At 49.3% G+C, this 139,380-nt stretch overlaps 7 protein-coding genes across 19 annotated transcripts in view; 3 read left to right on the top strand and 4 right to left on the bottom strand.

The window, feature by feature from the left end:
• Positions 1-5,091: 5,091 nt before the first annotated feature.
• Positions 5,092-24,530, bottom strand: ST6GALNAC1 (ST6 N-acetylgalactosaminide alpha-2,6-sialyltransferase 1). The gene is made up of 10 exons (XM_039390202.1): positions 24,453-24,530; positions 22,744-22,844; positions 10,960-11,596; positions 9,978-10,146; positions 9,628-9,799; positions 9,110-9,248; positions 8,611-8,714; positions 7,963-8,052; positions 6,664-6,763; positions 5,092-6,264 (listed from the first exon to the last, which is right to left on the bottom strand). Exons 1-10 carry the CDS (start codon positions 24,459-24,461, stop codon positions 6,094-6,096), a joined length of 1,692 nt encoding a protein of 563 aa, XP_039246136.1. The 5' UTR covers positions 24,462-24,530; the 3' UTR covers positions 5,092-6,093.
• Positions 24,531-31,473: 6,943 nt separating this feature from the next.
• MXRA7 (matrix remodeling associated 7) lies at positions 31,474-61,681 on the bottom strand. 7 transcript variants are annotated; one of them, XM_039390203.1, is made up of 7 exons: positions 61,033-61,680; positions 53,782-53,877; positions 51,504-51,564; positions 47,526-47,625; positions 45,585-45,638; positions 45,360-45,440; positions 36,697-38,432 (listed from the first exon to the last, which is right to left on the bottom strand). In XM_039390203.1, exons 1-6 carry the CDS (start codon positions 61,531-61,533, stop codon positions 45,407-45,409), a joined length of 846 nt encoding a protein of 281 aa, XP_039246137.1. In that variant the 5' UTR covers positions 61,534-61,680; the 3' UTR covers positions 36,697-38,432; positions 45,360-45,406. The 7 variants fall into 7 exon arrangements, with proteins under 7 accessions (XP_027585730.1, XP_039246137.1, XP_027585739.1 ...); XM_027729938.2 differs by having other exon boundaries at positions 45,585-45,635; positions 61,033-61,679; XM_027729963.2 differs by lacking the exon at positions 45,585-45,638 and having other exon boundaries at positions 61,033-61,679.
• Positions 61,682-73,145: 11,464 nt separating this feature from the next.
• On the bottom strand, positions 73,146-82,297 carry JMJD6 (jumonji domain containing 6, arginine demethylase and lysine hydroxylase). The gene is made up of 7 exons (XM_027729984.2): positions 81,922-82,297; positions 80,775-81,163; positions 77,629-77,915; positions 76,168-76,303; positions 75,912-76,050; positions 75,140-75,267; positions 73,146-73,546 (listed from the first exon to the last, which is right to left on the bottom strand). The coding sequence occupies exons 1-7, from the start codon at positions 82,048-82,050 to the stop codon at positions 73,510-73,512; spliced, it is 1,245 nt and encodes a 414-aa protein (XP_027585785.1). The 5' UTR covers positions 82,051-82,297; the 3' UTR covers positions 73,146-73,509.
• An 11-nt stretch (positions 82,298-82,308) lies between these two features.
• METTL23 (methyltransferase like 23) lies at positions 82,309-84,298 on the top strand. The gene is made up of 5 exons (XM_027729996.2): positions 82,309-82,724; positions 82,826-82,930; positions 83,005-83,242; positions 83,571-83,655; positions 83,978-84,298. Exons 1-5 carry the CDS (start codon positions 82,647-82,649, stop codon positions 84,177-84,179), a joined length of 708 nt encoding a protein of 235 aa, XP_027585797.1. The 5' UTR covers positions 82,309-82,646; the 3' UTR covers positions 84,180-84,298.
• Positions 84,132-88,800, bottom strand: SRSF2 (serine and arginine rich splicing factor 2). Of its 6 annotated transcripts, XR_005566828.1 has the most exons (4): positions 88,110-88,780; positions 87,267-87,577; positions 86,037-86,146; positions 84,132-85,515 (listed from the first exon to the last, which is right to left on the bottom strand). XR_005566828.1 is itself a non-coding variant. In XM_027730010.2 (3 exons), the coding sequence occupies exons 2-3, from the start codon at positions 88,469-88,471 to the stop codon at positions 87,274-87,276; spliced, it is 666 nt and encodes a 221-aa protein (XP_027585811.1). In that variant the 5' UTR covers positions 88,472-88,518; positions 88,680-88,800; the 3' UTR covers positions 84,132-87,273. The 6 variants fall into 6 exon arrangements, 4 of the variants coding, with proteins under 4 accessions (XP_027585811.1, XP_039246139.1, XP_039246140.1 ...); XR_005566827.1 differs by having other exon boundaries at positions 86,037-87,577; positions 88,110-88,781; XM_027730010.2 differs by having other exon boundaries at positions 84,132-87,577; positions 88,110-88,518; positions 88,680-88,800.
• Positions 88,801-91,470: 2,670 nt separating this feature from the next.
• On the top strand, positions 91,471-109,215 carry MFSD11 (major facilitator superfamily domain containing 11). Its single transcript, XM_027730068.2, has 14 exons — positions 91,471-91,668; positions 91,880-92,050; positions 93,569-93,624; positions 94,618-94,725; positions 95,136-95,215; positions 95,314-95,410; positions 96,337-96,395; positions 99,263-99,404; positions 100,225-100,265; positions 101,402-101,467; positions 103,287-103,412; positions 104,363-104,537; positions 105,506-105,641; positions 106,144-109,215. The coding sequence occupies exons 2-14, from the start codon at positions 91,955-91,957 to the stop codon at positions 106,309-106,311; spliced, it is 1,350 nt and encodes a 449-aa protein (XP_027585869.2). The 5' UTR covers positions 91,471-91,668; positions 91,880-91,954; the 3' UTR covers positions 106,312-109,215.
• Positions 109,216-132,653: 23,438 nt separating this feature from the next.
• Positions 132,654-139,380, top strand: part of MGAT5B (alpha-1,6-mannosylglycoprotein 6-beta-N-acetylglucosaminyltransferase B) — a 66,332-nt gene continuing 59,605 nt past the window's right edge. The window contains exons 1-2 of one of the 2 annotated variants that reach the window (XM_027730103.2): positions 132,654-132,890; positions 139,239-139,351. In XM_027730103.2, the coding sequence (XP_027585904.1) occupies positions 132,823-132,890; positions 139,239-139,351 (181 nt within the window). In that variant the 5' untranslated portion in view covers positions 132,654-132,822. The remainder of the gene's footprint in view (positions 132,891-139,238; positions 139,352-139,380) is intronic. The other variant, XM_027730096.2, reaches the window with a different exon arrangement.

Here is a 139,380-nt window from a genome sequence, read left to right on the forward strand (position 1 = left end):
CGTGGGTCAGAGGTGCACTTAAGAAGGTGCCAAAAATCTGCTCATAAAACACGTCCCTGAAAATTCGAAGTCTGGACGCCGGGAGCAGGTTGCTGTGTCAGCCCTGCTGGAGAACGTGGGGCCATATGGCTGCCTGAGGAGGCACGGCCATCACATCATGAAAAATTCATCAGCAGATGTCCCGGGAGGCTGACGGGCCCCTTCCCTGCGGGGCGGGGAGGGCAGCGGGAGCACCTCGGCCAGACCTCCCCTCGCCAGGCTCCCTGCCTGGAGCACACAGGGTCACACACAGCACTGAGAAGACACTGTGGATGCTCCCTGACACTCTTCCTGCTTGGATTTGTTGGTGCTACTGCAACCAAAGTCAGGAGACGAGCGGGGAAGTGACCACAGGGAGGATGCCTGGACGTGGGGTTGAGGGCAGGGCGGTGGCAGCGCTGGGCTGTGGGACCGGAGATGCTCAGGGCTGTGCTCAGCATCACCCCACGGCACCTGCAGCTCCAAGCAACAGGCTCTGCCCTTCTGCCCTGTGCACAACCCCACGCTGTGGGTGGGGAAAGGGGCTGGGGGTGCAGCTGTGCAGCCGAACTGAGCTGGGGTGCCCTTGTTCAGAGAAGGGCAACAAAGCTGGAGAAGGGGCTGGAGCACAAGTCTTGTGAGGGGCAGCTGAGGGAGCTGGGGTTGTTTAGCCTGGAGAAGAGGAGGCTCAGGGGTGTCCTCATCACTCGCTACAATTCCCTGAAAAGAGGTTGTAGCCAGGTGGGGGTCGGGCTCTGCTCCCAGGCAACAAGCAACAGGATGAGAGGACATAACCTCAAGCTGTGCCAGGGGAGGTTTAGGTTGGACATGAGGAGGAATTTCTTCACACAAAGGCTGATCAGACATTGGAATGGGCTGCCCAGCGAGGTGGTGGAGGCACCGTCCCTGGAGGTGTTTCGGGAAAGACTAGTTGACATGGTATTGTCGGGTCACAGGTTGAACTCAATGATCTCAGATGCTGATCTTTGTGCCAGTGTGGCAGGATGTGGCCCATCAGGGAAACACAACCTTTAGTCCCCTCCTGCTCCTCCCCTTGTGGGGATGAGCCCTGGGCTGAGGTGCCAGGTCAAGACCTGGCGAGTGGTGGCAGGACTTGGCTTAGGTTGGCTCACGTTGGCTCCTCTTGGTGCTGCTGGGCCCAGCCCAGCTCTTATCACAGTGTCTGTGCATGGCAGAGCCCTTGGCCAGCCCTGGACCGCTGACCGGGGCCAAGATAAGCCAAACACACAGTTCAAAGGCCATCCCCTCTCTGCTGGCATGAGGCAACCTGTGAGGCTCTGGGCTATGCCCTGGAGGGGTGCAGAGCTGGAAAATTAGGGTAACAATGCAAACTGCTGCCTTCCCCCTTCTTGCCAGCTCTGGGCCAGGCAGAGCAGATGTGGTCTGATCCTGCCCTGTTCTTAGCAGGGCAATCAGTCCCTGAGGGCTTCCTAAAGCCATGCGGCCATGGGGACAGGCCAGGCTCCAAGCCCAGAGCACACAGCTGGGGAGAGGGGACACCATATCTGAGTGTGGGTGGGCACCAGCCCCTTATCCACCCACCTGTGTGGTCCCATCTGACACTGAGTGGCTGCCATGGGAGGAATGGAGGGGGTGTTGGGATGTCCCCAGGAGTGTTTTTCCAGGATTTACCACCCCAAGGGCTGGGTCAGCCCAAGCTGGGAAAGCCCTGCAGCACCCAAGCTCAGTCTGGTAGAGGAGCCTGGACTACCACAGCCCCTTGGCATGGGAAGCAGGGGCTGCTGCACCCCCCGGAGCTGTTTACCTGCAGGGCCCTGCCCCAGCACCTGGAGGGCTGACTGGCAGGTCAGCTGGTGCTTTTTGCACAACAAAGCCATGGGCTGCTCCTTTATCTTGTTCTCCCTCCCCTATTATCAATAGTTTTTCTGGTCCAACTGGATTTACCTGCTACCACATCCCCAAGAAAGGGGAGAAGGTCCACACAGCGGGAGGTGAGGAGGGTGAACCCCCCACCCCTGCACACCCAAGGCCTGCCCCAAACCTCTCTGCAGTTGGGGAACATAAATAGCATCTGATAAGACACCAGCACAAGGCCTTTTGTGCTGACCTGGAGCAGGCACATGCCTCTGCTACACTCCCACAGCATCCAATCAGCCACGGCAGCTCCAGAGTAATGAATCTGGAGGGAGCATCTGCTCCATGCCGGGAAGCTCTGGGTGCTCTGTGCCTCAGTTGCTTGCCTGGGAAGAAGAGAGACAGGAGTGATAGCCTGGATCATGGCACAAGGTTGCCTTGGAGCTGTGTGTGGCACACACAGTGGCTCCCTCTAGCACCTGCTTGGGTTTGGTCTTGGCTGCCAGCACTGGCAGGTACCTCAAACCCCGAGGTTTGTGTCTGTGAACACGCAGCAGGACGTGGTGGTGCCTGCTCCTGCTAGACAGGTGAGCAGTCACACTGGAAGAAGGAAGAGGTGGAAAGGAAGCAAAAGATTCGAAGCCCTGCCAGGAAGGTGACAGTGTGAGAGCTCCTGGGTGACAAGTGGCTTTGGTTCCTGCAACCTGGCAGGGAATATTTAGAGGCTGTTAACTCCTGCCAGGAGGAGTCAGGCACGGCTCTAATAACAACTCACGGTACTCACCAATAGCTTCTGAAAAAAGCAGGGCTGACACAAGAGCAGCTTCTGGACATGCTGAGACACAGTTGTGTATTCATTACCCAAATCAAACGTCTCTGTTTAAATCCTGCAGCCCCCGGAGCTCCTGGCTGTCAGCGGGGAATCCCCTGCTGGTCGCTGGCACTGGGTGAGGAGTCGCTGTGTCTGAGCATCCCGGGGGATGTCAGACCCAATCCCGCCGTCTGTCCCTCTGCCCGCGCTGCCTTCAGCTCCGTGTCGTGTTGCAGGAGCCGAGGCCACACCTTTACACACTTTGTGAGTGGCACTCACAGGTACCAAATCTCTGCTCCATGTGACCCTACATACCCCAGGGAGCCCCCGGGCCACAAATCCCGCGGGCAGGCGGGTGTTACAAAGCAGAGGACACTGGGGGACACTGGCGTGGTGCAGCGTGGCCAGCTGCAGGGCTGTGCATGGCACTGGGACACGGCGCCAAACCTGGATGTGCCAGCCTCGGCACCGTGCCGGCAGGTCCCTGAACAGCAGCTGCCACCTGGTGGCACAGGGACAATCCTGCTGCCCTGCCAGCCACAAGGGTGGGGACACTTGGGGTGGCCCTGCGCCCGGGCACTGGCTCTGTTGAGCTGCACTGAGCAGGCTGGGGCTACTCTGGCACAGTCCTGATTTTCCCCTGGGACACTCACCCAGCTGGGATCTCGCCCAAGCCCCAGATCCTGGCTCTTGCCAAGGGTGCTCCAGCTGTATCTGCCCTCCACAGGTTTTGCTCCATTAGTCTGTGCCAGGACAGAAGCTGGCTGGGAAATGCCACCTCTGAGCCCCCTCAGCTTCCTGTGGCTGCTCTGGATCTGATGCCACAAGATCAGGTGGCCCTGGTGAGGCACAGCTGGACTTGTGCTGCAGGGCATGTGTCCTGGTGTGTGCCACACCTCAACCAGCCCACAGTGGGACAGGAGGTCTTGTTGCCAGGGGGGACAGGGGCAGAGCAAGGAGGTGAAGGGACCACCAGGTCAGAGCAGCTTTCCTGGGATCAGAGATGATGTGACTTTGAGCTTGCTGGGAAACTCCAGAGCACAGCAAAGGCCCTTCTCCAGCCAAAGTTATCCCTGATAACATCAAACTGTGATGACTGTGTTGAGAGGAAGGCCTGGAGGGAACAGATTCTGCTGGTGGGGAAAGCCTCCTGGGAAGTTTCCTTCCCTTGACTCTGGGAAGCCTCAGCACTGGGGAAAAGCGTGGGCTGGGGGCTGCCAGCCCATCCCCAAAGCCTCCTCACCCACGGGGGGATCCTTGTTCAGTGGGACTCAGCCCCATCCTGCTTCCCACAGGAGAGGGAAACAAAAGAGGAGGAGGGGGAAGGGAAGGGTCTAAGAGAAACTTCTTCCAACTTGTTGGGAAGAGAAAAGCCCTATTCAGGCAGGAAGAATACCCGTGTGGAGCCGGTCACTAAGCAACCCGCAGCAATGTGGTAGGGCCTGAGGGACAGGCAAGGAACAAAAGTGTCTCACTGCCCACCCAGAGCCCCGGCAGGGAGAGCCTGCAGGGCCTGGGGACAGGGGACACGAGAGGTGCACAGCCTCCACGAGGGTCCAGAGCTCCTGGTGCAGGGGTTCCTCCTTGGTCAGCTCTGCAGGGTGACCAGCCTCCATCAGGCTTCCCCTTTGCTGCTCAGGAAGGATTTGTGGTCTGCTCCTGTGGCTCCCCATGAGTCTGGTGTTCACACAGGGCTACATCATTCCCAGCAGAGGCACAGTGCATTTTGGGTAGCTCCCTGCTCCCACGGACACTGTGAGTGTGTATGGGCAGAGCAGCTCAACGCAGGCTACACCCTCTCCCAGAGAAGCTGAATTCTGCATTTAGATTCAAAATGTGGGGGGCTGTCCTTTGCAAACAAGCTCAATGAGACATGATCAACTGCCTCTCGGCAGCACAAGGAAAAAGGGACAAAGGAAATCAAGCCTGACAAACCCTGCTGACAATCCCAGCTGAAATGCTTCCCTTGGGCTCCAGGGAGTCCCTGGAGACGCTGCTTCCCCATCTGAAATGCTGCAGAAATGGGAAAACACTCACAGACAGAGCAGGTCCAGAGACCAGCCAGTGTGCAGCTGGTTAACTCCAGGGAGATGCCCTGGACACTGGAAGTGGCTTTTTGTCTGCATAGTGTCACAGGGGGGAACATCCAGCCCTTCACACATTTGCCTTGAGCATCTGATACACTTGGAGAGGACAAACCTTCCTCAGAGAGGTGTTTGGCCAGCGCTGATCCCTGTCCTGCAACAGCCAGATGAACAAGTGGGGGATGCTCAGGTGTGTCCACACAAACTGCAGAGCTTCTAGAGATGGAGGTGATCTCAATAACCTTCAGCCCTGCCCTTCCCTGCCTTCATTATCTGCTATGTCTCAGCCTTTAAAGCATCAGCTCTGGATGAACTAAATAACCACAACCCACAGGGCTACAGTGAGAGATCAGCTTGGCCAAAGTAGTGCCATTTATTTTATGTACAAAACCCCTTTGAGAAGGCCAACATGCTGCATGTGTCCTGCACACAGCACCGTGGGGGACAGGCACTCCAGCCAGCAGCAAGGAAGGGTAGCATCCATCCCCGGGCTTGGAGAGCTCCCACCTCCCCTGGCAGGAGGACAGACACAGTGCTCCGGGCACAGCTGGGAGCCAAGCATGACAAAGTCCAGCTAAGCAAGGACTTGGCACACCAGGACCATGCCAAAAAATTCACATTTTGTGCAGCCATGGGATCCCTGGAGCAAGAGGCACCAGGTACTGCATGTCTGCTGCACCACGGAGAGCAGTTACCTGCCCCTGAGCTGATGGCAGTGCTCCTTTGGAAGTGTCACAAGGCCACACTGGGAAGCAGAAGTGAGACTCATTCTCTCTTGAGTTAGTCACCTGGAAGTGTCCAGTCCATCCTTTTTATCTACAGGGAGCAGAGTGAGAGCAGCACCTCCAGAATTAAAGTCAACCTGAGACAGGGCCTGTGTGTGCATCTCCATCCACTGGCTCCTGAGGGAGCTTATTTAGACAATACCCAACTCCACAGTGGGCATCACTAATGGAGAGGATCCACCAGAACAGAAGGAGCTCCAGCCTGAGGAACACCTCCTTGCAAAGGGGGAAAACTTGGATTAAATAAAGGACACATATGCTGTCCAGATCCATCCTGGATTCTGTTCTCCCAATACCTGTGCCTACAAAAACCAGCAGGAGTCTTGCAGCACAGCCACAAGGATTTTGTTGGCACTCTGCATTTTCTTGTTCTTCTCTGGGCCTGCAGCATTCACACATTTGTGCAAGTGTTGTGAAAGAATAGAGGTGCTGAAGGAGGGAAATGTCTTCGTGGGGATGAAATGTGCCTGGCAGCCCAGAACTAACCTTGGCTCTGGTGGTCCTCTTCTGTTCACAGTGAGGTGTTGGGATTTCCCAAGCAATGGCCCTTGCCTCACAATCAGGATCTCTGGTAAAGCTTTATGATATTCTCATCGTGAAGCTTTTTCCACACCTCCTTCTCCAGTCTGAAGTCGTGGTTAGTGTAGAAAATCAGCCGCTTCCAGTCCTTGTCATAGTAGTGATCCGAGTACTTCTCGTGCCCCTCCGTGATGTAGCCATAGGCACTCACCTGGGAAAGATGGAGAGCTCCCTGGGCAAGGGTACCAAGGGTGGAGGGAGCTAAGTGAAATACAGGACACAGTTCCCAAACAGGGAAGGAGCACAGGACAGAGATGCCAGCTGGGGCTCCTTTGGTGACCCCGCATGGGGGCCCAGAAGGACCAGATTATGAGCACTGGCTCCTGCTGGCTCCTCTCACTGCCTCCCTGGGAGCTCACATGCTCTGGGTCACAGCAGGCCTCACAACCTCTATGTGAGCTATTTTAGGGCTGTTTCTCTTGTCTTCAGTCTGCTCCTCCACAGCTAACAACAGCCCACATAATCTCAAGGCAGACAGTAGGCAGGGTTGTAGCCACCCCTGCTCTCCCCTGCCAGACAGTGCTGGGTGCAAGAATCACAGGGTCCTTACCTGGTCACAGAGGTGGAGGGCAGTCAGCAGCAGGAAGGCCCCTGTTGTGGGTCTGTACAGCCTCCAGTAGGGCTTTTCCAGATTTTTAGATTTTAAAAACCTGCAGCAGGAGAAAAGAAAGCACAGAGCGGTTGCTGGGTGTGGTGGTTCAAGCAGGGTACACCTTTCCCTCTGTAGCCTCTGTCACATCTTCCTTCCTTGCAGCAGGTTGTGGCCATATGAGGCATTTCAGAGAAGCCATGGGTATGCCCAGAACTCCATCACCTGCACTGCAACCTAAGCACAGCTCTGCCCCAGCTGTATGGAAGTGGTAGTGGGGATTGAGGCAGTGGGGATAAAGAGGGGATGGATTAAAGGATCTAGTAGGTTAAAGCCCACTACTCTTAGGTCTGTCCTTTGCCTTGCAGTGCTGAAGTGGCTGTGAAGCTCTGTGCTATACCCTGCTCCCCATCCACACCTAAGAGTAAAACGAGACATAGGGAAGGTGCAGAGGTGGGTCACAAAACCTGCCAGGAGCTGCATAACCTGTGTTATGACAGGAGTTCTTTGGAAAGCAGGAGTCCACACCAGGAAAAAATAGCATTGAGTCCTCATGGCCTTGGAAAGGACCCAAGTCAGAGGGGAGATGTCAGAACGAGCAGGGAGTGCTGGCCATCTGGCTCTCAGGGAAGGCAGAATGCAGCTCTCAAGGAGACTGAAGGGTAAAGGCAGCCAAAGCAGGCACGACAGGAGCTCCTGTTCCTACATCTCAGTCACGTGTGGCCCACAATGGGCAGATCTCAGTGACAGGCAGGCTTGTGGACAGGATTGGAGAGGCACAGAAGAGCAGCCAGACCAGGCAATTGGGGTGCTGAAGAAGGGCCTATTCTGCTGTTTGAGGGGACAAACAACCTCAGGGGTCTAGAAGGAATCTCTGGAGACAAGGTCTGTTACAGAACCTTTCTCCAAGGTGCTTGGCAATGGGGAATATGAAAGGTTGGTCCTGAACTAGATCAGCTATTCCGGCACTTCAACAACACTCTTCCCACATTTAAAGTTGCCATTTGCCCAGGATCTCTTTTGGCTGCAGAAAGCCAAACTGTCTCCAGCTCACAAATTCTGGATGACTACCCACCACTAACATCCCACTGCATCCCCACAGAGAATTTCAGCTGAGTGCTGAAGTTTACCCCCAGGCTGCTGGTGTGGCTGAACTGCAGTTACAAGGGAGCAGAGAGCTGGGAGGAGAGCCCAGAGGCAGACAGAGATGGTGCCAGCCAGAAAAAACAAGCCCATTAGAGCACATAACCCCCAGCTCACCTGTTTTTCATGTATCTGAGGAAATCAGGGTGAACCACCAGGTATCTGTCCATTGTGAAATCTTTGTCAAATTTCTGCCGGGGCTTCTGCCTAAAGACAGGAATGGGGAGACTCAGGATGAGATCCTACAAAGGATCAGCACTTGGTGGTAAGAAAAGAACCACAAGCATTGTGAAATTATTCTGCAACATTTCCCAGATTATGACAAAGCCTCCATAGCCTGTGTGCATTGCAGAGGAAGAGATCAGGGAGAGAGGCAACAACAGGAGACAGGAATACCAAAAAGCACATGTTTGTATAGGCAAGAACTGGTGAAACCAGGCTTTCATCCATGAGCAGGACACCATGTACAAACACCAAACCAGACAGCAGCATGTGCTCATCCCAGAGGGCCACAAAACTTTCTCCAAGCTCTGGCCACACACCACTGAAATCAGCTGCCTCTGGGAAGGAGGTGTATTGGTTACAGCAGTGCTCAGAGCTTTGGAGGAAATGAGATATTTCTCCAAACAGATATGCCACGGGAGGGAGGCTTTAGCCTGGCTTTACCCTGGCCTGCCCCTCCTCAGGGCTGAGCACTGTGTAGAGGAAAAGGGCAAAACAGAGAGCTCCTCACTGCAGGCTGTAGAGGGGGCTAGTTTGTTTTACCCGCTGAGGTTCAGGAATCCTTTCCTGATGTCCTTGTTGAACAGAAGAGCCTCCAGCCACTCATAGTCTCTAGCGCCCTCCAGGAAGTGAATGTATTTGACATGCTAAGAAAACAAATGAGCATTAATGAACAGCACTTTAAAACAAAATTAAAGCAGACATCTTCTTTAAAAACCAAATGCAAGCAGACATCTAGGCTCACTGAGTTTCTTGGGCACACATCTTCAGTCTGCAGCTTTCAACTAGCCCACAGAAGCAGAATGGAGATAACCTCTGATGTGCAGCTACTTCTACATGCCAAAAGGCTGGGGTGGGACTGACACAGCTTGCCACTGCAACTACTCCCAGCCAAGGCAGTGCAGGTTCCCTCACTGAGGGAAATGCTGAAGTGCTGGCTCAGCCCCTTCGTTTCTCACGCATGGCAAGAACAGAACTGAAGGCCACAGACAAACAGCATCCCATCAAAGCTGTGCATTCATACAGCATGGGCCTGACTTACTTTCTCCCGGGGGATGTTGCTGAACCCTCTGTGTCCCAAGATCTGAAGAGAGGAAACCAGGGAGTAGGCTGTGAATCCATAAAAGGAGGTTTTTGTTCCCACATCTTTTTCGTAACCTTTGATTACAGCCCCGCTCACCCTGAGCAAGGAAATGAGAGGAGCAGAGTTAGGTGACCGCTGCAAACCCTCACGTCCATGTTCCTAACAGGAAAAGGTAGTGTTAGTCTGGAGGAAGGGAGGACTAGGCCTGTTGTGAGCAGCACCCTGATGGGCAGGAGAGCCCCTGCTCTGGAGATGGCTCTTTGTGGCTCAGCTGTGAACACAGGCTGTGGGTGTTCAGGAACTTTGCAATTACTTTTTGACTTTTTGTCTCCTCCCGCCATGAGTCGTTTTGGCACTTGGGAATCAGTGCAATAGTAGAAGAGATGAAGTGATGCAGCCACAATTGCCTGCTAGCCCAGAAAGTAGCTGTTAGGTTAAGGTAGCTGTGCATCATCTGAGGAGGAAGCCTGCCTTACCGGAAGACATAGTCATGGGAGTCAATCTCCTGGCCCATCCCAGAGTTATTCAGTATTCCTCCATTCCCCACGACAGCACAGCTGATGCATGTTGGAATGCTGCTGTTACGGTTGGCCAGGAGCAGCTGCTGGTGGGGATTCGGGGGCAGCAGGGACATGACCTCCTTCACCACTGTGAAGCAAACATGGTGGAGAGTTATCAAGAGCCTTTGGGATGGACACAGTGAAATCACCACAGTTTCCACCAGGAGGTCCACCTAGCCTTTGACAGGGAGATGCTGCAAAGCTCCAGCATCATGTTCCTGTTGGGAGTCTGATGGTCCCATCCTGACAAGCCCTGAGGGACTCACGTGAATAATTCAGGTCCATGAAGCCATATGGGGGTATAAAATGCTCCAGGCGGTTCCATTCACTGTCATTGAAGTGTCTCTTGTCTGTGAAGATCATGATGTTGGGCAGGAAGAGATCTCGCAGCCAGTCAGACTTGGCAGCTCTGGCCCTCACTGATTCAGAGCAGGTCTTGAAAAACAAACAGAAAACAATAAGGACTGATGAGCAGAGAGCTGATCAACCTGACTGAGTGCCAGTGCTTGTGTGCCTGTGTGTGACAGGGTCAGAGAGAAACACAGAAACTCCAGTGGTACATCAGTCATTCCACTCAGCATCCCCATCACCGTGAACATGAAGCACAATTTCAGCACTACATCCATAACTACCTGGCAGGAAGTCGCCTACCATGGAGCCAGAATGACTCCAAGTCTCCAAGACTTTCCTCTTCAGAATAAGAGGCCTGTGATGCTTAAATGTTTTACTGGCTTTGGGCCTCATTAACTGATGCAAATTAATATCTGTAATAGGTCTAACCTGAACTTAGCAAATAAGGCTATAAGCAGTAATAATATGCTATAATAAGCAGTGTCCATTGGCAACCCACCTCACAAGGTCCTCAGGAAGCACCTTGGAACATGGGGGATTAGATCACCATTACCACTCCCTTTAAAGGTACCAAAAAAGGTACAACTTGTTCAATGTCATAAATTAATCACTGTGAAATGCACTGCTGGACAGGGAATCCAGTACAGGCTGACCTCCAAATGAACCTATGGAAACACATGAATTGCATAAGTTCCCATACTAAAGCACAACAGAGGACTGGCCAGGCTGAGTCATATAGGAGGTGTTCCTGTCTGGGTCCCACCAGCATCTGCAGTGAGCTGACCTACCAGCTCAAAAATCATCCTCAGCTGCAAAGGGCACACATGCCCAGGAGACAGCAGACAAGGAGGTCAGTGGGGAGGCCTTCTTGGTGAACATACACACCATCACACCTACCGATGCTGGAGAGGAGTTATCCAGCAGGTACTTGTCCTCGAAATCCCAGTGTGGCTCAGATGTGTAGTTAGCAGCGCTCAGTTTTGTCTTTTTTGTCACTGCAGCAGCCTGAGGAACAGGTCTTACAGTTTTCACTGATGCAGGAGGCTCTTTGGGTTTTGATTGGTCTTTGGATGTGTTGTTTTCATGAGCTCCCTTCACCCCAGAGGATGGTTTCACTGTTGCCTTCTCCTTGGCTTCCTGTGCCCTGGGAAGGGGTTTCACTGTCCTCTTTTCCTTGGCTTCTTCCATCCCTGGAGCTGGTCTCACTGTCATTTTCTCCTTGTTTCCCTGCACCACAGGGACTGTTTTTACTGTTGTCTTCTTGATTCCCTCCAACTGAGGTGGTGGTTTCACAACCATGTTCTCCTTGGCTTCTTTAACCCCAGTAAGCGGTTCCATCATTTTCTTCTCCTCCTCCTTTCCTTTCCACCTTGGTGTCTTCTCCACCACATCTTTTTTGAGCTTTGTGATGTCTCTCCCCAAAGTCACCTCTAAAAACCTCCTGGAGTTCCCATTATCAGGACAGTTTAAACCCTGTTGCTCTTGTTTGTCCACTTGTTGCGTGTCTGGGGCATGTTGAAAAATGTTCAATTTCCTGAATGCAATCAAGGAAAAAGCAGACACATCACACACACTTTCCACTTAACACCGAACACCCTCCAGCCCATTTTTAGTGCTCTTGACTCTGAGCCTCTCTCTGTGCTTTAGAGCAATTTCATTTTGATCTTTGCCAAAGTGTTATTCAACTTCCTACACCATTCTGGCCTGAATTCTGCTTATCTCCCCACTAAGCAAATCCCAGAGGTACACACTCCTCTCCTCAGCACTTGGCTCATGAAACATTCACACTGGCAGTCACTAGCAACCAGTACAGCTTTGCCCTGCACTGGGTAGGACCCCTGGCAAAGTCCCCAGAGCACTGTTGTTTTGGAGATCCTGAGCTCAGGACATGGCACACACCATGAAGGCAGCCATCTGGCTCTTTCCTCTGCCAGCAGAGCTCTGTGCTTCAGCAACAGAGCAGGAAGATCTTCCAGAACTCAGGAAGGGAAGTCTAAGAAGTGAAACTCCCTCCTTTACCCTACATCATTTCTTGAGCATTTGGGCATTCTCTGCCACAAGGCACTTCTTCCTCTCCTCCTCCTCAGTCAGCTAATGCAATGGCATCACACAGCACTCACCAGGTACACGTGTCTTAGGGCAGACACCCTGAACCATTAAAATGTAAAATCTCTACATTTTTAGCACTTGCCTCTAATATTGCAGCTGCCCTGTTGCCTGGTTCAGAGGCACAGGCAGGTACAAGGTTATCACAGGAGGACACATCTGCCAACAGCAGAAGAGCCACCTGCAATAAGATTGGGCTGAAACCCAGCATAAAAACCAGGGCAGAAGTGGTGGGGTTTTGTCCCAAACACTCCTTCTTATCTGCACATGGCTGGAGGGTGGAACAGAAAAAAGGAAAGTGAAAAATTCCTGCAGCTGAGCTTTTATGAACAGCAAAGCTTTTTAGGATAAACCACCGTGGTTGTGGCAGTCTGATTTCACACTCATGTTCAGCCTTTGCTTCCAAGGTAATAAATGGGAAAAAAGCACTTCTTCAGATAACAGGCTGTAGATAACAGTTCAGTTGCTGCTGGAATTTGATGGATGCCACAACACTCTGATAGTGTTCAGGAAATTATTAGGTAAGGAGGCTTTTAACAGTTGCTTTGTATCAGATAAATACAGGAACCTTTGCAATGAGAAAAGAGAGAGTTTGTAAAACATGGCCTGTCAGCTCCACTTCTCTCATAATCATTAGCCAGTTACAATCAAGAGTGTGTGTAGAATGTGCTTTTGTAGGGGGTTGACCCTGGATGGACGACAGGTACTCACTACAGCTGTTCTCTCACAGGTACTCACTACAGCTGTTCTCTCACTTCCCTCTGCAATTGGACAGAGGAGAGGAAAAAAAAAGCGAAGGATTCATGAGTTAAGAGCTGGGAGAGGCACTTACTGATCACCATCACAGGCAACACAGACTCAAAATGGGGATATTAATTGGATTTATTACTAACAGGGTTAGAGCAAAAGAGTTGGGAAGTAAAATAATCTTAAAACCACCTTCTCCCCACCCCTCCTTCCTTCCATGTTCTCCCTCCTCCCCCCCAGCGGTACAGAGGGACAGAAATGGGGCTCACGGTGAGTTGTTGTTCCTGCCGCTGCTCAGGGAGAGGAGCTGGAGTCCTGCCCCTGCTCCCATGGGGTCCCTCCCACGGGAGAACAGTCCCTGATGGACCTCTCCAGTGTGAGTCCATCCCTCAGGCAGCAGTTCTTCCCAAACTGCTGTCCCGTGGGTCACTCCTCCATGGGGTGCAGTGCTTCATGAATGAGCTGTACCAGCGTGGGTCCCCCACAGGGGCCACGAGTCCTACACAGGAAAAACCTGCTCCAGCCTGGGCTTCCCTTTCCATGGGCTGCAGGTCCCTGCCAGGACCCTGCTCCATCCTGGGCCTGCCACGGGGTCACAGCATCCTTCCTGCATCGACCTGCTCCAGCATGGGCTCCTCCATGGGCTGCAGGGGGGTCTCTGCACCCCGATGCTCCTCCATGGGCTGCAGGGGGGTCTCTGCACCCCGATGCTCCTCCATGGGCTGCAGGGGCACAGCTGCCCCACCCTGGTCTGCACCACGGGCTGCAGGAGCTGCCTGGAGCACCTCCTGCCCCTCTTGCACTGACCTTGGTGTCTACATTGTTATTCACATGTTTTCACTCGGCTCTTCCCTGGCTGGAATTTTTTCTGCGCTGCAACCTTCTGTTCTTAAATACGTTATCCCAGAGGCGTTACTATCATTCCTAATTGGCAGGAAGCCCATCCTGGAGCCGGCTGGCATTGGCTCCACCAGACAGGGGAGGCTTCCAGCAGCTTCTAACAGAAGCCACCTCTGTAGCCCCACTGCTACTAAAACCCAGCCACAGAAACCCACTACAGCTTTCTATCCTCACGCTTCACGTATAAACTTGTGTTGCTGTTTACTGCCCAGTAAGAGGAAAGATTTTATATGTACACTCTAAGTAAAGAGATATTGGGTAAGGTAGCTCAGGCAGATCTTAAATCCCTTGATGAATGTCTGTTATATTTTTAAGATGACGTTTAAAACTTTGAAATTAAAGGGCAGAAAACAAGTAAAACAGGGCGGTATGACAAATGAAACAGGGCAGTATGACAAACCATTCCCCACTCCATTTCCCCATGTGCTGTCTCACAAGGCCGATTCCACCCCAGCTCTATCACATTTGCCCACATGGCCAGACACTCATGCCTACACAGGACCCTGCTCTCCTGCCCAGCATTTTAAATTCAGACAAATTGTCAAAGCAGCTCATCCAATTTCAGGCTCTAGAGTCCAGCTGGCAAACAACTGCAGAAGCTCAATGACACTTACTGTCATTTCCTCTCCTTTTACAAAGCCCAAGGACAAATAGAGGATAAAGCCACAAAAATGTTGCTTTGTGTATTTTATGTTACATATAAAGGTACAGAAATAGAACTGCCACACAGATAACCACAGGCAGTTGATACCTTGTGTTTTATTTCAGTTGCAAAAATGAAGTAAATTCTTTTCAGGCATTTCCATTACCTGAAACTATGGCAGAATTAAACAGCTTCAAGCAGGTGGGCATGGAGAGCCAGTTCTTGTCCCAGCTCTGCCACTGATGGGCTCTGGGATTGAGGACAACTCACTTCACTTCTCTACACCTCCTCCTTCTCTCCTTTTTCCCCCACTGCCTCCCTGGTGCAGATTCAAACCTCTAGGAATTGATAGCTGCCCTCAAGGTGTGGTCTCAAGTTGCTAGAGCTGAGCTAAGCTCAAGTCACCTCCAAGAGATGCAGATGTTCCCAGCCTCACTCTTCCTGCCTGCCCCCACAGCATCAGCCCTGGGACATCCAGCTGAAAACAAACTCCATCAAGCTGAGCCAGATGAGCTCACTGGGAGAGCTGGGACCAGATGAGGGTGGTGGGGAGGCTGGGGAGTGGTGCTTCCTGTACACAGCACACTGCACCACAGAATCACAGAATCAACTAGATTGGAAAAGACCTCTGAGATCATCAAGTCCAACCTAAACCAACACATCCATGAGCCATGCTCCTTCTAGGAAAGGCTCGAGTGTCTGCAGGGCTAATCCAAGGAACAGTGCTTCCTGCCAATGATGCTGCAGACACTTCACTGCAGTCTGCACTGCAATTCCCTCCACATCCCTTCTTGTAGGATTTGCTTGACTATTTATTTAAAATATATATCTATATGGGTCACGTCTGCATGACACTGGTCTCCCAGTATGCAGCATATTTGTGTTAGGAATCAGCTGCTGGACTCGCTAGAAATTGGAAGGCATCAAACCCAATTCCCTGTCCAGCAATACAATCTAGATTAGGGCTGAATGAAGTCATTTGGGGAGCCACTGCAAAAGCAAATACTGTGCAGTGCCAAAGTGTGAAAGCAGGTAGTATTAGTAAAGCAAAGGGTGCTTTAAACAGCTACACAAGCAAACCTGAGAAACTAGGGAGCCAGCAGAAGTAGGTTTTTGATCTGTGGATCTTCCAACACCGTGCTACACCGCTGAACATGGTCTGCTAAAGTAAAGTGGTCACCTAACTCAGATCAGCAGTGCAAGTTTTAGGGTGAAAAAGAGAGAGGCAGAGAAAGTAAGCGAGCACAAGTACTCTGCCCAGACAGTGCATATCAGGAAGAAGCAGGTTCTCCTACCTGAAAATCCTTGTCTTGTCCAAGGAGCTGAAACTGGCAATGAACATGCAAAAGTATGTTACAACAATGAGGCAAATCACGGGTTTGGCAATTTTAAGTATCCTTATCCTGGAAAACCGCATGGTGAGATGCCCGGGAGCGTCAGAGGCTCTGCTGCCACTGCCCAGAGGTGCTCACCAGGCACTGCTTTATCAAGGTGTGTTCAATGACTGGGCTGGTCTTCTCCCTGGATTTGCCTACAGGAGTGTGCACACCCTGTCTCACGAGATTCCCACACACTTTGCACATAGATCCAATTTCTCAGGCCAGATATCAGATTTTTACTATTCCTGTGTTATCACCATAAAACCATAAAAGGGTTTGGCGAAATAAACACTTGAAGAAAAGTACAAAGATCAGTGTTTACAGAGCCACTGTGCTGTCTAGTCTTTTACGTGGATCTGAATCATGGGTCATCACCACCACCTGTGTCTCCTAGAACGTTTCCATCAACAATCCTAAACATCCACTGGTCAGATTATGTGACTAATACATCTGTTCTAGAACAAGCAGCAATCACAAATATTGAGGCCATGTTGCAGAGAACACAGCTGTGATGGGCAGGGCACATCTCCAGGATGAAGGACCAACCACCCCCTCCCTAAGATCCTGCTCTATGGTGAACTTGCCACCGGCTGCTGCGAGAGAGGAGCTCTGAAGAGAAGATACAGAGACTCCCTGAAACAACAATGGCCATATTGATCACCATAACTGGTCTACTCTGGCCTCCAGTCGGGAGGTCTGCAGACACACCATCTATAACGCTGCTGATGCCTTTGAGAACGCAGCAGGATCACCCTTGAGGAGAAAAGACAACACAGAAAGAATCGTGTCTTGCAGAATTTACCACCTAAGGAGTCTTTCTGCTCTGCCTTTTGCAACTGGACATGTCTATCTCATATTGGCCTTTTTAGCCACCAGCATGCTTGTAACAAATGTGGGTAGAGCCCTTCCCAAATCTTTTAAAAAATAGTGGGAAAAGACCTTTTACTGCAAACAGTGGAAGTTTCCTCTGTTTTCCTTAATGAGATTGGTCTGGTAAGAAGGAAACCCTTCATCTCTGATCTGGCAGAAGCACCACTGGGAACATGTGTGAATTATGGAAGTAGCCATCGTTACAATCAAAGAAGCTTGCCCAAGATTTTAGATATAACCATAAACATATATTCTTCATGCAGTAATTGCTTGCAGCTCCAATCCAGAAGCAATCCCTGCCCCCCAAAAGCTGATGGATAGGTACCCATCCATTTTACCTTGTGATTGCTTTGAAATAAATCAAAGTAAGAGTCGTTGCAAATCCAGAACAGAGAAGTTTGTGTTATGAAAATCCCTGGTCTGTGTGGGATCAATTTGGGCAATCCAGAGTACATCACCCCAGCAGCAGAGGGAAAGATCTACAGAGATGAACGCCACAGCCAGATAAATGCTTATCAGGTAGTTTTACAGCAAAAGGCTATTTTTAATTTCTAAATTGTTAAATATTAGCCCTGACAGTTCACAGGGAGGTGGCCTTAGTGCTCCTTATGCATAGGCTGCTTTTGCACAGCTCTTATAAAAAAGTCAAGCTCGGATATAAAAAATGCTTTTGTTGATGGTATCAACAAAATCTCAGAAGCATGATACTGAATACACAGAGAACAGAAGGTGCCTGTTTTATGTCACAGGAAGGCCAGTCAACAGGTTTCACAGCTACCTTGTACCCCTCCACACAGCACAGCAAAGAGCTGCAAAGACTCCCTGTACAAAGCTCAGCAGTAGCTGACTTCCTTTATTGTCCATACTTGCCGACAAATTACTCTCTCTGGATTTATGTGCAAAGGATTGGTTATCAGAGGGCCTAGGAGAGAAAAAATGAAACAATAACATTGGTTTGAAAAGCCTTTGAAGAAATACAAAGGAGGTTGTTAGCTCAAGGTACAGCCCTGGCTCCATCTACAACAAAGCATTTCACTGCTGCTCAAACTGAGCCCAGGATTGAAGGAGAGATGTGTTGAACAACTACAGGCACTGAGAAAGGGCTCAGCCAAGGTATTGCCATATTCCTGGGCACTGCTCATGAGCTCCAGGCACTTTCTACAGAGGTGGGCTGCAAGGTGCAGCAGGCAAGTAGCAATTCTGTACCCACAAAATCTCCAACAGGACATTCTCACAGGAATAAGTATCAGTCCTGCACTCATATGCAGCACAAACAGCACTGGCTTCATTTTAGCCTTCCTCTCTCAAGTCCTATGCACCTTCAGGTATTCAGCTTGGAAGAAGCTGCTTGTGCAACTACAAAACTTTTTCTGTTAATAGGATCTCAAAGAGAAATTCTGGAGGCAGCAAACACTTCCCTTCAACCTTCTCCATGTACCATTACTGCAAAACCAAGAGCCACAAGGGATAGCAAGACTCCTACAACCAGAAACAGATGGATTTCTTTGCTTTTAAGGAACTGCTCTGGTGATTGTGGAGAACATGCCTGTAGCACTCTGTGTTCAGGAAAGCTTGTGCTTGGGGGAATATCCAAATCTCTGGCAAGCACATTAGCCAAAAGCAGGCTTGCTATGCAAAACACACAGCTTTCCACCTTCTTGGTGTAAGAAAAGAAAACCTAAAAACCCCTCTCAGAGTACTGACTTCTACTTCCTTGGAGTATCATTTCATCATCCTCCACCTCCACTGCTGAAATCTGTCACAAGTGAGGCAGCCAGGCTGGTTAGCTCAAACATGAGGTCAGGTTGGGAAATGGGGTTATATTGGAACTCTCCAGGATGACCTGGGGAAAGTGAGGCCAAGAGCAAAGCTGGTCCCTTATAAAGCTCTATAAGAAGTAAGATGCTTGGGGTACACAGGGCTCCCAGCCCACAGACAGGAAGATAATAAGCAAAGACTCCACCTAACACAGGGACTGGCCTCTCAAGGGCCACAGGCTATGCCAGCCTCCTTTTCCAAACACATTTCTCTGGCATTCCTACCTCCAATCCCAGGAGATGCTACTTCTCTCGTGGTGTAGAGACTCCAAACCCAGCACTGCTGCTCCATGTTCAGTTGCCCAGTTACCAACATCAGTGAGCACAACAGAAGCTCTTCTATTCTTCAATGCTGTAAAAACAAGATGACTTTGTTTTAAAGCAAACTGCACCTGGGATCAGCAAGTGAAGGTGGTTATCTGTCAGCCCTTTTTTATCTCCAACAGTCCATTTAATTGCACATCCACTTAACTACATCCTTGTTACATCCTGGACATATAAAAGGCAGATTTGCCTGGTTTGGATTTTATTTTTTTTTTGTGTTCATAAACAAACTTCATTGCTATTAGATCTTAAACTGTGTGTGTTGTGGGTGTCAGCTGCCATTTGAACTGTGCCATAAATTTATCTGTGGGCATGTTTTCCAGAGGGCTGTGTGTCAAATCTTGTTGACTTGCCTGTGCCCTGTGTGCTTTCCATTTTCCCATGTCTCTGGGTTATGGAACAGAACATCACAAGATGTATTTTAAGAACAGAGCTGTTCTACAAATTGATCCAGCCTTTGCTGCAGGGTAAACTTGTCTTTCAGTGATGGCTACACAGTACCATAACCAGTACTTGACTGGAAGCCAGTGGAATAAAGAGCTGCTAAAGAAGCTGAGGGTGTTTGGACCTGTTCACAGTATCACTTGATAGAAGAACTGAGTGAGTTGTAAGTGGGAGAGAAAAAGAATGACATTGCCTTCAGCATGTGACTGCTCAATGGTCATGCCTGTGGGCTAGCAAAGGCTTAGCTTGGCAAGCTTAGTTTCTTGTTCTCCTCTCCCTGTTCAGCAGTCATCTCCAGAAGCCAAAGTTTTTAGGCTGGGAATCTGGGGAGGAAGAAATTACAAGAGCAAACTCTGCACAACTATTTGTCTTGCTTTCACCAAATAAAACCCATAGCCCAAAAAATCCCAAGCTTCCCATAATTCCACATTCACTTGTCGTTTTCCAGCTAGTCCCTTCCCTTCTGCACCAAACTTTCCCTCAAAAACACTGAACAAGCACCCAGAGACAACAGCATTTTTCAAGAATACCCACAGTTTTGTCACGGAGCAAAGCCCCAGAAAACTGTGCCAGGAGCAGGGGAATGGCTTAGAGAGCCAACTTGCCTGCGTTCTCCAAGGGCTAAAATGCCCCAGGAGGGAAAGAGACAATGGATTTGATGGTGGAACACTTGAAAGCAGCTCCTCAGTGTCCACACAGCAAAGCAAAACTTGTTGGGTTTTCATTAGTGCTGATTTGTGGGCTTGGCATCCAGCCCCACCCAGTAATGCCCTTGTAAAAAAACTGCTTTGAATCTGTGTTGTGACAGCAGATGACATGGGTCCAACCTAGAATATTTCTCCCTCTCCCACACAGTAATGGGACCATGGGCAGGCTCCTCCAGCCAGCTCCTACACACCATGGAATGTCCTTGCCTGGAGCAATCACTGGGAGATGGAGTGTAAGTGCTCTTAATTTGACCATATTACAGCCTCTGGTTGCTGGAACTTGTTTTAGTTCTTTCTGTAAACACAGTGAGGACTCAGCTTTTGAGCTGTTCCCCATGGCCACAGCTCTGGGTGATAACTAACCTCTCTGTGCAGAGTGGAGCAGACCAACTCTGTCACCTCACAGCCTTTCTGCTTCTTGAGCTCTTCGCCATTCACCTCACCCTGCTTAAGCTGCAACCCTGAAATGCTCTGGTCTCAGCATTCCTTCCTCACACACACAACACTGAGAAGACTAATGAGCCACCTCGTTTGAGAGAATTTTAAAAGCCACAGAAAAATACGCTCCCAGCAACAATGGCTGGAAACGTCAGCTGGAGTTACACAGGCTGGAAAGAACCAGGGATCCTTTATCCAAATGCCTCCCTCAGCAGCCTTTTTTCTGTGCCATCCCAGCAGGAAGCTAAGCACAGCACCCCAGAGCTGCCAGACAGACAGACAAACCGACACCACTTCAGGGCTGAGATGGGCTGTGAAGTTTTTCCCCCCACCCCCTTTAAAATCTATTTGATGGAAAGGAAGAAAGCATTCTGTTTCCTGACCAGGAATCTCTCAGACCTGGTCCCCCAAGGAGCAGGGCAGCACTGCAGATGGGTGAGGAGGTCATTTATTAGACTCATGGCTAGTTGCCCTCCCATCAGAAAAGCAGCCTCTACAGCTCCTCTCCCTGACAGCTGGCAGGAGTAGGAGCATTCCAGCACTCTTCACTGCTGCAGAGAAAGAAACACAAGAATCACAGAGCCCAAATTCCTCTCCATAGCCCCGGCAAAAAATGCAGGCGTGTTATCTCAGCACGTCACATCTGGCAGCAAAATTCAGTCCCTGCACAGATATAAATTACATTTGTATGTGGGTCTACTACTTTTAGAGCCATAAGTGAAATATTTCTTGGTAAAGGTCTTTCCCATTTTCTTCGCACTGATTTAACATCAGAAACCATCCCTCTTGACATCTCTGGCAGGACAAATGTACCATTTGGCATCCTTTGGGGTGAAAAGTGCTACAAGGAATGCAAGATGTAAGCCTGCTTCTTGAGTGGTATAAATCATCCTGTCCCTGTCTTACACTTGGAAAACGTGGCCTCACAGTGCCTTTCTCTCTGTTCCTGACTGACAGGAGCATCAGAGAAGCACAGTCACATTTTTAGCTGCAAGAGTAGGACAGTCACAGGGTTCTGTGAGGAGCAAGATGGATTTACTGCTGGAAATCTGATGCTTCTCTTCCCTTCTCTCTCTTTTGTCTATTTTACTTCTATGTACCAGTTCTTCTGCTTTATTTAGACACATACAGGGTGCTACTTATCTCCATCCTCCTCCCATTAACTTGACAGAGACGTTTGCCAGCCACAGAGAGAAGGTAATTCTTTGCCACATCAGCTGCACAACACCCATCAACCTTGTACAGGGAAATCCCCAGGCAAAGTAACTGCTGGGCAGGAGAGCAGCACTGTGCCTTTGCACTGGAAATAGAGATCCTTGTGCTCAGGAAGGGCGTGACATTCTCTCCTGATTCCCTGGAAACTGCTTGGCATCTCTTCAGTCTGGGTTTGTCTCACAGGCCTTGGATTTCCAGGATGCACAGTCTCAGCCAGAGCCAAGAGGATCAACCAGCCTGTTCCTAATAGTTCTGCAGGATGACACTCGTCATCTCCTCCCAGAGCTGCACTTCCTAAAGATGTGCCATGGAGAAGTCAGGCAGGACATACACCCAGAGTGTTTGTTGCTAGCTCTGCAGCTTGTACCTCACGCTTTGTGTCCCCACTTTTGGTTATCAAATGACAATGATCAAGCCTACAACAGAAACAGTCTAAGCTGTGCTGTTTACATACAATGTCAAATTCGAGGGGTGTCCAGCCCTTGTGTTAATCTCTGTTATTCTGCTATTACAGCTCTCTCTGTAGTGGGCATTTGGCACTGAGACATTATCTGTTCATTTGGAATGAGTTACACTGCAGGGCCACAGCAAAAGAGGCTGGAAAAGTCACCCTGCAAGGTCACCTCGTGCAGTTCCAAGCTTCAGTGGTATCTGAACAAACCCTGTGACTGCAAGCAGATGTTAGTTGGGTCCTGTCTACCTTTCAGTGCCTTTAATGTTTCCCTCCCTCTCTCTAAGCAATCTACACCACTGCATCACAGTTCACTGACCCCCATTTGCTGCACTCCACCTTGCAGCTTGCTCAATGTCCAAATTCATATTTACCCCTTAATATTGTAACCATAAGTAAACACAAGCTCAGACAACTAAAATAACACATTAAATGCACAAAACAATCAAGAGCAAGAGGACACATTGCTCTTTATTAAAATAAGAACTGTGGAAAGTTATTCTTCTGATTGTTTAATATCAGAATAATGTGTGCTATTCTGTGAAACCATATGGTAAAGGGTTCTCAGAATCCAAGAGAAATAAGAAGCCCTCGGGTTTATAAACCTTTTGTAATTTACCCTAAAGCACTTGCAAATTACCTTACTGTGGGTCCTTCAGGGGATGCTGACAGGCAGTCCTGGCTGACAGGAGTACGAGGAGCCCTGCTACAGCATCGCACACTTCTCCAGACAGAAGGCCTCTGAAATAAACAGAAAGGAGACAGTGCAGCAAAAGGCAGTTAATCACATCAGAATTTAACCAGGGTGGTGCCAGCAGTCCTGCTTTTGCCCAGAACTCCAAGGATATCTTTTTGCTTTCAGCTTTATCTCTTTTTGCTTTCAGCTTTATCTACACACTGGTGGCTCCACCACAACATCCTCAGAGCCCTGATGGCTGAAGCCACCACGCTCCAGCAGCTCACAAGTCAAAGGTGGGCTATTTGTTTTGCCACTGCCAAAGTACTTCGCTGTTGGTCAGGAGGTAGATCAATTAAAACCATTTTGATATCTCAAGTGCCCCACGAACACATTAAAATAACTACACTTTTTCATGGATGGAAGTTCATATGTTCCCTAAAATACAATTTGACTTGAGAATTAGCTTTTTCTCCTATCTACAAAATGCGCATTGTCTGAAGATAAATAGGTGGCATTTTATTTGTGTAATTTTATGTGGTTTGCTGTCTAATCCATCCAGGAAAAACATTTCCTGTCTTGTCATGTGGTTGATTAATCTTTAGGTTTTCTGTTATCCTGTAAAACATTTTATTGTCTAGGGATTGCAGCTAAATTGCAAGTCAGCTTCTCGAGGCCACTCCTTGAGGTGTAAAACACTGTATTCTCCCAGCCTCACGTTTCTCTTAATATCAGCATTTGGCAAGGTCTGGCCTTAAAACTTCAAGTAAACCAGAGGCCTGCAATTCCATTTATGCATAAATAATCAGTGCATGCTTCACTAAAAAGGACTAGGTGGTCACCAACACTACCAGGGTTTTCCTGCAGGCCAAACTGAGACGCACTCATGCCTGCAAGCACCAGTTTTATTAACCTGGTTTGACTCAAAGCAGAGTCCTGGCGATCGAATTTTGTTTCAACACTGCAACTGGCAAGTGGAATTCACGCATGGAGAAGAGATGAGTAGAGCTGTCAAACAACAGACCACCCTTACACCATCCCTTCCTATGTGCACCTAAAGACAACTGTCAGCTAAGTGACCTGAGAAGCACCCAGCCAGCTCTTTCTCCAAAACTAGGTCCACATGGCTCTTTTTGTTGTAGTTTGTGCTCACAAAGAAGGGGAAAAAAAAAAACTCCTGTCCTCTGGTAGATTTGTTTAGAGAAGGAAAGGTTTGTACAAGGGGGTCTTGGATAACACTATGTGCTGTTAATCCCTAGGTTGCCAGGACAGAACTCTGCCATTACCATCACAACATGCTCTCCCACCTTAGGACAACGTGGTGAATCAGTCCTGGGCTCCCAGATCCCACCCAACCCCAAGGGTCTGCATTCCTGTGCCCCCACAGACTGAGCCAGTCACTACAAGTGCAGAGGGCAGGATAAAACCCACCATATTTTCATACCATTAGCAAGAGAGCTTCTGCCTCATCTTTTGTTGCAGAAAGGTGAGCAGGGACATCAACCCCATCACCACAGGCTTGTCAGTATAAATACTACCAAACTGCCACACACAGTGCAGATCACTGATGGGTGCAGTATATCCATGTACAAACAAGGATAATCCACCCTTTAGTAAGAAAACATTTGCCACAAAAGGCCATAGGAGGAGCTGACTGTCTGGCAAAGACAGACCTTTGTCATGAAGGAGCCTGGGAACGGAGGAGCCAAGGCAGCACTTCTGCTGGACACCAGGATAAAGGTACTGGATGCAGGTCCATCATCTTCTCTGCCTGTGCACACAAACATTTTAAGAACACGCTGCTCCAGTGTGTGTCCCCTACAGGGTCACAGATCCTACCAGGAAACCTGTTCCAGGGTGGGCTCCTCTCTCCACAGGTCTGCAGGTCCCTGCCAGGACCCTGCTCCAGCATGGGCTTCCCATGGATCACAGCCTCCTTCGGGCATCTGCCTGCTCCAGTGGGGATCTCCTCCACAGGCTGCAAGTGGATCTCTGCACTCCCACTGCCCTCCATGGGCTGCAGGGGCACAGCTGCCTCACCATGGTCTTCACCACAGGCTGCAAGGGAATTTCCACGCCGGTGCCTGGAGCACCTCTTCCCTTTCTACTCCACTCACCTTGGTATCTGCAGACCTGTTCCTCTCACACTGCCACTCCTCTCTTCTCTGCCTGCAATTACACCGGAGCAATAACTTTTTTCCTTCTTAAACATGTTGTCCCAGAGGTGTCACTGCCATCACTGACTGGTTCAGCCGTGGCCAGTGGTGTGTCTGTCCTGGAGCTGGCTGGCCTTGGCTCTGCCAGACATGGGGGAAGCTTCCAGCATCTTCTCACAGAAGTTACCCCTGTAGACCCCCCCCTCCCGCTACCAAAACCTGGCCACATAAACTCAATACAACCCATAAGGATCATCAAGTCCAACTCCTGGCCCTGCACAGGAACAACTTCAAAAATCCCACCATGTGCCTGGAATCTTTGTCCAAATGCTGCTTGAACTCTGGCAGGGTTGGGGTCGTGACCACTTCCCTGAGGAGCCTGTTTCCCACCTCAGCTGTGCTGAGAGCAGTTTCTAAAAGGCAAGGCAAAGGAGGTGTGTAGGACAGAGTGCAATTTCCTCAGGACATTTTAGGGAACCACCTCATCAACCCACTCACAGCACTGCCAATTTAACAGTGTGACTGTAGGGCTGTTGAATCTGTTGTGGTCTACACACAAAATGAGGCCCAATGCTCTTGGCTGTTCATGGGCAGCTTGAAAATAGCTGGAAGATAAACTTCCCCCCTAAAAACAAGTTTTCAGAATGCCTCTGCTCCTATCTCAAGGTCACTGGGTTCACACACAGTGGTACTCCCCTTCTTCACTAAGGTCATACAGCTCTATCCTGCCACAAGGACAGCGGATGAGACACAGGAATCCTTCACTGCAGGACAAAAGCACAGCCCACAGAGGAGAAAGAACTGGCAAACCCAACCTAAAATTTTCGTGTGGTGCTGCCTGAAATAGAAGTCTTCTTGCTCATGCCAAAAGTCAAACTTCACCACTACAAAGTTGATTTAAGCGTGTGGGTGTGAAAACTTCAGCACAGTCTGAACAGAGAAAAGCTGAGGTTTCTATTTTCTCCATCCGGTTTCTGCTGGTCTTTCTACTGCTGCTGTGCAGGTAACACCCTGTGTAACTCATCCACTGGCTTCACATCACGGTGGAAAAACAAACAGAACAAAGCGTGGAAGTGGAACAGACAGTATCTATTCAGACCCATCAAAACTGAAGGGCATAAGCACATAGACAGATCTTTTAACAAAAAGCCAAAACAAACAGAAAGTTCAGAAATCAACAGGTGTGAGTCTCCCTCCCAGCCATTCTGACCATATCTTGGAAGTATCCAGAATCTATAACTCTTCCCTTTTGTAAAAGACATAGCTCTAACTTTTAGTAAAGTGTCAGATGCTGGGACAAGCCTAAGCAGTCAGTCATTCCAGCTCTTTGCAAATCTGTTTCCCCAGGCAGTCTGGTTTATCCACCCAGTCACTTCACAAAGTCCCTCTTCACTCCAAAGGTCACAGTCATCTCCTTTGCCTCCTGGGCTATACTGTTTCTCCTCCAAAGTTAAACAGCTGGGTTTTTCAGTGGTCCTTGCTGACATGAAAGGACACATTCCACATAAACAGTGACAGCTAAAGGGAATTCAGGGTGACAGGAGGGATTAAAAAGATCCTGTGCCTCAACTGGGACCTGAGTCCAAACTAAAGCATGAATCTGATGCCGCTACTCACCTGAAGTCAGAACTTGCTTCACATATGAAGCACTGGCATCCTCAGAGAGGATATCTCACTATACAGTGCTCTGAGCTGAACCAGCGATATCACGCGGGGGGTTCTACCTGTACCCCACGCACTAGCAGTGCTTGTCAGAAGCAGCTACTGCCAGCAGACTGCAGCTTTCTCCTCTGCTACCAGAATCTCGGGTATCTGGAAATGGAAAGAAGATGACACCAGTCCTCTGATGCTGGAAGGCACTACAGTCAAAGCGTCACCTTTCAGAAGAGTTACTGAACCAATAAGACCATCTTCACTTACTACAAACTAACCACTTCCAACACTCCTTTCCCACCCTCCCATTTCCTCAAAACCAGCATCCTGAGGTTAATTTCTGCTTCCATCAATTATCAGTAGCAAAATTAGAACAAACTGAGTCATAGGCAGTGTTATAAACTGATTTCAGAATTTTATTTACAGCACGCAGGGTACTGGTTTCCTCTCTGATAAAAAGGCTATAACAGTGTTGACAAGGAAGAAAAATGACAGAGGCAACGATCCAAGACATCATCTCCTTTGTTAGGATTGCAGTTATATCTTTATGAGTTATAAAACAAGGCAATAAAATTCAAGACCATTAGAACAATGTCACACACATTACAGTAGGAAATACCTCCACCGAGCCAACAAATACTCATCTCACAGCTGAAAAAGAGCTCAATTATTGGGGGCTGGGGGATCAAGGGAAGTTTTAAGAAATGTTAAAAAAAAAGTCCTGGTCCTGATCAGGAGGATTTGCTCAGAAAAATCTGAGTCATTAGCTAAGTTTAGCCAGTCTCAGGAATGCTGGAGAACAGGTGGATCACAACATACAGGATTCGTGAGAGATTTGAGAAGGAGAAAAGGACAGCACATCCTTAATCCTCCCTAAAGCAAACAGCACCCGAAATGTTCCCTCGGAGGTTTGCGGGCCCTCTGTGCTGTTAGTACAAAACAACAGCACCCTCCAGAGGATAAACGGTGCTCGCTCTGCCTCTCCCACACCTCACCTTTTACGAACATGCAGTGTATGAGCTTTTTTCCAGCTGTGAGCGCTGTAGGCCTGTGTTTAGGTTAGCCTTGGGTAAGAAAACACGAGCCATTTTAGAAGAGCAGTAACAAAGAGCTCCAAAAAGAACCCTGCTTTCTACTGCCAGGCAGCACTATCTCTCTCCAAAGTGTCAGTGGTCCTTGCACCAGGGCTGCAATCTCTTTACAGTTACAGAGAAGGAAAAATCGACCCCACTGGAGGTGACTCATCACACCTCACCTTTTGGATTTTACCTCGGGGAACAACTGGTTGAACTCACTGGTGGGGCAATGAGTCCACATGACCCACACAGAGGAGGCTCCCAGCCCCCCCTGCCACGCTTGGCCCAGTCACACTGCCAGTTTTGGAGATGTGTTTGAGACTGCTTGTGATTCCCCAGAATGATGTCAGTTGGCTCTTTCATCTCTTTCTACAGCAGCAATCCCAACAACTTGGTTCAACACCTGAAAAATGTCTCAATCCCCACAGTATGTTTGGCACCAGCCTCTGAGGGAAAACAAAATCAATTATCCGCTTTCTCTGAGACAAATTAACAGGAAACAAACTATGCAATATCTCATCTTAATTAGTGTATTGTTCCCGGAGCAATTTAGCAGTTGACAAATGCAAACAGTACACACACCATTCCCAAAAGCTGAGCAGACCGTGACTCACTCATTACAGCACAAACCTCAGTGACTGCATTCCAAACCTACTTTGGGAATTAAGAAAGTATTTCAGACAGGAGAATTTCCCCTTTAGGGAAAAAAAAAAAAGTATCTCTCACAGCTATTCCAGAGGTGCTGGCTGGGATCCAGTAACTGGATACATTTGAACAGTAGCTCTATTCAAAGTTTAAAAAAAACCCAAACAAACCACAGGGACTTCCATGGTTTGCTCTGCTCCTGTCCCAGCACAAAGTCAGTTTCAAATCCACGGCACTGGCACTCCATCCCCATCTATCTTTAGGAATTCTTACCATCCAGTGCTCCTTCCATAACTCATAATCTGAGCTGCTTCACTTGACATTTAGAAAAGGCTCACAAGAAGGATGACATTCCTGAGCTTTAGTCACATCATGAAAAAAGAATACAAAAAAACCCCCAAATACCACTCAGTTGCCACAGCCAGAAGGTAGAAGACACCACTGTACATTTTCCAACACATCTGAGGTTATGTTGGTCAGACAGAGAAATGCAGGTAGAAAAGGCTTCAGTAACAAGGGGGTTGTTTTTTATACAGTCCTTATGTTATATCAAAATGTGATTCACCAATAAAAATGGCAGCAAAGGTGAAGCTGCTTTCTTAAAACAGGAGCTGCTTGTGCCCCTCACTCACTACCCAAATTCCCTATAGGCACCAGATACCACAAATTTCAGAACTAGTTATTTCACGACCTAGAGAAAATTATATTCTCTAAAATGGGTTGTTATCTATATGATTTTTAAACTTTGTTCCCACCATTCTTAGGGGAATAAATCCTGACTATTATAAATTAATTCCCTGCCTGGAAACAGTGACTAAGAGACATGAGGGACTGCAGGGCTGAGGCAGGAATGAGTGAGATGCTTTTCAGTGTTATAACTCCAAAGGTGATCTGGAAACTCCTGCTTGTTCTCCTCTCGAGGGTATTAAGTGAGGACTTTTGCCTTTGATTCATTCTGAGAAATACCCCTGAGGAATTTATTAAAAAATATTTGACATAGTTTGCAAAAAATCCCAGAACTCCCCTGCACAGCACAGGAGGCAACATAAGATGGAAAATAAACTTGTAGGTGCAAAAAGATTTAATAAAGAACAGTACATAGATTTAATAAAGAACTTAAACCATCAGTGCACAGGCAGGTGGAGGTGGATGTTTGTCTTTCTGTCTGTCCCTGGGATGAGTTTTCCCACCTTTTGTAAACATAACTGATGTCGTCAGATAACTTCTGATACCCTCCAGGACAGAGGATGCTGGATTGAAGAAAAGGATTTACCCAAATAAAGGAAGACTTTTATCACCCGAGTAAAACAAGCACTGGGCAAGATTACATCACCCAAATAAATATGCACTGGGCAAGATTACATCACCCAAATAAATATGCACTAGGTCCATGGCGAATATACGTTAGATAGGTGGGGGTTTTTTATAAGGTGAATTTTACTGTATAAAAGAGGTAACTTTTTACCCTTTGGTGTGTTTCCTTAGTGGAAACCCCCACCTCGCACCCTGTGAAGAATAAACAGAATAAACAATGTGCTCTTCAAGTCGAATTATCAATCCCCAGACTGATTTTTTTCACCTTTTGTAAACAAAACTGAAGTTGCCAGATAACTTTTGGTAACTTCTACAACAGAAGCTGCTGAATGAAGAAAAGAGCTTTATGTTTCAGGTAAGATCACATCACCCAAGCAAATATGTATTAGGCGGGCGGGCTCGTGTGAACTTTACTGCATAAAAGAGATGAGTTTTCACCCCTTGAGCTGCCTGATCTGTGGAGGTACAATGAGCGGGATGAGCAGTGCGTCCTTTCCCAGACTAGGATGTGTGTCTGTGTTTAGCGAGCTCCTAAATTCGGGTGCCTCACAGAGCCCTCACAGAGCCCACACGAAGGCCCCCGGAGCCGCCGCCATCGCTGTGAGGGCGGGAGCGGCCCCGCCCCCGACATGGCGGGTTAGGGAGGGCGGGCGGGGACAACCCGGCCCTGCCTCACGGGGGCCCGGCGGGGACATGTGTGTGCTGTGGCGATCGTCCCTGCCTGCCGTGGCAACGGGGTGTAGCAGCCACGGGGACTCCCCCAGTGCCACCATCCCCTCATGAGGACACACTCCGATGCCGCCGTCCCCTCGTGGGGACCCCCTCAGTGCCGCCATCCCCTCGTGGGGAACCCCCCAGTGCTGCCATCCCCTTATGAGGACCCTCCAGTGCTGCCGTCCCCTCGTGGGGACCCCCCAGTGCCGCCATCCCCTCGTGGGATCCCCCCGTAACATTATTCCCTCATGGGAACCCCCCAGTGCCACTGTCCCCTTGTGGGGACCCTCCAGTGCCTCCATCCCCTCATGGGATCCCCCAGTAACATTATTCCCTCATGGGACCCCCCTAGTGCCACCGACCCCTCATGGGACCCTCAGTGCCACTGTTCCCTTGTAGGGACTCCCCAGTGCCACCAATCCCTCATAGGGACTCCCCAGTGCCACCAACCCCTTGTGGCCAGACACCACCAACCCCTTGTGGAGACACCCGCAGTGCTACCATCCCCTCATGGGATCCCTCAGTGCCACCGTTCCCTCATAGGGACTCCCCAGTGCCACCAACCCCTAATAGGGAGTCCCCAGTGCCACCATCCCCTCGTGGAGACACCCGCAGTGCTGCCATCCCCTCATGGGATGCCCCAGTGCCACCATCCATTTATGGGGATCCCCCAGTGCAGCCATCCCCTGATGGGACCCCCCAGTAACACTGTTCCCTCATGGGGACTCCCCAGTGCTGCTGTCTCCTCACGGGACCCCCAGTGCTGCCATCCCCCCAGTGCCACTGTTGCCTTATGGAGACCCCTGAGTGCCTCCATCCCCTCATGGAGGGAGGGTTTAACTGGACGGTCTCTAAGGTCCCTCCAACCCAAACCATCTGTAATTCTATGACTCTGTGATTGCTGAAAGGACGATACCCACAAGGGGAAGATTCTGCTGCAGCAGCTGGTGAAATTTCCTGTATAAAGGGGAGACCCTGCCAGAGCAACTGGTGACATTTCCTGTATAAATATTGATGAGCCCAGCGGGTAAAGGAGCTCAGAAGCTGCCCAACCAAGTACCCTGGGATGTACCCCATGGCTGCAGGTCCCTCTGGGCAGCACCTCCCCACCGCCCTCACAGACTCACACAGACATGTCCAGCAGGCTCCTCTTTATTACAGCCTTGCCAATGCACACAGAGAAAATGTACCATACAAACCCCATGGGCTTCACATCCAGAAACCCTTTTGTTTCATGTCTTATGCAGAGGCTTTTTTATTTCTCTTAATGTCTTTCTTAAATTCAAGCTAGTAAATAACAGAGCTTCACCACTGTCCTGTCATCAACAGCATCTAAACATTTTGGTGACACTGCTCAGAACTGGTATGGGCAGGACAGGCTGAATTCCAGCCTTGAATTCTGCCTTAAGCAGCGTTATCACTGCTGGCATAATGTGAAACTGAGGAGTTTGAGGAATTATTTTTTTTTTAATCCCCAGAAATGTTCCTATTCAGAGAAGACACAAACATAACATAAGCAATACAAAAATATTTTGGAAATAAACTGTAAAGTCTACAAGACAGAGACTGAAAATCAACTAAACCTTAACTCTCCTTTGGTTGCTTTCACAAAGAGCTTTGGAAAAGATCCTACTTTCAGTTTTGAACTAGGGAAAAGTCCCATATAAAAATGTTCTACATTTCTCCCTTTGCACAGCTTGACAAAGGAAATCATGTCCTAGGGACACAGCAAGCCACAGCAAGTGATGTTTCATATCATGGGACTGCTTTTCCCACTTAATTCATTCATGTTGGGTAAGAAGAGGTAATTTTCAGACATTAAATTTAGATTAAATCATGACTGGTAGGAAAACCGCTTCATCTCATTATAAATATGCCTTGACCTAAGTGAAACAATTAGACGATAAAATAATTCTTAAAAGTCTAATAGTCTGTTTTTATAGAATATGCTGTAGTGGGAGATAGTGAACAGATAATGAGATATTAGGTTTCTCAGACTCAAAAGGATTACACAAAATAAAGCAAACCTAATCTTTTAAGAGATCATTCCCTAAAACTGGGTCAAAAAATGTTGCCTTCCTTTGTCAGCAGTTATTAAAACTGAGAAAATCCTTCCTGATAAGAAAGTATTTAACAGGATTTCATAGCAGAGATAAGTACACCAGAAGACATTTAGCTATAATTAGGAATGCTCGTTGATTTACTCTATTCAAACCACCAAGCGTTGGTCAAGACTTGAAAATACTTGATAAATTCACAGAGATTTTCTAAGTATGTAGTTTCCCACACAATTTTATGTTAGAAGAGCAGTATCTGAGGTGGACACAATCATCCTTTATTAAAGTCAGCCACCTCTGTGTGCTCCTTTTACCAGTGTCAGGAGGAGAAGAGGTGTTTGTGTTTCCAGGTTGAAGTTTGCTTCTGCTTCCTCGGGCGTGAAGATGAGCTCAAGGAGGTCAGATGGAACCGGCTTGGATTTGTTTCAAAAAGCCAGCGTGAAGGAGGATGAAGGGTTCCTTCCCAGGAGATGAGGACGGCAACACACCCCTAATCAGAGCACTAATGCCTTGCCTTTGGCTATTTGCTTTCTAACTGGAGGATTGGAAGCCTCTCTGCCAAGAGAGTTTGTGCAGTTTCCATCTTTGGAGGTTTTCAAGACCCAACAGGATAAACCCCTGAGTAACTCGCCTTGGTCTCATAACTGATGTTGCTTTGAGCAGGAGGCTGGACTACAGACCTCCTTAGAACCCTTCCAACCTCAGGTATTCTGTGGTTCGACTATTTTCATCCATTTTACCTCTAACATCTTTGGCTTTCTTCAGATATCAAACTGATATCTGAAACGAGGCTTGAAAGTTCATTTGCATAAAGCATGGCCAGAAAAAAGTTGTTTAACTGCTTTATATGACTGCTTTAAAGAGTTTAACTGCTTTATATGACTGAGACATGTGACCCAGCCAGAAAAAGGTAAGAAATCTCTGTACGAGATGAAAATAATGTGAGAGCTCTTTAAAAAAAAAAAAAAAGAGAGAGATAAAAAAGGTGAGGAATTACAAGTCCTTTGAAATACATATCACCAGCCTGTATGTGTTTGCAAAACAAACTGGAACTGCAAAATAACTAACGAGACACGTTTAAAGCACTACAGACTCCAGCATCCTGCATAATAAGGGCCAAAATAGCTTTTGGGCACATCCTCCCCTGGCTGCAAGGTTATATATCGTACAGTCTAAGCTGCTCCTTCATGTCTCCTTCAGACATCTCTCCAAACGTGTCACTTTTTTCCTTCATCAGTGTGAAGATGGCAGCCAGCTGCTCTCTCTGAACCCTGTCAAGAAGAAAAGGAGAAGTAGGAATAGCCGGTCCCCAGAAGGCACTTGGAGCAAGAACACCATGGTCAAATGAAACACGGAGCCAAACGCAGGTCACTGTACAAGCCTTACTGGTTGCAGGAAATCTGCCCATGTGAGATAAGACAGAGAGAGCCTCTGGTTCTCCTTCCTCCCCTTTCCCATCTGCCCCATCATAATGCACGTCTCTCTGCACTTCTTTCAATATGGAGATAAACCAGACTGCTTCAACACTAGCTTTGGAGTTCCTTAAGGCTTATCTATGCTCACAGTTTCAAGATAACTTGAAACTCTGTTTCTCAAGATAACTTGACATGTGGAATTTCATAAGACCAGCATGTCCCAATTTAGCAGACTCCACAATGAACCTGGATTAAGATTCAACAGCAGTGTCCTTTTATTCTGCAATGAGAGTATGTAGATACAGAGTAATTCAGGAATAGCTATTAAATTCAAAATGCATATCCCACCTTAAAACTAGAGACCAGACTACCTCTCAGTGTGGACATGACTTTAATCAGCCAGTGGAAAATAAGATCACAGATAGGAATTTGCTTTGATTCGAGTTTGTCTGCCAGTGGGAAATGGTGAGATGGACCCAGGCAGCCAGTCCAGCAATGAGGTGACCCCAGTGTGGGCAGAGGCTGACCAGTGGACCACCCAGATTTCCCTAGTAGATGATTACACCCGTTTCCCCATAGCAGAGAATATCTTGATTTTTCCCTACCCTGAAGCAGTTAAGCATTTTACACAAAGGTTGATATCTGTGACAGGGCTTTATTTGTGGAAGCTTTATAGGAGGGCTTATACTGGTCATACACCTACTTGTCATCATTCAGGGATACAGGAGGGTGGGCAGCACAGGAGTGTCATTTGCTCACAAGTAGCTCATGAACTGATGTAACTGTCTACAAAATCCTCTTTTGGGTTAAAATGATTGTGCCCATGGCTCCAGGCAGGGCTGGCTGTGGACTGGTACGTTCCCACTGCTGGACTCCTACCTGACTGAGGTCACATTGCTGTATTGCCCAACACATCTTGTACCCAACTCTCCTGTGTGAGATTAAAAGAACTAATGAGGTTGTGGTGCTTTACAGCTGTAACAAGGGAGAAGCTTTCTATTACATTCTATTACTTCAAGGCTTATTTTGCCTCTGCATGAGCATGGGGCCAGAATTCAGTGACAGCTTAGAGCACAGATCTGCCACAATCCCAGCTCCTCCTGCTTGTTTAGCATCTTTAGACCACCCGTGGGCTAGAAAGACAAAACTGGCATTTGCTTCTACGTGGTCATCCTTTCAAGAGTCCTCCTTCCTGCCACAGCCAGCTTCCCACATCGGGCTTTAAACCATTTAATTAATCCATTTAAATACACGCCACTAGATAACCTGGGGTAGTCTTCCTGCAAGGCCAGTGTGGACAAGCTATCAGCTGTTCCAGTAACAGGAGAGGTAGTAATAACTATTGACAGGCAAACCCAGGACACAGTCTTTGCTTGGAAGGAAGGACGGCATCAACCCACGAGCAGCAACCAGCCCATGAACAAGATCAGTGGAAGGAGACAGGAGTGAGTAGAGGAACCTTTTTCATGTGCTGAACTCCTGCTCTGTGTTTTTCCCTCTCCTGGGCTAAGCCCCAGCAGAAGCAGAAACAACAGCCTGTCCTCTCAGCGCTGCTGAAGCAAACAAGGCAGGAAAAAAGCAGATCCTGGCTAAATCAAGCTTGTTTGCCAATTCTATTGCAATTAAAATGCAACGGTCCTGAGGCCAAACATATCCCGATAATGATGTGGGATCTTTCAGTTATGAAAGCCTGGATTTGTCTGTCTCTTTTGTAATGTTTTGTGCTCACATGAAGAGCCGCCCTTTCCAGACGAGAGGAAGGGAAGCAGGGTCGTTAGTGATCAATATTTTATTTTAGATCACCGCTGGGCACCAGAGGGCACGTTGCCAGTCTGGTGTGGAGAAATTCGATACACAGCCTGGCCTCCTGTGTCTGCAATGCATGCCAGCTGGGAATGCTCCACGCAGGTCTGCATCCCTCACTCGTTATTTCACAGACATTAACACTGCTGAAAGCTCCCCAAAGGCCTGTTTCCTTGTCTCCAAAATCAGGATCACAGACAGTATTTGCTCTACTCTTTTTAAGCACAACATCAATGCATTTTGGCTCTCCCCTCTATCATGACTGTGCATTTGAAAAACAGAAAAAAGAGCCGTTACTGCTGTTACTCTGTGCTACATAACCTACAACAAAGGGACAGCAAAAAAAGGTAAAGAGAGAAAAGAGCCTGGGAAGGAAAAGTAAGGCATCACAAACATGAAACTGTGTTCAAAGAGGAGCCTCTCCTATCAAAGGTGACCTTGCAAAACAACTTTGTAGTGCTCCGGGTTGGTTTTGTTTGGGTTTTTTTAATGAGTTCAGATCAAACCTACCCCGTTCACAAGTAAAATCATCCTCTCTTCCCCTAAGTGCTGCCCTTAAAGCTACTTGGATTCGGGAAGTCAAACAGGATTTTACTTATTGCTGACAAAATAGATTAATTAAGGATTTTCAAAGTAGCCTAATTCTTCTTGGTAGGCAATTGAATTTGCATACTTAGCTCCCCTGGGCTCTTTTTAGACATTTCAGTCCAAGTCTTTTGCAACTAACTGGAGGTTTGGATCAGTGAGCTATAGGTATGCTAGAGAACCCCATTTCAAGAGCTGCTTGGCACCCACGTCCACAGCAGCTGAAATCCTGGGCAGAGCTCAGCACTGGGAACTGCTCTGCGGACAAACAAGACCAGAATCCTGCTGCAACAGTGTTGCTCCAGCAGAAATAAGGTAATATCCCTGATTTTCCCCCTGATCTGACTCTATTGTTAAGGAAGCCAGTGGAATCATTTATATGGTAAAAGGCATAGGAGGGCAGAGCATACCTGTAACCTAAAATCCAGATTTTCAACACAAATCTCTTGAGAAAGAAGTTACAAGCTGCTGGAAGCAGGGAGAACAAGCACAAACCAAATAAACTATTCAAAGGTTTATTGGACCAAACAAAGGCAATTTTTACAGATTCAAGCCACTAGAATTACAGTCCTTTGTATAAGAGCCACCATCAGATACAAAATGAACAAACAAAACAAACAAAAGTAAAAAATACCCAGACAGCCATTTGAGTTGAAGAAATAGATTGGCTTGCTGCCACTAGCAAAAAATCTGGACTCAACTATAGACTTTGCTGGATGTACATATTGCCATGTAACTTAAACACAACGTATATAAGGCATTCTTTGCATAGTTGGGTGCTCGGGACACAGTCAGCCAGCCAGCACCGAGGGGAGACAGCGGCTGTACCAGCGGGATGTTGAAGCAGAGGGTCCAGATGTGCCTAAATTCATATGCAAACCACTGAACACGCTTGCAGTTGTCGGCTGGGAAGGGGCAGCCCAGCCTCTTCTAAAGCTGAAGCCTCCTGCTGTTCTTTAAATGAGCCCTTTTATCGAGAGTCTGCCAACCCCGGGCGCTGGAAAGGACAACTGTGTACAAGGTTTCAAGTATTGTCTGCATAGGAATTAAAAAGGGAGGGGAAAAAAAAAAGCAGCCTGTTGGGTTTCTGATATGTTTGCAGCATTAGCCAAGAGGCTGTCGTGAAAGAGGAGCTTTGAAGGACACATCCCCACCCAGCCTGGTGTTTCTACAACACCACTAGAGGACTCAGACCCTCTTCTGTCTCTTACAGACTAGCTGGGTTTGATTTAAAACCTGCCATGTCTGAAGCAGGAATATGTGCCCAGCCAAAATAATCTGCTGTATGTGACAGCGCCGGGGGGCAATGCAGAACTCTGGCTCCCATGGACAAGCCACAGGGCTACCAAGAGAAGAGGGCACTGAACAGCAGACAGGCAGAGGAATGGGAATGTGCCTCTCCCAGGACCCCCACTGTCTGATCCTGAGCCAGAGGAAACCCCTGATGCCACAGCTACCTCCTCGGGCCTCTCCTCTTGAGAACTGGAATAGGGAAAAGTGAGGATCCAGATATTTACAGCAGCCAAAGTGTGGTCTCCTAAACCTCTGCCACAAACAGAACAGCTAAACTATCAATCTTCAGCACTTCCCGAGTCTCCTGAACACCTACAGAATCAGGTCTCTGCTAAAATAACTACAGAAGCAAGATTTGAGTCAGTCCAGTCTGCCATACCTCATGTGGACCCCCCTTTGTCCCTCCACCCCTCAGAGTAAAGCAGCTTTGTACAACATTTGAAATCACAGGGAGTTCCCACCCCCCAGAAATAAAGAGGAGTTTGGCCCCAGGACAAAACAACTTGAGAGTCTGGTACAAGATCCAGGCTGGTCTGGGAGAAGAGCTATGGTTTGTCCACCCCAGGAAAGGAACAACACAGATTTCATGGCCTAATACATGGTAAGGAACACAATAGACTCGCTGCATATTTAGTGTTCACTTCGGGTTCTGTTTGGGGGAGAGGGAGGAAGGTTCATCCCAGCCCCCCAGACACAACTCAAGTCACTGCTTGGGCCCAGCCCCAGTCCATGGAGCCACACAACAGGATCTCCTCAAACTTGACACCATGGGAGTTTTTGAAGAATTCAACTTCAGACCAAGAGGGGATCCCAAGTTTTGAGGGTTTATGGATTTCTCTTATGGGCGTGTTTGGTTGGTTTTGGTATTTCTCTCAAGCCTTTAAGGATGCCAAGGGATGCCTTTAGGAGGAGGCTAGGGACAACTTCATATAGTCTTCAGGTCTGCAAAGAGAAACAGGGAGAGAAATCATTTCAGTCATTTCACCCCTCAGGTTGGTTCATTATTATTCACATAAAAGGAGCAGGTGGAACACTCAGAGTGTGTGTGTGTGTGTTGGGGGGAAGGCAAGGCAACTTCTCCCCTCAGGGCAGAACAAGACACTGCAAACATCATGCCTCTAAGAAGGATTTTGCTTCAAAGTCACCTGCAGCAGGATAGTCGAAACCCAATCAGAAGTGTAAATCCTCTTGTTCTGGCACCAATCTAAGTTACAGCCCTTCTGACCTACTAATGAGAGCTGGAGAAGCCCAACTAATTGGAAGCTTTCATTAGCTGCCTCACCATCCTGTGCAGAGCCTCCCTGGGCTGCTGGCACCCTTGTCCAGCCCAGATTCCTCTTCCCACCTGCAGCCATACGAGCCAGGAACGAGTACTAGTTTCTCAAGGCAGTGTTGACCCTTCTCAATCTTCCCACGGATGTGTCTGTTCAAGGGAAGGAGGTAAAAACCCCAGACTCTCTGCAGGTCACAAGGCTTCCTTTTGTTGGGAAGCTCTCCCAGTATCCCAGGGAAGGAGGGTGAGATGATTAGATGTGTTTTATGTAGGGGGACATCCAGGCACTCCCTCAAGGTCTTGCAGCATGTTGTTGACAGAGCCAGGGCTAGAAAATGTGGTCTCAGCTTGAACCTTTCACTCTGCCCTTACTGCCCCAGCATCTCTCATGGATCAGTGCTCCACAACAGGGAACACCCAACAGAAGGCTGGGCAGCTGCCCACGGACAGAGACCTGCACTGAAGTGGAGGGAAGCTACAACACACATTACCTGGGCACTTACAAACACACACAGATGCACTCCAGCCTAATTCCTCCTGAATTCAATCGGGTTCATTGTCCATAACACCTGAACCTCATTTAAAACTCGCCTACTCCTGCCATCCACCAAGTAACAGCCTCATTTCTTCCTCTTTTCTTCTGCAAAACCTTCCCTTCTCCAGCAGCCTCGCCAGCACAGCCGGTGACCCGGATCCCGGGCGGGAGATGCCGGGTGAAGCATCACGCGGGACCGCGGTTACTCGAGCGACGTTGCGGAGGCTCAGTGGCCGGACCATTAGGACAAAGCAAGGAAATTCTCCGGGGTGGATAATCGCTCCGCAGGATCCGCGGTGCCGAGGACCGGATCATCCCGCTCAAGTCACGCAAGCATAATCAGATTTCACGTGTGAGGGCATAAGCTCGTTGCCACGGGGGCCCAGGAGGGGAGGTCCCCTCCAGCCCACCGCAGTTGCAGCAGGGAGGGATGGAGGATTGTCAGAGCGTCTCAGTGGTAACCCCTCACAGGAATACTCACCTCCAGGACAGGGCCAGACTGGCAGCTGGGGTGAGAAGACCTCAAAACAAGCATGGCCTTAATGGAGGATGTCCATCAGAGCCATAAATTCCCACCTGCACAACAGGGATACCCCTTTCTGCTCCTGGAGAAAGCTGTGAGGGGGATTAGACTAAAGAGCACAAGGCAGCCCCTCACTGGGACACTGGGGCCATATAACGCCCCAGACTGAGAAGCTCTGGCATTGCTGCCACAGAACCTGAAAGTCTTAATTAACTTGGGATGGAGGCTCAGAGATTTGAGCCACTGCTTATCCTTGGCTCTTCTCTGCTTTCCATTCTCCTTGGATCAGCATGCTTTCCCCCAGCAGCACATCAATCAAACCAGGTTAGGGTCTTCTTTTGCCAGAAGCTGTATCCTTTCTTCAGATATAGATTATCCAAATATCTGCTCTGGCCCAAGCTCAGGCCCAAGTTGCTGAATCATATGATCTGTCAGCTGGACATGGTTCTATGTAAGGAACAGCTGGAGAACAAGGAGCCCAGACAAAAGCAGGTCCTGGAATATGAGGGTGGCTCAGGGACTGAAGATCTCAAAGACCATGCTTTTCCTGAAGCATGGAAACTGCAAGTCCTTCTGGTGGCATCAGAAGCATTCCCCACACTCCAGCTCAGCCATGGCATTGGCACAGGGGTTCTTGCTTTTGAGAGCAGACCTCACTAACAAACTGGCATTCCCACATGCATTTATCTCTTGTGTGTAAAAGTCTGCAGCAGATCAGGAAATCCTGTAGCCAATCCGTAACCTATAGCTTTCTAAAGGAGTCCTGAGTCACTCTGAGAAGATTCCATAGCATCTTGCTGTAACCACCTCTGGCATGTGCCCTTTTTAGAAGTTTCACTTAGAAAGCTGATTTTCAGAAGAATGGAGCATTCCCAACTCCTTTCCTTGGCTTAGCTTGTCAGGACCATCAGCTGTCTGAAATCCTGGCAATCTGGCTTCAGACTCTTCGCACTCCAAACAAACTAGGACCGACCCTTGAGGATCAAGATCAAGTGAAGAAAGGCCCTGAGTGCTGGGCAGACCTGGCAATGGATGGTCAAGCTCTCTCCAGGCAGTTCTCTCCCATCTCACTGCTGGGGTTGGTCCCATCATCCCTGTCCCTGTTTCTTTACCATGGGGACAGCTACCATCTCATTTCTGGTAGTGACCATAACCCACTCTTCTCTAGGATCAAGATATCACAGGAAGAATAAGAGGAATGACATATTAAATCTAAGCTTTCTTGGTGGTCCCATAAGCAGAGACCAGTTCCTTCAGCCAATCAGTAAAACACAAAGAGAGGATTTAAATGCTGAACAGGGAGACAGTGCTTAGACAAGAGAAGAGCAGGAGAGTGAAAAGTACCAAAAGGAGCTTCTATCAACACAAATCTGATATTCCTCCAGTGGGACAGAGAAGTTGAAAGGTGCATTTGACATTGGACAATACCTCAGGAACACCAGTGGGGGCTGCCAGAGCTGGTATGACCAGGGAGCACAAGTCACACAGCCATTAGGACAGGGGCTGTTGAGGAGTCAGTGGGGTCAGGGGCTGTGTCACCCCCCCAAGCAGACCTTGCCCACCACCGTTTCAAGGCAGAAGCCTCCCACATTTCCCAGCCACAGCAGCAACAGCCAAGAAGGCCAGAGCACAGCCAGGAAGGTGGCTCAGGCTTCTGACCAGCTCAGCCAAGAGGCCATGACCACCTCCACAAATTGTGTGCCCATTCCCTTGCAACACTCCTGACCCCCCAGCCAACACCAGAGCAGTGGGAAAAGCCATGGATGGGCCAGCCTGCATTTTCCTCTGGTGTTTGTACTCCAGCTTGCTGCCTACCAGTTTGCTCCCTGCCTGGTGTGATATCCCGATTCCCCATAGCCCTCAGTCTCTCCTGGCTGCAGAGGAGCTGCAGGGGAGGCAGAGCCAGGCTCCCAGTGAATTAGCAGGCAGAGAACAGCCAGCTGCCCATGCTGCACGGGGTTAAGCAGAAGCAGATGAAGAAAAGTTGTGAGCGCTGGGTGAGGGAGACACAGAGAAGCAGCCACGAGCTACAACAATTCAGGACCTGAGCCAGAAGAAAACACCCAGGAGCTCCAGCAGAGTTGCTGTCTGAACTGAAATCTCATGCCAAGGCAGGGTCAGAGACTCTCACGCTGCAAAGCCTATGGGGGAGTTTGCAAAGGTTTCCTCTCTGGGACAGGAGGAGGAGAAGGGGAAGGGGCTTCCTGGCCTCCCTTTCCCTGGCTTTCCAAGGGAGGCATCCTGAGTTCCTCAGTTTTTAAAGCTGCTGGGGATTCATGACTCAGTCATGACTATAAATACGGCCAGAGCTCCAGTCCATTGACATCTCATAGGTCAGAGGACATTTTCCCTTGGGATATGGTGTAGGCAGAGAACAGCACCAGGCCACCAGCAGACTCCCTCCTCGTACAAGTGGAGCTTGGGACCTATGGAGGGAGTGTCAGAGCAGGGGGACCTCAGCAGGAACCCCCAAACACACAGTGCCCTTTCCTACAAGAGGCAGGTGGAAGGGAAACCCTCATGCACTGGGTGTTTTGTGGCTGAAAGCAGCCTTGCCTGTGGTGGGGCCATCCCCACGGCTGGTGGCTGCATGAAGCAGTGGCCAGCCTGACCTGCAGAGTCCCACAGCCCTGGGCTCTGCAGTCCCTTGCTGCTCCCTTCCCCTTGCTGCTGCTCCTCTTCCCTCAGCCCGGGACGACTATCGTGCTGCAGAAGATGAGAAGCAAACAAATAATAAAACCCCAATAAAAGCCCAAACTTACCAGCTTCCCTCATCCATAAGAAGCACCATGCTGGACAGGACAGGACAGGACAACAAAGCCACTGGGTAGGGGGAAGGTTAGCAAAAGAGAAGGAAGGAGATAGAGGCCCAGATTTCATGCCATACAGAGAGGGGAGCAAGCAAGTGAGCCAGGGTTATGTGATGGCAATGCAGGGGGTGGACAGGGACAGATGCCAACGGACAGCTCTCCCGAAATGCAACCTCCTCCAGCCCTGTCCACCCACTTATTTTTGGAGGGCCAGTAGCAGCGATGTTTGAAATAGGTCGAAGTCTGTCAACACAGTCATTAAACCCCTGCAGCTGTTTCCTGCCCTTGTGAGCACCAGAGTTGTCATCACCAGCATTGTCTCATTCAAAAATGAACTTCAGCACGGTTGTCTCTCAAGTCACAGCTGCATCCCCACTTTGATTCAGGATGCCTGGCAGAGCAGGCACTCCCTAGAGCCAGGGTCTGCCCAGGGCACCCTGCCTTGCTGAAGCTCCAGGATTCAAGCACAGTTTTATTCAGTGCCTTGTAACCAAGAGGCACTCTGAAACCACCTGAGGAGGAGACAGGTTTCCATTGCTAAGCTACCACCAAGAAAAGGGATGAGAGTGAGATTTACAGCCATCCAATTCCCCTTGCATGAATCCAAACTTGCAGTAGAACCCTAGGCTTAAACCCAGTCTGTATTAAAGCAGTGTCACCTCAACCCATCCACGGCTGGCCAGGAAGTGAGAAGGGAGGATTGAGAGGCAGGAGGAGAGTTTGCTCCTAGAATGGGTCACCTGGCTGTGGGAACTGAGCCCATTAGCCAGGGAAACTGGGCAGCCATCCCTACCTTCTCCTTGGTCTTACAGAGGCTGACTGTGGTCTGGGGGAATCACCTGCTCCATCCATGAGTGCCCTGCCAACAGCAGAGCGTGTCTGAGCAGTTTGGTGCCATTCTCTCAGACCCTGTTCAAGGGGTCTGTAACGATGCCCTAGCCAAGGCCCCATGGGGCAACTTCTGGCTCTTCACTCCCACCTCTCCCTCAATCCCTGAAACAAGACAGAGGACAGAGAGGTGAGACCTTTCCACAGCCTGTCAGTTGGGATCTGCTCTCCTTGCTCCAGCCAACACACCTAGTCAATAGTGACAAGGACAGAGCACAGACGGCTCAAACCCTCGGCACCACCGAGGCCAACCAGGGCTTGGCTGGGACCTGCTCTGCCTCATGGAAAGAGTGAACTGAAAGCAGAGACCCAAGGGGATGGTTTCTCCTCATTGTTTTCTCTTTTACTATGAGTGGAGCCTTGTTGCAGCTGTCAGTGCTCAGCAGAGCCCTGACCATACTCATTTCTAACTAAAAAAAAAAAACCACTAACCTCTTTCAACCTTAAGGGAGGTTTCAAGAGCAGCTGGCAGTGACCATTCCAATCTATCCATGAGGCCCAGGCCCTGGCAGTGACCATTCCAATCTATTCATGAGGCCCAGGCCCTGAAGGCACACTGGGGAGCCCTTCCTCTTGCTCCCTCACCCACACGAGGCGCCCAGCCAGGACAGCAATACCCAACAGCCAGCACTTGGGGGCTGTGTCTCCCACCTACAACCTCAGCCCTGCCTGAGCAGGGGCAGCTGCACCACCACAACTCATATCTCCTGAACTAGAGCTTTGCACCATGGCAGCTACAGATGGCCAAAAGCCTCAGGTGCAGAAGAGAAGGATTAGGGAAATACACTGTGCTGCCTTGACCAAGGGCTGCATCCTTCCCCTGCACTCTTCCCCTTCCTGCCCAGACTGTTTTTCTCCCCCAGGGGAGCAAAGGCTACGTGCTTCTGTTCTAGAAGTACTGGTGACCCACCAGGTGTGATCAAGCACAGCCACTACCCCAGCAGATGTATTTGCCAACTGGATTTACTACTCTCCTCCCTCACTGAGCACTCCCTTTATTTTTTAAGACCAGAAGCAGGAAATTGCATCACTCAGTAAAGGTCACATTCCTTCCCCTTTTAGTCCAGATTTAGCACCAGTTTGAAACCACAAGACTCAAGTGAATACCAGGGAGGACAACCACAACTTCTGCAGGGATGCAGGTTAGAACAGAAGTGGGTTTTTTGGTTAAATAGCCAAATCTATTGCGTGTCCATCCTCTCCTGTCTGAATCCTATAGCTCCTCTCAGAACAGAAAAGGAATACTTTCAATGGCATCTCCAAAAACAAAGAATCCCATAATTCAGACTTGTGGTCTACTGATCAACACAACAAGTAGCCTCAAGGGAATCTGGGGGTACCACTTGCATTTTTGGAATGTTGCTTACAAGATGCTTCACATGGGAACCTGTTGGTCCGTGGGAAAACTGGAGGAGTGGCAGGGCTAAAAGCAAACACTAAATCTGTTTCAACTTTGGTAACACACCTTAGGATTAACTGCCCACTCAGCAGCCCAAATTTTCTAAATCAGTAAAAAGAAGTGTTTGTGGGATATCCAACTTCAGGCATCCAAGATGGAAGAGGTGATCATCCCAATGTGAGAGCCCTCATTTCCCCTGGAGTGCTCACGGAAAGTGAGATGGAAGCAGAGAGGAGCAGGCTCATTAATCTGTTATGAGGAGGGAAGGGGAGGGACATGGGGAGGGAGGTAGGACAGGCAACCAACTGCAGCTCAGGAACAAACCCTCCCCTGGAAAGTAAGACCCAAAACCAAAACAAAGCAAAAAAAAAAATCGCAAACCAACACATGAGCAGATGTTACCAGTGGTACCACTACTTCTAAGTAGCAGCATTTCCTTACCAAAAAGATTTGCAAGAATGTTTGTGGCCGAGGACCTAAGGTACTTGCTACAGAGATGTGAGATCAGAGGTCAGCTCAATCCTGCAACATAAAGGCGGCAAACCTGGGTCACAGCAGGTCAGCAGCACAGTCGGGGTGCATGGAATGGGGGATAGGGATGGAAGGACAAGGAGAAGGATGCAGGACAAGGCTGAGCCACTGCGCTCAGCTCGCCCAGGAGCTTACCTGGCAGCAGCCCTGCCCCCTTGCACCGCCTGCGAGGCCTGCAATGAAAAGCTGCTGATGCCGCAGTGAAGATTTGAGGGGGGGAAAAGTAAGCCAGCAACAAAGCAAGACAAAAAAAAATTCACACAGCTGCCTTAAAGAAATGAACAACACAAATATGGAAGAGAAGAAAACAAAGGAGCAGTAGGAAAAACACATCTGCCAATGGCCCTCAGTGTGGAAGGCTGTCGAGAGCCTCCAAGGGACCCGAAGCCCAGGCACTGTCCATCAGTTTTAGGTGCACTGTCCTGCCCTGGGAATGCTCCAAACAGACATGACCAGCGATGCCTGGGAGATGCTGTGTGCCCAGGACAGGTCCATCACCCCCTGGAGCCTGTTCCACAGTCCTGAGTACAAAACCCCCATCCCACTGCTGTCCATGGGCAATGTCCTCTCAGTGTCCCCAGGGGACAGCAGGGCCATTTGTTGCCACAGAGGAACCAGCCCAAGGACTTGCAGGACTTCTGGCCCTGAAACCTGAGCAGCCATTGCTCAGCTGCTTTGGATGGAGCTGCTGGTGCAAAGAGTTTGAATTTGCCAGCTGCAGGTATGCTTTTCCATTGGTGTTTAGCAGGATCCTGAAAAGCAATTCCCATTGAGCCCCATGGGTATCTCTGACCTTCACTCAGTTCATTCCACCACCTCCCTCCCAGGTGAAAAATACAGTGACACTAACAGCCCTGCTCAGTGTTTTACAGGGTGAGGGCTTCAGGCACAACAAAGATATAACAAAAGAAAGAAAACAGACTTTTTTGCCTGATGTCACCAATGCAGAATCATTTCTGCTGCTGGCCCCAGAGCAGGGCAGCTCTCTGGATTTACTCTGCCTACCACAATACCCTGCTCACACCACAGAGATAAACCTCAGCCAGCCCAGCTGCTGGCATCACAGAGATGATTCCCAAGGGCCTCGAGGCAAGGCAGGACATGCCTAAACCAGGGGAGAGGTGTGATCCCTCATCTTTGCCTTCTCCACTGCTCTCAAGTTTCCTCTTGGTTTTTACACCAGGCCAGCTGTGGTGGTAGACCACGATATGACAGGCAAGGGATGACAAATGCCCCTAAATCATTCTGGGAGGTGCACACCACTGGGAGGAGAATTGAGTCCAACAGCCCTTGTTGAGCCACCACTGGGAAATCAGTTCCTTGGAGTTCACCCAAGAGGGAAGGGGTGTGAGCTGCAGACATCTGTAAGGGAGCAGCCTGCCACAGAGCCCTCAGCTGTGGGGTTATTCCCTTGTATAGGCTGGGAAATCTTGAGCCAGAAAGCTTGATTTCTGTAACAGGACAGGTTCTTCCTTTCTTCATACAGGGCTCAGGAGGACACTTCAGGAAAAAGTCTGACATGGACAACCCTCCATCTCTACTGGGCCCACTACATGGCAAATCCTCACCACTTAGAGCTGAGGAGGCAGCCCTGGGCATGGACACTTCCAGTGTCAGCCCCATCTCAGGGAGCTCTAAAGCCTCACACTCACTGTCTGCTCCAGTATTTCTGAGCTGTGCCCATGTCCTTGGTTTGGAGAACACCCACAGGGCATAGGGAGGGGAAGTAGCTACAGATCAGGTCCTCAACAGATATATATAAACACAGTACTAACGGGATCAGGAGAACTACAGCAGTTGCATCAGCTGGAAAATTTGGTCTAAGCATCCAGAGAAGAAGCTTGAACAGCTATAAAAGTATATAGGGCCACTGTGTCCATCTCCTAAATCAGAGTGACTTCATTTGTTCTCTTGTCTTCCTGGGTGGGAGAGGTCTGGAACACTGGTGCTCTGAGACACTGAGCCTAAGACTACCAGGGCAGTATGGGGAGAGAGAGGTCTGAGCACACCCAGCTTGCTCCAAGGGCACGTCAATCTGCTGGGTTTGGGCAAGAAGAAAAAGGAAACTCAACTTACCTTTGTTCTTCCTCGAGTTCTTCTTTGGACATCATTGACTTGTACTGGTTTCCCCTCAGCTTTCCAGGACTGTATTTGAAAGAGAACGTCCCATCTGCAGCTGGAGAGGGGAGACAAAAAAGAGCAAGAGATCTGTGACCCAGAGACCTCCCCAGAGCACAACCAACAGCGGTGGGGCTGTTCCCTCGGGATGCTCCCTGACCTCCGCTCCTGCAGCCCAAAGGCCGTGGCCACCCCAACACACTTCCTGAGTCGGCTCCAGTCTCCAGAAAGCCTGAGCAGAGCCAGGGAAGCAGTGTGGATTGCAGAGGAGAGCCAAGGTGCTGCTGGCCAGAGGATGGCAGGAGTCCCGGCTGCAGCCAGCACTGGCAACACTGAGGGCTGCTGCGAGCGAGCAGCCTGCTTGGAAGCAGATCCAAGTAAATCCTAAAGCACAGGAACCATATGCTATTGTTCTCCCTGGATTCAAAGCCTTGCAAGCCCATCTTGGCTTATCAAGACATGCTAATCCTGCCCTGATTAACTCCCGGCATTTTCCACTTCTCCTCTCCAGACTTGCATTCCTCCTCCCTTCCCTCCCTCTCCTGTCCAGGGGCCCTTTCCCATGCTTGGGGCTCACGAATGGTGCCACAAAGAGCTGTCCCAGGCCACGTAGCCCAGCAGCTCCCTGCAGCCCTCGACAAAGCTTGTGAAGAAAGGAGATGCCACATGGCAAATCCCAGGACTGCAAACAGCACTGAGCCAGGGCAGCCCCAGGAGCACCAACACAGCTGGATCCAAGTCCCTCTGTCACCAGCCAAAAGACCTGAAGAGGAAACCACGGTTTCCTTCTCCAGGCCTGGTTGCTCTCCCACCCAGCTCGCCAGCCCCAACCCTGTGCTAATTAGAGCACCAAAGCTCACAGACTCTGAGCCAAAGCCGATCCTTTTCCAATCGGATTTTGCTCGAGCACTATTTGCTTTTAAAAACCTCTCCCCTGCTTTATCTTCCTACAGATGGGAGGAAGCAACAGGAGGGGAGGTCAATCCAAAAGGCGGCCCAGGAGGAGCGGCTGCTTTGGGTAGTCGCCTTTTCCAGTTATCCGTGGGCTGCTTATCTGGGAGCCTTTATCTCTCAAGGACTGCAGGACTCAGCTGCTTCACATCAAGCCATCCAGCACTGCTGTTTCCACATCCACCCAGAAGCATCTGTTGCTTCCCCCAACCCTCAGAGCCCTGGGGTGCACAAAAGGAAGATGTTATTGCATTATCTGCATGGCCCCTCAAAATTGCACATTATGCACAAACCAGATTTCGAGGATGATATATCCCAGTACCAGCAGGACTCCAAAAATGGTGAAACTCCCCTGATTTCTGTGGCAGGAGAGAAAGCTCTGACTTGTATATAACCCATGGACCCATCCTCTGCTCCCAGTCACTTAGGAAGCCCCTTCCAATCCTCTCTACTGCCATCATGGGCACCACATTCATGAAAGGTTTTCCTCCTCCACTTGCCCAAATAAAAAGCACCTCACAGCCCCTCTCCTCCCTTCCTCACCCAGAAGGATTCAGCATCAGCAGCTTCCCTTCTATTTTCCAATAAACACTGCCCTTAAGGATTTTTCTCCCTGTGTCTGAGATCAGCTGCTTGATTTAGGCATTTCTCCAACCCCAAGCTCGTGCACACATTCAGCTGCTGCCAGACCCTGGGGACTGCCATGTAAAAGGCAAGTCAGAGCCTCATTTCATAGATGAGGAAACCAGAGATCTCAGAAATGAGCAGTACTAACATCCACATTTCCTCACTTCTTTACAACTCCATTTTCCTGGTCTTGGGGAGCTTCCCTGGGAAGTCCTGGTGGGTTGCTGCTCAGGTACTGATCTGGAGTGTTTCTCTAATCCCAAAATGCCATCAGAGCTCTTGGGGGAACAACAGGCAAACCCTTTCCCTACCATCACCACAAATGTCCCAACACAAGCAGCCCAATGCTCTGGTCCCTGAGCCCCAAACATTCAGCTCGGCCATATCCCACTTCCCTCTGTGGGAAAACCCTCCCCATGGGCAGACAAACAAACCTGGCCAGCTGGAAACAAGCAGTAATGCTGCAGCTTATCAGCCCTTTGGATGGCCACAAAAGTGCATGGAAACAAAATTCAGCTGGCTGCTGCTTTGGGAGATATTAGGAGAAGGAAAAAAAAAAAAAAAAGAGGGTGTAACATCCTGTTCCTTACCCTGGTGCAGAGCAGGAGCTGTTTTGTTACCTTTGTATAGCTCGCCTGATTTCAAGGACAATTCAGATCGTTTCCCTCACGTGGTATTCTGCCAAGTAAACTGAGATTTGGGGTTTTGCCTGGCCCCAAAAGGACAGTTTAGTTGCCACCTCACCAGAAAATAATAAGGGAAGAGGGAGGCAGAGAAACTCCCCTTCTCCCTGCCTACATGGTGTGGTTAAAAAGGAGCCAGTTTGCGGCTTTGGAAACCTCTGGCTGTTTTCTGAGTTCAGGAACTTTCTATGCAGATCGAAAACAAACTTCAGGAAACACTCAGAATAAGGAGAGGCTGGGTTTTCATGTAGGCAGTGAAAACACTGCAGAAATAGGAGGTGACCTACTTACCCAGAGCATCTGTGAGTTCATATTAAAGAAAACATTTGTCTTTCATCTCTCTGCCCTCGCGTTGCCAGCGCTGTGACCCTGAGCTGGCAGGGTGAGAGCAGCCCCAAGAGTGCACCTCTCCCCCTGAACATGCTTGCTCCGTGTTCCACATGTGCTCCCTGCCAGCTCCCTGCCCCAAGTGGGGGGAAGGCTGCTCCAGTGGCTTTTGTCACCACGGCAGCATCCCAGGCTGGTCACAGGCTGCCTGCACGATCCCCACGCGCCCAAGGGGAATCTCTGGCTCACCAGGCAGCAGCTCAGAGGCTTGAGCAGGGCCAAGCGACACGCTGGAGACAGTGAAGGAAGGAGTGAGGCTGATCCCAGCAAAGCCAGGGCAGTGCCAGTATTCCCAGCTGCATCCCTCTTGCCTCCACATCCAGCCTAGCCATCGCTTTGCCCAGTCCCGTTATAAAACACTTCAGAAATGGTGTGAATAATTCAGGAGGGGAGTTGGTGCCTGTCTGCAGGAGATGCTTGGGGAGGATACTGGGTTAGCCTGGACTCACAGCCAGGGACTGTCATCTCCTGATCCCAAGCCACAGCCACTTCAAGATCGTGCCCAGCAGTGCCCAGAGCAGCCCTGAAACAGAGATGAACCCAGGGAGGCAGAGCCCAGCAGAACAGCGTTACTGAGCATCCATTTGGCAGGATAAATCCATCATTCCTCAAATCAGATCTCCTGCAGCCCTGTGTGGTAACCAGTGCTGCAAGGAAGCCTAACAGGGTGGAATAAGTGTATGTTGAGAACCCTGTCTCCAAAAGCGCTTCCCCCACCTTGCAGGAATGGCACCAGGATTAAAATTTGATTCTCTGTGGCATTAGGCATAATCCTCCCAAGCCAGGGGATTGCCACATAGCACCTTAAAACGGCCAAGCAGAAAGTGGGGCAGGGAAGGGGGAACACACCAAGCTCTCCTGCTGCCCCAGCTGGCCCCAACCAGGACTCCTGGGGACATCCCAGCACCTCCAGGGCTGCTCAGGAGAGCAAGAGTCCCCTTCAGACACACATTCTTGCTTGGGCACCATCTGTTTCATTTCCTTAGGAGTGCAGCAGTTGTCACCCCACTTAGTCAATTAATCATTTTCCAATCAACTAATTGGCTAATCAGTTAAACATGGCTCTGACTAAAGCCCCTGGAGATTGTCCTGGATGGGAGCAAGGAGCTTTTGGGGCAGCTGCCTCACGAAGCTACCCCATGGCCAACAGCCCAAGAGCATTTCAGGAAGCAAACAGGGGTAGGAATTTCTTCTCCATTTCCTGGAGGAAGGAGACCATCCCCAAGCACTCGGGGCTTCAGACCTGTCCATACCCTCCCTGCAGGGTGCTGTCTTGCTTGGCACTCACCATCCTTATCCTCCGGCTCTCTCACCACCAGCTTCTCGTTTTCTGAGTCCACCTCTTCCTCCTGGAGGAGTAAAAAACAGAGCAGCCATGAGGAGAAGGTGCTGTGCTAAATAACTGTGCTTGCTTAAGGCACCAGAGCCCTCAGGGCTGGGAAGCAAAGCCCGGAGCGAGGGCTGGACACCCTTTTCCTGCTTCTTCCATGGAACAGGCCAAAAGGGTGCTTGCTAATGAGCGAGGTTTGTTAGTCTGCTTTCCTCTCACTAATCAGTCAAGGGGATCTGGCCCACCCAAAGGCTGCAGACTGCAAGTGCCTCCTCATAATTGAGGGGATATTAAGGTTTTCAGGAAGAACCTGCTATCCCGGTGTCCCCAGGCACAGCCTTGTGCCTGAGCACCCTCCCAGGATGCACCCACTGTGCTCCCCACCCTGTCCAGGGACATGCAGGGACTGAGCCACGGGGACTTCTGTGTGCCCCCAGGCCAGGCTTGCACAGACTGTCCCAGAGCTAGGAAGGGTCCCCAGCCAAAGCCACCTTGCAGCCACAGGCCAAGCAGCTGCTGCAAAGCACAGGAGCACTCGCCAGTCAGGACCAGTGGTCAAACCAGTGCTGGGGGTTTGTGCTGGGACCCCTCCAGGAGCCCTTCCAGCCTCAGCTGGCAGGAACCCCCACAGACACCACAGGCTCCTGCCCATGGACCCCCAGCCTCTTGCTCCTCCAAGAGGTGCCCACACACACACTGTGGTGGCAGCAGATCTCTGATCTCTGGAGCACAGAGAGGAGCAACAACAGCACGTTTTTGGGGTGTTTTTTTAAACTCGAAGCAATTTTGGAAGTTTTGGGGTTGCCTCCTACAAGCTACTACAAGCTTTATCAAGCCCAGATTCCTTTCCCTTGCAGAAAGGCATGCAAACTGCAAGCAGGGAGGGAGAGGAGCATTCCAGTTCTGGAGATAAGTCAAGGACACATGGCAGAGCCCCTGCATGTGTGAGTTCCTCCTGCAGAGCGCAGTGCCCCTGGCTGTAAACCCCTGTGAGCTGAGCCCAGAGTCACCAGCACCCTGGGGCACATGTCCTCCTGCATCCTCCCAGTGCATCCCATGGGCTGGCATGCAAAGGGCAAAGCACATGGGAGAGAGGGGATGGAGCATGGAGGGAGGCTGTTGAGCCACCACATTATCAAGGGGCACATGGGAAAATTTGAGGTGAAGGAGACCCAAGGGAAACATGAGCTAAGAAAGACCATGCACAGAGTCAAGAACTGGCTTTGGATGAGCTGCTGGAGCGTGGCCCCAGCCCAGAACTAGGTTAGTTTGTCATCGGGGAGGAATGTGCATTATTCACAGCCATTTGGCTTCTTCTTGCCACTCTGTTCCCCAGAAGGAGATGCCACCAAGACCCCCGCCCACTGCAGCCACTGCTATTTTGGGCCACACTTCCAAACATGGGCACTTCCCACTGGACACATGGACTCTCCCCGAGGATGGCTGGGGAGGCACCCAAAGGAGCAGCCTCAGAGAGGGTGAAAGGAAGGAATGCTCAGCCCTGGTGACTCAGCCACAAGCCCAGGGCAGCAGTTCCCCAGCACATCCTTGTCTCCCTGTGAGCCTGTTCCTTGCCTGGGCATTAGGAGCTGAGCATTTCTGAGCATTTAACAATGGAAGCAAGCAGGAAATTGGGTGCCAAAGCTCCAAGGAAGGAAAAAATACCTCTGCTCCAACACAGAGAAAGAAACATTTGATGGGAGCAGAGGGAGCAGCCAGGGAAGCCAGGCTGGCAGGCGACAGCAATGTGCCTTGGCCGTCTGGGAAGCCCCTGCTCGTGGCAGCCAGGAGCTCCCTACAGCACAACATTTTTCTGCTTGGATGGCTCAGAGGCAGGTGCCAGCACTTCCCTTCCCCCATGCCGTGGCTCCAGCCTCAACATCCCTGTCCCCATGTCTTGCCAGGGCTGTTCATTCCTGCAGCCATTGCTGCCCCCCTGCCAGAGTCCCCCCAGCTGTCTCAGTGTGGCCCCACTCGCTGCTCCCCCCCGGAGCAAGGCACCGCTCCCTCCACCTCTGAGAAACACATCTGCCCCTGGAGCACTTTTTCTCCCTGGTTTAAATAGGCAAAGCCATTAAAATCCCACCCAACCTCCCCTGGGGGAGCACAGCAGGCAAGTTTAGCCCCCCTCTCCCCATGGCCACTGCTACCCTGGGACAATGTCCCACCCCTGCAGGGATACTGGCACATTGTTTGCTGTGCCACCCTCCCCAGGCTGGATCTCCATCCCACGCACCTCTGCATGGCTGGGAAGTGTTGCATGGCCACACACATCCTCTGCTTGTCCTGTGTGCCCGAGGCTGGATCCAGGTGAGGCACCCAATGGTGGTATCTGGAAAAAGGCAAAAGGCTTTGAGCGCAAACACCCCTGAGCCCTCCTCGTGCTCAACCAACCAGCCCCAGCAGCATCAGCGCACAGGGACAAGTCTCTGGATGCAGCCAGTAGACCATCTTGCCCCCGTGCCCGAGCCTGTGCTGCCTCTGATCCATGTGCCAAGCCATGGCATGGCTGCTGGAGTGAGGAAGGAACACCAGGGATCTCCAGTGCCCAGCCCTGGAGCCAGAGGTTGGAGCTCATGAGTTGCTCTCTGTGGCAGCCCCAGCCTGCGGGACTGGGACCAGTGCAAGGAGCCATCAGTGAGGGGGAGCAGCTCTGCCAGTGCCAGGCTCGGCTCCCCGTGTGTCCTGGCAGGGCTGGAGGCACCTTCCTGGGATGCTGATGCAGCAGATCAGGACTAGCAGGAGGGGAGAAGAGAACAACACAGCGTGCTCAGATCGTTAATGCTTTCAGGGCCTGCTCTGCCAGCTGCCTTCTCCATAATACCCCCTGGAAACCTTCCCATCCCCCTGCAATCCAGAGATGGGGCTTCCCAGCCCTCTCAGCCCCCCATCGGCTCTGGATGGCCTCGACCCCCGTGCAAAGCCTGCCTTCCTCTGCCCAAACACTTCTCAGCTGAGCCTTTCCCTGCTGTGCCAGGAGGGCAGCTGTGGAGGAGGATCTGCGTGGGCAGGGAGCAGGGACATCGTGTTCATCGGCCTTGCAGTGAAATCCAGCACTGGGCTGGGAGCAGCCCCTGGGCTGGCTGGAGAAACGTTCCGCAGGGACAAAGCCCCACCTCGAGCCTGGCTGTGCCCACAGCCCCTGCTAGCCAGGGAGGAGGAGAGAGCCCTCCCTGCCTGGAGCATCCCAGCACCTCCAGGGAGCCTGCCCCAAATTTCAGAGCTCCTCAGCCCTGCCGTGGCCCGTTAGTGCTGCTGTCCCGGCTCCCTCACAGCCACGGGCAAGAACAGCCAAGCCGGGGGTTGCTGTGTCCCAGCCATGGAATGCTCTGAGAGGGGGGGGCAGCATCCAAAAAAGGAAGGGGAAGGCGTTAGGACAACACTGTGAGACTTGACAACCAAAGAGGACACCATGGCACGGCAGGCACTGCTCTTCTATAGAAGGCGCAGCCCAGGGGGAATGCAGGAAGACCATTTCGAGTGGTGGGGAGTGAGGGAAGAGTGGATCAGGGCCAAATGGCAGCAGGAGCTGCTGGAGGAGACAGGACCTGAGTGCTCCAGCCAACAGCCCACAAGCCAACCTCTCTCCACGGTGCACACCGACCACGAAAACCTCCCCGCGGAAAAAAAAAAAAAGGCGAGGAGAAGCAGCTCTGCAGGGAGCCCGCGCACGTCATTATCCGGGAGCATCTGGAGGAGGCTTGACACGGGCCGCCCGGTCCAGCTGCTGCGGCAAACAAAGATCTCATTGCCGCCGGCACCGGCGGGGGGACGCGATCGGCGGCAGCTGCGCGGCCCCGGGGCTGGGAACGCTCCCTGCCTGCTCCCGCTGGCGGGCAGGATGGACCCAGCCCACCCCACAGCACATCCCGTGCCCGCTCGCTCTGTCACACCTCTGCACGGCTTGCCAGGGGCTCTGAAAAGCCCGGGGTTAAAATCCAGCAAGTCATCTACCTTAAATAACAAGGCAGCGATCCATCTGCCTCGGCCTTTGGCAGCTCTTGGCTGCAGCGTTTGTTGGATCATCACGAACGTGCTTTTGCCCTTTAGCTCATGGCCACGAGCGAGACGCCTGCACGGAGCTGAGTCTGTCAGAGGGGGCTTTGGACAAAAGCAGAGTGAGGACAAAACCTTCAGGGACGTTCTGGACACAGACAGCACCAACCAGGACTACACTGAGTCTGCCAGGGAAAGATGGCTCAGATAGAGGAGCTTGGCATCAAGTCCCCAGAATCCCCCCTTGTGGCTCTGCCACCACCAACCCCTCTCCCAGCCCCACAGGAGATGGAAGCCAAGCTCCCCATCACAGCATCATCTGGTTTTCAGCTCATTTCTGGCCATTTCCTCCCCACTTCCTCCATCCCTGGTGCAAACACCCCTGAGCAACACACTTCCTTCTCAGAAAACACATGAGGAGGCCACAGGGCTGGTGTGTCCCTCTCCCTTTCCTTAGTTGAAGGGACAGCCCTGGCACCTATGTGCAGGTCAGGGACCACAAAGTGCCCTGCTCCAGCTTCAGGAAAAGGGAAGATCCCAGACTGCAAAGCAAGAGAAAATTATCTTGGATTAAACTCCCAGGCCCTGTGTGTTGCCATTTATGGCTGCACTTTCTGCTCCAAGCCTGATGCAAGACATTGCAAGACAGAAAGAAAGCAGACAGGAGAGAGTCAGCCAGAAAGAGAGAAGCCAGGAGAAAAGGGGAAGAAAGAAGCCTTTAAAAAAAGACTAAATAATAATGTTGGGCAGAGTTTAGCAAAGCAAAGCAGCTGCTGTGTCGGCAGCTCCCCTTCAGCCCACCACTGGGGCTCTCCATCCTCCCGCCGGCCAGAGAAGCAGCTGCTACAGAACAAGAGCAGTTTTCCAGCCCCTGGCAATGGTCCTGCCAGCTCCAGGGTGCCTGGCAGGGATGTGCCTCACATGCAGATGGCGCTTTGCAGGTCTGACCCCCCCACAAAGTGTGGGAGCATCTGCTCCTGCCAGTTCCCCTATCACGGTTACGGACAAGGACAAGCCACGGAGTGGACAGAGCATTGCCAAAGCTCCAGGACCACCCAGCCCTCAGAGAGGGGTCAGGCAGTGCCAGATCTGATGGGGAAAACACTGGCACGTCCCATGGTGGGGTAAGGAGTTCCAGCTCAGCAGCACCCTCCCCTGCAGGCACCATCACATCCCAGTGTGGCTCCCCTGGGATCACACCCAGATGGCTCATCCACTGCTCTCCCCTCTTTGCTCCGGCCTCTGGCCAGCAATCACCACACACTGGGACATCCCTTGCTGCCCAGATCAGCCAGATGGCATCCTTGAGAGCAGGGGCAGGAAAACCCAGCCCTCACTTGGAAAGCTGACCTGGCAGCTGTTCACATGGATGGGCACTTCAGAAGGCAAAGAGTCCTTGTGGCCTCTGCTCCAGGAGTGCAGAGGCTGACTCCAGGCTGACTCCCAGGGCTGTACCCAGCCCAGCAGGAACTGGGCAGCAGCCAGACTTTCTGGACCCTTGTAGGGGACACAACATAGAGCCCCAATGCCCCCATACCCCACAGCACGTCCCAGCACCAGGCCTGTGCTCCAGCCCATGGCAGGATACGTGCACAGGCTCCCTGGGGGGTGACACATGTCCTGTCTTGCTTCCCAATTTCCAGCCACTGCAAGAGATGATGCATTTGTCATCAGCACAAACTGCTCGGGTGAGAGCTGAGCACATCTGAGCAATCAGGGTCTGGCTGGGGAGCCCCAAATTCCCTGGCAGGGGCCTGTGCCACTGCTAGGGCTGTGACAAAGGGTAGCACATCGCCACATCCCTTCCCAGCACAATGTGGGATGATGGAGCTCCTACCCCAGCCCACTGGCAGTGCAGACACAGCCTACACAGCTGCCAATTAAAGCCAGACTTAATTAGACACCCTCTCCCCTCCGGCACAGGGAAGGCAGGAAGGAGGCATTAAAGGGGGAGATGCTGATTTTTTAAATGTAAAGAGGGTTCCTGCTGAGAGCTAGGTGGTTTGTGATGCCTGGTGTGCCCAGAGGGCACTGGGAGCCCCCAGGATGGCACAGATTGGGAAGGTGGGGAGCACAGGGGAAAGGTGCCAGGAACTTGGCAGAAGAGACAGATGACACAGCCTTTGTACCTTTGCTATCCGGGTGACAGCCCTGCAGCTGCCCTGCTCAGGCAGGGTCTGCATGTCCCCTCTCTCCTACTGTCACCCACTTGACCCTGCTCTGCTTGAAGCCCCCAGCTGCAGTTAACCCTTGGCAAACCAGCCAGGCTGCCGTGCCCAGCAGAGCCTGGCACTGCCTGCTCACCCTCCTCAGCTCCAGAACATTCTGGCCAGGATGGCATCCCAGAGGTGGCTCTGGAACACCACTGAAACCCCCACCTTGTCCCTGCCACCTGCCATTTCCAGGACAGAACTACTCATTAGAGAATTAAAGTTTCTGACTGTTTCTCACAAGGACCACGCTCTGCAGCTCCAGCGATGCTGCTGTTCCCACCCAACAGCTTTTCATTAGGGGATTGCTTTGACAGCACTGCCTCATCCGTTAACAAGCTGGGGATGGGGATGAGAACAGACAATGACAGACTAATTAACTTTATTTCAGTGATGGGAGCCAGCAGAGACAAGGGGAACCACTATCAGCAGTTAATGGAAACAAGGACTCCTTTCCCTGCTCTGCCGCTGCTTCACTCTGTAGCCCTGGGCACGATGTTGAAATGGTCTGGTCACTACAGAGGGGCAGGGAAGCTTCAACCCACACTCATTTCACCAGCCTTGCAGGAGATGGGAGCAGGAGGGAGGCTGTGCCACACAGCTGCCCCAGCAGATACCAGTTTGCACTGGCAGGGAGAAGGGAAGGAGGGATGCAGAGGGATGCACGGCTCCAGCCAGTCATTAGAACACACCAAGGCTGCTCTCCCTGAGCAGGTTCATCCATCAGCATTTCAGTTGAGTGGTTAATGGCTGCGGTGAATCCAAACCAGCCTGGCACAGTACGTGCTGAGCAAACAGGAGGGAGAGAAAACAAGGAATGAAATTAAGGAAAGAAAATAAGGAAAGAAAGCTCTCCAAGTGCCGAGTGCAGCCCTCTGCTTGCTGATGTACTGAAGAGCCCTGAGCCTGCAGCAGCCCCCAGCCAACCTCAGCACAAGGTCTGGGAGCCTCATCTGCTGAGTCACATCAGGGGACCGCAGCCCTCAGCCAGCCAAGACGGGCTGGACAGGGCACAATTCCATCAGCAGCCGCATGCAAAGCACTCACAGCTCTGCCCAGGGCCAGTCCCACCCCTGCCTGTAATACCTGCTGGGCTTGGGCCAGGGTGGTGCTGGAGGAAGAGGATGAAGCAACTTTGAGGGAGCAAAAGCAGGAAACCCAGGGAGACTCTGCAGAGCTGTGGATGGTCTCCTCCACTCTGCCCACGGGATCAGCCCCTGGATCAGCAGCTGGGCACACACGTGTGTGCTGCCTGCTGGAACCCACGTACTCCCTCCACTGTGCCACCCATCCCCGTGGGACAGCCAGCCCGGCCCAGCCTGCACCCAGCAGTCCTGGCAGCCGTGGGATCATGTGCAGGCCAGAGCTCCCAAACACTTACTCAGCAGTGAGAACCATCCCTCCCCCTTCCCACTGCTCCCTACCACCACCCAGACTGCACACGTCTGCTCCCTGTCCTTCCCAAAGGGATGCTGCTCAGGTCCAGGGTGACTTGTCCTGCTTTGCTCCTACAGTGAGGTAATCATTTCCCAGGAGGAAACCTCTCAGGGCTATTCCAGGACCCTCCTCAGCTCCAGTGCCCCCTTTGCTGTAAGAGGGGTTGAGGGCAGTGAGGAGACCCCCAACCCCCCAGAGCCCAGCCAGGCTTCTGGAGGACACAAGACTCCCTGTGCCTTGAGTAAGAACTCACTTCCAGCTGCACTGACCCTGTTACTGCAGCTGTGCTGAGCGGGGATAAGGGAGCTGAGCCCCTCTCTGAAGGCAACAATCTTCGCTGCAGTCCCTGTTTGAAGCAATCGGGGACTGAAGGGCAGCCAGAGGGGAGGAAAACATTCCCAAGGCTTGAGCTAGCGAGGCAGCAGAGGAACTCGTGAGCTCTGGCAGCACTGGATACAGCCATCCATCCCAATGGGGGCTGCACTGAGCACAGAGCAGCCCAAGCTGGTGGCCAGCTTTGGTGCCGAGCTGGCCCAGCCAGGATCCAGCCGGCTAACGGTGGCCGAGGAGCTCTCCAGAGATCCTGGTACTCAAAGGCACCAATAAATCACACGACAGAGAAACAGATGTGCCTTCCAGGACACCAGGATGAGGGAGGGGGCTGGTCGAGAGCAGTAGCCATGGCCAAGGGGTGCCAGGAAGGGGAGAGGGAGAGCTCCAAGGCACAGAAACTGCCAGGGGAGAAGAGGAGGAGCACAGGGAGGAAGAGCCAGGTCCCAGCCCCAGGAGCAGGTCAGGGCTCACTCCTGGGTGTTGCAGAACATCACAGTACAGAGCAAGAGGGAGGCTGCCCCCGGGACCTGCCCCCAAGGTCATCCAGTGAGTCAGTGGAGATGCTTTCCAAGGCTGTCTGCACACTGCCCAGCAGCCTGGATACAGTTGCTGAGGATTACAAATGCTGCTAATAATAGCCAGGAGGCTCCTGGGCCCCAGGCCTGAGCTCCCCGGCTGAAACACGCTGCTGCCACATGGATAAGGCATCTCTCCTGGATTCCTGAGCCACCCCACTACTCAGTTCCCCCCACTGGGGCAAGGGGCCACGTGGGAGGAAGCCACCAAGGCAGGGAGTTCAGGCACCTTGAGGTGTCACCGAGTCCCATCCAAGCTGGGCAAGAGCAGAACAAGATCTTTCCACAGACACTGGGTCGCCCTTTTATTTTTAAACAAGATCCGGTGCTGGAACAGGATTTACCGTGCGTTTATAGGCATCACTGCCCCCACCAGCCCCCCTAGTTCAGCCAGGGGTCAGACCTTGGGGCCAGCATCCTGCTGGGGCTTGGAGGGAGTGGGGCGGTCCCTTCCCTGGGGCAGGCAAGGACAGCCAGCCAGGGACAGCGTAAGGAACCCGGCGCTGGCACGGGGACAGTTCGCTGTTACCCACAGAAAGGGGATGCAGACAGGAAGAATAAACACACGCACATTCCCCAGCACCTGGATAAGCCCCCGGGGGAAGGAAAAGACACCCAGGGGTTAGATGTGCAGACAGTAGACGCTCACACTCTCTTCCCTTAAATCTTCACTATCTTGATTATTTTTAGGAGCATTCCTTGGAGGGCGGGAGTGGGAAGGAGCCAGAAACCTCCTCCCCAAACCTCTGCCGTCCCCGGGGACAACTGTCTCGTCCCCACCCGAAAACAAAAACTCGGGTTTTGCCGGGGACCTTTCCTGTTCTAGGGGAAAACCCCTCCCGCGTTGCTCCGGAGGTACGGGGGTGGTGGGGAGGGGATGGAGGGGACACTGGCTGCGGGGACCACGGGGGAGGGTCCGCGGGAAGCCGGCCTTACCTTGCTCTCCGCATCCTCTCGGTGGTCGGGCTGCCGGGGCTCTGGAGGCGGCTGATGGGGCTCTTGGGGTGCCTGCCGGGGCTCTGGGGGAGCCTGCCTGGGCTCTGGGGGAGCCTGCCGGGGCTCTGGGGGTGCCTGCCTGGGCTCTGGGGGAGCCTGCCGGGGCTCTGGGGGAGCCTGCCGGGGGATGCTCTCGGCCGCCACGGGGCTGGGCTCGGCCGCGGGGCCCGGCTCCGCCGCCGCCTCCCGCTGCTGGGCGACCGCCTCCTTCCCCTCCTCGCCCGCCCCGACCTCCTCCACCGGCACTCGGCTCCCCTCGTCCTCCGGCCCCTCTCCCGGTCCCGCTCCTGCCGCTTCTCCCCCGGGTCCGTCCTCCGCCGCGGGCTCCGCCGCCCGCTCGCCGCCGCCTCCCCGCAGCCTCACGAAGACGGAGGCGAGGACGATGGCCAGGACGGTGAAGAGCAGCGGGACGGCCAGGTACAAGTCCACGGCCAGGTCCATCCTGCCCTGCCGCCGGAGCCCGCCCGACCCGACTGCGCGGCCGCGGGGGGTGCGCGGGCAGCGCTGGGCCGGCGGCGGGGCTGGGCCGGCTCTCGGACGGCTTTGCCCGGCGTCATCCGCCCGGCCCTGCCCACCGCCCCGGCCCCCCCGGCCCTCCCGGCCCGGGCACCCACCTCCCGCACCGAGCCGCCGGCCAGAGACATCCCCGCCCGCCGGGGATGCGCCACCCACATCCACCCGCACCCAGGGGTGCGATTTGGGAAGGGGGAGACCGGCAGAGGAAGGCTCGAGGGGCAAGCTTGGCTCTGCCTGATGCGAGTGTCCAGCTTGGGACACGGGGATCTTTCATTAAACACTGCCCTACATTCACAAAATCATTCCCAGACTGGTCGTCAGGCTCTTGTATGGTGAAATCCTAGAATGATTTGGGTTGGAAAAGACCTCTGAGATCACCGTGTCCAGCCATTAACCCAGCACTGCCAGGTTCACCACTAAACCATGTCCCCAAGTGCCACATCCACACCTTTTTGAACACTACCAGGGATGGTGACTCCACCACTGCCCTGGGCAGCCTGTTCCAATGCCTGACTCCCTTTCAGTGAAGAATTTGTTCCTAATATCCAATCTAAACCTCCCCTGGCACAACCTGAGGACGTTTCCTCTTGTCCTGCCGCTTATTAACGGGTCCCTTTCATAACCACTGACTGGGAAGGTGTCTGTCTCCTGAGATGCTCCCTGTGGGCAGGCAGGCACCCACAGCTTGGTGAGCCCTGACAGGCTGGGGTGTCAGCTGGCCTCCGGGCACTGTTTAATGGCCATTGTTAGCCCTTGGCTGGGTAGTGGAGGGGCTGGCAGGGCCAGGAAGGCTGTCCTGACTCCCCTGGGTGAGGAGCATCTGGCAGCACATCCATGCCAAGCTTTAGAGCATCGCACCACCTTCCCCAGGAGCTGCAATGGTATCAGTGGTTCATCTGTGCCATAAACTGCTGTCACACCCACCAGCTAAGTGGGTGCTGAGAGCAGCTGGGCTGCCAGAGCCTCCCCCCAGCACCTTGCTGCTGGGGGATCTGGAAAACAGGAGGCTCAAAATTCGGGATGTGCCCAAAACCTACCACAGGCTGGCAAGGAGACTGGCCAAGGGGTTGTCAGGTCCTTCCAGACTCTACCACCCAGGATTTCCTGCCTCTTGAAACTGCTGGGAGGATTAGCCAACCTTTTACAAAGCAGGCTGAAATTAGAAGGCCTAAGCTATTCCTGCCAGGGTAAAACCAGCACAGAGCTTTCTCCCAGCTGCGTGCAAGGAGAGCAGACATGGGAATTCACCCCCAAAGCTTCTTCCAGGGAAAAAACTTTGAAGATATCGCCAGAAGTGACGCGGAGTATTTTATTGACTGGCTATAGACAAAACACAAACAAAGATGGGATTAAATCCCCGGGGTGGGAGGAAGGAAGTGGAGCCATGATCCTCCCTGTGTTTGTCTTTATTGGTAATCCTATCAGGCAGGCAATCGTTTGCGTATGGATAATTATATTCTTAGTAACAACCAGCCACGGTACTTATCTCCCCTTGTCCCACAGAGCTTTGCATTTCCTGGGTCCTGATCACCAGAGCTGCTCCAGAGCTTGGCCAAAACACCCAGAGATTGGCAGCGTCACGGCACTGTTTGGTTCAGCAGGGTTTTTGATGTATATTAAATCCCTTCTTCTCCCTGCTTGTCCAAATCCCAGCAGCCATGAAGGCACCATCCCAAGTCCAGCGCATCACTTGCTTTAGGAGGCTTCCCCTGAGCCCTGGAAATTGCTCATGGCTAGAGATTGGAACCAGGGTGGGGAAACTCCAGGGAGCAGGTCCTTGCTCCTGTGTTCATGAGGACAGTTTTGAGCACAAAGAGAGATTTTGAGTGAGACTGACAGAAACTGGCCACTGTGAGCTGCTGGTAGGGTGACTTGGGAGGTGTTTTGGCCTTACACACTGATGCACAGATTTCCAGCTGTCACAGTGCCCTCGATTACTGTGTCAACATCCAGGACACCTCCTGCTCTTTCTCCCTGGCAGTACAAATTTTCCATGGCTCTTGGTTGGAAGTCTGTTGGAGGGTGTTTGCCCGCTCAGGAATGCAGCAGCATGTGGCTTGCATTAACCCAGCATGGAGCACGGAGCACTTCATCAAGCACCCTCCCAAGCAGGATTTATCACTGCCTTAAAATAAGAGCTGCTACATCTTCTCCTGAGGTCGAGATCCCTGACAGGGGAATCAGCAGGAGCCTCAGAAATGCTCGTTAGTGGCTTCTGGACCTGCAGCGATGCACTATCAAGTTGCTGGAACCCGCTGCACTCACAGGAGCTGTGAGAACTGCAGGGTTTGGATGTCTCTGAAAAACAACACTCCTGGTCTTGAGAGCAGCAAGGACACATCTGCCAGAACAGCTGCTCTGACAGAGCCAACCTCATGCAGTAACGAGGTGACAGGATCAGCAACATCCAGACCTGGAGTGAGAGCTTGACTGTCCTGCAGAATGTGACCTGACAGGGATGATCCCCCAGGCAGAAACTGGGCTCAGCAGATCATGTGTGATGTCGACTTGGCTGCTCCACGGCTCTCCAGAGGGAACTGGGTGGAGTAAACTTGGCTTGGTCTCTGGCCAGGGCTCCCAGTGGGAGGCACAGAGGTATCCGTAGGGTTCCCCTATCAACTTACAAGGCACGATTAATGCCTCCCGCACGCTCCCGGACAGGAGGGGATGGATTCGCATTCCAGGTCAGCCAGGCAGGCTCCCAGCCAGGGATCTCTGCCCTGGTCCTGCCCGCCGGCTCTGGAAGAGACCAGCAGGGAGTCTGCTGGCAAAGGGGGGCTCAGGCAGGGCGATCCCTTGGACACAGCACTCCCACCCCATCCCTATCCCCGTTCCAGGGTCGGGCTGAACCCGGAGCGGGGCAGCAGCATGAGCACGCTGCCCTCTCTTGGGAGGAGAACCGCCCTGCAGCGCCCGCCGGGCCGGGGACGGTCCCTGAGAGCTCCGGCCGGGCAGAGAATGGCTGGGAATGGTCCCCGAGAGCCCCGACCCCGCACAGAAGCGGCTTTCACAGGGCCCAGCTCCGGGCCACAGCCGTGGGAGCCAAGGGTTGGGAGCAGCTGAAGAGCTTTACCAACAAAGGGGGATTCAGAAGAGCTGCGGTGACAACTGCTCCGGGAAACATCCCCGGCCAGCGCTGCGCTGCAAATCTGCCTGCGAGAGGGGCTGAGCTGCGCTGGCTCCCAGGCGCCGCTCCCGGGACCCGGGGATAACGTGCGGAACAACCGGGAGAGCCTTCCGAGGCACGGCAAAGACCTGATTTACCACACTACACGTTCTCAGTCTCCGGCAGCCTGTGAGCTGCACAGGCACGCCTTGTTCCGAGGTGCTCTGCGTCCCTCCCACCCAAAGCAAGGAAGTCACCGGGCTCCAATACCTCTCTCTCCACCCCAGCTGCAACCCAAGCATATCTCTACGTGATCCTGTGCAGTGGGGTGGACAGATACATGTTGGTTTCCAGTGCGGAAAGACACGATTCTGTGTTCTCCAAGATCCTCCAAGAACCCATTTTCCCTCACATAAAGCTTGAGCACAGACCAGTCTCATAACTGGTCCAAAACTCAGATTATTTCCACAAGCCCCAGTCATGCTCCCAGTCACTGATACCACTTTTTCCTTGCCAAGAACACAGCCCTCTCAGTGCTGATGCCAGAAATGAGATGCTATCCCAGGAAATGCCCCTGTACTCACTGTTCTGCAGCTGACGCAGGCTCGGAGATCACTCACCCACCTGCCTGGCTGCTCCTTTGCCTTTTGACACCCGGCTATGCTGGCTCTGGAGCTGCAGAGGTGCTCAGGTTCAATCCAGGAGTGGCACAGCTCAGCTCACCAGGAGCTTCAAGCCAGCACAGAGGTGGGAATAGCTCCCACCAAATGGAATGGTCCTACCCAAGAGCTCTCCTGTGAGTTCTCGTTTCTAGACTTTCCCCCTCAGCTTCTGTCACTACCCCCTCTTCTAGGTCACCCAGTACAGCTCTTCCATCATGTTAACACTCATTTTCCAGCCTAATCCCTGAACCAGGGCAGGGTCCAAGTTGTTGTTGTTGAGGGTCTTCAAAGTTTTGAACCAGCTGTACAACTGGCCTTGCCCTTGACAGCAAGTTGATACAAACCAATACTCCCGACAGTGAACCAAAAGCTCCTGGACACTGGCAGCCATTCCAGCCCCAGCTGCAGCGGAACAGCTGAGAGATGACACAGCCTTGGGTCTAAACAAGGCAGTGCTGCATCAGAAAAGCAATTCCAAAATTCTCCTCCAGCCCTGGTACGCCTTTCCCTGTCAGCACAGCTGGGACACAGCGGGACACGGCGGGACCAGCTGCTACTGCTCCAGCTGCCCTGACCCTCCTCCTCCTCCTCCTCCTCCTCCTCTGGGCAGGATGCACAGATTTGCTGCAGTGGCAGCCCCCAGCTCCTTCTGTTCAACCAGAGCACTCACAGTTAGAGGCATCACACAGGTGGGAGCCACCGGGTCTCAGACCAGGAGGGACATGGAATGATTATTTCCCTCTGAACAGATTCCCAGTCAGCTCTACCTGCCTTAATTCACACTGCTCCAGAACCAGAGGGGGTGCAGCACCACAGAGGAGCCTTTGTGTGCCTTGAAGAAAAAAAACATGCTGCAAATGTTAGTTCAACCCCAGCCTTAAACATGCAGCTGCTTAGTGCTGTGCCTGACACTCCAGTAGGAACACAGCCCTGTCTGTGACTTGCTCTCCAACTGCCACAGAAGAAAAAGCAGGAGTTATTTACTTGTTCATCAAACTTGAGGATAGGAGCAAGAACACTGGCAAGGTGCAGCATCAACAATCCAACCCTGCACTGTCGGCTCCCCAGCAGTAACTAAAATATCAGTATGTTGTCCTCCTTGTTGAAATGAGGTTGCAACTGTCACAATAAGAAAGATGTGCAGATAAATCAAGAGGAATAAAAATAATTTTTGCAAGGCCTGATTGCAAGGCCAACAGAGGCACTGAAGGAGGTACCAGCAGCACCTGCAAATTAGGAAGAACAACAGGATTATCTTGAAGCACCCAAAATTGCCTCTCTCAGGACTGGAAAGCAGGAGAAATCGGTTATAAAAGCATTTTGCAGGGGAGGTGAGCAGGGCATGTGGAGAGAGCTGTGAAGAGAGAAAAAAACCTGGTTTTATAGGTGACAGTAAACAAGAAGAATGTTTCCAGCAGTGTTTGGGAAGGGGAGGAGAGAGGTTTATATTATGCGGAAATGAGCGAACTGCCTGTCTGCTGCCACAAAGCCATTTACTCTTTGAGGTGTTTCATTCTACAATGTATTGCTATAAATATTTCAAAAGCCTCCAGGCTGCTGTCCCACACTCTGTTCCAGCTGATTTACCTACAGTTACCAGCTTCAACAGATCTCACTGACAAAATATATACAAGATTTTCCACTTTCCCAATCCTTGTTCCACCTCACAGCCAGGTTTGTTGAGGCAGCTTTGGCACACAAGGAGCACTCTCAGAGGCAGCTCTGCCCCCAACCCCCAGGGATGGGGAGGGAGTCAGTCAGCTCTGCTTGGAGTCCAGCCCTTCCAGAGCCTCTCTGCACTGTGCAGCTGATCTAGAATCATAGAATCATGGAATGGTTTGGGTTGGAAAAGACCTTGAAAACCATCTCATTCCAACATCCCTGACATGGGCAGGGGCACCTTCCACTATCCCAGGTTGCTCAGAGCCCCATCCAACCTGACCTTGAACACTTCCAGGGATGGGGCAGCCACAGCTTCTTGGGGCAATGTGCAGCAGGGCCTCACCACCCTCACAGTCATGAATTTCATCCTAATATCTAATCTAAACCTACTCTCTTTGTTTGAAGCCATTCTCCCTCGTCCTGTCACTCCAGGCCCTCGTAAATAGCTTCTCTCCATCTTTCTCATAGCCCCCTTCAGGTACTGGAAGTCTGCATTTAGGTCACCCTGAAGCTTCTCTTCTCCAGGCTGAACAATCCCAATTCTCTCACCCTTTCCTCATGGAAGTGCTCCATCCCTCTTATCAACTTGGTGGCCCTCCAAAATCAACACACACCTGGAACATGAATCTCCCTCTCGCCAGTGTGAGGTGGCACCAGAAATACAACACAAAAGCATCTTGTTATACAGACCTGGGAGGGCAGGGCAGGGGCAAAGAGCAGGTGGTACAGTCTGCTAACTTTCATGATATGAAAAGAAGTGACTAGTTGACAGGATAATGCAAAATAATTGATTTTATTTAAAATAAAAAGCAAAACCACAATCATCCGAACAAGACAAGTATCCCAGCTCTGCTGGATGGGTGATAAAAGCAGCTAAAGGGCAGTGGCAGGGCTTGGAGCTGACAGTGGGACTGTCACATGAATGGGTAACACTTTCCTTCCCCCCCTTTGCAAGGGGGATGCCAAAAACCTCCTGGTACAATGAGCCCACACAGGCATTTCAGACTGTTGGATTCAGCCAACAGTCTTGCTTCCCACCCCACGATGGCTGGGGATTCAGGGAGGAGAAGGGTCGGGGTTAATTATGAAAGAGGTTGCTGTCTTTCTTCTAAGCACTTGGAGAGGTTTAATGTAACTGAGAAGACAAACTGGAGCCAGTGCACATGAGCTGGAAAGGGGAGGAAGGTCTGCCAGCACTTCCTCAGCGTCACCTGCTCCCACAGCACTTGTGCAGGGAACAGGTGCCAGGACTGGAGCCTCTTGTTCACATCTGCGGGTCTGACCGAGTGTGTGTTTGTTTCCTCCTGAACTGTCACAGCCTGTGTCGGTCACCAGACCCAACAGCATGGCCGGAGCTCCCAAATCCCTCCACCTTTCCCAGAGCAGGCAGGACGAAGGTCACAGTCCAAACCCAGCCCAAGGCTCCCAGCCCATCCCCAGGGGACAGGGCAGCCTCCTGAGGCCCAGGGCACTGAGGCAGAGCTGCTCTGGGGCTCAAGGAAATGAGGGGCCCACGGGGTCTGGGTGCTGGACCAGCTGCATCCAGGGGCTCTACAGGATACAAAAGCAGAGGGTTTGGAACAACAGACATGGATGCCCCAAGAAGCACAAGCCTGGAGAAGTGAGAGCACAAACCCCACTGTCCCCAGTCAGCCTCCCACAAGCACGGAGCTAGGCACAAAGGGAGCACAGTTTTTAACTTCGTTCCTCACTTATCCAGCCTGGAATGAGGGCCTGGGAAGCACCAGCTCACCCCCTTCCTGTAAGGCCAGCGAGGCTGACTCCCTGATGAGAGAGAATTTAATCTAGTCCTATTTAAAAACAAATCCTGCTCTAGCAGGACCTGCTGTTTAGAGCAGGCCATGAAACAGCAACAGTTCAACCCTGGTGAAAACAAAAAGCCTTGTTCTGCTACAGTTTATGTGCCACCAGCAATTCTGGAAGGGCCACCACAGAACACCACGTGGCCAGGAGAGCTGAACAACATCCCCAATGTTTTCCGCTGCAAAGAGCTACCACGAGGCTCGGAAGTCTCAGGTTGCTCGGGATGAATGGAACACTTTTTGTGGGTGGATGACTTCAAAGCATCTCAGACAGTAATTACAGTTCAGCCTCACAACACCCCTGTGAGGTAGGGATTTTCCTCACTGCTCAAAGACAGAATCTCACCAACTCGGCCGAGACAAAAGCCGTAAGTGGAAGAACTGGAGATCCCAGAGTCCTGATTCCCAGGTAGCCTGAACAAATACTGTTTCACGGCAGGAAGCGCCCTGTGGAGCACTCAGGAGAGTGTTGCTGGTATCACAATGTCTTGCAGTCCATTGCAAATGCTGCTTTTCTGTGAGGGGTGTCAGACCAACACAGGCTTCATCTGAAATTGTGTTATTTCACACCATGGAAGAGTTCACAGGCGTGGAAGAATGCTCTGCACTCTGATCTTCCCACTGTGCTGCAGACGTGTGGCTTTCCCAGCACAGGGCTCAGGTGTTCACACACATGTAAGATTTTAAGACTGCAGAACTGAATCACACATGCCCAATGCAACTGCATCTCACTGAGGTGCTGCCCAGCCACCACAGCGGGCAGGGGACAGCTCTCCAAGGACTCCCCTTGCCGTGGCAGAGCTGATCCTTGTGAGCCTTTGCTTCTCCAGGCCCCACATTCTTCCAAAAAGGCAGCAGCTGCAGCCTGCTCTGAGAAGACACACACAGACTGTGCAGGCTCCCAGGCTGTTTTGCCCTGGCCAGAAACACCAGTAGTTTGAGAAATTGGTTTGTTTTTTTTTAAATAAAGTAATTTTGTGGAACAATGTGCACAGTGTACAGAGCGGTGCTCGCTTATGCCTGGTCATCACAAAAAATTTGGGAATCTGGACAGCTCAAGTGTACCAAAAAAACTTCCCTCTCACCATTTCCCTGCCACCACGCTGCTCCTACACAAACTGACTGGCACAGAAGAGTCAAAAACAGAGATCCTGACAAACATATTTAGGATTCCCTTGTACAACAGGATATGGCCTGGTCTCCAAGAAGGGAGTAAGTGTTTAAATAGGAAAAGACAAGGTTAAAAAAGATCAGAAAACCCAGACAAGCATTGCTCCAAGTTCCATCAGACCCAACATGTGTAAGAAAGTCACAGTTGAGGCTGCCAATCTGCTCTTTAATCAGTGCCTGGGCATTATTACATGTTTACAACACACATGGCACTTCTGCTGTCAAGTTTCCTCTCCCAGTAAAGTGAGATCCTATAACCACCTCCTAGGGCTCAGGAGAGCACCCCTGGAAGAGCACCCAACTCAGGCAGCTTCTGCCTGTGCTGTTCAGATTTCCTTGCAGCACACCTTGAGCCAGACAGACATGCCTGCTAAAAAACCAAACCAGCAGCTCCAACAGATCCCTTGGGGACGAGAGCTTTACCAGGCATAATACAAATGCACCTACACAGACTGAAGCAACACACTGCATTTTCAAAAAGCATAAAACAACAATACATCCCCCTCCCAGCCCTTTAAAATTGGCACTGCAAGTTTCAGAAACATCTGAACCCACAACCTCAAAGAAAAGCCACTTAGGGACGTGAACTGCCCACAGCCCCAGAACTGCTGGGTATTTAAAGCCCAGCAACTGCTGTGATCATGTAAGTAAGAGTCAGACTTTGCCAGCAGTTGCCTTGTGCTAAATATTACACCTGCACCCGAAGGATGGTAATTACTGGCAAATGCTGACTTTTCTCCCAGTTTTTGTTGTGCAAGAAACTCCAGGATTCTCCTGCTCTGAGTTTCCTGTCACGAGGTGCTAGTGCAGCTTTGTTACCTGTCATCATAACAGACACAGAGCAAAAGGAAATGGCCAGGTGCTGGTTAAGGTGTTGCACCTCAGGTGTGTGCATGGAGCACGTAGATTAAGACCACAAAAGATGCTTCAGGTTGGTGGTCACCTCCGCTGAAGATGCTTCAGTGCTGGGAGCATTCACACCACCCCCCATTCCTTGGCTGAACAGGGATCTGCTCTTGGAAGTAACATGAAAAAGGAAGGCGTGTGCCCAGTGGAAGCAAGGTCAGGTGACACAGGAAGAACAGAGACGCTGCTTGTCGTTGTAGGGAGAAAATTCGTGAGGTCAAAGCTCAGCCGGGTTTGAGGCTGCCGGAAATGTGGGGGGCAATAAAAAGTTTTTTTCAAATACATTAATGGCAAAAGGCAGTGGAGAAATAATATCAGTCCTTCCAGGATGGGGGTGGTCCCCTCCCAAATAGGGACATGGACAAGGCAGAGGTGTTTAACACTTTCTTTGCCTCTGTCTTCAACACAGATGATGGACCAAGGGGGTCTCAGTGCCCTGAGCTGGAGGACCATGACTGTGAGAATGATCAACTCCCAGCTGACCCTGAAACTGTGTGGGATCTGCTGCTCCAGCTGGATCCCTACAAATCTATGGGGCCTGATGGGATTCCTCAAGGAACTGCTGATGTCATCACAAAACCTTTCTCGATGATTTTTGAGAAGCCTTTGGAATATGGAGAGGTCTCAGCTGACTGGAAGCTGGTGAATGTTGTCCCAATTTTCTAGAAAGGCAAGAAGGTAGACCCCAGAAACTACAGGCCTGTCAGTCTCACTTCAGTGCCTGGTAAAGTTATGGAGAAGATTATTCTGGAAGGTATTGAAAAACACCTGAAAGACAACGCAGTCATTGGTCACAGCCAGCAGGGCTTCAGGAGAGGAAAGTCCTGTTTGTTGAACCTGATTTCCTTGTACGACAGGGTAACCCACCTAGTTGATCAAGGGAAGTATGTAGATGGAATCTTTTTGGACTTCAGCAAAGCTTTTGAGACCATCTCTGCCAGGATCCTTCTGGACAAACTGTCCAGCCCACAGCTGGATAACCGTGTTACAGGGTGGGTGAGCAATTGGCTCACTGGTTGGGCACAGAGGGGGACAGTGACTGGGGTGACATCAGGCTGGCATCAGTCACTACTGGGGTTCCACAGGGCTCCATTCTCAGCCCGATGTTCTTCAGCATCTTCATTAATGACCTGGACACAGGACTCAAAAGAATACTGAGCAAGTTTGCTGATGACACCAGACTTTGACAAATTGGAGGGCTGGGCAATCACCAACCGAGTGAAGTCCAGCAAGGGGAAGTGGTGGATTCTGCACCTGGGACAGGGCAAACAACCCTGGCTGTGTGTATGGACTGGGGAATGAGAGGCTGGAAAGCAGTGCTGGGAAACAGCCCTGGGGGTCCTGGTGAGTGGCCAGTTGGCCATGAGTCAGCAGTGCCCTGGCAGCCAGGAGGGCCAACCCTGTCCTGGGGGCATCAGGCCCAACATCCCTGGCTGGGCCAGGGAGGGGATTGTCCTGCTTTGCTCTGCCCTGGGGCGGCCTCACCTGCAACATTGGGGCAGTTTGGGGGGACACAACAGAAAAAAGACGTTAAGCTGTTAGAGAGCATCCAAAGGAGGGCCATGAGGATGGTGAAGGGACTGGAGGAGAAGCCTTATGAGAAGCAGCTGAGGTCACTTGGTTTGTTCAGCCTGGGGGAGACCGAGGGGAGACCTCACTGGGGTCTTCAACATCCTCTCGAGGGGCAGCGGAGAGGCAGGCACCGATCTCTTCACTCTTGTGACCAGTGACAGGATTCGAGGAAACGGCTGGAGCTGAGTCAGGGGAGGTTTAGGTTGGATATCACAACCAGGTTTTCACCCAGAGGGTGGTTGAGCACTGGAACAGGCTCCCCAGGGAAGTGGTCACAGAACCAAGCCTGTCTGTGTTCAAGAAGCGTTTGGACAACGCTCTCAGGCACATGGTGTGACTCTTGGGGTGTCCTGTGCTGGGCCAGGAGTTGGACTCGATGATCCTGATGGGTCCCTTCCAACTCAGCGTATTCTGTGATTTTATGTGACCCGCAGTCAGAAGCACCAGCCCCAACAGCAACGTTCTCCTGCAGTAGGATAAGATCCAAAGACCCATTTTCCACAGCTCAGTTCTTGCAGAAGCTAATTTCTTTCTCCTTCTTCCCAAAATTCCGGTGCAAGATCCGCCGGACGTTCCTATTAGGCCAACAGGGCTGGTGTTCCTTTCCTCAAGTGTACAGGACAACATGTAAACATATGACAGTGTCAAAGCAAGGCAGGTTTTTATTTACCTGCTGGTTTTAAAAACAGTTCTTTAAAAACTGACCGTTGTCTTCCTTGCCAGTTACGTGACCCATTAAACACTCGGCGTGTCCTTACCCACAGCTGGGTTATAGTGCACTCACCCGGGGCGCAGGGGGGACAAAGCATTGCACAAGGACGTGGTGGGGCATTCCCCTACAAGCTACTCAGGAGCCAACCTTGGACAGCACATAACGAAGACAGATGTCTGGATCGAGGAAGAGTGACAAAAACGTAAGGACTGTGAGAAACAGAAGCAGGAGGGGGTAGAACAGAGCTGGCTGGCTGCTAACGGAGCTTCGATCGGGTGGTGTTATCGCTCAGGGGTAGCTGCGGCCTCCGCAAGATTCCCTAATCCTGTCAAAAAAAGGTACAACTGCCTTTGAGCATTCCCCTCATATCAGGGCACGAGATCGCAGCATGCAGATTAATTTCAGGCTTATTTCTTCCTCCAGAATTGTACAAGCAGGGTAAGGTTTCATGTTTGGAAGCGTTTCTATCAACTAATCCATCACACAGCTGGAACAGAACGCCCACCCACCCTCGCAATCAACACGCAGGAGGAAGAACAGTGAAACCCAGAAAGCAAATGTTCTAGACAAGGTGCTAATTTTTAATATTTAAGGTATTCGGTTTAAAATTTGAACTGCAAACAATTTAAAAATGCACAGGGTTTTCAGAAGAACAGATCTGCGTTTTTACAGGTTTTTTTCTAAACCAGGGTCTGCAGTAAGGTTTGTTCTCTCCTGCTGCTTGTTCCCTGCCTGGAGTCACACTGGCTGCTGAAATGGGATTTGACAATGTCGTAACAAACAAATTGTGAAAACCTCCAGGGCAAAACAAGCAGTCAGTACAGTTCTCCCCAACGTTTAATGATGCTCTGTACTTGTAATTCAATTGTATTCAGTTATGAGCAACTCCTGAAAACAAGAGAGCAGTACAGGAGCACACAGGACTTCAGGCAGTACCCTACACTGGGAATTCAGGCATAATGCTGGGAATATGGAATTCCTCAGGTAAATTACTGCTGCACACCACCTTTAGCAGGCCACACAGTAAGTCACCACAGCACTTGCATCCATGCCAAACCTGCAGCATCCAACAGCTCAGGAACTAGCCAGCACCCTACTGCAGGCAGGCAGCCAGTCCAGCAACCAAGCCGCAAGGAATTTGCTTAAGAATTTTGGCAAGCCTCTGCTACATGAGAAAAATGCTTCATTCAGCAGAGAATGTCTAAGTTCTTCCCTGCAGCATACCCCCAGATTCCCAGTGTCCCACTGTTTTCAACCTGGCAAGTCCAGAGAACTGCCTTCTTCAGCAACTTTACTCTAAGCATATCTATTCTTGGTTCTGCAATATTAATGTTCCCTCCTTCCAGACTGACTGAAACTTGCTTGTCATTTATTTATTAATTTGAAATATAAACACAGACATTTGGAATTTTGGATGAGTTTTGCCTTTAACAGATAAAACAGTGGATCAAATTGAAATAATCAAGGCAACAATAAGAAAAACCGTACAACTACTTGAAGGTTTTCTGTTTGAACAAGACAGGGAAATCTGACTCCTGCCTGACCATTCCTCATCTTTAACTGTTCACTATTCATTTGTGCTCTCTGAAGAGCACAGTTAAAACATTCCACCTCTCAGACCACTAAGCAAAAATAAAATCAAATCCTTACCTCTATTAAAACAGACAACTAGGAAAACAAATGAACTGTTTATTAAATAAAACCCCTAGTTTTAAAAAATATCAAGAATATTAGTTTTCCATTTGGAGCAATTAAAATAACTCATGGAGGGAAGACACCACCACTGGCCAACTGCTTTATGTCCTGTAAGGAATCCCTTGCTCTCCATCCCTCTGTCCTGAGGAATCACCTATCTGAAGTCTGCCAGCTCTGCCTCTGTCTTGTGCTTGTTTAAAAACAACAGATGCCATCTGGTCACCTGGAGGAGCTGCGCTCTTTGCTCACACAGTCGTCCTGGGAGGTTGTGTCCCCGTTCCCCATCATGCTGCACGTCCTCCGCTTTTTCCTCCGGTGCATCATCCCCTCTGTCTCGGAGCCAGAGTCACACTGAAGAGTGGAAAGATGAAACCAGAATTCAGAATTTGTGCTGTGGAATTCACCGTCAGAGCTGCCTCAGCAACCCCGAATAATCCACGTTCAAAGAACGTGCTATTTGAGGTTAAACACGTGAAACAAATTTCAAATTAAGCGCTTAAAAGTCGGGATCAGGAACGTTCTTAGATTTCATCACTGACTAAAGCTGACTGGGGCAAGACAATGTGAATGTGTTCCTTTTGGATCCTTGAAGGATCTCATCTTCCAAGAGCAGACTCAGAGGCTCCTGATAGATTTAGGTGCCTAGAAGAGTCCCCTGTCATAACTGATCTGTTTTGGATCTTGTTCCTCCTCCCCATTTTTAGAACATTCATTTTGCAGCCATTTTACAAAGCATGACTTAGCTAAATGAGTGACAGATTCATATATAACGCAGACACAGATCAAACAAACCAAATCCATTTAGCAACACAGAGAGACTTCAGCAAACAGAACCTGCCAAGACCACATGCTCCTCCACAATGTAGATTTGTTTAGGTGCTTTCCATTAATTTCTTCCATAAGACAGGAAAATTAGGATCGGGACACATGATCAGGTATGGAAAAAGCAATACAATTTCAGAATATGGATCACTTATTGCAGTAAAAAGCATTACCTCTGAATCAGAGTCTGAGGAGCTGGAACTTGAGGAACTGGAAGAATCACTCGAACTGTCGGAAGCAATACCAGTAGATTCCTGCAGGTCAACTGAATCAGCCAAGGCTGCCAAGTCAGGATGTTCCTGCTTTAGGATCCTAAACACAGTCGAAATTTCAGGGTTAGCCTTTGAACTGTAACACTGCGTGTAAACGAGTATTTTTAGGTTTTGTTTTAAATAGAGAACATGAAAAGAAAGCCACTAAACCTCTCACCTGTACCATTTCCGTGACAGTTTGGGTCTCCCTCTCACCGTCTTGTGCCACACCACGGGGAAGTTGGTACAGCTGGCAAAGTTTTGTGTGATGGCAATAGTCGTGTCAAGGTTGAGAACAACATGCCACCAGCCACCTAAAACACAACACCAATGACCACTGCTGGCTACATGGCAGAGAGCAAGTTCAAGAACAGCCAAGAGCACTTTTCCCATAGTGCAGGTGGAAACTGGACATTACTTCCCCCTACTCAGGCAAGTTTGCCACCACATCATCTTTCCTCAGGCTAATTTCAGCTCTCACTCCAGTGCTTGACAGGTTTTGTTACAGAAGGCTGCTCCACACTCTGACCAAATTACCCAGCTCACAAAAAGATCTGACTTGACAGCAACACACTGGCTACTGATGGTTTATTTAACAGCAGGAGCCATTGTAACCCAGACTGCACAGAGGCCCTTTCTGTCCAGCTGGAGAGCACTTTCCACGCTGATTTTGTAAGGTTCTTATGACTACAGACTAACCTTTCATTTAAAAATAGACGCAAAATCGTTTCCCCGCACAGGATAAAAATAGACAGTGAAGTTCTTACAACCCACTTATAACCTCATAAAAGACTAAGGGAACAGTTTAATGGAACCCGACAGCTACAAACTCTTAACAGAAGGTACACTGAGGAGTCACTAATAAGTGCCAAGACAATCACAAGGCACTCTTCACACGCGAAGTCAGCTGTATGTTAGAGACAAGCAATGTGGACAGAAGCTAAGGGCTGTGCTGCACTAAAATGATGCAAGATTCGGACCTTAGAATTTGGCACTGAACTCACGTGTTCATCCACCACCACCTCACCTCCCAGTTACAATGGGCACACAGTGGGCAGCCACTCAAAGAGAAGGGCATCTTTAGCAGAGCTTTCTTTAGCTTTTGATTTCAAATGCAAGATGAAACATAACCACAGAGAGGTGGGTGGAAGGTGTCAGTGCCTTTAAGTAGTTCATTTCCCACAGCTAAGAAAAATTCACATGCAGTCAAACTAACCAGGCTACAAAATTCAGTCATGAATTTGCTACAGTGTATGTGAACTCAAACATTTCTGTCTAACAGTTATTAGTATTCAAATACTTCTTAGTTTATGCCCAGACAGTTTCCTGTTACTGCAATTTAGTACAGGATCACATTTCTGTGATGCTGCCACTCAAGTCCCTCTTGTTTTGTCATCTGTACCACATGCAATCCCATGCCACAGGCCATGCACATTTTGGGACATTCCAAAAATAACTGGATAGCCTCAAAACAAGCATTGCACTATGTATCCCTTTTGAAAGAGCTCAGGAGAGTTTATCTGTAAGAGATGGGCTGTATAAAAAAGCTGAAATACTCTCTTCACCTCTGTAACACATGAATATATTAAAAATACGCTTTTCTCTCCCAGATTTCCCTGCTGGAGAGATTTGTACACACCTGGCACAAAGACTGTCTCGCCTGGTTTCTGTAGGACTTCCAGGGGTTTGAATTCGGGGGGCCAGGTGGGAAGCTGTGTCCGAGGGTAGATGACGTTGAACCAAGTGATTGCCTCGTCCTGCTGGTTCCCTCCCTCTTCTCGAGTCACTTTGATGAGCTCTCTGGGAGTGCTGGTTGGGAACAGGCACCACCGCTTATGTCCCTGGACTAAGGCATTCCACGCACTAGTTCCCAAGGGATCGATGTGAATTCCTGTTCCAGATCGAGGTGGGCCCATCACAAACCATCTGCATGGGAATAAAGAAAGTCCTTTAGTCACAGAGCAAGCAAGTAGCTCCCTTCCTTCACATCAGACAGTTAGAAATCAAAATAGTTACAATTCTTTCATTTACATTCCTGATTTTGTTAGATTCACACTACAGCAAAAAGATACAACGGGAGTTTAACCTAAAAACCAACATGAATGACTGCAGGATAAGAAAGCGAAGATAACTTTTTATATTTCATAGCTGCATTTTGGTTTAAACATTTCTTCAGTACAACATATAGTGATTTCAAGGGTAATGAATGCTGTTAGGTCACAACAGCCTGTGTTAGGATCTAGGCAGGGGGATTCTCCTACATTTTTCTAAAATTTGCTGCTCAAGCAGATCCAGAACTGCAGAACAATGAGGAACAAACAAAAGGCAACACAAGGAACAGAACAAGTTACGCAACCCTGGCCTCTTTCTGCGCCTTCTGGTCACAACAGGCTTTTCATTCCAACATTTGACTACATGGAGTTTGTTCCCCAGCGACCGTTCAGGATTTGTGGTAGACATTCCCATTTCCCACTTTTAAGGTTTATTTCTCCAAAAGAGAACTTTATCTACTCTATCTGTTCAACTGCAGCAGCACCTTCAACTGCTCGTTTCCCCTTAACGGAGCAGTAAGATCTACTCTAGAAAAAGCAGCGTGAGGTGACTTAACACCAGGCATCAAGAGATAAAAATGGCAATAAATGCTTGATTGGTAGCAGAGAGTATAGAAATTAGAGCAACAGCAAGATCCCTCCATGGTGTGGCTGACAGGCAGGTGATGCCCAGCAACAGGAGTGCAGAGGTTCAGAAAATACTGGAAATCAGCAAGTTCTCCATCTGCCCTTTCCAGTGCAGGTGTAAATCCAGCTGGTCGTCAAGGATCATTTGCCAGCACCAATTGTAGGACTGTAAGTTTGATTATCAAGCTGCTTTCTTCCTTCTTCACAAAGGAGCTGTAAAGAAGCAGGTGTTCATAATTTCTATTGTCAGCTCACTCTTCAGATTCATATTAGCCTTGGAAAGCTGGTTAAACCACAAGCAGAACAGTCAAGGCTTTCACTAAGAAGACAGAAAACATTAAACTCATGGAGATCCGACTGGCACAGACAGATGCACTGCTCAATACCATTTTCCTGACAATAACCTGAATCTACACATGCAGGTTTTAAAACCCTTATTTAGCAACACTGTCATTTACCAGCATCTTCCTACAGGCAATTAACTTACAATGAACAAAACCCAATTTGCCACAAGACATCAAATTTACCGTTAAAAACTTCTTGTCTCCTAAATTCAATCTGAAAGCAAACCCCAACCCCTCTCCCCAAACTAAAAGAGCTGCTCCAGCCAATGGCTTCCAAAAATTACTGACTTTATCTTAGAGAGGAACAACACCAATAAAAATGCTCTGAACAGCACCAATTCTTACTTTAAGGTCTACACACTATCACACACCTCTCAACTCAGAGGCCAACCTGTACAGGTCATATCCTCATCATATGATTTGTACCATTTCCTGTCACGTTTTCAATTATGCTCTGAAAGTCCTGGGCACTTTTCATCCATTTCTGTACCCAGATGAACCCTCTAATTCCAGAAGGCATCAGTGTGCTCTCTCGTGCATCATTCATCTCTCAAAAAAACACTAACAGCCTGAAACAAACCCACATTTTCCTGAACAAAGTACAAGAAATGTGAATACCAAGATCACAAAGAGGCTCAGCATGTGCATGTAGGTGGGGAGGGTGTGGGGGAGAGAGGCACCAATATAAATGAATCACAACCAGATTATCTTGTTTACCTGTAACTTGGATAAATGATTCCCAGTCCTGTAAGTGTATTCAGTTTCTACTACAGATACTGTGCTTTTGTGTTCAATCACAGCAGTACGTTCTTAGAAGAGCTTTATAAAAAGCATCTGCTACAACACTGTAAAAACGCCCACTTCAGTGATCTTAAATGGAATTAAGCTCCTGCTTCACTCCTGCAAAATCACAACTGGACTACAGACACGTGAGAGAGTGCAGAGGGAAGTACATTATTCATGACTTGTTCTGTTTTATTTAAATAAACCACATCAGAGCCTCATGTCACTCAGAGGGCAAAAGGCATTGTCTGACAATTATAATGTTGCTGTAAAGACTTTAATTACTTGGGAGGGTTCAGCTCATGCTCATACTGCTATGAAGTGTTGCATCAACATAGAGAGAAATGGCTTTTATATCTAACAGTGAAAATACAAGGTTGTTGCGTTTGAATTCATGACTGAAGAGTTGTTTCAATCCTTTTCCAATCTGAAGAAAAAATAGAGTTGAAAAGACTACATGGATGTAAAATATTGTTCTCTCTCAAAATCATCTGAAGGAAAGCTAAGAACTAGTCCTACACTAGATCCTAATCTAGTTTAAGATCTTTACTTTAAAAGGACTGACTCATAATTAAACAAAATTCCACACTGTACATAAGCCACTGGTGCAAAACCCAGGAGCCAGTCCTGAGGTGCTTAAAATTTGAGAGCCAGAAGGCACACAGAGCAAGAAATCAATCCTCATATCTTTCAGTAACTATGTAGATTTTAAAAAATCTAAGAAGTGATGTAAACTGACTTAACAAAAAGGAAAAATAAAAAGGAAAAAAACCCATAAACTTGTAGCAGCTCTGGTGGGAGAACAAGAATTTGTTACACACAAATCTTCTCTTCCTCTGGATTACAGATGTACACTCTTATTTTAAGAGACAAATTAAAGCTGTACTTTTTTTTTTTTAATGTGAGACAATCACAGCTATTCAGGAATAGCCAAGGAGGTGAGAAATAGTCCTTTTTGTCTTGCTGTCCCTGCACTGTACCTGTAGGGTGGCCGCCGTTTCTCCCCTGCATACTGAAAGAGATCATCCGTGAAGAATTTGGGCACTTTATAATCCTCTAGGAGTTTCCTGCGCTTGGGGTGCTCCCCATAACTGCTGTCAAAGATGTACAGGGGGCTGTCATCACGTGTGGTTTCCATGTACTCTATGTAGTACTTCATCTTCATCTTCACAGAGTAACCGTCATTGTCCTCCCCACACTTGAACTTCTGGTTCCTGTATTTGCGTTTCAGCCGCTCCAGCGTCCACTTCTCCTGGGCAGACCAGCCCACCTGGGCGTTCAGCAACACCACGGGCTTGTAAGGCTTTTCATAGCGCTCAACGAACTCCTCCACCGTCAGCTGGAGCGCATCTGCCCTCTCCACGTTATCCTGTGAGACCGGGGAGGGAAGCAGAACAGGTATCAGGACAGGCTGACGTCCTAGGACCGCGCTTCCCAGTGGGGGAGCTTCCTTCACACACCGCGAGGGGACGGAGCTGCCTACGTGTTATTTTAAGCTCCCCGAGGCTGCAGCCCTGTTCCTCCTGGCCCGCTCCCCGCACACACCGGTGTCACGGGCAGCCTGAAGCCTTTGGCACTGCTCCCCTTCGAGGCCACGCTGCCCTTTCGGCTGACACGTCCGCTGCCGCATTCCACCCCCTGAGGACACAAGGGAGGACTCCAGGGAATTATATGGGTGCCCATCCCACCCCGGCGGGCCCGCACCTCCCCGCACCCCTCGCCACGTGGAGGGAGGAAAAAAACGTGGGTGCTGCTTGTCCTCCCCCTCCCGGACCTCTCCCTCACAGCGGAGAGCCCCGCCAGCTCTGGGGCAACCTCGGCCTCGGGAAAGGGCCCCTTCCCTTCAGACTCCCCCTTCAGGCAACTCCAATCCTTTCATCCCCCCTTCCGCACCCTTCCCCTCTGACCCTCATTCTTCTCAGGCCACCCAGTCCCCCCTCAAGAGGGTCATTTCCCCTTCCCGTTCCCTTAGGACCTCCTTATTCCCCTCAGGACTCCCTCCAATTCCCTCACTCGTGTCCCCCCCAAGTCTCTTAGGCGCCCTCCGTTCCCTTCAGGACTCCTCCAGTCGTACCCCCCTCCCTATTCTCCCCCATCCCATTCCCACCGTTCTCTTTCCCCTCAGACCTTGCAGGCGGCGGGGCTCAGGGGGAAGGTCTCGCAGTAGTTGTGGCGGGTCCAGTCCAGCGAGTCCTTCAGCTCCGGGCGGGCGCTGCGCTTCGCCTCGCGGATCCGCTTCTTGCTCTTGTGGTTCATGACGGCGGCGGCGGCGGTGCTGGGGGCCGTCACCGCCCGCCGTCACCTTCCCCGGATCCCGATCCCGGTGCCGGCCCCGTTCCGGCCGCACCTTCCAGAAATTTCACCCGGTGCCGCCGCTGTGACCGCGGCCCCGCCCCCGCCGCGCTCCCATTGGCTGGTTGTGCCGCGGTTTCCGCCACGCCCCGACGTTAATTGGCCGAGGCCGGGGAAGCGGCGCCCCCGCGCCGCCATGTTGAGGAAGGGCAGCGCGGAGGGAGCGCGGGCGCCCTTGGCAGCCCCGGGGATCCTCCGCCGCCGCCGCCGCTCCCCGTCCCGCGGCGGGCCCGCGCTCTGCGCTTCCTGCTCTGCTGACAGCGGCGGGCCGGCCGCGCATCACGGCTTCTTCCACTCTCCTGGCCCTGGCCCGCGGAGGCGCCCGCAGCGCCTCGGTGGGGCGGCGGTGCGGGCGGGCGCGGCCTGCTGTGCCAGCGGTGCCCGGGGCAGGCGCCGCCATCGTCACCCGCAGCGGCGCTCCGCGTGACGTCACGACGAAAGGAGGCGCCGATTGGCCGGCGCAGCCCGGCGCCCTCACGTGTCCGCCCGCCATTGGTTCCATGGCGGAGCCGCGGCGGCGCGCGCGGCGGTACCGCTTCGAGGAGGGTCCGGCGGCGCTGGCCGTGCGTGTGCCCGAGGTACCGGGGACAGCCGGGGCACGCCGGGAATGCCGGGGATCCCCGGGAATAGCGGGGGTACCTGGGAACACCGGCCCAGCGCCCCGCCCCGTGTGTTGCAGGTGCTGGACTCGCAGTACGGGCTGTACGCGTGGCCCAGCGCCGTGGTCCTGGCGCAGTACGTGTGGGCGCAGCGGCGGAGCCTGCCCGGCAGGCGAGTGCTGGAGGTACGGCCCTGCCCGCACCCCGACACCTCGCGGGTGCCCGCGGGCCCGACCCCACGGACACGCTGTGGTTGCAGATCGGAGCCGGTGTGAGCCTGCCGGGCGTGGTGGCCGCCCGGTGCGGCGCGCAGGTGACCCTGTCGGACAGCGAGGAGCTGCCCTGCTGCCTGCAGAGCTGCCGCCGCAGCTGCCTCAGCAACCGCCTGCCACACGTGCCCGTCATCGGGCTCACCTGGGGCCGCGTGTCGCCAGAGCTGCTTGCTCTTGCTCCTGTAGACATTATTTTAGGCTCAGATGTCTTTTTTGACCCCAAAGGTATGTTAATGCTCTCTCAGGTATCTTTGGTTTGTGACAAGCAGCGAGGAGATGGTGGCCAAGTAATGCTGGGAACACTGTGGAGGGATCAGGTGACACTGTGCTACTGACCTTGTTATTCTAGTTCTGAACTGTCAGAAATACAACTGAGGGGAAATAGAAAATGGAGTAATAACTAAGTGCTTCAGACCCTGTATCTCAGTTCTCCCATACAGATGTAATCTGCTTGTTTAAATTTTTAATTCCCATTTCATAGAACTGGACAGATTTCTCTGTACCTGAAATCCAGAGACTAACCCAGACTGCTTTTTCTCCCCAAACTGCACAGACTTTGAAGATATTTTAACTACAATTTACTTCTTGCTGGAGAAGAATCCACATGCTCAGTTCTGGACTACTTATCAAGTCCGAAGGTAAAATCTTTTCCATATTTAGGACTCAAACCTTAATTCCTGTCTCAGCTTTTGACGAGTGTTAACTTCTCAGAGGCACCACTGCTCTGACTCAGAAAAGCTCCTTACTGTGCATGAGGCTGCTATTAGCCCAGTAAATCCTGGGGGGAGCAGGCAAAAGCAGCCAAAACTGAAAGTAATCCAAGAACCCTCGATTTGCTGTTGCCTAGAAAACTCTTACAAACCCATCTGTGTTGTACTGAAGTTTGGTGACAGCCTGTTAGTTACTGCAGCAGTTGTAACCTTGGGTTACATTTTCATGTGCTGCCTATCCTCCCCTCAGTGCTGACTGGTCTATCGAGGCTCTGCTCTGCAAATGGAACCTGAGGAGCATCCATGTTCCCCTACACTCCTTTGGTGCAGACAAGGAGCGCTTGGCCAGCTCGTCTCTCCCAGGAAGGCACACAATTGAAATGATGATCATCTCACTGGCACAGTCAGAGGGCACTTCAGTTTATTCCACTTTAGGTTCCAGTACAAGGTGATACTCAGCTGTTCTGATCTGCAGAAAAGTCCTGTTTACAGCAAACCTTGTGTATATTTCTGGGAAGCAGTTAATTCTTAAAACATGCATTGTAAAAATAAGGCTGTTTGGTTTTTTCCAGCTATGGCTTATGAGAAATTTGTGCTCCTCCCCAAAGCCCATGAAATAGTTCAGAGACTCAATTCCATTGTGTCAAGCCACTACACAACACAGCTTAACCTGGAAATCCATGAGATCCAACCTAAATCCACAACTTCAGCAATGGAAAGGTAACTGCACTCTTTCAAATTAAAGACCAGCCCCATAAGATCAGTTTCCCAGGACTGGGAATCCTGGAATCCACATACAAAAGCCAGCCCCTTTGTAAATGAGTGTGTGTAGACTGTGCTAACCTGGAACATACAAACTCCCCAGTTTGTAGAAAAGTACTTTTAATCCTCAACAAAAGCCATACTGCCAGCGTTCAGATGTTTCCATTCCCATTTAACATAACATGCATAAAATTAACAAGGCATTACAATAACCCTTGACACAGGATGGTTGAAGTTACAATTCATTTGGTACCAAATCAAGAAAAATCATCACTGTAAGATCAGCCCCCATCAAGCAGCAGCCTGGGCAAGCACACAGCAATGCAATTAGTACTGCTCAGTGTGGACCTTCCACAACACCCCAGGACCTGGCTGGGTCAGTGTTCACAGCCTGGTGTGCAACACTTGCCACACAACATCGGGTTAGTCACAATACTAATTTGAGTTTGCCCACAGTAATTTAAAAGCAACCCCGGTGGATAAAATTTATAAGCAGTAGAATGCATTCAGTTACTATATAGAAGTTAAACATAGACAGTATAATTGCAGAAATCTTTTCAAGCTAAAAATAAGCTGACCCAAGACATTAAGTTGAGAAAAGTTAACACAGGAAAATGTTTAATATTAACTACAGAGACAGTGGGTATAGTACAGAATATCTTAAGCAAAAGATACACCAATCAGTACTTACAAAGGAATGAACCATTTCTGTTCTTAACATTACATATCTCATCTGTAAGTTCATATATGTAGGTTGGTACGTTTTACCATTCTGGAAATAATAAGGTGTGTATATCATCAGCTAGATGTGCTCACTGTATGCTCCATATTTTTTACGCAAGGCCCGGGTGACTGGAAGTGCAGTTGTCAGGCATTTTAATTAACTGGACAGCCATTTGTTTCTGCACGACAAGGCATCGTTACACAGGAGCAATCAGGAGACAACAGGAAACAGCCAAGCACTCTGCACTGCAACACGCCACCTTAACAGCTAACCAGCATTACTCAACTGCTACACAACTGCGCCTAGTGCACAAAAATACATAAGAGAAGAGATTAGAATTGAGTCTGATAAAACAATCCTTTCAAATATCAACTGTCACCTGAAAAGATTTCTACCAATTTTGAATTTGAAGATGCTATTTTAATGCAAAGTTGTTTTTTCTTTAAAAAAAAAAAAAAAAGCATTTACAGTTAAGTTTCAAATTGAAGTTCTGTAGAATTCTATTTAAGGAATGAAAACAAAATTGAGAATACTTTCTGACAGTTAGCTACTCGGCATATAATGGCTGCATGATTCCTCAGTATGAAACTGGAGGCAGCAAGTTACCATCAGTTTTAATTTCCAATAGAAGTCAGCACTATATAAACAAAAATGAAGTTTTACCTCAAATATCCAAGCCAATAATGAAATCGGTAGTCGTTCACTTCACTAAATTACAAGAAATTTGAATAACAGCAACAAAATGGCACATAAAAATGTAAAATCTGCCACTTGAGGCGCAACTTAAACAAGTAAAAAGTTAGACAAAATGTTACAAAATAACCTTTTCAACAGCTGGTTGCTCGGCCAGGGTCTCTCCAATGGGCTGAAGACTCAAGCGATCTTTTCCCCCCAAAGGCGTCCTTTATGTGGGTTCTCATTTAGCTGAAGCATCTAGGTTTGAAGAAAAGAAAGTTCAGCCAGGTTTCTACCTTGTCTGTTTTGGGTGTGGATGACTTCAGGGATACTTCTAGTTGTGTTTCAACTGGCTTTGCCTAAGTTAATTTTAAGTTTTAGGAATTTCCACAGTGTTCCACCTCCCCCCCCTTGTGTCGCTTTACTTCAGAGGCCAAATGTAAGGTTCTGTCAGAGTATTTAGTTACAAAGGAGAACAAGCACCAGGCTGTAGATCAAGCCATCATTAACTTCAATTCAGCCTGTTCAACAATCGATTATTAAAAGCTATATAAAAGTTAACAAAGCTAAGACTTCTTCATAAAGACTTAACTAAACTCTTAAGTAGCATTCAAAACAGAAAACGTGACTAGTTTTGCTACAATTATCTAACTCCAGAGCTAGCTTAGGCCCTTTCCTTTTAAAAAACAGGACCAAACAGTTTGAAGGGTTAAAGACACACTATCCTTTCCCCACCCAGTGTATCCTTAGATGCCTCTTCCAAGATGTCGACCTGAGGAAAAACTAGTTTCCGTGGTTTTCTCGTTGCCAAGGAATTTGCCCCTTTTCTAGGACACTTATTACCTCCAGTCAGTACAACGGCCACTGAACCGATCTTCCGTTCTAAAAGGATAGTGTATCTTTAACAGTGTAAGACAAACCTGCTCCAACACACGCCCACAGAAACTGGTCCCTGGAGGATCAGCCAAATCAGTTAAAATCTGCAATACTGGCCAATATTCTTTTAGCAAACAGGAGACCGCAGCTTTAAAGGGGAAAATGCAGATGTTGGATAAATACAGTAAGAAATAGTCATTTGCATCATAGGTTGCGTCTCATACAATATTTTAATAAAACCAAGGCATTAATCTCGCAATAAAACATTTTCTCTGCAGAAAAAAAAAAATATTTCCGTAGAAAACCCTTCAGTAATAACTTCCCTAAACCAATAACCAAAAAGCACTGCTCAGGAAAAAAAAAACCAAAACCAACAACTAACAGTGTGCCCCGTTAGGATTCACTTGGTTCAGGCTATTAATGCTCTAAGAACTACCCAACACCCCACCTAAGTGCTCTAATAAAGTAACATGCAACATGTGCTGATCCCGAGGTACATTACCATGTTCCTAGGAGGATACAGCTCCTTCTTCTTCCGGAGACTTGGGAGGACTCTTAGATCTGGATCTAGAGTTGGATTCCCTCTTTGAAGCAGGGGGAGGGCTTCTAGATCTGGACCGGGATCTTGACCTGGACCGGGATCTGGAGACAGATGAGGACTTTGACTTGGATCTCCTGGCAGACCTGGACTTGGAGGTGGAGCGAGACCGAGAGCGTGTACGAGACCGGGATTTGGATCGGCTGTAGCGGGACCGACTGCGGGATCTAGAGCGGCTCCTGCTTCTAGATCGGCTGCGACGGCGTCTTCTAGGGCTAAAACATACCAGGAAGGGGAAGGAAGAAGAAAAAAAAAAAAAAAGACGCGTTAAAAGTTGCTCACGGGCAGCGCAGAATCCAGTGAGTGCCGCGGGACAGGGAGGGCGGGACAGGACGCACGTGGGCAAGAAAACGAGCGTTACGAGGGCGCCATTGTTCAGAGCGAGTGGCCGGGGGCTAAATTTACTACAGGGCAAAAACCTTCCACTCCGAGGGGACCATATGTGCCTTCACTACTAAGCCCCTACTCCCCCTGCCCAACCCCGCCGCGAAACTCACTGGGAAAGGCTAGAGAATCACCGGTCAGGTTGGCAGGGACCGCAGAGGGTCATCTGGTCTACACTCCTTGCTTAAACAGGGTCATCCCGGAGCACATGATTATGTCGTGTACTCAGCTGCCCGAGTATCCCCACTGCGGGAGACTCCACCGCCTCTCTAGGCAACCAATACGCAACCACGCGGCCCCCGCTAACGCCCGCTAGGACCTAAGCCTCGTCCCCCCATCTACTGCCATAAGTTCGCTGCTCACCTGCGGCTGCGGCGGCCGTACCCGCTGCTGCTGTACCGGCGGGGCGGCGGCCCGCGGCGGCTGTGGTGCGAGTCGGGCGGGCGGCCGTACCGGGCCATCTGTACGCGGAGCTCCCGCCCGTCCAGCACCGCCCCGTCCATCGCGTCCATCGCGTCCTCCGCGTCCCGCTTGTCGTGGAAGCGCACGAAGGCGAAGCCGCGGCTCTCCTTGGTGTAGCGGTCCCGCGGGATGTAGACGTCGCCCACCCGGCCGTACTTCTCGAAGACCCTCCGCAGGGTGTCCGGGGAGGTGCGGTAGGTCAGGTTGTCCACCTTGAGGGACGTCATGCCCTCCACATCGGGCGGCGGGCGTCCGTAACTCATGGCGGGCTGGAGCCCCTGAGGGGCGGCGGCGGCCGACGAGAATAAACCTGAGGGCGATGTGAGGGGTCAGCAGCCGGCGCGGCCCTGAGGGCGACGCGCCTCACGCCGTGGGGCGAGCGCCGAGGCGGCGGCGCGGCAGAGCCCAGAAACGAGGAGAACTACAGCGCATAGGGAAAAGCCCGCGGGGCCCGCAGGGAGCAGCACCAACCTCAGGGTCCGAGGGGCGGCCCGAGGCCGGAGCGAAGCGCCAGGAGCGGCCGCCCCGTCCCGTCCGCCGCGGCGAGGAAATGAGGGGGAACCGCCCGCGCGCGCGGCTTAACGCCACAAAATGGCCGGCGGGACCCCGGAAGGGAAACGCGGAGCCGCCCCGCCCGCGACACCGCCGCCCCGACCCCGGAGCCCTTTTTACCCCTTTTCCCCGAGGTGGTCCCGCGGGGAGCGCGGGGAATCCGCCCCTAAATTAATAATTCGCCCCTGCGTTGGAAAGCGGCCCTGAAAACGGCGCCGCTGTGACCCGGAAGAGCTCCGGGGAGGCGGGGAATTATTTTTTTTTGAACAATGTGCGTTGAAAACCGTAAGAAAAACAATAATAAAAAGAAAAGGAAATAAGAGCAGGGCTGTGCGCGTGTGGTGAGGGGGCAGAGGGGTGGGAAACCGCCGCAGCGGGGAAAAAAAAAAGCGATGGTGAAGGGAGTCGGTTGTGGCGCGGGCGGGAGGGGACGGTTTAAAATGGCGGACGGGGAGAGCTGTGAGGGCAGAGTCATGAGGGGCGGCGGCGGGTCGGGGCTCGGCTTTATGAGAGGAGTCGGTTCAGGGCGCTTGTCCGGCGCTCTGTGAGGGCGGTTCTCCCGGGACAGCTGCTGTGGGAGCTCCGTGCCATTCCTGCTCCCGCTCCGCTGTGCTCCGGTGGCCGCCGTGAGGGACCAGGCGGCCCGGTGCGGGCTCTCCGCGGGCTCTTCTTCACCTCCTGCCGGCAGCGGTGCCCCGTGAAGCCTCCTCGGTCCCTCCAGCTCTGGATGTGCCTCGATGGATACGCAGCTTATCGGTGCATGTGGGAGCTGAGCGAGGAAACATTAAAATCCTCCGTACCCCAGCCTGCTCTGCAAACTCCTGCTGTGGCAGCATGCGCTGAAATTAGAGCAAAGGAGAAGACTTGCACACCCCTTGTGTAAGGATGACAAGCAGGTTCCCACAGTTTTGCCCGGGGAATTCTGTGAAAGCTGTTCCCCTGCCTCAAAAGTTGTTGCTATGTCACTTCAAGCACTGAATAAAATGCCCAAACCCCATGTATGAACTGCAATACCTAGTTCTCATCGCACAACAGTGTTAAAAGTTTCTAGCCATCTGTTTCATGATACTATGTTAAAAAAAGAGTAAAGAAACAAGACCGTTTCCTTCTGATTTGTTCAGTCACAGTATTGATATGAGAAAGCAATTTCAGTATCAGAATTTAAAGTCTTAGTCTTACTGTAACTGTGTTTAATCTTATTTTGCACTGAAGAAGTATAAAAGTAAGCAGTGACATCAATGCAAAACCAGAAACAGCTGTTTGTTTCCTGCTAAATGACTTAAAAAATCAAATAAACTAGTTTTAGTTTCGCATTTTGTATTGCTTCATGCTTGTTCCTTTTTTTTCCCCCCAGAGACTTCTGCTTAAAAACCCTTTTTCAAATTAGAAATTTGAAGTTTACCTTTACAGTAATTGTCTTATAATGACAGCGGAAGTTTCCTGTGTCCCTTTCTCTCAGTTCTTGTACTGCCTGGGCACTGCTGAGCCATGGACAGCTCGTTGTCCACCAGGACCCCCCACTCCATCTCCACAGAGCTGCTTTTCCAGCCGGTCAGCCCCGGCCTGTGCTGCAGTCTGGGGTTATTCCTTCCCAGGTGCAGGACCCTGCACTTGCCTTTGTTGAACTTCAGACAGTTCTTCTCTGCCCACCTATCCCACCTGTCAAGGTGTCCCCTTTCAAATTTTCAAGTTTAAAGCTCTGCCAATGAGCCCTGCTAACTCCTGGGCTAAGATCCCTTTTCCCCTTTGAGGCCTCTGTTTGTTTAAGCTTTTTACTGCAGACAGCAGAGGTAAAATGTGGTGATTTGTCATTTGCTTCAGTCAGTTCTGCATTTCCCTCCCCTGTCTTTTTGGCCAGCACTAAAGTGTAGCTGATTTAGCTGAACACTCCAATCCTGACCTGGAGGCCCCACAGAATGGACAGAAGATGTTAAGAGGAAAAAGCAACCATTCGGTCGGTCTGATCCTCTGCCAGTTCAGCTGATGTGCTAACAGAGATCGTCACAACCTAAAGATCAATTGATCTTAAGTTTATTGTTTAGAAATACTGTGAAGTAAAAGATTAAGGGTATCACTTCCATCCCTGCAGTTGTTCAAGGCCAGGTTGGATGGGGCTTGGAACAACCTGGTCTAGTGGAAGGTGTTCCTGCCCCATGGCAGGGGGATGGAACAAGATGGGCTTTAAGGTCCCTTGCAACCCAAACCAGTCTGTGATTCCATGATTCTGTAATTCTATGTAATTGCTAAACCCAAAAGCTTTTCCTTGAGACAAAGCAGGGAAAGATTATGAAGACTCTCTCCTCTCCTGAGTCACCGAGACAAGGAAAGGCAGAAGCAACAGCAACCGAGTGTGTGTGTTGGTGGCACTGAAGTCCGTAGTTTCTCCAAGGTGAGATTCATTTGCCCTTTGGAAATGACTTTGTGTGTTTGAGTTCAGCTAAATAAAGTTTTCTTCGACAACTTTCTAAGCCCTTTTTTTTTTCTTCTTTTTAATCTTGCCAGATCTTATTTAGTGGATAGAGATCACAATTCTTAAAAACGTAGCACAAATGTTTTTATTTTAAGAACTGGGAGATTTTCACCATTTTAAGTAGGGGGGGGGGAAAAAGTGCTTTCATAAAACTGCATTTCCCATAGTGCACAAGGGCTCTCAGGGCCGGGTCAGCTGATCGAGAGGGTGAAATGTGCCTTATTTCCTGTCCGGTGCATGGAAATGACTCGTGTGTGCCAATGGCTCATCTTCCCTTCGTCAGGTGATTGAAGGGCCGTGGACCAGATTCTGATCTCAACAATGGCAAGAAGCTGAGCTGATTAACCTGCTCGATATTGGGAAAACTGCTTCGTGTGTGGGAAGATGATGTCATGAAATAACACGCTGCAGGCAGCTCTGTTAACTTAATGGGAACAGGTAGAGGGAATCTTGGTCTTTACATTTTGTACCAGACCTTTCTGGTTTTTTTTCCAAGTTACCAATTTTGCCGTACATTATTTAAGTTACTAGATTTCTTAATTAATTGAAGGTTATTTTCTAGCAGCTAAGAAGTAGTCCCAAGTAATCATAATTTTCAAACCTTTTTTTTAATTCTTTTTGCCTTTTTTTTTTTTTTTTTTTTTAACAGAGGTTAAGAGGAAACTTTTAAAAGAAAAAAAAGTTTTTCCAGACTGAAGCTGAGGACTTGGCCAGAAAACACAAAATGTCTTCTGAAGGAAAAAAACTTTTCAACATCATTATTTTGGGAGTCTCGTTTATGTTTATATTCACTGCTTTCCAGACATGTGGAAATATTGCGGTAGGTGTGAATTTCTAAATGTGCTGCGTTTCTCTTACAGTTGTTTATCCTGTCTTGTCTTTTGTCCACTGTAATCTTGTTTTACTTGTGATTTTCTAATGTGCGAGATACTTTGGCATTTTGTCTTCCTTTGGTTTAGTATTAAGTAGATTAACTTGGTTAACCAAATAATTAAGCAGCTTTTTTCTTTAAGATAGCATAGCTACACATATAACTGTACCAGAGTGCTTGGAAAACAGAAAATTAATCTTATCAAATGTTTGAACTTTAACATAGTGTCTGCTTTGACACTTGCAATATTGAACAGTTGAATTACATTGAATCTTCCATAGTCTATATTCCATATTCTGTGTAGTCCCTTTCAAGATATTTGCCTAAGTTATTATTAACCACACAATTATCAACTGTTTTTTCCTAATCTAACATATTTTTCTGTTCTGACAAATTTGATATTGAGGGGGAGTATGGGGATAACACCTGACAAATAGTCAGACTTGCACAATTGCTAAACTGCCAAGTCACCTTCTAGCTGAAGAAGTTATTTACTGTTTTAGTATCGTGTATCTTTGTCTGCAGAAGCAAAATTGAGCATAACATAATCCAAATTTACTGGTACTACTTAAATTTTTAGACTCCTGCTACTAAGAGACATAGCCCTTTAACTTCCTGAGTGTTGACATTGCTTTCAGTTCTGTGCCTGAAGGCAGTTAGACTTCAACATCCTTCTTGAGCCTCCAGGTCTTACAGCTCTTTTCTTGCGTGGAAGAAGAATCCTTTCTGGGTTCAGACACATAAATGTCCTTCACTACAATATAAATAACTACTTGGGATGGTTTTGGTAAGTCATAGTGCAGTGTGATACTGTGTGTGAGCACATAAGTACAGCCCAGTGATCTTAGAAGTTCTGTGATGAATTCAGCACCTCACTGAATTGGACTTTGTGATCATGCAATCATGTAGTTTATTGTCATAAAAGTCTTTAGAAGTTACTTTCAACCAGATCTGCCTGCCAGTCCGGCTAATTACACGGTCTCATGATCACTAAAGCTGATTCAAGGGGAAAAAAAAAAGGAACAGAGAAATAATGTGAAGCCAGAAAGAATGGAAACTCTGACTAGGAATTCATAGTTAGGTCAAGTTAAGAGTATTTTGAAACTTCTCCTTTTCCTCTCTGCTTATTAAATTAAGATAGTCATACATATGACTATCATACCTAAGAGAGGTCTTTAGTAAAGCAGCAGTTCTGTGAAGTATTTTAAGGTCTCTGGTGAAATAACAATTTAATAGTAAAGTACTAATTACTGCTTCACACATAGATGTTTCCCTGCCAAATATCTCCTGCATCTTTGTTGTGGAGGTGGTGTGAGTTGTAGCTAACATTTTAAATTCTTTTAAGTGCTTTTTAGAGTCTATTAATGATTAAGTCTGACGTTTGTTACTGACTTCAAACTGATGCAAGTGTTCTCAAACTACAAGACAGATTCTGACATATTACAGCATATGGTTTTCTCCTCACAGCAAACTGTTATCACAAATTTAAACAACACGGACTTCCATGGCAGTGGCTACACAAGGTAATTTACACAGATTGTAAATTATTACTTATTACTTTGCTCCTTGCAGGGTGAAGCTGGTTACAGTTTCATCCAGTAGAGATACACTCTCAAGAGATCGGAGTGTTCTGCTGACTTCACAATTTATTGACATACTTAAAGCACTTTAAATAAAACAGGCTTCTCACAGCCCCGCTCTGAATTATTTCTAGCTGAACTACATATCTGGTTTGCATGTTTTCTTTGTAGAGAGAAAAACCACCATCATCTCATTCTCAGCATTTTGTCTTAGGAGACGAAGAAACTGGAAGTTTAAAAATAAAAAAACCTGCTAACTCAGGCCTTGGTTGTTTGCCCTTGTACACCTCTGTGTGTTTGTGTAGAACAGGTGGTGTGGATCAGCTCCCAGGGAACACTGCAATGTAAATGTGAAAGGAACAGTCAGAGAGACAGAAGCAAAGCCACAAAAAGCCATTCTCTTTGTTGCACTGGCACAGCCAAACTTGCCAAGCGTGATCAGGAGCCTCTTGTATGCCAAATTAATTCTGTCATGTAGAAAAACCTGATTGCTGCTTTGAAGGGTTTGCTGTCTTAGTTTAAACTGAAAATACAATTGGCACAAAATATATCTATAGAATTTCTGTGATGGCAGAAAATGAAAACCTCACTCCTGGACAAGTGAGGCTCTGGAACATTCTCCTCTAGAAGTACAGGGTAGAAAATACAGTAACTGTTGTTAAGGCAGTTTGACAAATGCATGTTTTAAATTACCAGACATGCTTGCCTGCAATAGTTTGGGAAACACTGTCCACTCCTGTATTCCCATATGGAGTATGGTGGGTGAAGGGAACAGAAGAAAGGGAGGAAATGTTTGGCCATGGAAGTTTTATGGAGTTACTTGAGTTGTGTATGTGCTTAACTGGATATTTTGAAATCCACTGATCACTCTTAAATCAGTTGCAGTGATACCCTACATTTTAAGTGCTTAATCATCTTTGTTGTTTATTTATGCAGCATGTCCATTATTTATGGAGTATTATCTGCATCAAATCTTATATCACCTTCAGTGGTTGCAATAGTAGGACCTCAATTCTGCATGGTTATTAGTGGCATATTTTATAGGTAAGTATTAATTTTGAATTTTTAGCTGCTTCCTTTGAAATATTTAATTTTTTTCTCACACCTAGTGCTACTGTGCCATGCATGAAATTATACTGGCTAAGAAAAGCATTTCACAGAGATACTGTAGATCTGTAACTGCAGAGTACTTCAGCCTACTGGAAACAGCACATTTTTTTCCACAGCACTTCCAGACTTTGCAGACTGTGAAGTTCAGGTTGTGGTCTCAGATTAATGACTACATAAAAAAACCTCCATGTGCTTAGTAGGGTAAGATTTTTCACATACAACCTAACCTGTTTTCCAGTGTCTCTTAGTGGAGTGGTTGATTTAGAAGCAGATCAGTGTCTGATTGTTAAAGTGCACTGTCCACTTTAAGTCTGTATTCAATAAACTGATTTGTTCTATTCTAGCTTATACATTGCAGTCTTTATCCAACCTACTACATGGGCTTTCTACACTGCTTCTGTTTTTATTGGCATTGCAGCTGCTGGTAAGCACTGTTCTTATTCTGCTGACTATTTTTTATGATATTTGAATATACCTCTAAAATATTTTTATTTCCTGAGCAATATATTCTGTCTATTCCAGTCCTCTGGACAGCACAGGGAAATTGCTTGACTGTAAATTCTGATGAAAACACCATTGGAAGGAACAGTGGAGTGTTTTGGGCACTTCTACAGTCCAGGTAAGGTTTATTTATTAATCTTATTTTTTTTGGTTGTGTACACATTCTACTTTTTACCTCTTTTTGTAAGTGGGAGACTGCATCCAAAAATACTCCAGTGGTACCTTGCAAGTCAGTGAACTGAGCTGACTTCTATTGCTATCGTGCATTACAGAGCAGTGAATGAAAGCTGGATATTGGAAGTCTCTGCTCCTGAGGTGCTGAAAAGATCCATTTCTGTTAGGAGAGCGTTTGACATGTGTGACAGCAGTCCTGTTGATTGGGGAGAGCTGTGTTAATTTGTGTCAGCTGTGTTAATTTGGTCCTGAGCAGCCTCACCTGGCACCTCCACCACACCCTTCCCATGGGCTCAGGAGCCCTATTTAAACTCAGCCTTGGGGCTTTGGCTCTTCTGGAGCTGGGATGGACGAGGGGGGGTCCAGCTCAGTTGTGCTCAAGCCTATGCCTTGGTGAGACTAAAGAGGATTGGTTTGAAACAGATAAAGTGCTTCTTTGTGCAATGGGTGATTACACTTCTGGAGCTGGCTGCCACAGGAGGGTGTAGAGTTGGATGGTGTCAGCAAGATCAAAAAGGAATCAAGCAAATTCATGGGAGACAGGTCCACAAGTGGTTCCTGAAGAAGGATCCCTTTTACCCACCCCACTGTGATACAGCAGTTCTGGAAATTGGGAAGTAACGAGGGAAATGGATTGCTGGAATGCTTAGGCTGGTGAGCCTGCACTAGATGGCATTGCTAATGCTGCTGTGGGCACAGAATCCTGGATTGTAAAACACCAGCCTGAACCAGTGGCATGCTGGTTCTGTTCCTTAAGCTTTCTCTTCCAGAGTTAACATATTGGTATGTTATCAGAGTAGCAATTTCCACAAACCCAACCTTAATCTTACTACAAAAAATGCACCTCTTGGTTGTTCTTTTTGTTCACAGCTTGTTTTTTGGAAACCTCTATATATACTTTGCCTGGCAAGGAAAAACTCACATATCAGGTGAGTACTGCTTGTTGATGTGGGAAGCTGTGCTGGTTTAAGAGTTAACCAGCAGGGGAAATGAACTCAACTCAAAGGAGAGATTATAAGTCAGAATAACAATTTACTAAAATAATACAGTAAGTACAATCATACAAACAAACAATTGGTCTTAACCCACAAAACCCAAATGTATAACCCAGTACCCTGGGGCATGAACAACGTGGTGTTCCTTGGGCCCCGCTTGAGTCCAAAGTAAAGGGAGAGGGGAAGAACCTGCTGGTGGGAGAGCTGTTGCAGTCTGGTCAAAGTGGTGATTGGAGTCCAGTATAGGGTGATCCAAGTCTGTTTGAGAGCGATGAGCCGCAGTCCTTCTCTGGATCCCACAGAGTGGTTAAAAATGTTCCAAGACTCCAAGATTATATATCCTGCAGTTCAGGCAGGAATGCTCAGCACTTCCCTCAGGGCGGGGAGTTCCACAAAGGGTGTGAGGACAGGAGCATCCTCCTATCTCACAGGCCTCTTAACACCTAGTTTATAGCCTGAGGAGTCAGGCTCTATGGGCAGATGGTGTAAATGGTTCATTGATAACAGTTTCTGGGAAATGGCATGGAAGGCTATAGAATACACAGTTTTGGGTTACACCCATACCCTGATGAACTGGTCTCAGTTGTCCTAACTAGGACAGAAGCCATCCTTCAAAATATGGTAGCATGAATAAACAGATGAAATGATGATCTAGAAAGTGGCACAAAGCTTGTACAATAGCAGACATTTCTTTCCCTCAGTTTATTGCTAGATAGTCTCTTTTTGGAGCATGATTTTGATTCAGTGTTTCTGGGCACTCACAGCCCTTGTACTATGTATGTTGTTTTCCTGCCTGAAATGCACTTTGAGTACCTTCTTTTAGGGTATTGTGTATGGAATTCTTCAGAAGGCAAGTTGAGAATAAGGTTTTGCACAATAGCCACTCTGGGATTTTCCCTGTGCAGGCACACTTAGGCCAAAACACACCTATTTGGGAGGAAAGCTATTCTGGCTGTATGTTTAATATTATACATGCTATCCCATTCTAAAGGAAGTTCCTTGTGTAGGGTGTCCCTCTAATAATATTGGAGATTGATTAACCTATGAAATAAAGGCAAACCATCCCAGTTTGCTTCATTGTGCTGGCACAAAGCTGTGAGGGAAGACAGAGGCTGAGAAGGGGCTGCTGCTGTCTAAACTGGCAGCATTACTGGCAGAGGGAATAAAGAACTCTTCCTTACTTGGCATAGCTTATGAAGACTAACTTCCTAATGGGATTGTAATTAATACCCTAGTTTTTCCATTTGTTATTGTGCTAGACTGGTAAAGAGCAATAATTGGGGAACAGAGGTCTTAAGTAATACTGTTAAGAAGCTGGACAGTGGTTGAGACTCAGTGTTTTTAAAGTGAAGATTTCTGACAACTGTTTCAGCCAGGCTAGGTATGTGTGGGTATTCACTAAGAAAATTGCAGTGGTGAAAATAGAGCAAAGGCTAAGATGAGCACTTTTAGGAAAACAATGTTCTGTAAACAAGGAACTTTGATTGTCCTGTTCTATAATGACTGAGAATTTTCCTTATTGTAGTCCTAAAGTAAAATATCTATTAGAATGGTCAATTCTTTTAACCTTTAACAGATGAGGATGCTTCTGCTCTAGTCAATCATCAAAATGTTGGCTTTAAAATTATGTTTATTAGGCTTCAGAAATACTGCCCTGTTGAGATGAACAGTCCACTTCTTTCTTATGTTAGATCCATCTTTTCAAGTTCTCCTGAAAAGTAGCACAGTAGCACAGCAAAGGTTAATTTTACAGGTCATCTTCTGCATTCCTTCACCTTTAGGACAAAGGTTTAAGTGTTATTGAAAGTATTGGAAACACTTTGAACCTGGAGGCCCTGAAATTCTGTGCATTCTACATTCCATTGCTCTTGCTAACCACAGAATAGGGCAATTAACTACAAAGCAGTTCTGCTGTTACATTTTCCTCCATCTTTAAATGTCTAGAGATTCCTCTTTATTGAAAAAATTGATATCAAAAGTTTTACTAGCATTTAAAAATCAATTCTTCCTTTTACTACCTATATACAAATACTACAGACTGTTGAAGGTGTGAAGCACTTCCTCTTTTTGATCTGTAATCACACACAAGTTATTTTTTGATCAATTTTGCATTTGCCACTAAGCTAAAGGGGAAATAAATACAAGCACAGGCAATATCTTCAGAGCCATATAGTAGTTAAATCACAAGTATTTGCTGTTTCTTGGCTTTTTCCCCCTGCTTAATATTGGTAAATGGGAGTAACTCCTGTATTAAATGTGTCTGTGCCAAACAAGTTGGCTGGTGCAGCAGAGCTGGTGCACAGGGCAGCAGTTGCCTCCCTGCAGCTGCTGTGGCAGTTACTGAGGTTTTGGTGGCTTTAAGGCCTTTGTAGTTTCAAAGCCCACCAGTTTATGATATCATGGGGCTGCTATTTCTGATGCTGGTAAAGAGCTTTTTTTTTGAGAGATCTGAAGGGCTTTAGGTTGTTTATGTCCACTCTGAATTATGTAAGTCTTCAAAGATGTGCTTTCTTCTGCTAATAATTGATGCACTTCCTTTAATTGGCTCCTGCCTGGTCATAGCCTTTGCGTGGCAGAAAATGCGAGGGACACTTTAATATGCTGATGCTTTATTAGCATCATAAAACTGAGACAGCAATTTGCCAGCAACTGGGTACCTTTTGCTGCACGTTGAAGGTGAGTTAGAAAATGGGTGTGTGTTAAACACTGTAATATGTCTGTGTTAGTTGTTTGAAGGTAGTTGAATTGGTTTGATTTGCTTTCTGCACATCTGGTTACGACTCCTGTTTGTTTTCCCACAGAGAGCGATCGCAGAACTGTCTTCATTGCTCTGACTGTTATCAGTCTTGTGGGCACAGTTCTGTTCTTTCTGATTAGGAAACAAGAGGACACAAAAGCTCCAGGGGATGAAGATGCTACTAATGAAATCCTGGGGGAGAGCTCGTAAGTGCTTACGGCAATAACATGTTGTCACATCTCCTTGTTTGTGCTCCCGCTCCGCAGTGGGATGCTGTGCAATGACTTCCCCCTCTGTGCTGGAGACATGAATGTTATCAACAACCTGTAGAATGTACAGATTTATTAGAAAAGTGTCTGTTCCTTAACAAGTCAGAATTATTTTTCTTTAGATGGCATATTCTCAAGGGTGGAGTGCGGTACTGCACATTAAGTTTTTTCCTTTAATAAGTAAGTGCCTTGGGAAAGATACCTTTCACTTCTCAACTGATTATTATTAAACATTTATCTGCCTTTCATAGTTTGTCTTGCCCTCATCAGCCCATTTTAAAGTCTGGAATAAACAGAAATGACTCCTTTTTTTATGGGTTCTTTGACAAACTGGAACATGTTTTTCCTGTCTTCTCTAAATATATACATGCCACCCTAATAAATACATTAAAAATGACAAGTACGCAGACAGATCCTGTGGAGTTTTGCCTGAGGCATCAGCTTAAATATTTTGCTTTATTTAAAGAACAAGGCAAAAGTTAGAAAAACATCAGTAAGTATGCCCATGGAAAAAAATGTTGGAAGCTAAAAATGCTCAGAAGGAAGATTCTGTTAAGCAGGCATTCAGTAGTGCAGAAAGCAAACAAATTTTGTGGTTAGTAGTTTAGATCTCAGACACTTTTAAGGATATATTGGTATATTCCAGTGCTGGGCTAGAAAATGTACAGAAGGTTTAAAAAAATGAAGGTGCCTTCCAGCATAGAAGTACTGTGTGGTTATTCTTTCTCCATTTTGACCAAGTCATTTGTTTACCCAGGTCTGCACAAAACAAAATGATGAGAGCAGTGGCTGCCTTCAGTAAGTACATTTCCACATAAAATACTGGCATCTACTTCCCAGCTGTCCATGGTTCTGCTGATAATGTGGTCATGGACAAATCACTTGGAACAAAAATTTGTGAACAGGTAACGTTTTGAGAGTGTATCTCAGTTATTCTTCCTTGAATATGGACTTTCAGGGATGGTCTGCTTGGAAAAAGGACTTCCAGATGGCAGTGGGTTCCAGCCCAGGGATGACAGGTCACACAGGGACACAGGACTGAGTTCTGAGCCTGACAGAAATTCAGATGTCTCTGTGAGCATCTTGTGAATTTGAACCTATCCAAAATGGAGCTTGGAAGTGGAAAAACTTGGGAACCACTGAACTAATGTGGGGAAATTAGTGTGGATGTGGGGTTGGTGTGAACTGGCTCCCTGCACTTCAGCAAAGTCTCTTTTCAGGTGACCATGTGACAAACAAAGCTTGACTGAAAGCAAAAAAAGTGAGGTGACTTCACATCAATCATGTACTGGTATAGTCCAGGAAAGATCTGAAGTGTTCCTTTGATGTAGTTTCAGATCCAAGCTGCTTTTCAACAGCTTCCTTCTATAGACAAACACAAAAAGAACAGATCACCACAGGGAAAGCCACTGTGTGAAAGATTAAAAAATAAAAACCAACAAACATAACAAGATAAAAAGTTACAGGTTGTTTTATTTTGTCACAGATTGATACCAGTTAACAATTTAGAACTAGAGCATCTGTAGTTTCCTTTGAAGCTTGATGTGTTCTGCCTGTGACTGTTAAGTTTGTTTGGAGAATGTGGGGATGTTCACTGAGGATTTATTTCAGGAGACAATTGCTGTGAGCTCGGAGAGAATACAGAATACAATGAGCAGAAAATTGCCTGTTAATTGGAAACTGTATCTTCTCTTTAATGTTTCCCCAATTGCATTTCTTACAAAAATGACTTTTGGATGACACATTTCTTCTAGATGGCATGTCAGAGTTGGTTTATTTAGCACTCTCATTACTGTAATAAACAGTAAATAAAATTATAATGTACAGTTTAATTCTAACCTATTTTTGTTTTAAGCAAAGAGCAAAAGAAAGTGTAGATTATCTTAGTAGTATTATCAGAAGTTAATCTAATTTCCATTATTGTTTCTTTACAGAGAAATCTATTACACTGAGCTTCACCAAAGAGATGATGCTTCTCAGTGTCACAACAGCCTACACAGGTATGAAGCCATCAGTGTATCATGGTTGGAATTTTAGGGAAAATTTACATAGCTGGCTTTTATGTGATTTGATATTACACTACCAGTAGTTCATAGAGTGTTTAATACAATTGCATTAAAATAATGTTTGTACATCACACCTTCATTAAGATGTGGGAGATTGCTGATGGCCTTCATTTTAGTCTTGGTTTTATTGGGAACAAGCTAAGCCATTTTCAGCCATTTTTGTAATTAGTATTTGGTGTGGCAAGGGTCTTCCTTCTTTTTAGCAACTTTTAGTTAAACTTGGTCTGCCGTTATTAGACCAAGGTATGAGTTGTAAATGAAAAATGAAGTTATTTTTGCCATAAACTAAAGCAATTCTTCTGCAAAAATGCCATCAAATGTTCAAAAATGTTTCTGAGATCCTTGAATAGATTTTTGTGGGGTTTCTGGCTCCTTATTTGGCTTCAGGTATGGTTTTGTTCACGATCAAATTAAGTTTTTTGGAGGAAAAAATGCGTTTTCAGAACCTCATCTCTGAGTCACCATTATGAAAAATTGTCAGATCTTGTAGGTGAAAACAAAAACTTAGATGTGAACAAACCAAACAGTGCCCAAACATCTGCTGAAGTTTCCAGTCAGCTCCTGGAGGAGAAATAGCAACAGCAGCTCTGGAGTTGGGTTGCTCCAACCACTAATCTGAGTTACAAGTTACTTCACAGAGTTGTGTTAAGCCAGATTAACCTACTTGAATTCCTCTTGGGTGTTTAGTGCAGTGGGAATGTGGATCAGGATGACAAAGGAAGGGAGTCAGTCAGGTTTTCCTGGAGTATTCTCCAATTCAGTTCTACAGGTAGCATAAAAATAAATCACTCCAGATTGGGAAAAAATGGCTGCTGCCATCTGGTGGCCCAATATTGCCAATATTGCCACTTTTTGTAGCAAAATACAAAATCCCATAAGGCCAACAAAGGCTTTTATTCCAGAATTGATGGTTGGGTTCAGGCTGCTTCAAGCCCACCCGAATTTTGAAGCCGTGCAGGTTCATCTGCTGCGTTGGGTGGCCTGGAAATGCAGACCAGGAGATGCTGGGCCATCATTTTCCTGTAGCAAAAGGCAAAGGAGATAAATTAGAAACAGTTTTATTTTGAGCTGTTTTGCTCTGTTTAGGCAGAACACTTTGCATTGTTTTAAATTCACTTCTTTTATTAAGGAGCTGGTATTTTTATACTGATGGTTGCTTATAGTTGTGTTAGTTGGACTCTGCTGTGTCACCCTCCCTCACATTAATGGCAATAGGAAGAAGAAAGGATTTTAAACAAATAGCAGTAGTTCTTTCTCAGTTTAAATTCATTATGTATGTGTAGAAAAGTCAATTTTAAGAATCTTAGCATCTTGTTAGTTTTTAGGGATGCAGGGTCTTTCTTAGGAATGTCATAACTTGGGGGGGAAAAAATCTTATACTGAAATTGTGCTTTATCTCTTCATTTACCTGAAGTGTTATTTCACATGGCACTTCTCATTTGGATGAAATTCCAAAGTTCTTGAAAAGTAGAAATATAAACTGTTTATAGGGATTGTGTCAACAGCACTGGCTACTGAACCTGAGTGACACCAATTAGTGCAACTGTTTTTTCTAATGTGGTTTTTGTAAACTGGCATTGGAGAATATAATAATCACATAGTTTAAAATTTCCTGTTTGCTTCTATTACACAGACTTCATTTAAGTTTATTATTTGAAAGATAGCTGAGGGGAAAAGAGCCTTTAGACATAAAGAATATTTTCATGACTTTCATAATAGTTCATTTGTCAGTTCTGTTTTGTTTCCTTCAAAGGTTTGGAATTAACATTCTTTTCTGGAGTGTATGGAACATGCATTGGTGCTGTGAATAGATTTGGCAGTGAACAGAAAAGCCTAATTGGTCTCTCTGGTATTTTTATCGGTGTTGGAGAAATCTTGGGTGAGTCTAAATTTGCTACCTTTTGACAAAAAAAAGGATTAGAGTGATGTAATTGTTCAAAATGGGTTTTTTGTATTTAACTGAATAGTGTATTTCAAGCTTCCAGCAATGATTATGTGAACAAAAAAATGAAATAGGAGAAATGTAATTGGCAATGTGGTTCCTTATTGCACTGTGAATTATACCTTGCACTGTGTAAAGTGGGTGTAGACCAGCATGTGAAATACTGCTGCCTATGAATCCTAACATTCTGCATTCTGTTTGGATTGGTGTGGAGAAATACACAAGACTCAAAATGCAAGGAACAATAGGCTGCAGTGTTATTAGGGAGCTGACACTATTTTGCTATTTAAATGTTGTTTTTAAATAGTATTATGTTTACATTTTTATTACTTGAGCGATGTAGTAACTTCTAATTTTTTTAATGAATTGCTGCACTAAGGATTTCTTTGTTTTAAAAAAATGAACTTGTGTTAAATAAGATGCGATATTTAAATAAAATTGGATACAGGGAAGGTTCATCAAGTAAAGATTTCTCTTTTTTTCTGTAAACTCAAGAACTATGGTGTTTAACAAAAAACCCACTGTCTGTTCATCAGCAGCTTAGGTCCATAGAGTTGCAGGCTTTTGCAATCAGGAGCTAAGCACAAGGTTGTCCATTTTCACTTAGTACTGTTGCAGTACTGGAGTAAAGTACTTGTTAAAAGGTGAAGTGTTTTCATCAGCAACCATCTGATAAATCTCCTGCCCCCATTTCTCAGACACCTGTAACAACCCTGAGCTCATCTCATGTGGGGGGCTGGGAGATCCTTGGGGCCGTTTTCATGTTTGATCTTTCAGTTATCCAGTATGGGCATATTTATAATTCCAGCTGTGAGTATTTAAAGTTTTGCTCTGTTCTTTAAATCTTCAGTTCTGATTCAGTTATCCAATCTTTTCTGCTCCTGCAGGTGGAGGAATCTTTGGTTTGCTGAGCAAGAATAGTCGCTTTGGCAGGAACCCAGTGGTGATGCTGGGCATCCTTGTCCACTTCATAGCCTTTTATTTAATTTTTTTCAACATGCCAAATGATGCCCCTATTGCTCCCATGGAAGGAACAGATCGAGTTGCTTATATGATTCCAAGGTATGTGAGCTTCCTCCTTTGGCTGGTTGTATATAAACAGCTTGTTTCTCCACAGAAAATCCCTTGAAGTTGTTTTTCTGTGTGGTGACTAACTCCACAGAAGAAGCTTTCAGGAAACTGGCTTTTATTAAAGATAGGCATTCTACCAGTCTGCACCCAATTTAGGAACTTAAATAGCATAAGAATAAAAAGCCTGAGGATGATTGGCAGCAGTTCTGTCACTCGACAGCTGATGTTTGAGGTGTAGCACAATAGTGAGACCAGCAACTATTGTAGTAGGTGTTAAGAAGTCAATCTTGGGCTCAGTTTTACTACATCAGGGAGCCCCAGCCTTGCACTGTTGCACCCATTTCCAAAGTCTTTCAGTGGTTATTACCAAATTCTTGTTGAACTAACTGAAGCCATGCTATGCCTGTCTCTTATAATAATTGGGGAAGAATATGGGGAACTTTATTTATCTCACCATTGCAACTGTCTTTTGGGGGTTATTCTTGCCAATTTGTGTGAAAATACAACGTTTTCAGTTTGTGCAGACCCAGTGACTAACTTGGAATTCTAAGCATTTGTGCCTGTGCAGATGACTGGTCTTAACTGGGGTATTTTTCTGCAAAATGAATTGGTATTTCTCTAATATTCCTGCAGCTCAAGAATTCACCATGTGTCTCAGCTTTTAATCACTGCTCTGTGGGGTTTGTGGCTCCAAGCACCAAAATGAGTTCTTTTCCTGATTCTCATTCAGTGTGAATTGACTGCAGATAACAGTAACAGAAGTCTTAACATTCCAGAAAGTAAAAGCTGATGAAACTATTCTTTTTGCCAAGCCAGGCATTCCCAGTTCTTTTCCGGTGAAATTAAAAGTTTGATACCTTTCCATTCTTAAGTTCCAAATAGATGTGCCAAAAATAGTTTATAGATGTGTGAGCTGTTTGAACAAATGGCTTTTAAACTGGATTCACTTTCTCCTTCAGCAAAGAGGTGGCCATGCTCTGCAGCTTCCTGCTGGGGCTGGGGGACAGCTGCTTCAACACCCAGCTCCTCAGTATTTTAGGATTCCTGTATTCAGAAGACAGTGCTCCTGCCTTTGCCATCTTTAAGTTTGTTCAGGTAATAATTAACAATCTTTTGAAATGTTTTGAATTGTTGGGATGTTACTGAAATTCTGGGTTGGCCTTTTTATTGAGCTGAGAAAAATGATGTTTCTGCAAATTATTTCATCCTGAATTTTGGTGTAAAGTAGTTTGTGATGCTGGAAACAGTTTCCTGGACTGTGATCTTAAAGCTTTGGCTGTGTTGTTCCTAGACAAACTGGTTTGAAATACCAGAGAGCTGCACTTGCAATGCTCCAAACACTTTTGAGTTTGGTGTTCACTTTCTACAGTGAACACTGTTTAAATAACAAGTGAAAACTAAATCTGTTGTGTATCACATCAAGACATATGTTGAGGTATAATGAAGCCTTAAGATTGCCTATCTCCTACAGCAGGATTCTACTGAGAGCTGCATATTAAACTCCTGTCAGTTTGATAATCCTCGTGTAGTAACATCAGCCTGGAAATCTCCACTGATAATCTTTTTTACTTGGTGTTTGTTTTTTTTTTTCTCTCAGTCCATCTGTGCTGCAGTTGCCTATTTCTACAGCAACTACTTCCTTCTGCAGTGGCAGCTCCTGATCATGGTGATCGTGGGATTCTTTGGAACAATTACCTTCTTCGCAGTGGAGTGGGAAGCAGCAGCAGCCCTGGCTGCCCGTGGCTCAGACTACAGCAGCATTTGATCCTGATAACCATGGCTGGTCTGATTTAAGGAACAGCACAGGCATGTTTTTTGGGAAGTGATGTGAAAAGGTGGAAAAGGTCAAGCTGCTGCAGAGGTTGAGATGGAGGCAGCTGCTACTAAATCACCATCAGTCCAGCTGGATGTGAAACAGGAGGGGAAAAAATGCCAAATTTGAAAGGCTTTTTTTTTTTTTTCTTGCTTTACTCAACCAAGCATGGTGTAAGTGTTCTTAAAAACCTGATATTAGCATTGGAAGGAGATGTATAGATCTGTGTATTGAACCATTCTGCTCTGAGATGTACCTTTCAGAATGTAATTGCCTTATTTCACTCTACCATGCACTACAGGATTAGTTTTGTTTTTTGCCCCCTAAATTATTTTTCCTATACACTAGTTCTGCAGACACATGAGTTCTGGTATTGAATGAGTGATGTTTTTATAAGGTAGATTATATCACAGATTGTCTGCACAACTGAGAAATCAATTTGGCATTGACTTCTTCAACAATTAGATATGCTCAAGTATTTCCATGGGAAATGTTGCCTTTTTTTGTATCACTCAGCTTCTTGTTTCCCAACAATGTTTATTAATCTCTTTCATGTGCCTAAGTTTTCAGATCCGTGGGGGTTTTTGTTTGTTTGTTTTTTCTTTTGTTTCATGCTTTTTCGTTTTTGTTTGTTGTTTTTTTTTTGGTAAGAAAATGAATCAGGTTATAGTGTGACATGAAAGATTTTTACAAGAATTTAAAGATATTACCTTTAGCCTTCTTAAGGATGGGATCCCAAGGCCTGTGAATTACTGATAATTGAAAACAGCCTCGTGGCTCAGTATCTCAGAATTGAACTGTGTTGGGAAAGGTGCTGAAACTTCCTCAGGGCTGTGCAATATGAAGGACCACAATCCATGGCTTCCCTCACAGACTCCCAAATAGTTCTTTTGAGTTCAGTGGAGTTTTTATCATAAAATGATGAAAATCTGTGATGGGAGCATTGTCTGAGGTAACTTCAAAAAGTACAAATAGACTCAGAATGTGAATGGTCAGAATAATCTTGCAGTGTTTATTCTACTGCATAGGCTGAAAACACCTGAAATGCTTGTCCTAGGTTGCTTTATTCAGTGTATTTTGGGAAGATTGTACTGTAATCTTACTCCACCAAATATGAAAACAAGGTTACTAGCATAGTAACTAAATTTTAATCCAAAACTGTTATAGTTGATAAAACAGGCAGTGAATGCAGCTCACCTTGACTTTGTCTGCGTGGCTCTGTAGTACTTGCAGTGATGTTTCTGTCTGGTGGGCAATAAGATGCACCTGAGAGCAGGGATGGAACACTGGGAAGGTGTTTTTAGACACTCCATGTAGCTATTTTTAGAAAAGTACCACTCACCAACCTTTTTTTATGCACAGCCAGGATGTTAATGTCTTTAAAGACAAGTTTAGGTCGACTCATTATGTGTCAGTAGCTCCCCTGTGTCATAAGTGGGTAGGTGTACCCAAGGTTAAACTTGGTGAGGGAGAGTGGCACCTCCTGTGACATTTGCTGTCACTTTTGCTCTCAAAGAGCAGTGACACAACTCCTGTGAAGCACAGAGTTGTGAAGCACAGCAAAACAGCCCAGGGGCATCATTTTACAGGGCTGCAGAAAGGGATTTTGAAATTCACTGCAGGATTTTTGCTGTGAGATCAGTAAGGTGTTAATGGGAGGACGAGAGGGCACCTGAACATCCAGCAAGCAAAAGAAATCTTTGAGGACAGGCAGGAGAGAAAGCCTTTGTGTATTCCTGGGAGATTTAATGAATGATGTAAAAGAGAATGAGACAGGACACACATTGGAGCGAGGGGTTGCTGAAGCCATTCCAATTTGTCAGGCAAACTGAAAAGGCATTCAGGATTGAATCAATATCTGATTAATGTGACCAACAGCACGGTGAAGCCTCTCTCTCACCCACTCCTGTTATCCTGTAACTTGAAGAGTACTATTTTTAATATACTGAGCACTATAAAGGTATAGATGATAGGATGCTGCCAGTGATTAAAACTCTCTTGTTGCTACACATTTATATTTTCTCCAAAGTACCAAACAGGATAAATAGGGTCTTTTTCAGATAGGGAATTACTGACTTTTTTTTTTCCCCTCCAAATGCTTTCTGGGACCTGTTTTTCCTTGTATATCAACGAGAGCAGAAAGACTTGAAAGTTCACAAGGGGCAGTTTTGTCTTACAGTGTATTTGGGGAAAAAATGATTCTTGGGTCTTGTGGTGATGAGTAATTAAATGCTTTTAAAATAATGTCATTTAATTGTAAGTAGGTTATGGCTCTCATGAGGTTGCTTTTCAAATTGATTCCTTTTAATTATGAACTTCTGTGATGCTCATTTGCCATATAAATTATATGGACTATTTTATTAGAAATTAAAAAATTGCTAAGTTATTGTGGTTTCAAAAACCATTTTGAAGTCAACTTAAAGGGATAGTAATGAACTAGGAATGTGGGTTTTTAGTACCTTTGTGAATCTGATGCTTTACTTTTTTTTCACCTGTTCCTTTTCTCCTTTCTGGCCTGACTCAGTATCAGGCAATGTTGGAAGGCTGCTCAGAACTATTTATTGGGTCATTAAAGGGAAGTATTGTTTTGTGACAAGTTTTACAAGAAATCATGAAATTCTTAAAACTGTATCATGGATAACTGTTCTTTTTTACGATTAATTTTATTGCTTTTGACATTTGATCTGAAGAGACAGGTTTCAGTTATTCAAGCTGCTGCTGATGTGACTGCTTTTCACTTATTCATGTTTCTTTGATTTGTCAAGAGGTGAAAAATCCTCTCATATACACAGTTGTTAGTTTGGTTGAAATCTTTGGTGCAGCAATATAAAGAACAGGAATGCTGACATCCATTTATGATTCCATCTCTGAATCTGCTTATCAGCATTTACCAACCATGAGGCTGCACCCCCTTCATTTCACCTCAGTGGCCTTTTAATGTTAATCTGAATTGGGAGCTTACTGTTAAATTAAGTGGGATTTGAAAATAGTTTTTTTTTCTGTATCTGTGGTATTGTGGGTTTGTTTTATATTAGTGATTTTATCTTTTTAAGCAAAATGACACATTTGTTTGGGTTTACTAAAAAGACCTCTTTCCTCCCCCCCTCCCCATTCTTTTGAGTGCCAAAGAAGCTGCTAAAAAATTAGTCTTTCATGAATGTTATATAAACATATCTATGTTTTTCTTTTGCCTGTTGAGTTTCATTTGTGGTACATGAATGTATGGAAAAAGAATTTCTACAACCGTAGACCTTCTGTGTGTTAATTTCATTATGCACAATCAATGTTGTCAAGTTGAGATAAGGAAGAGAATGATTTATAAAATGTCATTTATAAATAATTCTAGTCCATAATTTTTGTGCAGATTGTGCTAAACTCAACAGGGATATAAAAAAAACCCCAAACCTACAGAACAACCAAAACCCTCCCAAAACCCCTAAGCTTTACCAAGGTCCCTATCTTAGCAGATGGGTACAGTTATTAAATACTTTAAAAAAAAGCCTTCTGTGGGTAAGTTTGTAGAATTTTTGTGACCATTTTAAAGTATACTGGAGGGAAAACCTCCTGGTGGTGTTTGGTGTAACTTTATGAAAAATGAAGTGCAGAAACCCATAAGTCAGTTAACCAGACAGATAAAGTCCCACTAGACTTTTTTTAATTCCACAGGTTTGCTTCAGATGGGGAATGTGGTTCCCTGGAGTCCCACCTAAGTGACAGAGGTGCCCTGGCAGCTGGCTCCTGAGGAGTAGGGGTGTATAAAGAGAACCCCAAGGTTTGTGTTTTAGGACAAAGATTAATTGTTTGCTGTTAGTGTAAACAGGAAACATGATGTTCCACATCGTGCTGGGAGACACAATATCCAACTTGGACTCAATTTGTGCAAGCGTGTTAGTTAAGACAGGACTTTACAATCACAACCATTAATTTTTCTAGGAAAACATGTTCTCAGGGACTTTGTCCACAGCACTGTTTTCCTTGGAAGTCTTCCAGCCCCACTAATGCAAATTGAGTGGCAGCAGCAGTTGGTACCATGTTCTCCTTGATGCCTGGCTAACATGCAGGTAGAAATATTAAAAGATGGGAAAATTTAGATGGAGCTGAAATTGGGAAGTTTGCTGCTTAACAAGGTCCTTGCCCTTCTGATATGACCAGGCTGGTTCAGAAGTGAGGCTGAGACTCCTGTAGTTTTCATGGATAAATTCAGAAAGGTGCCTTGATAAGTTTGACTCCAGAGGTTGTACCACAGAGAAGCACTAATGGGAGAGGGGGGGAAAATATCCTTGGAAGTGCAGTAGAGAGCATATCTGGAAGTGAGAATTAGTCTCAGTGGGCACATGAAGAGGGTGCTTTGCTCAATTGAGTTTGGGCAGTGGCTCAATTTCTATTTAGTTCATAGTGTCTCTGTTAAGTTGGTTATTTCAGCTGGTGAGTGTGTTCCCCCAAGCCCTCCTTTTGTTTACATTTTGACACTGGCCAGAAGTCCAAATGATTGAAACTTTTTTACCTTAATAAAAGGTGTCTTTGGGTTCGAATTGGTGGTAATAGAGAGCGGGCTGGGCTCACACAGTGATTATCCCTAATGAAAACGCTGTTTTCAACCGAGTGTACTGACTCTGACTTTCTTTTCCTGGTCACAGCCATGCAAATAAAAGTGAATTACAGACGTTGTTTTTGTTAATAGGCTTGTTAAGCTGTCGGAATTGCTCCTGTCAGTGTTTTAAACAGTTATGCCAGAGGCTTTGGAAAAGAGAGACAGAGTCTGAACTGATGGCTCTTGTTAGTGCTTTATAAGGGCCTGCTTAGGAAAAGGGAAATGTTCGGTTTAGTGCTAAGTAGCCCTTAGGAACCGCTTAATTCTAGTCGTGGTGTAGACTAATTAAGTGTCTCAGGGAAATCAGGGTGGCTGCTTCAGCCTGTTTTCCTTCTCTGTTTGAAAGCCCATCTTAAGAAAACAGATTCTGCTGTTGAGAGGAGAATGTTTCTAATCTTAGTTTGGGATTTTTGGGGGGTTTCTTTTCCAGTATCCTTTCCCATGATTTCAGTTATTTTTTTTTTCTTAACTCAAGAGTTTTTATGTCTGAAAGGCTCCACAATATGAATCAGAGCCGTGGAGTGCTTGGGTCCTGTTTGTCTAAAATTAAATGTAGATGTGGAGGGCCATTGTCCAGGCAGACACTGCGAGGCTGAAAGTCAGGAATTCAGTCCAGGTTTTATCCTATGATTGAAGGGCATGGAGGGAACAGCTTTGCTGCCTCTCCTTTGTCTGGATAATACATGAAAGAATGCGATTGCAGAGGTGAGAACGCTGAGGGAAGGTAACAAGGAGGCCAGTACAGACTAATTCTTCCTGCTGCACTTTTTCCCTCGAGATTCGGTAATTTGCAGATTTGTCAAATTCCACTGTGGTTCTGCTGGTGTGATCTTTGGATGGCCTTGGCATTCTGATTTCTGAGAGAAAGAATCTGTATTCAACACCTGACTGTACAGTCCTTTATGTGAGCAAATAGAAAAGAACCTTGCAGGTTAACTTTTGCTGCACACAGCCCTTTAAATCTTGGATAAAAGGACATTTAGGAGTTTGCACTTCAAAGTTAATCACGAAGGGGGGAAAAAAATAGAAGGTTTATGCCTTAAATGAAAAAAAAAAAATTAGTCATTCTGTCATATGAAAGGGAAATTGCTATTTAAGGTCATTAGTGAAATTAGCTTCAATTAAGCATCTTTAGTAAATGTAGTGGTGACTGCTTATTGTCAGAGCCACTCATCTTGTAATGCCTGACCTGCAGAGTTTATGATTATTAATCTGTGTAAAAAACGCAAAACACCTAAAAGTCAACAGCCAATTACACAGATAATAACCTGTTTAAAAGAGCTTCACCACCATACATCATTATTTGTTTTGTGCTCACAAAAGTGTAACTGTGGTGGAGAGCATTTGCTTCACAGCTCCAGAGCTGAGTGATGGGGCTAAGGAAGTATCTCCTCTGCAGCAGGATCTGTGCTGAGCTCCTCTGCCATGGCACTGAGTGTTGGGTGCTGAAGGCAGGGGCAGTGGAAAGAAAGAATCAGAAGCTCCTGGGGTGTCTTTGCCCTGTTCCCACAGCGTGACTGATGGAGGGAAGCACAGGTGGAGGACAGCAGTGAGTGCTCAGCCTTTTCCCTTGCTGAGACTTCTATAAATGCTCACCTAAAACTTGCAGGCCAAACTTCCAAAATTGCCTTTCTTTCCCACTGTATGTATTTCTGTAAGACAGGAAGTAAAATATCCCACCTATATAGGGTATAAATGATCACTGTCATGTATTCCTGTGCTCAGCTTGACACAGGGCAAACCCAACACTGGTTCCCTTTTGGTGTGTTCTCTGTGTGCAGGTGACCCAGCCATGGAAATATCTTCCCTTCCTCCCCTCAGGGCTGGGATTCAACAGCCACTTGTGCTGTAATTGGAAGTTCTGGCGAAAATAGGGCATGAGTGAGCCTGAAAAATGAGTGTTCCAGCGTTCACATTCATCTGCTGCCCTTACCTCATTGCAGAGTGAAATAGAGCAGCAATCACAGGCACATCTCAATGACATTTATGAATAATTATAATCATTATACTTTGTAAGAGCTTAATTCTGTGAAGCCTCAGATGTGTTGGTAAGACATGAAGTGCTGCCCTTCTGCAGAGGGTGGCAGAGGACAGGGCTCAGCACCCCGTGGGTGTTCAGCAGGCTCAGTGTGGGACAGCACTTTGCCCAGGCTCTGTGCTTTCATCCCAGTGCTGCTGTGATTTGACACACACATTAAAAAAAAAAAAAAAAAAGACTGTAGGGGAAGAAAAAGGGCATTATGCACACTGGCTTTCATTTCATGCAGACAGCAATTGGATTTAGAGTTTGCTAGCGGGTAAAAAAAATATTTATGTTGTTCTGCAGCAAACAAACACCAATTGCAGGGACTGGGAGGGAAGGAGGGTTTGAAATGCTGCTTCATGTTGAAGATTTCATGCTTCTGGGATAAAACACCTTTGTGCTGGGGGAGATCCTGGTATGTTGTGTAATGCTGTTACTAAAGGTCCTTGTTTGGGTACTGTGCCCTTGCTGGGGATGGCACTGCTTTGCCTTGCAGGGTTGTCAGTTCTGCTGCTCCTGGACATTGAGCAGCTCAGTCTGCCTTGATAACCAGTGGGTCTGCTATGGATGGAGCTCCAGGCTCAGGGGTGCATTTCCTGGGACTCTCACAAGGCCATGGACAACCAGACCTCGATTTTTACCCACTATGAGCATTTTCCTTTCAGCAGGCAGGAGAAGTATTGTTTGGCTTTCATGACTGGGCTGGGGAAAGGGTTCCCAGGGCATAAACTCTTCTGCTTGGGCAGCTTTAGACACCCCACCCCAAACTCTGGGGAACAAATATATATTATATGGGTCTCACTTTGCTTTCCAACACCAGCTTATCCCCACTGTGGATCTGGATTCCCTGCAGGATCAAAGCCAAAGATTTCAGCCTGTGAGGCAGCCCAAGGCTGTAGCAACATGTGGCCAGGTGGGAAGCAGAGGTGAGTGATTAAATGTACAGAAGGAAAAAACAAGGGATTATTTTTCATATTCAAGCAACTGGGAGTTTCAATATGATGATGTGTTGATAGGCAGCAAGGGATCAGCAAAGCTCAGGTTCTGCTTGTCTGTGAAGATGAACCTGTGAGCCAGCCTTGTGCAGAGCACAGAAAGAGCTCTCTGTGTCTCTTCACTGGCTTTTGAACTCACAGCATGTCGTGGCGTGGTTTGGTTTTGCTCTGTGTGAACATGTGTCACTTCATTTTAAGGGGAATGAAAGGTCACGTTGCTCCATTAAAAATTAAACTTCTTTTCAGATGGTGATGAAGCCTTAAGGTGGCAGGTGCTTAGGCTGGGGAATAAAGGAGTGTGAATACCCTGGTTGGTTCTAAACAGCTGAAAGTGCAGTTTTGTGGTCAATATATTCCTGAGGGGAAATATTTAGCAAGAATGATAATGTTCCTGAGTCACTGACCGAAACCCTCAAGTGTACTTGTTTTGTTTCTGGTGGAATTAAAGGCTTAGGATATCGATAATACTTAGATGTGGAAACTGGTCAATATTTTCTACTGGGAAGTACTGCTGTAGAATATTTGATTTGTTTTTCCCTCTATTAATATATTCTTCCTCTCCAAAAAACTTCATGCAGGAGATAAATATTGCAAAACAGGAGAATTTTGAAGCGGAAAGCCTAAGGCAACAGGCAGCCTCAGTGGAGGAGCTGAGATTAGCTGCTGGTTGCTCCCAGCTAATCCAGTTTGCAAATCCCCGGCCGGCACTGCTTTCCTGAGGGAGCCGCTTGTAGTTGTAAACAGCCCCGGGCTCCCCAACCCAAACCCTCTCCACATCCAGGCTCTGGCTGTCCTTGATGTGGCTGCAGAGGGTGCTCTCTGCTCGCCCGGCGCCTGTTCCGTCCTCTCCTGCTCTCCACGGAGCTTCCCCAAAGTGCCCTTTGGATCTTGTTCCCACCACCAGCAACTGGCTTTCAATTAAATCCAGCTCAGGTCAGCTTTTGACAAGCAGCCTCCCTTGTAACTCGAGGAGGTCACCAGCCAGCAGATTCTTGAAACGCATCTTAAAAAGACAAAGGCTTGGGCTGGGAGCCAAGATCATTTTCTTTCTTTCTTTTTCTTTCTCTGCCTTCCTTCTCTGTAGCAAGTCCTTTGGCAGAGCTGTGGCTCGGCTGGGAGGTCATGCAGACCAAGAGCATAATGTTAATTAGGTGTTGTACCTGCAGCACTTCCAGCTTGTAAAACCCTGATAGAGACCCAGTTGTCATAATTAATGACCACAGAAATAGCAGAAGGGCTCTCAGACCTTGTGCTGGTGGATTTGAGCCAATTTCTAAGTACTAGAAACCAGGAAGAGAGACCTGAGTGAGGGCAGGTTGTCCTGTGTGTTTGCAAAGGGTGTCTTGCATCCACCTGAAGCTGCCAGAACATGATGCTTTGTGGTTCAGGAGTTGGGAGTTTGGGAGCATAGAGCTGCTCCCAAATAAGTGCTGCTCTGATGGTGTTTCTGCAGTTACCCCCATGTCAATAATTATAACTGTTCTTCATTAAGGAGTTGTTTGATGTGCTGCAGCACAGATGGAAGATCTTTTTAGCTTATAATTGAGTCCTCTGTAGCATCTTTTGTACAGAGCCAAAGGAAAGGAATGAAGTGATGTTCGCTTTGAGGCACTGAATGTGAGCAGCCCCATTGCCCTGCTGTCACAGGACATAAAGCAGGCATTGCTGATGGGGTGGGACAGGTCCCCTGTGATGAGCAAACCAGCAAGTGTAGCTGCATCAGCACCCAGGTGTAAAGGTAACTCCTCGCTCCAGCTGAGAGTCAGCAGGAGCCACTGTCCCTGCTTGAATGGCTGCAGGGTCAGCTCCAGTGGGAAATCAAGGGAGGAAGTGGGAGAAGTGTGGGACTGACCTCTCCACTGGGAAGGGCTGGATTTTGGAGCAAATGCTTGTAGCTGTGGAGGAGGGAGTCTTGGAAGGGGGAAGTGTAAGAAGAACACAGGAAAGGAGGGGGAGATGATGTGGTGCTGATGGGAAATTCACAGCCAGCTGGTGGACAGGATGTTGGTCTGGTCGGGCATTTGAGGGTGAGGCTCGTCCTGGGAAATTCCTCTGCTCTTTGTGCTGTGGCAGCTTCATCCTGTTGGTTCAGGAAGGTAAGAGCCTCCGAGTATTATCCTCTGAGGATATTGTGTGGAATGGGAGGCACCCTGTGATGGTTTTGCAGTTAAGGGAATCATCAGAAGCCTGGCTGGGGCAGGTGTTGTGTGTGACCTCCATAGCCCCTTCACTCTGCAGTGTGATGGCACAGCCAGCCTTGGAGCAAAGGGGTTACAGGGTCTGTGCTGGGCTTGGCTGCAGGAGGTGAGATCCCACCTACCTGCCCTGTTTTGGGGATGTGTCACAGCTGGGAGGTGGGAATTAATCCTGTCCCTGTGGCTGCTGGCTGACCACGGACACGGCACCTCTGGGATCTCCTGACCTCTTTTGCAAAGCACCTGCAGCTGAGTGGGTGGGAACAAGCAACTGCAAAGAGCCCGAGGGGAGTGGAGAAGCCTCTTCTCACTGGCTACAGCTGGCAATAGAGTCCTGAGCGTGGCAGCATCTCCTCCCCAAGGCATCGTATTCCACCCACCAGGCAGGACCTGTAGCTGGGGCAGCCCTGGCTGGGGTTTAGCTGAGCACTCAGCACTCATGTCATCCCTGCTGGGCTGGCTTGTAGCAGTTCATTCCTCTGTTGGGCACGTCCAGCTCCTGACCTGCGTTTGGTTCCCTCTTATGTGGAGGAGAGACAATTCCAGCCTCTGTAATTAATGGCTCTGTTCTTCCAGGGTCTTGGGTGAAGCATAGACACAGGAAATTGGACAGGCTAAGTGGTGCCTGTGCTTGAATTCTGGCTGCAAAGGCAGAGCTCAGCCAGCTGAGATGAATTGTGGCTGAGTTGCTGAATTCATTTTTCATCTTTGGGTCTGAAGGCAGACACAGGAATAGCTCCTGTACAGCCTGGGCTGTAACTTACCACAGCCCTCTGGCCGTGGCCTCATTTGTTGCAAATATCCCACGTGCTGATGGAGAGCCAAGGCTTGTTGGGCTGTATCCCTGGGGATTATCTGTGCTGGGGTGTTGCAATGGCATTCAGGGACCAGACAGTCTGATACCACTCCCCAGGCTGACAGGGTTACGAGATAAGGGGTTAATTCTCATGGAGCAATCAGGCTGCTAAAAGGCAGCACAACTGCTCTGATCTGGCACTTGTTAATCCCACAGCTCACCCTGGACAGTGGTTCTGAGGTGCTGTCAGGCTCCCAGGCACAGTGATGGTGTGCACTGCATCCATCTTTTCAGAAAAAGGCAATTTATTTCACTTGTAGTGAAGCATAAGATGAACCACGCAGCAGGGAGACTCCTGTTCCTCTACCCCTGTGCTCACTTAGCTCCCTGCTTTCCTCTCTCTCCTTTACTTTCCCTGCTTCTTGTCTGCCTCCCCCTTCGCTGCATCTCATTTCTCCTCACTCCCCCCTTCCCCTGTAGCTCCTGCTTGGCAGGGAGCTGTGCTCACCTCTGTCTCCAGGGTTCAGCAGTGTCATCTCGGGCCACGTCCATGTGTGATACGGGTCAGGCAGTCTAGTGAGCTGAGCTTCGGATTTCTAATCCTGGCTCCTTTGCTGGCCTTAGACAGGTGCCTTAGGGCAGGTCTTGGCTTCCTCACCTACTGGATGGGATTGTTGCTAAAACAGCCCACGTCTGGGGCAGCATGAAGTGTTCTTGGTGGATCAGGTCCAAGGGGAAGCAGGTGAAAATGAATTACTCAGACTTGCTGGCCAGCAACACGTCGCTTCAGTTTGCTCTTCCCTGGGCTGGGAGCCATCCCTGCAGGAACAGCCCTGCTTTGGGCTGTATATGGGCACACTGGGGGCCAGGTAGGGCTTCCAGATGTGACACCTGGCTTCAGGAAGCCCAAATAAGCTGCCTTGCACCCAGGAGGGCAGTGTGTGTCTATGTCCCCTCTGCCTGAAGGACAGCTGGGAGCAGGTGGTGCTGCTGGAAGCACTCAGTTCTTTTGGGAGGCTGTAAGGTAAGCTCCTTGCACCCATCTCTTCTGCAGAAGCTGAGCCAAGAGACTGGCCTGCCAGTCAGATCCAGCTCTCCAGTACTTCCCTGTGGGTGTTTAAACCAACCTTTCACCTTACCAGGACATGTTTGGAGGAGCTGCTTGTTCCCCAGCCTTGGCAAGAGCTGGGGGCTGTGCCCTGTTGTAAGAGCAGCCAAGAGGAGTTTGGCCCTGGGGGAAGGCTGTGGTGCTGCTGGGGACACACCACCTCTACCCACAGGTTCTCCTGACGTGGGTGCCTTGCTATTAAGAGGCTTACATTTACTGTTGTTGGCAAATAAGAACATTTTGGAAGTTGAATGGGCAAGGAGTGCAGCAGCTTCCCATTGCATTGGTGAAACTGCCAGCTGTGAGGGAAGGAGCAGATCTGCTGGAGTTCCCTGAGGAGAGGAGGAAGGATGCTGAGTGCTTTCAGACAAGGTGGGTTTAAGCCTGTGCACATGTGAGAGGGAAGGTGCATTTTTCAGGAGTCACTTTTCCTGGCATTGCAGTTCATCTTGTTAATAAATCTCCTGTAACACCTCCCTGCAGAGCCCCTCAAGGAACTGGCTAAGCAGGAGAAAGTGGAGATCCACGAAAAGCCTCCTAATCCATTATCAGCAAATGCAATCAGACTCTCCATCTGCTATCACAGGCCCCTGCAGCCCCACAACTGGGAGCCACAGCCGCCCACTGCCTCCTGCACAGATGCTTGGTCACCACGTGCCTTCACTGCCTCTCTCTGGATTCAGCCTGGTGTCATCTCAGATTAGTGGGTTCGTGTTCAGAGTCTGTGTCTGCTCTCGAGAAGAGCCAGGTAAAGCTGACAGGATGAAGCAAGCACACACACCTCGGCTGAAAAGCAAGCACTGAGTGGTTTACAGAGCCACGTTAAATTGAGTGCTGTGTGCTCTGGTATGGAAATAAGAGCCCTGTCTTGGCCAGGATTGCTCTGGAGAGTGTCTGCAGGTGGAGGAGACAGAAAGAAGCTCTTGTGATGAGTATTTATTAATGACATGAGTGGGAGTGCTTGGTTTCCCTCCCCCTCCCTCTGTGTGAATCATGGAATCACAGAAGGGTTTGGTTTGGAGAAGACCTTAAAGATCATCTCGTTCCAACCCCCTGCCATGGGCAGGGACACCTTCCACTAGGCCAGGCTGTTCAGGGCCCCATCCAACCTGGCCTTGAACATGTTGACCTCAGACCTGTTCAGAGCTGGAACACTGTCAGTGTCTGGGAGCCCTGGGATGTGTGGCTCCAGCATGTCAGGTCTGCAGATGATCCCTAAGGGGACAGTCCTGCCTTGAAGAACTCACAGCCTAACTGAGGACCCTAATTTGCAGGGAGGGCACAAAGATGTGACCTGACTTCTTGGTGGCACCTGAGCATGGAGCTGAGATTTGCAGGCAGGGCTGTGGTATGGTCCTACAGGACCACCTTTTCCTACTCTCCTGCTCCTCAGATTGGTCATCAAAGAATCCCAGAGTGGAAGGGACCTCTGGATGTCATCTGGTCCAACCCCCTGCTCAAGCAGGACCACCAGGCTGACCAGGTCTATTCCAGTTGGCTTTTGGATATCTCCAAGGATGAAAAGCCACCGCCTCCCTCCTCCTCAGGGGATGAGAACACTCCATGAACAGCACAGCAGGCCTGCTCAGAGGGCTGACCCACCTTTGTGCCCCAGCTGGTGACCCTCATTTGCCTTGGTGGCAGTGCTGGAGCAGCAGTGGGATGGTGTGATGGAGACCTGTCAGCACAGCACCAGGTGTGCAGCCATGTGCCCACATTCCAGTCTGTTCCAACCCTGTTGTGTTTTCCCCACCAGCCACACGTTAATGTTTGGGGACCCACTAGCAGTTCCTACTTTTCTTCTTTTTTTCCTGTTTCCCTTGAAATACTCATTATCCAGGATAAAAATCTGTCCCAGGTAATTTCAGGATTCAACTGCACAAAAAGGAGAAACAGAACCAAAGTAACAGCAGGTAAAGAATGGTTTAATTTAGTAACTAATTTTCTATAAAGTAATTATTTCTTTAAAAACCCAGGATTTGCTCAAGGTATCCCAATTACTTTTTTCATTATGACTACAGAATGAAGTGCTCGTTTAATTAGTAAACATTTGGCATGCCTTTAAATACGTTTTTAATTACATTAAGGGGACACTGTCAAGGTATCTTTCATCAATTTTAATAGACCTGGATTTCTTTTTTCCCCTCACAGTCGGATGCAACTCTCTGGGTTTGATTGGCTGCTCTAGACAAAAACTGGAGAAGCCATTTCCATGGAAAAGATTAAAAAGAGAGGCTCATTTGTAGGTTTGGAGCTGAGCTGTGGTCTCCCTGCCTCCTGTTTCTCAACTTGCTGGCAGCAGGGCTTGCAGCCTCCTTTGGAGCTCTCCTGCCCCGAGGGTGACCCTGTGCTACAAACCCAGTGCCAAACCAGCAGCTTTTGCCCCAGAAATCCCCCTGTGTTGCTCCCAAGCCCTCCCTGGTGCAGCAGATTCCTGTCCTACAGCCTTACAGCTCGCAGCTGCTCCCAGGAGTAGCTCTCCTAATAAATCACTAGTGCTCTAACTGAGCTTGATGCAAACTCCTGGAGGAAATTCGGTTCTGGGTGAGTCCCCAGGTGCCTCCTTGCCTTCAGATCCACAGCATGCTCCTTCCCTGGGCTGTGGGATGTTGCTGGCAGAGGGCAAACTTGATTAACCTGCCAGTGATGGGGTGCTGCTCGTCCCCTGCCCAGCGAGCTGGACACGCCCGTGGGGTCAGTAGATGATGAATGAGGCTCAGAGCAGCAGCCCAAGCGTGGCAGAGGCTGTTTGTCTATGTCCCCCCCTTTCTGCCTCACAGGGGCTGGAGTTTCTGGTCCCTTTTTAGGGAAGATTCTCTAATTGAAATGGATGGATGTTGCTGCAGGCAGAGGCAGCCAGGCTTGAGCAAAAGCTTCCCCGGGTGTCCCCAAAGGGAAAGAAAACAGCAAACCCCAGAGTGTGGTGGTGTGTGACACAGGGGCCAGTCCTTTCTGCCCCCTCTGAGCCGTGTCTCTGCTCTGCTCCCCAAACCTTTTACAGGCTGAACAAGCAGACTGAGGCGCCTCTTGTTTAATTTCTGCTTGCGTTTCAGACATCCTTGCTCTCTTCTGAGGAGAGGGAACTGCAGGGAATGAAAATATCCAGTGTCTTATCTTTAATATCGTTGACTTTCTGCTCTGCTGGGTGCTGGCAGGCTTCCCTGTGGCCACATCCTCCTCCAGTATGCTCTGAGCATCTCTTCTAGGTTTCCTCCAATTTTTCCTGTACTCCCATCTTTTCTCCTCCACTCTATCCACCACCTGCCCCTTCCTCCTTCTGCTCTGTTGGCTCCCCACAGGCCTCTGCCTTTCCTGCGGTGACTGTCACCCCTTCCCTCTGTGGCTTTGAGTCAAGGCACTGAGTCTTCCTGACCCTAAAACAGATAGAGATGTGGAGCAAGGGGCAGGTGTGTGGGTGGCTCGTGTCCCTCCACAGCCTTGGGGAACACCAGGAAGGAAGGATCCTGCCTGGCACACCTTGAGCTGTGCAGCAGAGGAGCCATGGTCTTTCATCCAACCCCCTTGCTGGAAGGAATTCCTGCACAGCTTGTCCACCCACCTTCCCTAAAGGGAAGCAATGTCCCTTCCTGCATCCCACCTCTGCTCCAGTTTCCAGGGAGACAGCCACTGGGAAAGCAGTGCTGGAGTGGCAGGAATGTACAGCCCACCACCAACTAGTGGGTACCTCAAGCGTCCTCTCTGCCCCAGCCTGTATCCCACCCATCAGGGGACAGAGGGACCCCTGGAACCAGCTCCTGCATTCCTATGGGATAACTTTCTGCACAGAGGGAATGGTGCTGTGGGAGCTGAGCCTGTCCCAAGTCCCTCCCTGGGGCCATTGACCCTCTTTGTTTTGTGAGATCAAGGCTGGGGAGTGCTGTGAGGTGGTGGGTGCAGGAGCAGGGTCATGGTGGGAGTCAGTGTCCCCTGGAGGTACTGGGGGGATGGATGCTGGGATGGAGGAGCACAAGCCAGCCTTGGGAACATTGCTGCCCTGATGCAGCTCCGTGCCCTGTCCCCAGTGCCATGGAGAGCTGAGGTCCCCCAGGTGTAACTTGCCCTCCAGCTTCCCACACCCACCACTGATGGAGATTTCTGGAAGAAAGTGAGTTGTGAATAACCACAATCGCAGCTTTCCAAGTCTTCCATAAAATATGAATGCACGAGAGCATCTGCATAAATTATTCAAGATAATCAGCACAGGGGATATTTCCCCGGCAATTTCATGCGGGCTCCTGGAGCTTGATTGTCCCACCCGCGGGGTGTGTGCAACCCCCCCGCAGCAGAAAGGGAAGGTCCTGAGCACCCCAGGTCTCCCCGCTCCTCCCCTCGCTCTCCTCAGATTGCCCACTGCTCTCCCTCCTGCCTCGCTGTGCTTTCCCCCAGCTCCCAGCGCTATTAACACCTCTAATTAGAGCTGCTTATTGATGTACTGCTGTTTATCTAAGTGCAGCTGATCAAGGCAGGGAAGCCTCCGAGCCGAAGTGAAATCGCACCTCCCTGCAGCCTGCACGCCCAGCACGGCGCTTCCAGGGTCTGAGGGAACAAGGAGAAAAGCATCCAGATAGGAAAAAAACCGTGCAGAACAAGCGTGTGCTGCCCGCCTGGTCTCTGTGCAAGGGACTCCAGGTAGTGGCATTTTCCTCTCCGGTCCTCACGTGAGTGTGCTGTGTGTACAGCACCCCTCGGGAGAAGGGTGTCCCTTGTGTCCTGTGGTCAGTGTTGCCCTGTCAGGAATGCCTTGTGTCAGGAAAACCCCATTGGAACAGTGGGTGATCAAAGGAAGAGACGTTTTCTTCTTCTGAAACACCCTCCCGGTGGGGTCATCACCCAGAGAGTGGACCCAGCATCTGTGGAGGGAGGGATGAGTGGGTGGGTGGGTTTGTGCTTGCTGCAGGACACCCACGAGCACAGGGAGAGTGTGGGTTTGAGCACTGGGGCAGGATCCAAACCCCTGAAATCAGCTTGACACAAGGTTTTACCCCCAAAACTGGGGTGCTGGGGGCCATGATCCTGCTCTCTCCTCTCAGTGCAGGTACTTGGAGGGGCCTGTGTGTTTGAATTCCATAATGCCACCCCCTCCTTGAAATCAATTCCTGGTGCCAAGGCAGTGCTCTGAAGATGTTGCTGCTACTGGTGTAAGGAGAAAAAGGAAGGATTAACAGAGCACTGTGAAAACACATGCTTGGACTCTGCCTCCTGCCAGCAGCTGGGCAAGAGGCTGTGCAGTGACCTGTGTGTGCTGAGGTGGCTGTTCTGATCTCTTCACCTTGTTCTGAACCCAGCATCTCCTCCTGGACCACAAGAACTGACAGAAGGGTGACACTTGGCTGCAGGACCAAGCACCCGGGGGCTGAAGGAGTCAGGATGTTGGCTCTGCCTAAGCCCCCTGGCACCTCTAACCATCAGAGGTCCCATCCCAGGGACAAGGTAGCGAGGGTGATGTGCTCCAGAAGTGTTTCCCTTCCCCCTTGCCATTGGGTTTTATTAATTCCTCACTTGGTGAAGTCTCTATTAATAATGGCTCTAGGATATGGCTGGGAAGCTGGGTAATGAGATTCTCTACCTGCTGTTCCTGGGCTGCTGTGATTGTGTTTGGAGGACAAAATTCTAGGTGGATTAATTAAAATGGAAAACAAAAGGAAAGAAAAAAAAGAGAGTTGCTTGAATTATTTACTAGTTTCCAGGAGACAAAGCAGTAATTGCAAGTGTCTTATTGCAGGTGTTTGGAGGGGGGATGCTCCCTCCTCCAGGCAAGGAGCAAAGTCTGGTTATTTACTGGTGTTGGAAGAGATTTATCAATCCTCAGGAAGGCCAAGTGCAGCTCTGATTGCTCCTCAGTTTGCTAATTCTGATTTTCTCCTCTTCACTTTGGAAATTCAGAAGAGAAGGGCTCCAAGACAGCTTTGATGTGGGTAAATGTGGGAACAAGCTCTGCCAGCAGCGTGCTCTTCCCTCCTGAGTAAGGAAAAGTAGAGGTAAAAACGTAAACCCTCCTGCCCTGAGGAACTGCCTGTTCTTGTTTGACTTTCCATCCCTGCCAGGGCCCCTCTGGATCACGGGAACGACTTGTGGTGTCACTTTTTGGATGCCTATCATTCCAGGGGGATGCTGAGCCTGAGGCAAGGGCAGGACTGGGACAAGTGCCCTCTGAGGCTGGCTGAGGTCTCCTCCCTAATGGACACATTTGTGTCCCTAATCCATGGCTGGATCTGACCCCAGGGAAACCCACTGTGTGCTGTGTCACAGCTGTCCCACCTATTGGGACCCCATGTTCCAGCCATGCTCTGGGAAGAAGGGTTGGTATAAAATCAGCTGTTAAAAATCCTGTCTTCCTTCACAGACCCTCTTAGCTGATGGATCAGCAGCATTTTAGGGAATTGCTCCGTGCTTTTACTGTTCTTTTACTCAAGTGCTTCTACCCTTGATTGCCTCCGTCTGTCTCCTTTCATCCAAGGGCCTCGGGAGTCACCTAATTGATTTCAAAGGGAACAGGACTTACTTAAAATTGAGTTTTGCATTCCTCTCTTTCTCTGTGACAGAGCACCTGGTGGCTCCATCCTCAGCTCCTGCAGCAGTTCACCTTCACTGGCTTGTCTGTGGGAGAAGAACAATAGAAAAAAAAGAAAAATGAAGGAAAAGGGTACAAAAAATTCTGTTCAGCATTATAGGGTGTGATCAATATTCCTTTGTCTCCATACTCAAATCCTATTCAGATCCTGCTGAGGAGAAACAAGCGGAGCTGTCTCATTGGAGATGAGAAATTAATCTCCAAAACAAGTAAAGATTTAGGGCAGCGTAACTGCTTTAAGGTTTGCTACTTAAGACTATTCAGACTTTAAATTTTTAACCCAAGGACCTCAGTCCTTGGCAATGGAGATGATGCGAGATGAGGAGCAGTGACACCTTGTCATCCTGGGGAGAAGCCCTGGTGACAGGGTGTGCCCTGGGATGGGGACCCTCAGGGTCCCTCACGGCCCAGTGGTGGTGGGGGACGTGAGAGAGCTGGATGCTGCCTGTCCCCAGGAGCATCAGCAGTGAGTAGAGCAGGTGGAGAAGGGTAGGGTGGGACGAGTAGGTGCTCTCCAGGAGATGGGGACCGGCCCTAATGTCAGCAAAGCACCTTTGCAAAACCCCTTCCCCTTCCCTGCTGGATGGAGGGCAGAATTAAATCCCAATCTTTTCCACTGTTGTGGTTTTACAGTGTTTATATGGGAAGGCAGCACATTAGCGGTGAGGTAGATCATTATGTGCTTATATTATCAGCAGTAAAGCAAAGTTGCTTTGAATTCCTAATTCCACCATTGTCTGACACATTTCTTTGTGAGTTTCCTATTCATCTGTACTTTTTTTCCCTGGGTCTCCACTAATAGAAATTGCTTTGTTGTTAAACTCAATTTCACTCTTGACTGGATTGAAATATGCTTATTTCCCTTCTAAAATAATAATAATAAAAATCTAAAATTATTTTCACTCATTGTATGTGAAAAGCAAACATTTTTCTTCATCTGGCCTCTCAGGTCTGAATGTCTGAGGGTTTCAGAGGTTTATTTTTTAACAATCTAATTGCATGATCTCAACCCGTAGCTGGGAGGGTTTCCATTTATTGTTTCATGAATTTGGATAAGTCAGGACAATATATGATTTCCTGGGTGATTTTTGAAGTCTTTTGGCGGAGGTGGGGCTGCAAAATGAGCCTACAGAGCCCTGGCTGCCAGCTGGTCTGTGCCACCTCTCAGTTATAACGAGGTGGGCTCTATACCCTCCCTGGCTCCTTCCCTGGGGACAGCCAAGGTGAGAGGAATGGGAGCTGCCATGGGGCATCCCAGCATTGCATTCCCTCAGCCAAGGCAGAGCTGGTGGAGAGCTGGAGCTTTGCTAGCCAAGGACCAAGAGAAGGAGCTGGATGGGTTTGTGGAGCGTGAGATGAAGATGTGTGGCTCCCATCGTGTGCTTGTGTGTCAGCAGGAGAAGGGCTTTGTCTGGGGTATGCCAGAGTTTGGGGGGAGCTGAGACAACTTCTCTCCCCTCTGATGGGATGCAAGGGATGGGGTGGGGGACACACAGACCCTCAGCTCCCCGTGGGCTGTGGCTGCTGGGCTCAGGGACACCCTGCACGTGGGGCTGAGGCAGCAAGCTCCTTACAGACCCCACCAGGAAGGGCTGTGAGTGCCGTGCAACAGAGGCGACTCTCCTGCAGTAATTAAAAGGCTGGAGAGTTCTTGCTCTTCTGACCCCTGACATGATTTTCTTTAATTACAGCTGAAGCTTCACATGTCTTCTCCCTCTTAATTTGGCTAATGGTGGTGCAAGCCTTCCTCCAGCATCCCACTGCTGACTGTGGTGACTCCCAGCTCTGGTGCTTCCCAGACATGTTGCAGGGGGTATAAATGCCAGGCTCACTTTGGGATGCTGATATGAGCCCTGTGCCCCGTGTGCATGTGGGAGCCTGTCAGGGGGGTTATATCCTCTCCCTTCTTCCCAGCCCTGTGGTGCAGCACTTTTCATCTTGAGCTCAAACACATCTCCACACCGTGCACGGTGATGCCACCAGGTCAGTGAGCTTGTTCAGCTGAGGGACACGGGGGATATAAAATCCATCCAGTGGGGTGGATGGGGGAGCACCGGGACACTCCCGGTCTGGAGAGGCAGTTGCAGGAGCTCAGAATAATGTGGTAACAAGCCTGGAAGGCTCCTCCAGCCGGATTTTCTTGCCCTTTCGATGCTAATTCAATGGCTGAGCAACGGAGTGTCCTCCTGGGACTGCGCCAGGCTGGGAACTGCTGCTCAGCTGAGTGTGACAGTGAGGCAGAGAGGGAGGTAAACCTGAACTGGCAGCTCTGAGAAGTCTGCCCGGCAAAGGGACAGATCCAGCCCTCGGGGCTGACTCCTTCCCTGTGGGGGCTCGCTCGGGGGTTTGCCTCAAATAACCTCACCCAGAGGGAGAAAGGATGCTCTCTTCCCTTCAGGAGGAATGGCTCAGCTTCTCCCACCCTGCCCTTTACCCCGGGCTTGGTCCCTTCTTTGTTCCCTGTTCCCTGCCTGGACTGAGCTGGGCAGAGCTGCCCACGGAGGGAGCTGTTATCCCCGAGGGGGTCAGGAGTTCCCCCCCTTAATGCACTGCAGCAATACAAATGCATCTCCGTTCTCTGCTGCACAGATCTTCCTCTCTCTTTAATTTTTAATTGCTGCTCTTGTTTCCTCTGAGCATCTCCCTTTGCAGCAGGGCAGCCAGGAGCCCTTTCTGACTGATAAAGCTGGTTCAGGCTCTCCTTTCACCTTTTGTGTTTTCTTCTTGGTGAAGCCAGGGTGGTCAGTGGGTTTAATTAACACGGTAAGAAAAATGCATCAGTTTCCTTAACCAAGAAGAGAAAGGGAAATTCAGCTTCCTTGCTGCTCTCACATCGTCCCATTGGGAGCTGAGGAGTATTTTCCTTTGCTCTAAGTGAATTAGCAGCTAATGGAAGCGAAGGATTCACAGTGCTGACAGGCTTGCAAGGGCAAGAGCTTCCCAAATTCCCCATGAGAGGCTGTGCTGACATGGCCCTGTGCTGATGGGAGCTGTAGAGTCCCATGTTTGACACCTGACCTGGCTGTGCACCTCCAGCAGGTACCTGAGCACCAGAACCGTGTGTCCTGTGCTGTGCTGCCAGCACCATGGGCTGCAGCATCCGTGGTGATCCGAGGGCTGGAACACTCCTCCTGCTCCCCAAGTGCCACGGACAATCCGGTGAGCTCCGAGAATCCAGCCTGGCTTCTGAGGGCTGCAACCAGCCTCTAACCCTGTACCCAGGGGATGCTGCTGGCTCTGACCTTCAGGCACTGCAGAGGTGCTGTACATCACCACTGGCTTCCCAACTGCTGTCCCAGGGAAGGAGGGGGTAGAGATCAGTTCTGCTTGGGGTTACCTTGCACCCTGCTGACACCTCAGCCATGCAGACAGCCCTGGGGACTAGGGAACAGCCCCAGGGACCAGAAAACAGCCCCAGGGACCAGAGAAGTGCCCTGGGGATCCTCACAGTGGGTAAAACACTCCTCAGTGTAGTGCCAAGTGCCCTCTCACCACTGCCTTTTAGCATCCTCTGGAGGCTGCTGTCGCAGGGACTCTAAGCCCATGGATGAGTCTTCACTACCTGCTGGTTCAATGCCCTGGCAGCAGCAAGGCCATTTGTCTGCTTGCTGCTGGAGATGCCCCATCAGCCACAGTCCCTCCTGGTTTCTCTTGGTCCCCCTCTGCAGTCTTGGAGAGCTCCTGATTATCCCGTGCATGGGGGTGCAAAGGTGGCTTCAGGACACTGCCACCCCCTCCCTGCCCTTTGCTCGGTGCTCTCTCCAAACACCAACCTATGAGCAAATTTAGGGCTGTTTTTGCTGCCCCTGGGAACAGGCAGAAAGCAGGGGTGGAGCAGGGCTGCCTGTACCAGCCCTCCAGTGCCTGTGGGAGCCCCCAGCACAGCCAAAAGTGGTTGGTGATGCTCAGCAGTGAGGGAGGTCTGTACCAGGCTTGGAGCTTTTCCGCCTCGTTGCTACAGAGATGGGCAGAGGCGTGAATGCAGTAATTGAGGGTGAGCCAGTGACGGAGAGAAGTTGTTCTATATCAATAAAGAGCTCCTTGTCCCCAGCAATGTCGCTCAAGGGGCACGGAGAAGTTGTGGTGACTAAGTGATCTTATGCCCAGAGCATTTGGGCATTGCAGCTCCTGCAATCAAATTATATCTCTTACCTCAAGGGCAAGATTGTGTGCGAGGAGAACTTAAGGAAGTGGCTTGTCGTAGCACATTACAGTTGGTGGTTTGCTGTGATTCTTCCCCTCCAGGATCATTATTTTTCCACAAAGACCAAGTACCTTGAGGCTTGAGAGGAGGCTCCAAGAAGAAACTTGGGCAGATCCATCCCCCAGGCTTTGGAAAGCACTGAAGTCAAGTGCTCCCCAGCTGGACTCTCAGGCTGGAGTGTGGAGTCTCTGGAGGGTCCCGGGATGACTTTGGAGCCCTGGCACATGGGCATCACTCACCAAAAGCCAACATAAATCCTGTCAGTGTGGTTTGTCTGGAGGTGCCCACAGCTTAGCAGTGATGAGTGTCTGTCTGTGCCCTTTGCAGGACTATGATATTTTAAGCTTTATTTCTGATGGGTAACAGCCCACCCTGCATTCATAACCTCTTTTCTCCAGCTGTGGTGATCTCAACCTTTGTGTTCTGCCCAGCGATGTCTCCTTAGGGAGCTTTGGGACTCATGGTAACACGGCTACTCAAGATCAGTTGAAAATTTCCCCAGGTCTTCTGCTGGGCCAGTGGTGCAGGTGAGTCCTGGCTGCCAGCGGGTGCTCCGGTGTCAGAGCTGGAACTCTGGCCTGCCCCAGTTACAGGCAGTGCTGGAGCCCGTACTGGAGATGCTCCAGGTCTACCTCTGGCTGGGCAGGGGCTCTAACTGGTGGAACACTGGTTTCTTTTGTACCAGCTGGCTGCTGAGTTGGTTCTCTCCATTCCCTGCTGCTGCTGAATTTGGAATAACAAACATGTGTGTGTGTGTGTGTAGTGTGTGTGTGTGTGTGTGTGTGTGTGTGTTGTGTTTGTGTGCGTAGTATAACTTCAGCATATTGATTTTTGGGGCCATTGCTTCTCAGCTGCTGAAGAAGATAATTCACTGCTTTATTACCATCCTTGGATTTTAGATTTATCCCTCTAAACAGACAGTGAGCTGGTAGTTAATTAAGCTTTTGTTTCAAGCAGCAGCACAGGGAAAGGACTGTCTGCTGCAGCACTTCTCCTCAGGGACAAGGGCCCTGAGGGTGCAGTAAATGCCACACTCCCGTCCATGGGTGATGAATCCTGCATGGATGATTCTGGCAGGAGTCAGGAGCAGCAGAGGTAACTCTGCCTGGCTCCCTGGCCAGCACTGCAAGTGCCATTGCTCCCTGCTGGCCCCAGCACCCTGCCAGGATGTGCCTGGAGATTGCCAAGAGCATATTTCTGTATTTTAGTTTTTTTTTGGTTATGTTACTTTATTTGATATTGTTTCCTGGCTGATGCTGCAGGAGGCACCTGGAGGAAGCCAAGGTAGCTGACATGCTTTCTGCTGCCCAAGAAACAGCCCTCAGGGGGCCATTTCCAGCCCAGGATCAGCCCTGGAGGGAGGAATGGGGAGACACCATTTCCTCCATGGTCCCTTCTCCCCCTCAATATCACTCACCCCTAAATCTTAAAAAAATCTGTGTGTAGTACTTGCCATAGCCCAGCCTTTTCCTGCAATTGGCCTCGGGGAAGAGCTGCTGCTTGGCACGATCCAGAACCTGTGGGATGCAAAGAAGGACCTTGGCATTATCCTTAAGGAGGTGAGTGGGGGGATCTCACCCCACAGAATTCATCCCACGCTGGAGCTCTGGTAGCCTCCTGCTCTGCATTCCCTGGGATGGGATGATATTTTTTCCTCCCAGCCTCTTGGGAAGGTGCAGCTGGCTCCTGGCACACTGGAGGAAGCGATTTGGCTGCTCAGTTGACCACTCCATGCAGTGTGTTTATGTGCATTTGGAAGGTTTCCAGCCCCATTGAGCTGGCTGATCTCAGAATGAAGGGCTCTGCCTCCTGCTGCCAGCTGGAGCTGGGCTCTTGAGGGCAGCAAGTAAGAAACACCAGGTTTTAGGTGATATACAGCTCAGATGGGGACTAACAGTGTCCTGTCAGAGCAGCAGGAGCTGGAAAGCGGGGGAGCAATCAGGAGCAAGGAGATCAGAGGTGGCAGGATCCCCACAGCCCTTCATCAGCCTGGTGCTCCTCTCCTTGCCCAATGACCAGGTGAAGAAAACCAGGTGGTTTTTGCAGAGAAGGCCAGATGCTCCCAACTGCACCTAAAATGGCAAGGACTGAACACACCAGCTGGATCTGTCCATGCAGTGGTTGCATCCATTAGGTCCACACAGGATGGGCTACAGAGAAGGGTGTCCTTGCTAAGAGGTTGGGCTGCCCATATTGAAGCTCAGGGAGAGCTGACCCGAGGGTTTGGATTTGGCTGGCTGCTGTTCCTGATCAACATTTCCTGCCAATCCTCAGCCTGTCTGCCTTAGCCCACTGTTATCCTGCTCAGACCCAGTGCGGCAATGACTCCTTCCCTGTGGGGGAACACAAAAATCCTTCTGTATTTATGAAGCCCTAAAGAATACGGTTTTGCTTCTCACTTCTGCTTGAAAAAAAATTTGCTGTTTCATGAGGAGAAAGTGCTGTTTCGTGGTACATTTCCAGCTGTGGCTGATGATGTTGAAGCATATGCTCCCCAGAGCCCTGATGACCAAAGCCTCCCCTGGTTTCCATCAGGGAGAAGGAAGCAGTGTGAGTGTCTGGGATCCCTATGGAAATCAGAACATAACAGCAGCATTTCCCCTTCATCAGCCTCATGGGAAAACACTAGGATTGTGCACAAGCAAAGGAACCCACGGTTAGTTTACATGGAGGGGATTGTTGGAGACGGGAGGGTGTTGAAATTGCTCAGCACTTGGGGGGTAGATTGCTGAGCCATTCCAGGCAGGTGGGGCTGGAGAGGAATGTTTCTTGCCCTGGGAAGAACGGATGGAGAAGTGCTGGGAAAGACCACGGGAGGAGAGTGTCTGCAATAGGGAAGGCAAAGGGGCAGCTTTGCCTCAGTGTCAGCCTGTGCTTTGTGGTGGTGGGCAGAGAGGGGCAGCCAGCCATGGGGTCAGCATGGCATGAGGGGGCCCTGTTGGCACCACAGCCCCCCCAAACCACAGCCTTCCCCTTGGTCCTGTCCTGGAGTGTGGCCAGATGAGCACACCAGGAACCGTGTCCTCCTCCCAGCTTTCTGCAATCGTGTGCTCCCCCCAGGGTGCTGCATCCCCTCCCTCACCCCTGGTGAGGGGGATGTCTCCATAAGCTCTGGGCACATTTGGCTCCTTTAAGTCCCAAGCTTTGGGAGGCTTTTTGTGCCTGTCACCTTTCCCGGGAGAGCTGGGAACACCTCTGCTGAGCTCAGCAGCTGCTCCTCCCGCCTCAGCTCTCACGGCCCCTTTGTCTTTCCCAAGGACACCACCCTGGTCCTTTTGGCAGCAACCAGGAGTGTCTGGGGACTTTGGGAAGCCACATCATGGACTGTGACTGTTGCCCCCCGGAAAGAAAAAGAGGGTGATGGGGCTGCAAAGCCGCAGGCTGATGCTGTCAGAGCCAGAGTCCAGAACACCCATTCCTAAGAAAAGAGGTTTGCCCTGCTCCCAAAGCCTACAAAAGCAAACAGGACCCGCGGGAGTGGCATTTCTGGGTTGACTCCCCTACCCCATTTTGCCAAAAAGGGCCATCCCCGCCTCCCGAGGTCCCCACGCCGGGGGTCACCCGCACCGGGATGCGGCCGCGCTCTCCGCCGAAAACCGGCCATCCTCCCCCCAGAACGCCATCCCTTCTCCTCGGGGGGCTGCCGCACCCCCTCCCCGGGCACCCCCCCGGCCCGGGCACCCCCTCCGCGGGGCCGGGTTGCCGCTAGATGGCACGCGGCGCCCGGCGGAGGCTCCGCGGGGCGGTGCGGGGCGGTGCGGGGCGGAGCGGAGCCGCTGCGCGGGGCTGCGCGGAGCGGAGCGGCCCGGCCATGGGCTCGGCCGGCCCCGGGCAGGGGCAGGGGTAGGGCGGGCGGGGAGGTGCCCCCCACCCGCACCCCGCCATGCGCCCCCGCGGAGCCCCGCGCTCCGCCCGCTGAGCCCCTCGGAGCGTGTCGGGGGGGTGCGGGGGCCGCCCTCCGCTCCCCGCAACTTTGAACGATGATCACAGTCAACGCGGATGGGAAGATAATGGTCAGAAGATGTCTCGTCACCTTGAGACCCTTTAGGTAAAGTTGGTGTGTTTCCTTCTCTCCCTTGCTCCCGCCTCGCCCGGCTCCCGCGGGTGGGAAGCGGGTGGCGGATCGTGGGGGGCTGCGGCTGGACGGGGGGTGTTTGTGTGGCTTGGGCGCAGAGGAGGATGTCAGGGATCCAGGCGGGTTTGCCCGCGGCTCAACCTGCGGGTCCTGCAGCTCTCGCAGGCTGGCGGCCCCCGGTTCACCCCTCCCGCCGGTGTCTTTGGGGTTATCACCGGGCTCTTCGCCGCTGGCTTCTTTGATACCGTCCTCAGAGATGTTGGCGCTCGGGGGTTTTGGTTCCTCTGGTTTAAACCTGCTGGTGCCGACGAGGATTTTGAAACCCACCCTGAACGGGCAGCGGGGCTGGGGTCGATATCCAAACCTGAAACCCTCCGGCTCCAGCACACCCGTACCGACCCATTGCTTTTCTCCCCTTGGTGTAACTCCTCGTGTTTGCCGTCATGCATTCGCTTCCGCTCTCCAGTCCTTGCTCTCCAGCTTTCTTGCTTCACTGTAGATGCTCCTGGGTTACTCCCAGGCTGGAGACACATGGGAGACGCTGGTAGTTGCTGGGTTTTTCTATGGCGAGAGGCACCAAAAACCCACAGAGGGGCTGGTGCCGTGGGACGAAGTTCAAGGTGGGGTCAGCCCAGCCCAGCGGTTGCCGGCGCTCCCCGCTGTGTTTGAAGATCTGGGATCACTGGAGGGATCTGGTCGCTGCCTTTCTCCTTAGCCCAGGCTACCGCCCGGAGCTTCAGGGAGGACGGGCTGTGCCTCTCTTTTGCGCTCTGGAGGTGCTGACTGCCTGTCCCCGGGAGCTGCCTGGCTCTGCAGTGCTTGCCTGGAGGGATTCCTGCTGCTGGATCCCGCAGCAGTGCCCTGGGACTGGGGAACTTGGCCAAGGGGATGTCAGAAAGTGGTGGCAGAGGCGTGAGGGTCCCCACGGCTCAGGTTTGCTCTGAGTGTGGAGTGGGGAACAATTGTGAGAGAGATGGGAAGGACACACATGCTCGGGGCTCTTCACTTGGCTATTTGCTTTCTTAACTGGGTTTGAAGTCCATAATGAAGAAGTGACTGGCCTAAGCATCCCTGTCCCCTGTCCCCTGGACATCACCCCTGGAGCAGGGGAACCCATCTTCAGCAGAGACCTGGAATCAGGATGGGGGAGCACAGGGAGCGTGTCACAAGGTGATCAGTAGGTCCCATTGGAGATGAGGATGTGTGTGGATGAGAGTTCTGTGGTGGCTGGAGGGTCCCTGGTGTCTGTAGCAGTGTGGAGGACCTGCATCATCCTGTCTGTGTGCCCTGGGCCGGCTTCTACTCTCAAACCATTACAGACCAGTATCGGTTCCATGGGAACCAGCAGGGTTGCCTTTGTTAAAAATCAGGCTTTCCCTGTGTAAGAGGAGAAATTCTCAGGACCATCTCTTTGCTGTCCCACAATGTCCAGGACCTCTGCACCTCCTCCATGCTGCTGTCATGCTGAGTGTGACACACCCCCCCATGCCACAGTCCTGTGTCACCTTGCTCCCAGCCAGCATGGGCAAGTGTTGGCACTACCCTGCTCCAGCAGTAACTTGGCACAAATCAGCACCCCCTGCCCTAAAATCAGCACCCACATTCTCAGCTGATGTGGATCACCTACAGGAGTGGGAGTAGATTGTGACAATCAAGATGTAAATCGGTTCCTTGTTTCTGGCTGGGCAAAGCCTGGCTGCTCCAGGGAATCCCGGGGTGCGATCCCCTGCCTGGTGTAGACTCCTGGCAGCCCTGCTGTCAAACAGCGAACAGGAAACCTGATCCTTTGCACCAAAACATTTCATTAACCACCCTCCAGACACGCTTAGCAAAGCAGTGCAAAGCCCTGAGCTGCGAGAGCTCCTGCAGCAAAGGGGAAGGGAAGGGAGAGCACATCTCTCCGTGCGTGTTTCGTGGTGCCAGATTTAGTCACGAATTCACTGTGGAGCCCTGGTCCAGCTCGCCCAGCTCTTGGTTTTGTAGAACTTGGGGAGTTCAGGCAAGTTTGCCAGCTGGAAACCAAAGCTGGGCTTTCCATGTGATATAACATTGATCAGTGAGAGAGTTCACTCTGGTCCCCTTTGTGGAAGACGATGCCCACAGCTGAGCATCAGTTCAGCAGTGCTGTGATGCTGTTGGGCTCTGAGCAAAAAAAGGTTTGCAGGAGAAGGATCATCTTTTATTAACTTGACTGCTGCTGCTTGTAGGAATGGTAGCTCAGCCTCTGGGCTTAAGAGACTTGGGTGTTGAAAACTTGTTTAATAAAAGATGTTACCTGTTCTCCGTAGCCCTTGTTTTCCCCTGTGCATCTGTGTAATATTCTTCCTGTGGGTTCCAGCAGGGTGATGCAGCACTGTGGACACAGTCCCAGTGTCACCTGCTGGGTGCTGCTGGCCTTCCTCCCTCCACTGCCTCCCAACTCAGCGCTCAGACCCTCCTGGTCACGTCCAGCTTTCAGTTCCATGGGCCAGAATCTGCCACGACTGGGCATCACTTCCAATTTTCACTAAAGGCTCAGGGAATTTGGCTTCCTTCTCTTTTGGCACCAAGCCAGAGCCCAGAACTGTGAACATTTCAGTTTGGGGAGGATGTGGAGAGGGACTTGGCACCAGAACTGTGCTGGGAGATGAATTAAACGTGACGTGGGATGACAGGCAAAGCCAGCATGCAGGATAGATGTTACTGTTCATTGGAGCTCCATAGTCTTCAGGGAGTCAGACTTGATTTTGGGGCAGAGGACCCAGTGCCTTTGGACAATTTGGAATATCTGGGGACTGGTATGTTTTACCTGCTTCATGGTATTTTTCTGCATATAGAGACTGCTCAGATAAGGCTCGGCCAAGCATTTTTAATCATCTGGAGAAGATCAACAGAAGTAAAAGAGATGGGGTCCTCAGGCTGAGAGTCCACATCTGCACCCTCCATGCTCCCTGGAGCACTGCTGCTGGGCTCAATCCACTTCTCTCCCAAACACAGCAATTCCAGTTAGGCTCTTATCCCTCTTTTTTTTTTTTTTCTAGTGAGAAAGCATCTTGCATCTCCCCTGCTCTCTGTGTAATCCAGTCAAAATGAAAAAGGTTTTGTTTCCTAGTGAGATAATAGAGCACCTTTATACCTTTTCCCTCCCTTCCCCTTTTTGTTTTCTCCCTCTTTTACTTCCCTTCCCCTCTTTCTTTTTGCTTGGTGTTTAACCATCACTCCTTGCCAGAGTATAATTACAAAGATTAAAAAGCGTAAACAAGGTCTTGCATAATGATGAAGATATTGTCAGTAGGAGGGGTGAGAGCAAAGAACAAGATCAGATCAGAGCACTTAGTCAGGTGATGCTGTGTTAAAATGTCCCTTGGGGGAGGGGGCAGCTGGCAGCAGGAGGGGGCCTTGGGTGGGTTTTGTGCCATGGTGTGCTCCCAGGGAGGACCCTCGGTCGCAGGGCATTGCTGGGCTTTGACCTCCTTCAGCTTGTTTCTTCTCCACTGTGCTGTTGTCCTGTCCTGCCAGGGAAGTGCCATGGCAGACAGTGGCCCCCCTCTGCTTCTCTAAGGACAAATTCAGCCCTCCAAAGCCAAGCTGGGTGCTGCAAACCCCTCCACTGTGTTCCTGAGAGCCTTTTCCCCAGACCCAGCACTGTGCTGTGTGGCTGGGAACAGGGTGTGATAATGGGAATGCACTAATGTCCCCAGATCACCCCCTCTCCAAGCTATTTATGGGACACCACGTTGCTTTGCAGCATCAGGGATGCTCTGCTGCCTCCACAATCACCTCCGTGCTGGAGCTGGACCACGGCTCTCTGGAAACCCTGCTCTGAGGTCTGCTTTGGGATCGGGGCTGAGGTCCATGGGCATCTCTGTGTGCAGATGCTGCAGCTCGATGGTTTATCAGCATCTGCTGGGGAGGGGATGGCTGTGCTCCACTAGTCACTGCTCGTAGGGCACTCCAGCCATGCCTGTAGCCAGGCCTTTAGGGATGGGAGTCCGGATTAGCAGAGACTTACATAGCTTTTTTAAACTGTTTTCCACCCTTCCGGGGCAGGCTCATTCCGAAGTGAAAGGGACCTGAGCTGCTTCACTCCTGGAGTGCCTGCACTGGGGTGTCAGGCAGTTTTAGTGATGCCCTTGAGCATCCCCTCTCCCAGGTGGGTCAGATCTCCCGGCCTGGCTGTCAGGGAGTGTTTGTACTGGTGCTGAGTGTGCTGCTGTCAGAGCTTGTTAATGCTGACGAGCCCAGGGTGTTGCTTTTTCTCCTGGTTAGGTGAGAGGTGAGAAGGGGGTGGGGAGCTGCAGTGCTGCTCCCCCAGAGCCATGGCCAGGTGCCCCTGATCTGCTGGTGATGGGGCAGGGCTGGTCCATGGGAGCAGGGGGATGGAGCAGGGTCAGGTGCCTGTCTGCTGTGAGCAAGGCTGATCCTCCTCAGAGCAGGCAGAGGAAACCCTTTGTTCTTGCACTGCAACTTGCAACTGTGTGTATTGTCTGTTCAACAGCAGCGTTGGAGCTGGTGGGATGGAGGTAGGGAGCTCCTGGGGTCCTGTGGGGGTGCCATGTCCTGCCCAGGAGTCTTTCCAGGCAAGGAAAGCCTGGCAGTGCTGTGCTGGGACAGTAGGGAGCTGCCCTGGGAGCTCCTCCAGTCGATCTCCCTGAGGAAGCCCAGTCCTTCTTGAGCTGCTTGACCCTGTACATCAGCTCTTCACAACATCTCCTGTCACTAACAAGGGCTTTGAAGGAGGTCACTTTATTTGCCAGCCCTTTTCAGCGGCAGATAATTGCCATGCTGGTGCGTTGTAGCTCAGAGTTGGTGGCTGGTTCCTAATCCTCTGCCTTTTAACTATGTAGTAATGCTTAGATGGGGGGCTCCTTTGCAAGCTGTTCTCTGGAAAAGCCTGGTTTGGGTGTTGAGTGGCTGTGCTGTGGGTCTGTGTGCAGAGCTCCCGAGCCCTGTGGATAATGCTGTGAGCTTGTAAAGGAGAGTTGCTGGTTCCTGCCCTCCGTGGTTTGCTTCCCTTTGGCTCAGGGTTGCTGGGAGGAAGCAATGCCAGTAACCACCCCTAAGGTCTTCCTCAGCTCCCTGTTCCACATATGATTTATTTATCAGACGACAAACCTGTTTTTTCACAAGGCTGCCTGGCAGATATCTTTTTTCCTTCACCTTCTTAGAATTTTCCCTGGGTTTGCTGGGATCCCTGGTACACCATGGCTCTGGAAGCTGTTGTACATGGCACCTGGCAGTGGCTCTGCCAGGGCTTTTCCCGTGTGTCCGCTGGAGGATCCTGCACCTCCACCGAGTCTCGGAGATGACGGCAGCATCTCTGAGCAGTGGAAGGAGGCCAGGCATCCATCCCTTGGCACAGTGTGCTCTGCTTTATGCTCCCTGGTGCACAGTAACCCTCCTGCTTGCACAGAGCTCTTGCCATCAGCCTTTTCACTCCCCGAAAAGTTACTGGCCTGAATTTGGCCTGAGCAGGACTGGTGTTGAGAGCTCCTGCTTCTCGTGCAGCTGGAGGTGACCGCGAGCTCGGACGGGAGTGACGTGCAGGGTGACATCCTGACTGGTGTGTCCCTGTGGGAGCTGCTTTCCTGGCAGCCTGGATGAACAAAGCAGTGATGGGATGGTCCCAGGCCATGTGTGTGCTGCCAGTGCAGGTCCCTCCTCATCTGCCCGTGCTGCACAGGCTGTGCCAGACACAATGGCAAATGCCAGTGGCCTAGTTACAGGGGAACAAAAGATCTTACTTAAAAAAAAAAAAGGTTTGGTTTTTTTTTTTTTTTTAGATCCTGTGGGAGGAAGGGAAGGTATAAGGCCTTTCTTTACTCTGGACTCTCCCAGGAGGAACATGGGTATTGTTCATTGTAGTGGTTCCTGCGGTCGAGGTTGTTGGGCTGGATCTAGTGGAGCATCTTGGTCTGGCAGTCGTGGTCTGGCTCAGCTTTCCCACTGAAGATGCAAGTTCTCCAGTCCCCCTTCAGGGCCTGCCTGTCAGAGCAGGCTGCAGGGATTTCAGAGGGTGTTCTCAGGCAGAACCTGCCTGCTCGGTGCCAGGGTTTGGGCAGAAGCCCCCTGGGGCTCTCGTGAAGCACGGGTGGGTCTGGCCGTGGTTGGGGTGAGGTGCTGGTGTGCTCTCGTGGGACTGGGGCTGCAGAGATGCTCCTTGCCTGTGCTGAGTGGAGTGACCCATGGGGATGGAGCAGTTGGGAGGTTGGGATGGTCCCATAGACCCCAAAACAAAGCGGCTCCTGCAGAGGGGTTACCCCAGGCGCAGAGGGTGGTAGAACTGGCCCAGGAGTGAGCTGGTTCCTCATCACACCTCCAGCTCTACTTTCTCTCCCACAGGATTTTCGTGCTGGGCATTGGATTTTTTACCCTGTGCTTCCTGATGACTTCTCTGGGAGGGCAGTTCTCTGCCAAACGCCTGGGGGACTCCCCCTTCACCATCCGGACCGAAGGTAAGTGCAGCCCCACGTCCATCCTGTCC

Source organism: Pipra filicauda, unplaced genomic scaffold (genome assembly GCF_003945595.2).
Source record: "Pipra filicauda isolate LSUMZ 115617 unplaced genomic scaffold, ASM394559v2 scaffold80_size11013439_pilon, whole genome shotgun sequence".
In the NCBI taxonomy this organism is placed as follows: domain Eukaryota; kingdom Metazoa; phylum Chordata; class Aves; order Passeriformes; family Pipridae; genus Pipra; species Pipra filicauda.

Excerpts from the sequence above, each read along its gene's own strand:
- MFSD11 (XM_027730068.2), top strand. The coding sequence starts at position 91,955 with ATGTCTTCTGAAGGAAAAAAACTTTTCAACATCATTATTTTGGGAGTC. Across the intron at positions 92,051-93,568 it reads AGACATGTGGAAATATTGCG|CAAACTGTTATCACAAATTT; the intron begins GTAGGTGTGAAT and ends TTCTCCTCACAG. Across the intron at positions 105,642-106,143 it reads CCATCTTTAAGTTTGTTCAG|TCCATCTGTGCTGCAGTTGC; the intron begins GTAATAATTAAC and ends TTTTTCTCTCAG.
- ST6GALNAC1 (XM_039390202.1), bottom strand. Across the intron at positions 9,800-9,977 it reads CATGGACCTGAATTATTCAC|TGGTGAAGGAGGTCATGTCC; the intron begins GTGAGTCCCTCA and ends TTTGCTTCACAG. Across the intron at positions 6,265-6,663 it reads CCCTCCACCTCTGTGACCAG|GTGAGTGCCTATGGCTACAT; the intron begins GTAAGGACCCTG and ends CATCTTTCCCAG.
- METTL23 (XM_027729996.2), top strand. The coding sequence starts at position 82,647 with ATGGCGGAGCCGCGGCGGCGCGCGCGGCGGTACCGCTTCGAGGAGGGT. Across the intron at positions 82,725-82,825 it reads TGGCCGTGCGTGTGCCCGAG|GTGCTGGACTCGCAGTACGG; the intron begins GTACCGGGGACA and ends CGTGTGTTGCAG. Across the intron at positions 82,931-83,004 it reads CCGGCAGGCGAGTGCTGGAG|ATCGGAGCCGGTGTGAGCCT; the intron begins GTACGGCCCTGC and ends CTGTGGTTGCAG.
- MXRA7 (XM_027729920.2), bottom strand. The coding sequence starts at position 61,533 with ATGGACCTGGCCGTGGACTTGTACCTGGCCGTCCCGCTGCTCTTCACC. Across the intron at positions 47,626-51,503 it reads AGAGCCGGAGGATAAGGATG|CTGCAGATGGGACGTTCTCT; the intron begins GTGAGTGCCAAG and ends TCCCCTCTCCAG. Across the intron at positions 45,623-47,525 it reads GAACTCGAGGAAGAACAAAG|GCCTCGCAGGCGGTGCAAGG; the intron begins GTAAGTTGAGTT and ends TTTTCATTGCAG.
- JMJD6 (XM_027729984.2), bottom strand. The coding sequence starts at position 82,050 with ATGAACCACAAGAGCAAGAAGCGGATCCGCGAGGCGAAGCGCAGCGCC. Across the intron at positions 81,164-81,921 it reads TGAGCCCCGCCGCCTGCAAG|GATAACGTGGAGAGGGCAGA; the intron begins GTCTGAGGGGAA and ends CCGGTCTCACAG. Across the intron at positions 76,051-76,167 it reads CTGTCACGGAAATGGTACAG|GATCCTAAAGCAGGAACATC; the intron begins GTGAGAGGTTTA and ends GACTGTGTTTAG.
- SRSF2 (XM_027730010.2), bottom strand. The coding sequence starts at position 88,471 with ATGAGTTACGGACGCCCGCCGCCCGATGTGGAGGGCATGACGTCCCTC. Across the intron at positions 87,578-88,109 it reads TACGGCCGCCGCAGCCGCAG|CCCTAGAAGACGCCGTCGCA; the intron begins GTGAGCAGCGAA and ends GGTATGTTTTAG.